Source organism: Daucus carota, chromosome 5 (genome assembly GCF_001625215.2).
Source record: "Daucus carota subsp. sativus chromosome 5, DH1 v3.0, whole genome shotgun sequence".
NCBI classification, from domain to species: Eukaryota; Viridiplantae; Streptophyta; class Magnoliopsida; order Apiales; family Apiaceae; genus Daucus; species Daucus carota.
The window spans coordinates 18,187,356-18,329,956 of record NC_030385.2 but is presented as its reverse complement, the minus strand read 5'-3'; the positions used below and the strand labels follow the sequence as shown (position 1 = coordinate 18,329,956).

General features: G+C 33.0%; 15 protein-coding genes and 1 long non-coding RNA gene across 20 annotated transcripts; 7 read left to right on the top strand and 9 right to left on the bottom strand.

The window, feature by feature from the left end:
- The first annotated feature begins 16,314 nt into the window (after positions 1–16,314).
- Positions 16,315–17,747, top strand: LOC135152784 (protein FAR1-RELATED SEQUENCE 5-like). Its single transcript, XM_064093886.1, has 3 exons — positions 16,315–16,748; positions 16,967–17,189; positions 17,319–17,747. Exons 1-3 carry the CDS (start codon positions 16,315–16,317, stop codon positions 17,745–17,747), a joined length of 1,086 nt encoding a protein of 361 aa, XP_063949956.1.
- A 34,763-nt stretch (positions 17,748–52,510) lies between these two features.
- On the top strand, positions 52,511–56,093 carry LOC108221910 (transmembrane emp24 domain-containing protein p24delta3). Its single transcript, XM_017395769.2, has 4 exons — positions 52,511–52,874; positions 55,070–55,282; positions 55,376–55,452; positions 55,672–56,093. Exons 1-4 carry the CDS (start codon positions 52,656–52,658, stop codon positions 55,814–55,816), a joined length of 654 nt encoding a protein of 217 aa, XP_017251258.1. The 5' UTR covers positions 52,511–52,655; the 3' UTR covers positions 55,817–56,093.
- A 5,564-nt stretch (positions 56,094–61,657) lies between these two features.
- LOC108221913 (gamma-glutamylcyclotransferase 2-3) lies at positions 61,658–66,208 on the top strand. Its single transcript, XM_017395771.2, has 8 exons — positions 61,658–61,885; positions 61,983–62,059; positions 63,627–63,680; positions 64,666–64,722; positions 64,844–64,884; positions 64,992–65,063; positions 65,657–65,736; positions 65,911–66,208. The coding sequence occupies exons 1-8, from the start codon at positions 61,777–61,779 to the stop codon at positions 65,970–65,972; spliced, it is 552 nt and encodes a 183-aa protein (XP_017251260.1). The 5' UTR covers positions 61,658–61,776; the 3' UTR covers positions 65,973–66,208.
- Positions 66,209–66,987: 779 nt separating this feature from the next.
- LOC108221427 (uncharacterized) lies at positions 66,988–73,868 on the top strand. 3 transcript variants are annotated; one of them, XM_064093087.1, is made up of 20 exons: positions 66,988–67,672; positions 67,768–67,825; positions 67,930–67,978; positions 68,287–68,423; positions 68,507–68,594; positions 68,994–69,203; positions 69,287–69,499; positions 69,597–69,673; positions 69,850–69,973; positions 71,312–71,372; positions 71,464–71,610; positions 71,704–71,755; positions 71,858–72,032; positions 72,113–72,195; positions 72,304–72,516; positions 72,607–72,723; positions 72,847–73,003; positions 73,134–73,241; positions 73,341–73,406; positions 73,510–73,868. In XM_064093087.1, exons 12-20 carry the CDS (start codon positions 71,714–71,716, stop codon positions 73,725–73,727), a joined length of 1,179 nt encoding a protein of 392 aa, XP_063949157.1. In that variant the 5' UTR covers positions 66,988–67,672; positions 67,768–67,825; positions 67,930–67,978; positions 68,287–68,423; positions 68,507–68,594; positions 68,994–69,203; positions 69,287–69,499; positions 69,597–69,673; positions 69,850–69,973; positions 71,312–71,372; positions 71,464–71,610; positions 71,704–71,713; the 3' UTR covers positions 73,728–73,868. The 3 variants fall into 3 exon arrangements, with proteins under 3 accessions (XP_063949157.1, XP_063949158.1, XP_017250795.2); XM_064093088.1 differs by lacking the exons at positions 68,287–68,423; positions 68,507–68,594; positions 68,994–69,203; positions 69,287–69,499; XM_017395306.2 differs by lacking the exons at positions 66,988–67,672; positions 67,768–67,825; positions 67,930–67,978; ... (4 more) ...; positions 69,597–69,673; positions 69,850–69,973 and having other exon boundaries at positions 70,457–71,372.
- A 212-nt stretch (positions 73,869–74,080) lies between these two features.
- Positions 74,081–74,590, bottom strand: LOC108221428 (zinc finger protein ZAT5). The gene has a single exon (XM_017395308.2). The coding sequence runs from the start codon at positions 74,588–74,590 to the stop codon at positions 74,081–74,083; it is 510 nt and encodes a 169-aa protein (XP_017250797.2).
- Positions 74,591–75,019: 429 nt separating this feature from the next.
- LOC108221429 (protein FAR1-RELATED SEQUENCE 5-like) lies at positions 75,020–78,681 on the top strand. The gene is made up of 5 exons (XM_017395309.2): positions 75,020–75,041; positions 75,440–76,379; positions 76,469–76,727; positions 76,964–78,173; positions 78,551–78,681. Exons 1-5 carry the CDS (start codon positions 75,020–75,022, stop codon positions 78,679–78,681), a joined length of 2,562 nt encoding a protein of 853 aa, XP_017250798.2.
- A 2,177-nt stretch (positions 78,682–80,858) lies between these two features.
- Positions 80,859–81,753, bottom strand: LOC135152657 (uncharacterized). The gene is made up of 3 exons (XR_010292042.1): positions 81,602–81,753; positions 81,095–81,271; positions 80,859–80,998 (listed from the first exon to the last, which is right to left on the bottom strand). It is a non-coding gene; the product is annotated as an uncharacterized LOC135152657 (long non-coding RNA).
- An 823-nt stretch (positions 81,754–82,576) lies between these two features.
- On the bottom strand, positions 82,577–84,245 carry LOC108221430 (uncharacterized). The gene is made up of 4 exons (XM_017395310.2): positions 84,137–84,245; positions 83,661–84,031; positions 82,780–83,507; positions 82,577–82,698 (listed from the first exon to the last, which is right to left on the bottom strand). Exons 1-3 carry the CDS (start codon positions 84,243–84,245, stop codon positions 83,424–83,426), a joined length of 564 nt encoding a protein of 187 aa, XP_017250799.2. The 3' UTR covers positions 82,577–82,698; positions 82,780–83,423.
- A 6,736-nt stretch (positions 84,246–90,981) lies between these two features.
- Positions 90,982–92,922, top strand: LOC108221905 (uncharacterized). The gene is made up of 6 exons (XM_017395763.2): positions 90,982–91,431; positions 91,565–91,673; positions 91,910–92,121; positions 92,203–92,230; positions 92,408–92,516; positions 92,612–92,922. The coding sequence occupies exons 1-6, from the start codon at positions 91,201–91,203 to the stop codon at positions 92,691–92,693; spliced, it is 771 nt and encodes a 256-aa protein (XP_017251252.1). The 5' UTR covers positions 90,982–91,200; the 3' UTR covers positions 92,694–92,922.
- A 2,236-nt stretch (positions 92,923–95,158) lies between these two features.
- LOC108221903 (general transcription and DNA repair factor IIH subunit TFB4) lies at positions 95,159–101,969 on the bottom strand. Of its 2 annotated transcripts, XM_017395761.2 has the most exons (13): positions 101,826–101,929; positions 101,346–101,435; positions 99,959–100,023; positions 99,755–99,849; positions 99,409–99,655; positions 99,269–99,315; positions 98,628–98,665; positions 98,492–98,537; positions 97,626–97,679; positions 97,473–97,541; positions 96,999–97,075; positions 96,659–96,754; positions 95,159–95,711 (listed from the first exon to the last, which is right to left on the bottom strand). In XM_017395761.2, exons 3-13 carry the CDS (start codon positions 99,987–99,989, stop codon positions 95,642–95,644), a joined length of 870 nt encoding a protein of 289 aa, XP_017251250.1. In that variant the 5' UTR covers positions 99,990–100,023; positions 101,346–101,435; positions 101,826–101,929; the 3' UTR covers positions 95,159–95,641. The 2 variants fall into 2 exon arrangements, with proteins under 2 accessions (XP_017251250.1, XP_017251249.1); XM_017395760.2 differs by lacking the exon at positions 101,346–101,435 and having other exon boundaries at positions 101,826–101,969.
- A 5,540-nt stretch (positions 101,970–107,509) lies between these two features.
- Positions 107,510–107,929, bottom strand: LOC135152783 (protein FAR1-RELATED SEQUENCE 1-like). The gene has a single exon (XM_064093885.1). It carries the CDS (start codon positions 107,927–107,929, stop codon positions 107,510–107,512), a length of 420 nt encoding a protein of 139 aa, XP_063949955.1.
- Positions 107,930–108,012: 83 nt separating this feature from the next.
- LOC108221431 (protein FAR1-RELATED SEQUENCE 11-like) lies at positions 108,013–109,845 on the bottom strand. The gene is made up of 5 exons (XM_064093884.1): positions 109,108–109,845; positions 108,898–109,020; positions 108,615–108,772; positions 108,283–108,517; positions 108,013–108,132 (listed from the first exon to the last, which is right to left on the bottom strand). The coding sequence occupies exons 1-5, from the start codon at positions 109,843–109,845 to the stop codon at positions 108,013–108,015; spliced, it is 1,374 nt and encodes a 457-aa protein (XP_063949954.1).
- A 4,547-nt stretch (positions 109,846–114,392) lies between these two features.
- On the bottom strand, positions 114,393–122,078 carry LOC108221906 (thiamine phosphate phosphatase-like protein). 2 transcript variants are annotated; one of them, XM_017395764.2, is made up of 4 exons: positions 121,845–122,078; positions 119,704–119,825; positions 119,402–119,600; positions 114,393–114,964 (listed from the first exon to the last, which is right to left on the bottom strand). In XM_017395764.2, the coding sequence occupies exons 1-4, from the start codon at positions 121,983–121,985 to the stop codon at positions 114,656–114,658; spliced, it is 771 nt and encodes a 256-aa protein (XP_017251253.1). In that variant the 5' UTR covers positions 121,986–122,078; the 3' UTR covers positions 114,393–114,655. The 2 variants fall into 2 exon arrangements, with proteins under 2 accessions (XP_017251253.1, XP_017251254.1); XM_017395765.2 differs by having other exon boundaries at positions 119,704–119,820; positions 121,845–122,055.
- A 4,086-nt stretch (positions 122,079–126,164) lies between these two features.
- On the bottom strand, positions 126,165–129,104 carry LOC108221432 (protein FAR1-RELATED SEQUENCE 5-like). The gene is made up of 5 exons (XM_064093883.1): positions 129,032–129,104; positions 128,112–128,922; positions 127,775–127,982; positions 126,583–127,140; positions 126,165–126,497 (listed from the first exon to the last, which is right to left on the bottom strand). The coding sequence occupies exons 1-5, from the start codon at positions 129,102–129,104 to the stop codon at positions 126,165–126,167; spliced, it is 1,983 nt and encodes a 660-aa protein (XP_063949953.1).
- Positions 129,105–131,953: 2,849 nt separating this feature from the next.
- On the top strand, positions 131,954–133,381 carry LOC108222371 (aspartic proteinase nepenthesin-1). Its single transcript, XM_017396290.2, has one exon. The coding sequence runs from the start codon at positions 132,014–132,016 to the stop codon at positions 133,298–133,300; it is 1,287 nt and encodes a 428-aa protein (XP_017251779.1). The 5' UTR covers positions 131,954–132,013; the 3' UTR covers positions 133,301–133,381.
- Positions 133,382–134,100: 719 nt separating this feature from the next.
- LOC108220460 (lysM domain-containing GPI-anchored protein 1) lies at positions 134,101–137,227 on the bottom strand. The gene is made up of 5 exons (XM_017394238.2): positions 136,171–137,227; positions 135,750–135,867; positions 135,503–135,664; positions 135,366–135,397; positions 134,101–134,485 (listed from the first exon to the last, which is right to left on the bottom strand). The coding sequence occupies exons 1-5, from the start codon at positions 136,835–136,837 to the stop codon at positions 134,196–134,198; spliced, it is 1,269 nt and encodes a 422-aa protein (XP_017249727.2). The 5' UTR covers positions 136,838–137,227; the 3' UTR covers positions 134,101–134,195.
- Between the last annotated feature and the right edge of the window lie 5,374 nt (positions 137,228–142,601).

The window sequence follows — 142,601 nt, the reverse complement described above, 5'->3', positions numbered from 1 at the left end:
TTCAACTGATGATGCTAAGGAATTCAACTGATGAGACTGGAACAGCATTCAACTGATGAAGCTTGTAATTCATTCAACTGATGAGTCTAGCGCAACATTCAACTGATGAAGTCAAGAGCAGTTGAAAGTAACCAGAACTTTCAACTGATGAGGCAAAGAGCAGTTGAAAATGACTAGAGCTTAAGTCTGACAAATCACATGGATCGAATTACACTAAAATAGACATGGAAGCCTGATTAGGAAAATAAAGAGGAAGCAGAAACATTCTTATCTCATGCAATGCAATCTGGATCAAATCAAGATGATGGTCAAAGATGAAGACATCTCAGAAAGCATGCATAAGACAAAGATGTGCAGCATCGTTTTTAGATTAGAGTGCATTTTGTAATCTAGCTAAAAGCTTTGTAAAACTTGGAGTATATAACCAAGTTAGTAGCATCAGTTGAACTTGTTCGAAACACTTTAGAGAAAATCTGAGAGTTAGAATTTGTTCAAGTGATGAACCAGCAGCTGTGCGAATTGTAAGCAATCCACAGATTCTTCTATATAAAATCTCACGGGTGGATCATTCAATCCACACGTATTTTTAATACTTGGTGTTTTCTGTTTTATTGTTTTAAAGTGTTTGTTCTTGAATCTTTTAAATTTGTAAAAGATTGTATTCAACCTCCCCCTTCTACAATCTTTCTTATAGTTGGTGTAAAATAACAATTGGTATCAGAGCCAGGTTCCCAACAAACAGGGAAAAAGATCAACACTGCTAAAGAAAGATGGGAAAGAAGGATGCTGGAGTGAAGAATCCTGTTCTTGACAAGGACAACTACTTTCACTGGAAAGTGAGAATGCACTTGCATTTGTTGTCCATTGATGAAAGCTATGTGAACTGCATTGAGAAAGGACCTCATGTCCCAATGAAGGTCTGCACAAGTATGGGAGCTGATGGTGAAGATATGGTAGGTAAAATGATTCCAAAACCTATCCATGAGTATTCTCAAGAAGATACTGAAGAAGTGCACAAGGACAAGAAAACCATGAACCTTCTGTTCAATGGTTTGGATCAAGAAATGATTGATAGTGTTATCAGCTGCACAAGTGCCAAAGAAGTTTGGGACACCATCAGGACCATCTGTGAAGGGAATGAGCAAGTAAGAGAAAACAAAATGCAGCTTCTGATTCAACAATATGAGTCATTTCTTTTCAAGTCTGGTGAAGGTTTGAGTGACACATTTAACAGATTTCAAAAACTGTTAAATGGTCTAAAACTTTTTGGAAGAGTATATCAAGTTAAGGATTCAAATTTGAAATTCTTAAGAGCTCTTCCCAAAGAATGGAAACCTATGACAGTCTCTCTCTGAAACACACAAGAATTCAAAGACTATACTCTTGAGAGACTGTATGGAACCTTAAAGACTTATGAGCTTGAAATGGAACAAGATGAAGAGATTGAGAAAAGCCAAAAGAAAGGGCATTCATCTGTGGCTCTAGTTGCATCTCTTGATGATGCTGTCAAGGACAAGGGAAAGTCTCAAGTTGAAAAAACTGAGAAGTTGGTCAAAGAAGAGAGCTCAGAGTCAAGCAAAGGAAAAGGAAAAGAGAAAGATGTAGCTGATTCTGATGGAGAAAGTGATGGAATTGATGAGCACCTAGCCTTACTGTCAAGAAGATTCTCCAAACTGAAATTCAAAAAGAATTTCAATTCTGCAAAATCATTTAAAGGCAATCCCAAGTCTGATAGAAGCATGGTTGACAGATCAAAATTCAAGTGCTTCAACTGTGGGAATGCAGGTCACTTTGCAAATGAGTGCAGAAAGCCTAAAGTTAAGAAGAGGTCAAGTGAAAACATTGACTATAAAAAGAAATATTATGAACTTCTCAAACAAAAGGAAAGAGCTTTCATCACAAAGGATGATTGGGCAGCTGGGGATGATTCTGATGAAGAGGAGGAGTTTGTCAATCTAGCTCTAATGGCCAACTCCACAGATCAAGAAGAAAACACTGGAAGCAGTAGTCAGGTATTCACTACAAACTTAGTTGAGTTAACTAAAGATGAATGCAATGCTACCATAAATGAAATGTCTACAGAATTGTATCATTTGCATGTTTCTTTAAAATCTCTCACTAAGGAAAATAGTAGGATTAAGGAGGCTAACACCATTCTTAGTGACAGAAACAGTGCTTTAGAAGCTCAATTTATTGAGTTTGAGAAACTGAAAATTGAGTGTCAGACAGCCAAAGATGATCTCTTGGTTGTTCTGAAAAGAGAAGAGATCATAAGAAAACAGCTTGATAAGGAACAAGAGATTATTGCTAAATGGAAATCTGGGAGAGATGTTTCCACTAATATCATCAACATGCAAGGTAGAGAAACCTTTGTGGAGAATGAATGGAAAAGGAATAAGAAAGTTCTTGAGATTTCTGAGATCAGCTCAAGTGATGAGAATACTGATGATGATCATCAGTTGAAAAGTAAAGCCTCAACTGATGAAAGTCATCATTTGAACAAAAACTCATCAGTTGACAAGAAAGTTCTCAAGAAAGTTAATAAGAAATATGGTCCTGTTAAAAAGAACTTTGTTAAAGGTGAGAATGATTCTTCTGAGACTAGTGAGAGTGTTAACAACACTCATAAGACCAAGAAGAAGTTGGATGCTAGTGAGCCTAAATCAGAAGAGACTAAAAAGAAGAAAGGAAATAGAAATGGTAAAATTGGAGTCAATAAGCACACTAATTACACACCCAATGCCAGTGCTCCTAGGAAAACTTGCAGTAAATGTGGTAGTGTAAATCACTTATCTGCTAATTGTAAAACTATGATTGCTCCTAAGTTATCATTGCCTATTCCTATGCCATCTGTTCCTCACATGAACTTATCTGCTGTAAACATGATGCCTGGTTTACTGCCTCATAATCCATATTCTCAGCCTAGCATGCCATATATGTTCAATCCATATTTCAATGCTTTTAACATGCCTCAATTCCATTCAAATCTGCATAGTATGAACAATGTATGCATGCCTCAAATGCCTGTGTTTAAGAACAATGTTGATGTTCCAATCTCTCAACCAAAACCAAAGATTGAACCACTTCAATCTAAGGGAAAAGTTGAGAATGAGGGAAAAGCTGTTAAGACTAACAAATCTGGACCCAAAGCAATTTGGGTACCAAAATCAACTTGATCTGTTTGTGAATTGTGTGCAGGGACACCGTAAGAAGAATTTGTGGTACTTGGATAGTGGATGCTCCAGGCACATGACTGGTGATTCTTCCCTGCTCACAAAGTTTGTAGAGAAAGCTGGCCCTAACATTACCTCTGGAGATGACAGCAAAGGATATACTATGGGATATGGCTTGATTGCAAAAGAGAATGTCATCATTGATGAAGTTGCATTGGTGTCTGGTCTTAAGCACAACTTGCTTAGCATCAGTCAACTTTGTGACAAAGGATACAAAGTAAATTTCACTCCTGCAGCCTGTGTTGTCACCAAAGGAGATGACAACAATGTGGTACTAATTGGACAAAGAAAAGGGAATGTGTATGTAGCTGACTTCAACTCTGTAAAGTCTGAATCTATCACTTGCTTTCTCAGTAAAGCAAGCTCAGATGACAGTTGGCTATGGCACAAAAGGTTGTCTCATTTAAATTTCAAGACTTTGAATGAGTTAGTCAAAAAGGATTTGGTGAGAGGAATACCAAAGCTGGAATTCTCCAAAGATGGTTTGTGTGGAGCTTGTCAGCAAGGAAAGCAAAAGAGAAGCTCTTTCAAAAGCAAATCTCTTTCATCAATTGTGAAACCTCTTCAGCTCTTGCATATGGATTTATTTGGACCAGTCAACATAATGTCCATTTCAAAGAAGAAATATTGCCTAGTGATTGTTGATGATTTTTAAAAATTTACTTGGACTTTCTTCCTGCATTCTAAGGATGAAGCTGGGAAAATCATTATCAATCATATCAAGGCATTAGACAACAATCCAGATATCAGAGTTGGAAGGATAAGAAGTGACAATGGAACAGAATTCAAGAATTCTGTGATGAAAGAATTTTGTGAAGAAAAGGGAATCATTCATGAGTTCTCTGCACCAAGAACTCCACAGCAAAATAGTGTGGTAGAAAGGAAGAATAGAACTCTCATTGAGGCTGCAAGAACCATGATTAATGAAGCTCAACTTCCAACCTACTTTTGGGCTGAAGCTGTGAACACTGCCTGTTTTACTCAAAACATTTCTCTAATTACCAAACCTCACAATCTAACTCCTTTTCAACTCTTCAAGGGAAAGAAGCCAACAATTAGCTTTCTTCATGTATTTGGATGCAAGTGCTATGTTCTAAGAAATCAAGGTGAAAATCTTGGAAAATTTGAGGCCAAAGCAGATGAAGCTATTTTTGTTGGATATTCTAATGGAAAATCATTTAGAGTATACAATCTGAGAACCAACATTGTTATGGAATCAATTCATGTAGTTTTTCATGATAAAAAGATTCAAGGATTGACAGATGAAGGATTTCATGATAATCTCAGATTTGAGAATGAGGGTGAAGGTGATCTATATGACAGTGATGATGATTGTGATGACACTGTTCAGAATGCTGGAATTAATATTGCAACTGATGAGACCTTAGTACAAGAAACAACTGCTATTGAAAACTCAACTGAAGCATCAGTTGAAACTACATTGGAGGCATCAGTTGAAACACCTCAAGAATCATCAGTTGAAAGAATGTCTCAAAATTTCAATCAATCTAGAAATAATGAGATGTCAAATTTAGGGGGAGCTTTCCAACATGGAAATCTGAATTTCAACAGTGAAGCTACATCATCAAGGCAATCACTTCCACCCCAAATAAAATGGACAAAGGATCATCCTTTTGAGTTAATTATTGGAGATGCAAATGCATCTGTACAAACAAGAAGAGCCACTCAAGATGAGTGTTTGTACAGTGCATTCCTTTCACAGGATGAACCTAAAGTCATAGAAGATGCTCTCAAGGATGCTGATTGGGTTCTTGCTATGCAAGAAGAATTAAATCAATTTGAGAGAAACAATGTATGAAAGCTGGTGCCCAAGCCTAAGAATAGAACAATTGTAGGCACAAGGTGGGTATTCAGAAACAAGATGGATGAGAATGGAGTTGTCACCAGAAACAAAGCAAGGCTTGTGGCTAAAAGATACTCTCAATCTGAAGGGATTGATTTTGATGAGACATTTGCACCAGTTGCAAGATTGGAAGCCATAAGAATCTTCTTGGCCTATGATGCTCATGCAAATTTCAAAGTTTATCAAATGGATGTCAAAAGTGCTTTTTTAAATGGTGAACTGGAAGAGGAGGTATATGTGAGTCAGCCTCCTGGTTTTGAAGCTCCAGAATTTCCAGAGTATGTTTACTTTTTATTAAAAGCTCTTTATGGACTAAAGCAAGCACCAAGGGCATGGTATGACACTCTATCTCAATTCTTGTTGGATAATCATTTTTCCAAAGGAACTGTGGATAAAACACTATTTTACAGAAATGTAAATGGTGCCTTTATTATGGTTCAAATTTATGTAGATCATATAATTTTTGGTTCTACAGATGAAAGACTTTGCAAAAAGTTTGCTAATTTAATGCAAAGTCAATATGAAATGAGCATGATGGGAGAGCTCACCTACTTTCTTGGTTTACAAGTTAAACAAGTAAAGGAAGGTATATTCATAAATCAAACTAAGTATATCTATGATTTACTTAAAAAGTTTGATTTAATGGATTGCAAAGAAGCTAAGACCCCTATGCCAACTGCCACTAAATTGGAGTTAAGTCCTAATGAGAAATCAGTGGACATCTCTAATTATAGAGGCATGGTTGGCTCTCTTTTATATCTGACAGCTAGTAGACCAGATATTATGTTTTCTACATGCCTCTGTGCTAGATTTCAATCCGATCCTAAAAAATCACATCTAATTACTATAAAAAGAATATTCAGATATCTTAAGGGAACACCAAATCTTGGTATTTGGTACCCAAAAGACTCTGGATTTGATCTAACTGGATATTCAGATGCTGACTTTGCAGGATGCAAAATTGATAGAAAAAGTACTACAGGCACTTGTCAATTTCTTAGAGATAGGCTGATTTCTTGGTTTAGCAAAAAGCAACACTCTGTGTCAACCTCTACAGCTGAGGCTGAATACATTGCAGCTGGAAGTTGTTGTGCACAAATATTGTGGATGAGAAATCAATTGCTTGATTATGGTTTAAATCTCTCTAAAATCCCAATATTTTGTGACAACACCAGTGTCATTGCTATAACTGAAAATCCAGTACAACACTCAAGAACCAAGCATATTGACATCAAATATCACTTCATAAGAGAACATGTGATGGCTGGCACAGTTGAAATGCATTTTGTTCCAAGTGAAGAACAAATTGCAGATATTTTCACAAAGCCTCTTGATGAATCCACATTCACAAGGTTGGTAAGTAAATTAGGTATGTTAAATTTCTCCTAATTTATAGTGATTTTTCTGTGATTTGGCAGCCAGAATTTGACTAATTTTAATTTATTAAAATTAAGTTAGTTATAATTCAGGATAAAATGTGTAGTATTTCAACTGATGAAATAGTGAAATTGTTTCAACTGATGTCTGAAACAAATGCGCTCCTGTTTTGTTTTTCATTCAACTGATGACACTAGTTGAAAACACTTTCAACTGATCATCGTCAGTTGAATAGGAAGTTTAAAGAGGCGCTTATTTCATCCGTTGAAAGTATTATCAGATCTGAGCCGTTGAAATTACTTTTATCTCTCACCTGCTTTATACACACGATCGTGTGTGTAATTTTTGTAGAGTTAAATAAGAGTTATTTCTTCTCAACGGTAATTTCTCAGCCAATCACAGCAATTTTCTGAGAAAGTATTTAAGTGTTTTAATTTATTTTCATTTCTTTTCATCTCACTCTTTCGAATTCACAAACTCTCTTTCTCTCTCTGTGCAAAGAAAACTCTCTTTCTTCAAGCTTTTTAACTGTAACTACAATGGCGCCAATGAAGAAATACTCTTCTCCTACTCACTTTATCTACGAGAAGAACAACTTCGCATCTTTCGTGGACACCAAAGCTGTGAAAGAAAAGGAATATCACAGGATGATGGAGTTCATCAAATCTAGTCAGCTGTCTCATGCCATGCTCTCAATTCCAACTATCTATCATGAAGTTGTGGAAGAGATTTGGACAACAGCCGAATTCAATAGTGAGGATGACACTATCTCCTTTACCCTTAAAAATAATGTTCATGTGATTAATTGTGATGTCATGAATGCATGCTTTAGAATTCCTGATAATACTGTTTCTACCTTGCCTTCTGATGTGCAATTAGTTAACTTGCTTTATGCCATAAACTATGTATTACCAACTGATGCTTTAGGTAAGATTGAGAGGAGAGGTCTTAGGAGGGAATGGAGTTACCTTTGTGATGCTTTTGTTAAGTCATTCTCTGGTAAAATTAGTAATTTCAATGATATTACTTCTCAAATTCTTCAAATGCTCTATATGTTTTTGACCAATGAGTACTATAATTTTGGCACTTTGATGATCCATGAAATTGGGGAGAAGCTAGGTGATAGGACTGATAGGCCTAAAAACATATATTATGTTAGATTTTTGATGATGTTAGCTAACCATGTTGATGACAAGCTAGTCATCACTAATCAGGAAGCCAAGCTTCCAAGTTTTGTGCAGGAGAAGAGGGTCTTCAAAGACCTCTTAAGGATGAATCTTTACCCCTCCTTGGAGGTGATTTACCTGCCAATTATGGAGCTTGGTAAAGAAAAAGAGGTACATGGCTATCCTACTACTCCTTCTCAACCCTCATCTTCTTTGCTTTCTGCCATCAGGGCTGTTGAAGAGGCCCATCAACAGTCCACACAAGTGGCACAATCCTCTAAAACCAAGTCTTCTAAACCAACCTCAGGTGCCTCCCAAAAGGCATCTGTTGTAAAATCCAAGAAGCACAAACCTGAGAGGAGTGTGATTGGTGGAAGTGAGGGGGAGGGAAAGGGTGATCATCAAAGAAACCCTAAGGATAAGGCTGTAGAGAAGAGTGATGCCCTGCCAAGCCACTCTACAGTCTCCCAAAAGACTGCAGAGCTTAAAATGGATTCAAGCTCATCCCTAGCAGCATCCTCCCAAAAGGATGTTGTTATTGAAAATAGTCCCCATCTAGGGACACAGCAAAAGAGGGGAAGGGACACTACTTCTTCACCTATAAAAGCCTATTGGAGAAAGAAGCAAAAAGGTGAGAAGGTAAAGCACACTGCACACACACAGGCATCCATCCTGGATTCTATGCCTATATCTTCTTCTCAAAGTCAGCTTGATGTGACTCTAATAAATGTGGAGTCACAACCCCCTTCTTCTTCTCAACCTATTGTACATATACATGATCTTACCATATCTACTACTCAAACACAATCCCCAACCTCTTCTGTGGATGTGGAATTAATCCACACCACACTTGTAAATTCTCCATCTTTGGATTTCATGGAGAAGCCCCCTTCTGAGATTGATCGTCATCATTTTGATGATTTGTTGGATCAATCTCATCAAAATTATTCTACTGTGATAATGTGCTCTGTGGATTTACATGCAAAATCAATCACCACAGACTCAACTGTCACAGCTTCTAAGCCTATTTCTTCATTATCTTCAACTGATCTCCTTCATCAGTTGAATAGTGTTTGTCCTTCAACTGATGTGCTTGACAGCTCTCATCAGTTGAATGCCTCCACTACCTATGTTTCAACTGATGTCCCTCATCAGTTGACAACTGCTGCTACTTTAATTAATTTACCTTTTTCTACAGCAGTTGATCACATGGTAGCACAAACACTACTAGGTTTGAGTGATGTGAGCACTGGAGTGGAGAGGCAGCCATGGGTGCTGGCAAAAGGAGAGGGTGTGGAGAGTCTAGCAATTTCTTCTGGCCAGGAAAAAGGAGAGGTAATGAGTGCCCCTTTAGCAAGGGTAAGTGAGGGAGAGGTGAGTTGTGAGGTGAGCCAAGGGGAGCCCTTGATGCAAGAACAGAGAGAAAATGAGAGAAATGCAGGTGTCAATGAAGGGTTTAGTGAACAAGAATTTCAAGCAGAATACAGATCCATATTGGATAGTGTTTCACTAGACCCTGAGACTTTTACTCATGGGATGTCTTCTGTTCAAGCTTTTGCAAGGATGGACAATCAAGCAGCTGAGAGGAGTCTAAATCTGATTCACACTTCATCATCTATGCTTAGAGCAAAGGAGGCACTTACAGCCCTGCCTGCCAATGTTGGAGATGATTTTCACTATGATGACAGTGATGAAGACCTCAATGATGCTCTTGAGGATTCTCTTGGTGAAGAGCCTACAACCTCTCTTCCATCTTGGCTCTCCATTCAATCTGCAAATGCAACTGCAGTTAGTCTTGAGTTGCAAAGGCAAGCTACATCTCTGCTTCACCCTCAAGCTGGAAGATCTTCTTCTTCTCCATCCATCACTGCTACTTTTGCCAGTCAAGCCCTTGAAAATTTAAGACTGCATAAGTATCAGTCTCTCCATTTCCAGAAGGAAGCTGAACATCTAAACTCTCTCATCACATCTGTAAAAACAGACTTATCCAACAAGATTGATGAGAAGTTTTCTACTCAAATCCAAACTGCAATTTCTGCCTCTGACAAGAAACAAGCTCAACTAGAAAAGAAAGTGGAAACTCTGGAAGAGAATGTTCAGGTTTTAAACTCCAGAATGGAAGAGATGCTCCAACACCAAAGGGTGCAAACTGGTCTTCTCCAACATCTTCTCTTGGCATCTGGCATTCCTCTTCCCAGTCCTTCACTTGATGCTAACAAAAAGGGGGAGAAAGAACCCTTACCTTCTCTGCTGAGTTGGTGAGCAGAATTCCTCCTCCTTTTCATACTGCAAAGGAACAAAAGAGGCTTGAAAGGCTTGCAGCCTTGGATTCAATTGAAAAGAGATTGGCTCTGCTAGATAAGAAGGCTGCTTCTGCAACTTCAAATTCTCAATCTACATCTGCAGTTCCAACTTCTTTTCCCACAACAACTACAGTTCTCAAGGTGATCACACCTGAAATTGTTATCTCCTCCAAGAAAGAAAAAGGTGAGCCATCAATTGTGAATGAGTTCAAGGCCATCTTATTTCCAAACAACTGTGGGTACTCCAGGCCTGGAAAAGACTCAAGCTCAATCTACTTTCCACTAGCCAGGCCTGACAAGAATGAGTACAAGCTTTTGGGCCAAGAAATTAAGAGCTACAAAGATTCTACAGATGTGGCCCTAAAATCTCATTTTGCCATCATCTACAGAGAAGGCCAAAAGCTGTTTATTGGAACTGGCCATCCTCACTACTCATTTTCTAAAGCTGAAGAGGTGGCCAGAGACTGTGAAAGAAAGGAGTATGAATCTCAACTTTCTGTGAATCAAGAAATAGAGGTTGATGAAAGATATGTTATTGAGCTAGAAGAGGAGTTGGCAGCTGAGCTACAAAGTGAAAATAGATTGGCTCTTGAAACTTCTCCAAAGAAGAAGAGAGTCAAGCCTAGATCAAAGATGCCTGAGGCTGCCAGGAGAAGAGAAGAAGTGCCTGAAGAATCTGTGCCTATCCCAAAGCCTTCTCCTCCAATCAAGGACACCACAGTGGTACATCCAGATGTCAACTTCCATGATGAGCCAATAATGCCAAAGGAGGAGCCAATTGACCTTGAAGATATTCCAATCCCAGCCTTCCTTGTTCAAGAAACTCCAAAACCTAAGAAGAAAGTGAAGACTGTGGCTAAGAGAATGGCTAACCCTCCTAAACCTTCAAAAGAACCTGAAAATCCAGATGACTATCTTGTCATTGTCAATATTGAAGAAATTTCTGAGTTAGAGCTGGAGCTGGATGATCTTCAAGAAGTGAGAGGAATAGAAGCAACTTCCAAGCTTCTTGAAAGATTGGTATTCTCTTACAAAAGCAAAGGTGATGTCACCTGGCCTCTTCACAGAGTTCTGAGTTCTGAAGGATTCAGTTCTTTAACAAAGATATATGCTTCCATGAAGAGGACAAGAGGATTTACACCACCTGCAATTCAGAACGCTTTTCCTTAATCATATATTCTTAAGTACTCATCTCCTGACAATTCAGAACGCTTTTCCTTAATCATATATTCTTGACTCTTTTTGATTCTTTCTAACAAATATGGTTGTATTATCATCTCAAAAATCTTCCGATCTTTAGGGCCTGAACCCTTAACTTCTAGATATAACTTTTACATCTCCCTGATCAGCTCGCTTGGTAAAGACATCACATTGATTCTTTCTTTTTTACTTAAAGCATCAGCAACTACATTGGCTTATCCTGAATGATAGTTGATCGTACAATTATAGTCATTTATCAATTCTAACCATCTCCTTTGTCTTATATTCAACTATTTCTAAGTAAACAAGTATTTTAAGCTCTTATGATCCGAAAATATCTCACAATTCTTACCATAAAAGTAATGTCGCCAACTCTTTAAAGCAAACACTATAGTAGCTAATGCTAGGAATCAATAATTTTTGATGATAACATAAACATTTTGTAACATGTCTTACTTGGAGTCTTTATCAAATTTCAGTTGTAATTGTTATATTTCTTGTCTTTGGGAATTATCAACGGATGGGGAGAATAGGATGGCTAATTGTAAATATCCAATGCCATGTAATTTTATCTAAGTGAAGGATATTCAACTGATGAGATGTAACTATTCAACTGATGAAGACCGCATCATGTTTCAACTGATGAAAACTAAGCATTCAACTGAAGACAAAGTATTCAATTGATGATGCTAAGGAATTCAACTGATGAGACTGGAACAGCATTCAACTGATGAAGCTTGTAATTCATTCAACTGATGAGTCTAGCGCAACATTCAACTGATGAAGTCAAGAGCAGTTGAAAGTAACCAGAACTTTCAACTGATGAGGCAAAGAGCAGTTGAAAATGACTAGAGCTTAAGTCTGACAAATCACATGGATCGAATTACACTAAAATAGACATGGAAGCCTGATTAGGAAAATAAAGAGGAAGCAGAAACATTCTTATCTCATGCAATGCAATCTGGATCAAATCAAGATGATGGTCAAAGATGAAGACATCTCAGAAAGCATGCATAAGACAAAGATGTGCAGCATCGTTTTTAGATTAGAGTGCATTTTGTAATCTAGCTAAAAGCTTTGTAAAACTTGGAGTATATAACCAAGTTAGTAGCATCAGTTGAACTTGTTCGAAACACTTGAGAGAAAATCTGAGAGTTAGAATTTGTTCAAGTGATGAACCAGCAGCTGTGCGAATTGTAATCAATCCACAGATTCTTCTATATAAAATCTCACGGGTGGATCATTCAATCCACCCGTATTTTTAATACTTGGTGTTTTCTGTTTTATTATTTTAAAGTGTTTGTTCTTGAATCTTTTAAATTTGTAAAAGATTGTATTCAACCCCCCCCTTCTACAATCTTTCTTATAGTTGGTGTAAAATAACATCTAACTGTAGGTCATGGGTAGGGTATCTCAACTCATAGTCCTTAAATTGCCTAGAGGCATATGTTATCACTTTTCCATGTTGTATAAGAACACATCCTACTCCCTTATGAGATGCATCACTATATATTACAAAGTTTCTTGTCTCCTCAGGTAAGGTTAACACACGGGTTATTATAAATCGCTTCTTTAATTCCTGAAAGCTCTCCTCGCATTTTGGTGTTCATTCAAACTTCTCTTCTTTCCTAGTCAACTTGGTCAAAAGAGTCACAATCTTAGAGAAATCTTTCACGAATCATCTACAATATCCTGCTAAATTCAAGAATACTTCTCACTTCTTTCGGGTCCTCAGTCTATCCCAATTTGATAGGGTCTCAATTTTTAAGGGTCTACCGACATTTCTTTCTTCGAAACTATATGCCCTAAAACTGTACTTGCTCTATCAAAATTCACATTTCGAAAATTTTGCATATAACTTTTCTTTCCACGAAATATCCAAGTTATCCTAAGATGCTCAACATGCTCTTCTTTCATCTTAGAATAAATCAAAATATCTTTAATAAACAATAATGAACTTATCCAAATATTTCTTAAATGTTGTAGATGCATTAGTCAATCCAAAAGGCATCACTAAGAACTCATCATGTCCATATATGATCCTAAAGACCGTCTTAGGTACATTCTCAGACCTGATTTTTTAACTGATGGTATCCCGATCTCAAGTCTATCTTAAAAAGTAAGATGCTCTCTTCAACTGATTAAACAAATCATCAACCTTAGATAAAGGGTTGTCTTATTTAACTTTTGATAATCAATGCAACAATCCTCTAATCCAAGGGTCTGGATTTGATGTCTCCATAAAAGACCTACTTGAAACACCTTTAAAAGAAAAGCTGTATTTTTGAAAAGAACAAAATCAAAGAATTTGAAACTGAATATTTTGAAGAGAACTCAAAGGAAATAATAATTGTAAAAGTTTCTTGGAAATATAGAAGTCTTTCACAGTGGTAATCACCGATCAATGATTTCAAAATAGCTTTCATTTGAAATAAAAGAATGACTGGGAGACTAATAAGATCAAATGAACTAAGTGTTGCGTGTCCAAATTAAGACACTACTAAAAGTTGTTAACCTTATTATAATCACAACACACACAAGTGATGGCGTCCCATCCAAATCCTATCACACAGACAGGTATACCTTGTGTCCCCTATAATTAGGATTGTTCATCCCAATCAGATTAAAGAAATGTCAAAAAAATGAGATTCATCACAAAGATTTGCTTTGGAATCGTTATCTCACAACTTGGACAACTTGATCTACAATAATTACTTCCCAACACACTTCTTCTAAAAAATGCGAGCAATGCATTCTTCAATCACAAATCAAGGATTTTCGGTGGATAGAATCAAAAATAGGATTAAATATGGGACAATTTTTTAGAATTATTAAATTGAGATCATCATTATATATATATATATATATATATATATATATATATATATATATTACAATTCTCGAATACTAATTCATGGATCACAAAAGATTTTGTAACATCAAAGAAATATTGATTATTGGGAGCAATCACTTCCGAACAAAGGAAGGACTCAAGATACAGAATAAACTTCTTAGTTTACAAAATGAGATTTGATGTCAGCTTGAGCCGAAATAGTGTGAAAGGTAATATTATTCATAAATAGCGTATTCCACAGATCTTATACTCAGGCAAGGGGTCTCCCTTGTAACACGTTCGCGGTCTGCGAAGTTCTAAATCTTTGATTTCCTTCTATTTTACCTATATATTCTCTGCTCGCGGCATCTCTTACTTCAAAAAAGTTTCTTCGCACTATGAGTTCAAGGTTTCTTTTCAACAGTTTGAATATTTTGCAGGGATTTCCGCTTCCTATTGACTTTCTCTTTGTTAAACAACTCACTGCTTGACTCAACTATACAAGCTTTGTGCACTCACGTCGCATAGCTAGCAATCTCGAGAATGATAACCCTATTCTGAATCCAGGGCTTTAAGCCCGACTGAACACGTCTAGCTTTCTTTTTGTCCGTATTTACTTGATGTGGAATAAATTTTGAAAGTTTGATAAACTTAGCTTCATGTTCAGTTACTAACATATTCTCCTGCTTAAGCTCTAGAAATTTGAGCTCCACTTGATTCTATACGTGTTTATGAACATACTTCTCTAGGAATAACTTTGTAAATCATGATATCACACTAGAATCTTCCAGAACTCTCTTAGCTTCCCACCAATAATTAGCCTCTCCATTAAGCATACAAGTAGCAAAGAGTTTTCTTACCCTATTCTACACCAATTATTTCAAAAGTCTTCTCTATTTCTCTTAGCCATATCTTGGCCTCAACGGGATCTACAGTCCCTTCAAACTCTGGTGGTGACAAAAATTTGAAAGATTTGAATAATAAGGTAGGTTTAGGAAGTTGAGTCGAAGAACTTCTTTCAGGATTGTTTTGAAAATTATGGGTATGTTGTTAAAGAAGATCAACAAGTAATTGAACAGGATTAGGTCTTGGTTGAAATCCAGGTGAAACATCTACTATTGATTTATCATAAGCAAGTTCTATGGAGTCCACACATTTTTTGGAGTCTTGGAGTCCAAGATCCTGGCCATCCATTACATCTTGATCCGATGGTCATTATTTTATGTCCCTTTTATTTTAAGTAAAATATAAGAAAATAGTTTTACAGTTTCTTTTATCTAATCCGTTAGTTTTAACGCTGTTAACATCACGTAAGTGCAGTGCAAAATTATGGGGAAACAGTTACGCTTGATAAGTGACACCTTACTGGGCTTGCAATATGTGTTCTAGTTTTGATACAATCATTTAACCGAAGATTCACGAGTGAATATATTTTTGATTTTTGTGTTATGTGCTTGACATGGCTTCTCAACATGAAGAACCAGGTATGTTATTGTGTTTCTTCCTAGGTTTTGATGATTTGGTTTGATGTGATTTGTGTCTTCTTCGTTTGTTTTCATCATGTCTGATGGGAATGGTTTTTTTTTCGTTTTTTCCTCTTTCTGATTTATAATCTGGCTTTTGTTAGTATTTTGCGTTATAATGCAGAACAGATTCTATATATATGTTCTTCAGTAGTGTTTGACATACAAAGCATTACATTGTACTTGTATCTGATTTTTTGTATACTGCAGAACATCTTATAATTACATTGTTTTTTGATTTTGTTTTCCCTAGTGTGTATGTTCCGAAGTACGTTTAATGATATATATACTTCTGCGATGTAGGTTCCGTGTTTGCCCCACATATTTAGAGCTCAGACTCAGAGAGATCTGATCATGAATCTGATGTTCCAGACATTGTTAGTTCAGATTCGGATGATGAAATTGAACATTTGTCAACAGAGTCAAGTAATGTTGAATTTAACAGTGTTGAGGAACCTGAAATGACATGTGTTGAAGAACATGGTATAAAATATTATACTCCTAAATGCGATGTCAGTAAGACACCCTATGCGAATCAGCAATTCGCTACTATTGAGGATGCCTATGTCTTTTATAGGGAGTATGGACGGATTTGTGGGTTCGATGTGCGTTATTCATCCAAAAAATCGAACTGACGTGGCAAATTGTATGCCAGACATATTATATGTAGTCATGGGGGTAATCCTGGAAAAAAAAACTTGACTAACTCGGAAGGCAATGTAGTTGAGGGTCCATGCAGAAGAACTACATCTAAAAGATGTGATTGCAAAGCACAAATAATTTTAAAACCAGGGGGCAAAGAAGGTTTTGTTATAATGAGTTTTGCTGCAGAACATAATCATACTCTTGCATCTGGTCCTGCTAGAATGTTCTTAAGGTGTAACAGGAAGGTGTCTCTTGCATACCAAAATTTTATTGTGGATTGTTCACGTGCCAATATAGGTGCAACTCGAGCCCATAGTCTTGTAAAGGAGATGACTGGTTCGTATGAAGATGTTGGGGCTACAGTTTCTTATTTTAAAAATTTTGCGAGAGACGTGAAGGTTCGTATTGGTGAGCATGACAGTGACAAGATCTTGGACAAGTTCAGAACCAAGAGGAAAAAAACAAGAAATTCATTTTTTTATGACTACAAGGTCGACAAAAATGGACACTTGACCGGCTTGTTCTGGACAGATACTGTTGGTCAAGCGAACTACGATGTTTTCGGTGACATTGTATCATTTGACCGTACGTTCCGCACAAAGAAGTATGTCCTCTCATTAATTTATTTAATCGCTTTTTATTGCTATGCCTTACTTTGTAAAATTTATGTGCAGATCATATTACACGTTAAGAAACAATATTTGGCCATGTTTAACAGATTACCTTACTTTTTTATAAATTAATCAATTGCTAATTAGTTTTCAAAGTTCACTTTTGAAGTTTATATGACTTGTTATGCCTGATTATTGTTACTTATGATAGGTATCACATGGTTTTTATTCCATTTACCGGTGTTGACAATCATTGGAAGAATGTCACATTTGCTGCTGCTCTTTTAGCTAAAGAAAATTATAAAAATTTCAAATGGCTAATTTTGACATTCAAGAAAGCCATGGGACGTGCCCCGCCATGTGTAATAACTGATCAATGTAAAGCCATAAAAAAGCTTTGGATAAATGGTGGGTATCCACGAAACATCGCCTTTGTATGTGGCATATTATGAACAAGCTTCCTTCTAAGGTAATTCTTTCCATATAATATAATTTTTTCATTTTCTGCTGGATTATGCCTTTTTAAATCAAAATATAATGCTTTCTCTCATGTGTGCTTACAGGTTGGCCCTAAACTTTCTTCCGATAAAACTTTTGTTTCAAAGCTTAAGTCTGCAGTGTATGCAGATCATCTTTCAACAACTGATTTTGAAGAACGATGGAGGGCTGTTATAGATGAATATAAGCTGGATACCAATGCTTGGTTGTCTGAACTGTATGATATACGTGATCAGTGGATACCCGCATATTTTAATGACATTGAAATGGCTGGTTTGCTCCGCACAACATCTCGCTCTGAGAGCTCTAACTCCTTTTTCCAACATTATCATGACAGTGGAGATACCTTAGTTGAGTTATATTCTAGTTTTGAGAGTGCAATGGACAAACAACGTCTACGGACTGCTGAAGATGATAGGAGATCCGAACAAATCCCACTTGCTGATTCATTAATGAGTATCGAATTAGATGCTTCTAAGATATACACGCTTTAGATTTTTTACCTTGTCCGAGAAGAAATAAAGTCAGGCTGCTTATACACATCCATGACTGATATGAGTAGGGATGACGATGCTCGCTACTTTAAATTTAAAGACGAACTTCTAAACAATTAGATATTTGAGGTTAAAGTTCTTCGTTTGACTTATATTTGTCAGCATTTATGTTGTCCTAAGTTAATGTTATTTTTATGCTTGTGCCTAATAATTCTTACTTCAAATCAGGTATCGGTGAGGAACAGCGACGATTATGTGGAGTGTAGCTGCAAGTTTTATTTCAGAAGGGGATATCTGTGCAGACATGCCTTTGCAGCACTCCACCATTGTAGCATAAAAAAATCCCTCAAACATTTGTGAAACCTCGTTGGACGAAGAATACACTCATTCAACACTCGTTTCTAGCTTCTTGCAAAGATGGTTCACAATGTCCCAATCATGATAGCACTAAGTTGAAGAGGGCCAGGGCTTTGTTTGACTTCCATACCTGTCTCACGCTTGCTGGTGATGACGACGAGAAACTTGATTCTCTTGTGTCCGGCCTTGACATGCTAAAATCTGAGTTATTAGAAGAAAGTTCTCAAAAGTCATTGAATACCTCTCAACATAGAGCAGATAGGTTTGTAGGACCTATACCTGACAATGAGGTACGTGTGCTGAACCCAAACATAAGTCGAAACAAGGGATGTGGGAGCCGAATAAAAAGTAGTCGTGAGCTATCTATGGAACAAAGAAAGAAGAGAAAGTGCAGCAATTGCAATCAACTAGTACGGCATAATGCACGTACTTGTCCAATGCCGAAGAAATCAGATCATGAATGAGGGATTTGTTCCGTTTTATTCGTACGCATTTTCAAAAGACATTATTTGTTATTCAGAGTCTCATTATTTGTTATTTGGTTTTATCTCTTTACACTATGCTTTGGCAGCCACTTGCCTTTTTCATTTGTATTTTTAAATATTCCTTGAAAACTTTATAGTGGTTCTGCATTTACATATTGTGTTCCGCACTCTGACTTCTTAACATGCAAAGCAGAACATTACAAGAACGATTAAATGTACACACATATTAAGATAACAGAACAGCAACACTGTAAAATGTTCTGCAGTCTAATGTTCTGCAGAACATATGTTCACAAACTGGGAACATATTGTATGACCACTGGAAAATGTAATGCAGAACATTGGAAAAAGTAATGCAGAACATTGGAAAATGTAACGCAGAACATTGGAAAATGGAATGCTGAACATTGGAACAAAGATTTTGTGAACAATGTTCTGCAGCCTAATGTTCTGCAGCCTAAAGTTCTGCAGACCATATGTTCTGCATATAGAACAGATGTTCTGCATACACAAACATCTCCTAATTTTCTCGTTTCCATGATTTATCCAAGCCAAAAAATCACTTCCGCCCTAGGTAAGATCCTTAGCACCTTCCCTTTCTAACAGTTAAACAATTCAGAAATTACAGAATCTGAAAGTACAGAACAGAAAGTACAGAACACATTTAACTTGTTCTGCACCTGAAACTAAATGTTCTGCGCATGCATAGCAGAATTTTCTACAGGACACAGGAGAAAACTTCCAACTACCCAACCAGTTTAGAATTCATAGCTAGCAAAATATATGTTCTGAACATACATAGTTCTAATAGATTAAGATCAAATATGAATCGTTTCACCAACCAACACACTCACAAATTCAATTAATTCAAACATAAAATACGCAACTTAAGTCTGCTAAATCCCTATTACAAAATCACTTTTGCATTAATTTCCCTCGCATGTAAGTTGCCACGCTCTCCACAACATTCTTCCTTTTTTCATTCTCCACCCACGACAATAGCTGATGACAATATATCACTCGAAGCTTGTTCAACAACAGCTTCTGATTCTCCTGTACACAGAACAAGCCATATTACCATACATGTATAGAAAAACTTATCAAGATCATAGGAAAGTAGTCTACCCGCTCACGACGCAATCCGGACTTCCACTTGAATATGTTACCCATATAAGTTTCTAAATGTCTCATCACGAAAACGTCGCAATCAATATTGTTGTCCATGCTCTGCCATTCCATAGACACAACTTCTGGCTGTAACCTAACCAATTGTGAATACTTTGGAATATTGTAGCACTCGAGGAAATGGCAAAAACATTCATGCTGTCAACATTAAAAAGAAAATCATTTTTTGAAGTAAGTACAGATCTATATCGAGAAAACGTGACTGACAATTTTAAAAATCACCCTACCAGACGCCATGGCAAATCACCATAAGTATCACTGAAACTCAAAGTTTGGACTCTGTTATCCAACACTTCCCAACGAGGTGTATGTATGTTGTAGCATATAATGTAATGATGTGCAGCATTATACACTGGGAACAACAACTGCAAGCATATAAAAGTTCAAACTTAGTACCATGCCTTAGTTCCACCAAATGCTTTCATTTGAATTCAAGTTGTGTTTGTCATAATAAAAATTTGAGATTTTTAATGGTTTGTAAGCTCACCAACTCAAAATCTGTGATATCGTACTGCTTGTTATGGATTTCATTAACCATCTGCCATACAACCTCCATATTATCGTCGAAAGCCATTTGACGGTTAAGTTTAGCATTCGAATCATTTTCTCCTACTTCCATTTGCATAGGACCGTACTATAGAAGACAATAAAAATGCTTTATTAGACAATGATTTGTGAATATTTATTCCTAGGAGATAGTTTAGAATACGTACTGTAGTCTCGGTGGTCAAGAAAAGTCTCAAAGGTGATGTGTCTGCTCTGAGGATCTCGTTTTCATTTAATATGCAAGTCCAGCTATCAATCACTGTTGTTTCCACCATCATGTTCTCCCCTAGCGAACGCATATGAGCTTTTGTGCAACCCCTGCCTTTCCACTGGAACAAATAGTCACTACATAATGATATAAAGCACATTAATTCCCATGTTCTGCAGAAGTAAAAAAAATCAGAACTATGTTAGTCAGTTATTTTACCCTTTGTCACGTTTGTTCGAAAAGAGCCAATCCCAAATGTTTCTTGCTTCCACTGTTATGTTGTAGCCACTGATATCCACTATTCTGCTCACATATGGAGATCTACAAATGGCACTTGGAAATTTTCCACGCTTGGGTCTTGCATTATCAAGCTCTGCCCTATCGGCTTTGGTTGTCTTCCCTTTGTCTTCACCTTTCTTGTCAACCTTTTTATTCATCCTCACATCAAGTGCAGAACCTAAATTTGAGTCAGACCTAGGGAGTAGCTGGGGATGCAGCGCTCATCTTCGTCCTCAAGACGTGTTTTGGTTTTTTTTTCCCGGAGCATTGTGCAGAATACAAACTCTTTGTAATTGGACTTGAATCTTCAAATATCTTGAAATACAACGCATATTTTCGCTTCAACTCCTCCAATTTCCCATTGTTTGGATATAGAGCAAATGCATCAATAAAATTGGTCATACACTTTTTGAATATCACATCAAATTCCTCCATGTTCTTCTCAAATCCATCCATATATGGCTGCAATAAAAATTGTCTCATATTTAATACATGAAACTTAGCTTTTCAAGGCAACACAACATTTATAAATGTACCCTATAACTAGTTTAATATGTACTAATTCATAACATTCAAAATTTAATAACACACAAATAATATTCCTCAGTGCTACTTGACACCTACTGATTTTACAAAGATTATCCACTAGTTGCTCAAGTTACCTCCTATGCAAAATGCTTGTCTATCTCATCGTCCACACGTTTCTGTGTGCTCTGCTCCTGTCCTTCCTTATTATTCTCATATGTCATAGTATACATGCTTTTGTCCATCACTGTTGCTTCTATTTCCTCTTCATTCAACACACCCATCGTGCTATCCCTATTGTTGTCATGCATTAATCCTAATTCAGCCTGCATTAGTGCAGTATACGTTCAAACACACATTTATGGAGTACAAAAACAAAATTCACAATTCTACTATTACAGTAGAGACCAGAACAAGTACTGGACAAAATACACATGCATTTGACACCCTAAACATCATACTTATCTGTTTGAAAAGCATACTTAAGGTTTGCTGAAAATTTTATCTTCATTTATTTATTTATTTGGTTCAAATCTAAGATGTTTGTTATTAATACCTTTTCATGCTCTCCCAGATCCTGACCACCTTGTGCGGTCTCTTGTATTTCTGTTGTTACCCCATACTCGTAATCAACGGAGTCCTCAATTATCTCGTCCTGCAATATTTATAATATGACAGCGCACAACCAATTAAAAAAGAATACAGAAGACAAAGTTATTAATACTTCGAATTAGATAGTGACATAAACTCACATCCAATGGGGCAAGAGTCTCCATATTACTTTCAGCGATGTTCTACGTAGACCCGTATGTACTGGCCTGTTTCGTAGTGACCTCATTTTCTTGTCGGGTCTTAGCTTGTGATGGCACGTCCTCCGCTTCCTGTTGAGACACATAGACATATCAGTGTAGTAACAGACAATTAGGCTTCATACAACTATACAAGGCAGCTAGGAATTACCTCAATAGTTCCCGAAATATCGATGATGACACCCTTTCCAAAGCTGTTCGTTTTCGCCTCGTGAGCTTGTCTTTCACGTAGTAGCAGGTCTGACCACGCCTTGAAGATGGGAAATGTGAGATGTGCGTACGTCGTTCCCTCGTTCTTCACCGCACTCACATACAAATACTGCAGAACATGCAAGTAAAGTATTTAAGTTCAACCGCGTATTTACATGATAAATAACATATTATGGGTGACATTAAAAGATTTACTTACAATAAGATTAGGAAGTGGCCCACTGAATTTCCTCTTTTTCAGCTCTGCCCAATATGCATGTGTTGTCTTCAATTTTGCAATTAATAATTGACACCAATTATAGTCCTTGCATCGATCAATATCCCCGCTGAATCGAAGGATTTTACGTGTCAGATTACTGTTCTGGTTTGCCTCGAAGAAGAAATTGTACATCAAAATCAAAAAATTCCATTTGAAATTGTTGTCAGCCCGACGACTGCGTAGGATCTCGCGTTTCACCATGGAGGGTGTTATTTGTGTGCTTTCATATTGATCATCCCAACTATCATCAATACGTTCTGCTCCAATTAATTGGATCTCCTCAGATCCATTCGGTAGGCCTAGAACATTATGAACAACCATCTCATTAATCTTAACTCTCCCAGCTGATAGGTTAAGTGAGCAGTCCTGGCTATCAAATGCATCCACTATATTATAACTAAGTCTGTGCACATAACAGAGCATCTGAAATTCTAACATCCATCCGAAACCTGTTGCCTTAACCCATTTTTTCTGCGCTGCTGATAAGTTTAATAGCACAGCGTTCATAATCGCTGGCGTAAACTTTTTCTCTAAATATCCCTCGTATGATCTGACCTTTTTACCCTTAACTGTGCTCCTGACAACATCCCTCGCATTGTTCCTCTCACCTTCTTTTTTTGACTTGTTACCCTGATATCAAATCATTGTTATTCATTTTAAGCCAGCCAATCAAAACATTCATACGAGATAACGTATAAATAATGCACTACAATAAAAATTACCTTTGAAAAATCCCCCCCCCCCTAGGTCCTTCGTTACCTCCAACACCCTGATCTTCTTCGCATCTTTGCTGCATACCGTCTTCACTAACCTGCAATATAGTTTTTAATGTTACTGGTATGATAGATATTAACGCAGAACTAAGGTACACAACAACTTAATTTTACGATATATCACAAAACATTTAAAAAAAATGCCTCCCAAATTTTTTTTATAGTATGTTCATAATATTCCATCAGCGTTGCTAATTTTTCTACAATTCACCTGCATACGGCACAAAAACTCAAATGTGCGAAATCACAATCTCCACACAGAACTCAAGCTAATAAGATACCAATACCTTTTCTGTTTTGGCCTTCTTTCGCTGCCCCTCATTTGATTTTGTTTTTTGTTGAGGTGTTGTGTTAGCCCCGCACACTCAATTTTTTCGTGTGATGCTCCATGCCGCTCACTAATTTTCTTCATCACAGCTCTCTCATTCTCGATCAATCTCTTTAGAGGGGTGACACGATCATCAACATCTTGTGAAACCGGAACATTAGTGTTAGGTTCAGCCCCTGGAACCCTACGCATATTGTCCAGTATTGGAGAATTATCTTTCTCACCAAGGTCTATAGAAGCCTGCCTTTTCTTCAAATGATTGATACTAAGTCTTGGACTTCGACGTTGTCCTGCACCGACAATGTGCCCACCAATAAAAAAATATAAAAATAGTACAAAGCGTTAAAATCACAATTTACACATAGGTGATTCCATAATTTCTAAGCTTCAAGAATATAAAATAAAGTCTATCACATTCACATATACATACACATCGTACTGTACATACAGTGCAGAACACTAGGCACATAACTAATTCTGACTAGTTCAGGACAATAAGATTTGCTAGTGCACCACTAAATCACACCAGTGCACATCCAAATCATGATCAATTTTGTTCCTAAAGCCATTGCCGAATTTAATTTCGAGTTTTGCTTATTAGTTCAGGCCATATTGAAATCTATCACAGTACAGAACATTAGTAACAAACATTGTTAAGCAAATCAATTAACTCGACCACAAAACCATTTGCGAGCTTAATTTCGATTCTCGAAAATAATACTGAACTCAATAACAGTGCATAATTATATACATCCACACAGCTAATCACAAGGGGATTTAACAATGCAGAACATAATGCTGTGTCCGACCGGCATCTACCCCCAAAAGAAAAACACATAGAACACAATAACAACACATGAGGAACCCTAATTTGCATATACACATAGCATAACATCGATTTAGACGAAATAACAGAGCATATGTTGAAGCAAATCAGAGTCCATAAACCTGAAGACATTCCGCCCGCTCTGAAGCTCCTCTTCATTCTCGATGTCTTCATCCGGTAGCACTCGTGTTTTTATCTTAGAGATTGGTATGCTGATTTCGTGGGATATTGTTCTGCGCGACAAAAGGGGTTTTTTGAGTGGAGTGAAGTGCGGGATTTTGATTTGGGGATACTTAACACACGTTAACGGGGTTAACGAGTTGTTTTTAAAAAAATATTCTGTATATCCTCAAAATTTGCTAGCCACAGGATCTGATATCCATCCGATGGTTATAAAATTGGTCTCTAAAGACTCCGATTAAATTGGACTCCACTGAATTTGACCCTGATTTATCAACAAGGTTGTCATTCAGGTTTGAATCTATTCTGATTCTACAAGAGTAGACAAAACAGGTTAATAGGTTTCATCATTATATAAAATGCAAGATTTATCCAAAGGTACAACAAGGTGCAATTATGTAAAATACTCTGTACAAAACTTTGAAAACAGGTTGCATATTTTGGTCGAAAAGACAAGTTGTACCAAAGTTGCATATTTTTGAAAACTTTCAGAAATTTTGAGGTTGCACCTTTTCTTTTGGAAACTCTGAAACTTTACAGACTTGAACATTTCTCTTTTTGAAAACCTCTAAAAACTTTAAAAGTTGAAGACTTCACATTGGATCATTGATGTAACAAATGTAAGATAGTTAACAGAAATGAAACAGTTCAAAAGTAGTTCACAAGTACAAGAAGCATAGGGAAGGTATAGAAAAAGCAAGAGACAATAATATGACATAAAGATTGATCATCCTTCCCAAGATGGTCATAATATCCGGAGCATTTAGGGTACAAGAGAGTACATCTGATTTGGTCATCATCCTAATACATTGGGAAGTCACTATATAAAAGATCATCTATACACATCTCTATTGCCAGAATGATTTACTTATCGAGACTGTAGCATCTGCATCTAAATAAAAGAAAGTGCACGATCCTCTATTTCGGTATTATATAATGTCTACATATTCTCCAAATACATCATATAATATAACTGAGATACACACAGACTACGTGTGTAAACTCCCAAAAATCAAACTATACATATAACAACAAATCTATGAACCAAATATATCTGAGACCCTACACTGGAACTTAGAAAAGGCTCTATTTTGTAACATGTGTAACATTTACATATCCTGAGCTGGTGGAAAGTATCCCACAAATATCAATATGGTGTCACTCAACTACAGAAACAGAAATCTGATACACAATCTCCATACTAAACTCTCGGGCCAGAAAACCTGACCCCGTAGAACGAACATAGGATCATAAGATCCTGGAATCCCAAATCTAGAGTCATAAGTAGACTCTTTCGATTGCTGGTACTGGTGAACCAGACATACTCTGAAAGTGGTACAAAGTCTCGGATAAAGTGGTAACTGTAGGTGAAACTCGAACTCGAGGTTCGGATAGTGTATAAACAAAAGTGTGGTTACTCAAAGGTGGTATAAGAGCATCTTTAATCAAAGTGGGCATAGAAATCTCAAAATGATAATGATCAAAAGTATATGTGGTAACAGGGCTATATGGAAGAGGTGTAGGCTCAAAATATATCGAAGCAGGTCTAAAATGAATGTTTCTCCACTCTCATAAACAAGTGGAGGAAAAGTAGAAGTGAAAAGTAGGAACCTAAGTCAACTCATATAAGATGGAAATATATCCATCTCATCACTCTCAGTGAACTCAGAAGATACTCTATCCTCGATCCCCTCAAATACTAAAGAGATGATCTCAGGTAATGGTGATTCTAACATCTGTATAGAAGAATTCTCATACTCGCTATCTATCATATCAATCTCCATCGATGGATCAGAATCAGCCTCGTAACCTGACAACAAACATCTTTACTAATGGTTACTACTACTACGATTGCTCGTACCTATAAATGTTTATATTTGTAGGATCTACTAAACCTTTGTTAAAAGTTTATTTGGCACATATGTTTTCTCACATATGGAGATAGGTTCAACTAGAGTGCCTTATCTTATACTTTGTGTCATTATCCCTCGTTATATTCCTAGGGTTTCTCAAATCTTAAGGATATAACTATGGCTCTGATATCAAATCTAGGACGCCTCTAGATCCGCATCCCGCAGATCTGGTCCGCCACTAGACATCTGGCTCAAAACAACAGTTGCATTATATTAATATTATACAAGTACAACTCTTGCCCCACAAGTCCAGTGTCGATAGTCTTACAAACATTACTACCAAGTCTAACTTGATTACATAATAGCAATTCTGATTACAGACTATTATAAGATTACAGTTATACTACTAAGTGGCGTAGTCTAGCAGCCTCAACTTGGGTGATGCGCCTTCTCCTTGTTCTTTCTAATACCCGTTTCCGGGCGGCTCTCTTGTGTTGTGCCATACTCACTCTTTACTGCTCAAAGATATAAATTAGATGCAAGAATAAGAAATTGAATGCTCAGCAAGTCCACATAGCACCAAACAACAATTGATAGGATATGCGAATAAAGCATAGAAGACAGTTTAAGTCTAAGCAACAAAGCAGTTACCATCAAATGACAAGACAATTTCAAGTAAAGATAATGTTGGTCTTCCACCTCTCGGTAACACTACATAGCTCGATCAGCACCATTTCGTGAATAATGTTCTCCTGTGTAGTCCTAGTGGTCTGATCGTAACCACTAAAGACACCAACACTCTCTTTGCTAGCATCAAAGTCTAACACTAGAACCCTACTATCTGCCTTACCAGATAGTAAATTTCAACTCTAACACGAATTTAATAAATTCGTGTTGACCAGCTTGAACATATTCCTCCGAATACAAGGAAATTTTCCCAAGCAAACAATTCTCAATCATCACTACTCATCTCTATCAAAGAAGTGCGAAAAATGCACCCTTTCATCATAACAAAGATTACCCGTAAATAGATGTGAAAGATAATTAAAAGAACTAGATTCCAAAGGATAAGATGATCTCCAAAAGGAGTAAATTGAGATCATAGCTGCAATGTATTCACGTCAATTCGAATATTCAAAATATGATTATTATTATTAGGATCGGCTCATTCCCGAACAATGGGAGGGTTCGAATTATAAAAAGTAATATAAGAACAATATTTTTAAAGCCTTCAAAATGAAACTTAGATATCTTCTCGATTCATAATGGTACAACATGTAATGTATTCACCATCAACACTTTTCACAAAATTATTAAATAGGCACGAAAAACTTCACGTCAAGAAAGGATAGTGAACTTGCCTCGAGTCCTTAGCTTGAAAATATTTCCATTTAAGTAGAATAATCAAGCTCGCCTTTCACATCATCAATCTTAATTGAGGAAGTTATGCTGCTTAGATTAATTCCCTGACCAATTTCTTTCACACACAAATCCTTGAACCTTTACTTCCGTCTATAAATTTTCTAAAAAATGTAAGTGTCATGTTGCTCCTGCTTTTTATACTAACTAGCTAATCGTGCTTAGTGAATTAAACATGCTTAATTAATCCTAATGACTTAATTACTTGGTCACTACTCAACATAGCACCCAGTTTTGTCTAATTCGATGTGCTTTTTCAAAACCACATGTTGGTTAAATTTCGATTGTTATATATATATATATATATATATATATATATATATATATATATATATATATATATATAGGGTTGCACTCCACACAGAACACTTTAAAAAAAGAACAACACAGAACGCTATCAAAACACTATCATAACACTTTTTCTTTCATAAAAAATAAATTGTTATGATTATAATTACATGCACTAACTAAACTTAATATATGAAATCTAACATCAAAAATCTATCCAAATTATTAATATGAAATATTATAAAATCCAGAACAGAATCCAAAATAGAATCTAGAACAGAAACATGTATATATTCTTTACATGATTAATATCACATAGAATCATGTTATTTTTTAATCCATAATTGTTGTTAAACATGCTAGATACTATTATCATTCATAATAAATGGTTAATTAGCTTAAAGTTAGAATTTAATTCAAGTTTTAGATGAGATTCTATGTTCGATTCCAAAGTGTTCTTCTTTGTTCTTCTTTTAAGGGTATTCTGTTTTGAGTAATGCCCTATATATATATATATATATATATATATATATATATATATATATATATATATAGGGTATTCTGTATATATATATGTATATATATATATATGTATATATATCTATCTATGTATATATATATATATATGTATATATATGTATGTATGTATATATATATATGTATATATATGAGTCATTGCTCAAAAAAGAACACTCTTAAAAAAAGAACAACACAGAACACTTCAGAATCATATATAGAATCTCATCTAAAACTTGAATTACTTTCAAATTTTAAGTTGATTAATGTTTTATTATGAATGATAATAGTATCCTTCATGTTTAAAAATAAATTTGGGGTTAAAACTAACATGATTCTATGTAAAATTAATTGTTGAAAAAATATATATGTGATTCTATTCCGGATTCTATTCAAGATTCCGTTTAGGATTCTATAATATTTCATATTAATAATGTGGATGAATTTGGAGTCAGATTTCATATATTAAGTTTAAATGGTGCCTAACTATGTAATTACAGTCTTAACAAATCATTTTTCATGAAAAATAAAGTGTTATGATAGTGTTCTGTGTTGTTCTTTTTTTAAAGTGTTCTGTGTGGAGTGCAACCCTATATATATGTATATATATATATATATATATATATATATATATATATATATATATATATATATATATATATATATATATATGGGGCATTGCTCAAAACAGAACACCCTTAAAAGAAGAACAAAAAAGAACACTTTGGAATCGAACATAGAATCTCATCTAAAACTTGAATTAAATTCCAACTTTAAGCTAATTAACCATTTATTATGAATAATAATAGTATCTAGCATGTTTAACAATAATTATGGATTAAAAATAACATGATTCTATGTGATATTAATCATGTAAAGAATATATACATGATTCTATTCTGGATTCTGTATTGGATTCTGTTCTGGATTCTATAATATTTCATATTAATAATTTGGATAGATTTGGATGTTAGATTTCATATATTAAGTTTAGTTAGTGCTTAACTATGTAATTATAATCATAACAAATCATTTTTTATGAAAAAAAAAGTGTTATGATAGTGTTCTGTGTTGTTCTTTTTTTAAAGTGTTCTGTGTGGAGTGCAACCCTATATATATGTGTGTGTGTGTGTATATATATATATATATATATATATATATATATATATATTTCATAAATATTTCAGTCCCAGCTCATTTAACGATTCATATTCAAATATTAAAATATATTTTCTTCTTTTTTCGAGATAATAAAAATACTAGAATAATTAATTAAATAATTATTCTAATGCTTCTCTGAATATTTTGAATTTTAATAATTAAAAAGAAATATTTATTTTAGCTAACCCGTAATATTTATTATGTTCCGGGTCGTAACATATAATTTTATGACTACCAACTATTCATGTAACAAATATTCTAGTTTTAATGGTACGCAACTAAATTTAATTCGCTAGCCAGCACTGAATTATAATCTAAATTTGTACTATCCTCAAATATTTTATGTACCAATATTTATATTAAATACTAAAAATTCACAAATTTAATTAAATAGAAATTTTACATGCATAAAATTAAATAATTAATTTAATCACGTATTTGAAAATTTTCGATTGTTACGTAATTTGATAAATTATTTTAAATTTTTGTTGAATAAATGTTTAATGTTTAAATATTTTAGAAACAAAAAATTATAAAATAATGTTTAATATAACCGTTTAAATGTGTGTCTAACAATACTAAAAATTAAAAGTTAATATAGAAATGTGTGTATATCAATTGTGTGTAAGCGGGACCCCTCCTCACGATGAATGGTGCACCGGAAAAGCGTGGCAGGCTAAAGAGGTTGTGGAGGAGAGCAGGTTGATGACGCGACTGCGGAATGTGGCTTGTCGGGACCCAGGTACGGTTTCTCAGATCGTCATTTTTTACTTGCTTGTTAGTGGAGATGGATCAGCATTAGAGTTTTAGGTCGAATTCTATTGTGATGTAACACAAGTTGACACCACTTCTGCATTTGGTCTTATGGTTAGAGTTCTAATCAGTTGAACACTTGATTTTAAGCCTGCTCTGATCTAAAAGACGAGAGTTTTATTATGTTTAGCACGACTGTTTCGAAATTCCGGTTCTGCCACCGTTAATCAAAACAATCAATTTATAAACACCAACACACATATAAATCAGTGAACAAAGCAAGAAAAATAGTCACATTTGAGTAAATATACCTGAAGACTGAGACTTAACATAAGAAGAAAAGGGCTGCCTCTGAGCAGGAAGATCTGGGCCAGTAGTGAGTGGCCAAGGTTTGGATAAACGAGTTGGGTCAATGGAAGCTGCAGAGGCAGACCAACCCCTAAGCTAAGTAAGCAAATGAGATATTATCGAATGGTGTGGCCTGGTTTTTCTACAGGTAGACCCGGTCCAGCGGTTAAAATCTGATGTCATGGATCAACCTCTTGACTAACTGCCTGATAGACCTGGAAAATAAGTTGGTATATTTGTGTGGTTATGAATTATAATGTTTAGCGAAGTTGATTTACAACAGGGTTATTGTAGTGACCTGTTGGGTGAACAGTTTTTTATAATATAACTACTTAATTATTGTGACACAATTATAATTATCTTATAGAAAACTATTGTTGCTCTAATTTACAACTGACCACCACGACTTGTCAATGGCAACATGTGTTGAGAGAGCATATAGCACGATTCAAATGTGAATCATGTAATATCAAGATTACATACTTAAATCATGTTAAGTGAACTTCGGCACAATATTTTTTAATCTTTGGATAATGTGGACGTGCTAATCCAGTAACACGCAAAAATAACCTTACGTACACAAAAGATTATAAGAATAAAAGATTATAAAAAACATAATTCACTTGAGCTTAGTTTAAAGAGTGGCGGAATTTCTTGGGACACCAATGAAGATGGTTTGTAAGAGTAAGAGTACTTTCAAACATTTGGAGAATTTGTTGAAACTGTGATAATGAAGGATAGAGCAACAGGCCGATCCCGTGGGTTTGGTTTTGTTGTATTTGCCGATGCTGCAATTGTAGAAAGAGTTGTCAAGGCGCAGCACATAATTGATGGCAGAACTCTAAGTTGCACATTGAAATTTGTTTAAAATTGGCATAGGTGTCCCTGTCAATTAAGAACATGATTTTCAGCACATAGGAATTTTTTTGGGAAACTAATTATGTGCTACAATTGTGATACTATATTGGTAATTGAATGATTTGCTGGCAAATTTTTGTTTATGAATAAAATATATTTAGTCTGAGTTATTTATTTTTGCTAAATGTTCTTAGTTATTATTACTGATTTACTAATTGAGTAGAATCTCTTGTAACTGAAAACACCAGATTAGAATAATATATGTGGTGTTTCTTCTGAATGAGTTTTTAATCACTCAGCTTAAAAAATGAGTAGAGTTGCATGCTGAGTTCTCTTACACTGGACATGAAAATGAAAACTTTTTATCCAATCATGTGCCTTTATTGTTCTTATAATTCCACTTGGAACCAACATCACGTAGTTAAAATTCTTTCAGTGGACAACACTCCTTGATGTTCTGTGACCGTGATTCAACATTTTATTACTTGTTTTCCATCAGGTGGAAGCAAAAGAGGTGATTATAAACTATAACTTTAAAAAATTGAAGATTAATTAATATACACCTGGAGAATTTAAAGAGCATTTATTTAAAACACGTAAGAATCATACTTAAATACTTAACACACCGCCTTGATGCCCTCTTTTATGGAAATGTCTTGCCGAGTAGAAAAGGAGACGAAAAAAACTTATTTTGCATTTAATAGTTAACAAAATGAAAACACATCTTAAAATATACACCGGGCCATCACAAAAAGAACAAAAAAAATTATGATTACAACGTTTTATGATAGACCTAGAGTCATCGTCCTGATATCCAAAGCAAATTAATAGTATCTCACATTTAAATAAGAGTGGAGTTCAGAGCTTAGATATCATTCTCTTTCAGACATGTAGACTTCAATAAGTGCCAATTAATTTTGTGCTATTTGTGAATCACCTCTGCACTTTCAGAAAATTTGTATCATCCTGGATCATCTCATTATGCCAAGCTATCACCTTTCCCGCACAAAACTCTGACTGCTCAAGAATGAGGGTTAAACTACAAAAGACTCGGATTTTATAGGTCCTTAAAGCATCATGACGTGCCTCCATTAACTTGTGTTGGTCGACAGTAATTTTAAGAACTTAAAGCATTAATATATAAGTAACGGGTCCATAGATCCCTATTGGTGGTTGCTGGTTGCATTTATGCAACATATACATATACTTGTATTTTTCATATATTCAATTACATCTATTTTTGTTTTAGTAACAAAATGATCGCATATATGGGCAATTCTTGTGCTGGCTCATTTGTAGGATATATATTTGTCTACAAGAATAGTACAAAGCAAGCACATAAAACAGCATTAAGTTTATTTAAGGAGCAAATTCTGTAATGAGGCTTTTTAAAATTTCCTGCGAACTACAAGCGTGTAAGCATCATAAGACATGTATAAACTTAGATTAATTAATCTTCTTCATCACATTAAGAATTTCTATGCAACTTTGAGTATCCAGACAAGTTAATATTACAAGAAAGATTCTTAAAAAAGATCCAACAAATAGAATACGTACCCATGAAGAATATATGACTTAATTAATTATATAAGATAAATTGTGAGAGTACCTTGTATCTGTCGAGCTCTGTCTCAATGCTTTAGAAAATCTTGTATATCAAGAACATCCTGTTTGGTTTTAGTTTCTACCTATGAGATTAAAAGCCCAATAGGATTACCCTTGTTTTGGCCCAAAAGGAGATAAAAATAAACGGAACCCTATATATAAATATAGGAGGAGATTTGTGAAAATAAGAAAGAGAGAAAATAGGAAAAGAGAGATATTGTGTGAAAATTCGCAGGAAATTTTCTGGTTGCGCTGGCTGCCTTGTTTTTGCGTTTCCCGGAGTTCCAACGGTCGGATCATCCTGAATTTCGGACAGCATCTTCCTAACACCGATATCTAAATTATGAACGGTGGAGATCGGATTTGGAGGTGTATTTGAGGGGCTGGGCAGTAGCTAAAGAGCCGTGGAGAGGCTGAACCTAGCCGTGGGTCTTTGTTCTCTTGTTGTCTTATTTGGTTCCATACTTCTTGACGAGTTATTCCAAGAGTGTGAAGGTGATTGTATTCCTCTAGTTTTATCTAGAGAAGAAATTGGTGTATTACCCATATAATTTATCATAGTGAATTGTTTGGGTGGACTACGGTCCCGTGGTTTTTACTCCTTTCATTGAGGGGGTTTTCCACGTATAATTCTTGGTGTCTTGTTTATTATTTATTGTTTCTTTACTTATTTGTTTCATCGAAGGTTCATACAAGTAGGGATACGTATTGTCCAACGAAGGTTAATTCCGCACTTAGTTGTTGCCGTTGTGGTCACTTTTTCCCATCAGATTGGCATCAGAGCCAGGTTATTGTTTTTGAACTTGTTTGAACGATGGAAACAAATACAAGTAGAATGGTTAATCTGAATGGTTCTAATTATCATGTCTGGAAAGGGAAGATGGAGGATCTTCTTTATGTGAAGGAATATTATCTACCCGTGTTTACTACGGAGAAGCCTGCAAATAAAACCGAGCAAGAATGGACTATTTTGCATCGACAGGTTTGTGGGTATATACGGCAATGGGTGGATGATAATGTTTTGAACCATATTAGTGGAGAGACACATGCGCGTACTTTGTGGAACAAGCTCGGGCAACTCTATGCTCGAAAGACGGGAAATAATAAGTTATATCTGATTAAACAGTTGATGTCTCTACGATATCAAGATGGCACTACAATTTCTGATCACTTGAATGCATTCCAAGGAATTATGAATCAGCTTGCTGGAATGGGTATCAAGTTTGAAGATGAGATACAGGGATTGTGTCTTTTGGGTACTTTACCATATTCTTGGGAGACATTCAGGATGTCTTTGTCGAACTCAGCTCCGGATGGTATTATCAGTATGGAACTAGCTAAGAGCAGTATTCTAAATGAAGAGATGAGAAGAAAGTCACAGGGTTCCTCTTCACAGTCAGAAGTTCTAGTCACCGAAAGGAAGGGGAGAGCTCAAAGCAGAGGTCCAGCCAATAGAGGTAATCAACGGAGTAGTTCTAGAGGTAAGTATTCTAATGTTGAGTGCTATCATTGTGGTAAGAAGGGACATACGAAAAAGTTCTGTAGAAAGTTGAAGCGAGAAAATAAAAAGAGCTCAGACAACGATCAGACGAAAACTGACAGTAGTAATGATAATTCTGTGGTGATTGCTACTACTGATGAGCACCTGATCTGTTGTGATGGAGACATTGTTAACCTTGCACAAGATGATTTGAGTTGGGCTATTAATAGTGGTGCTCCGTGTCATGTTACGTCACGAAGGGACTTCTTTACATCTTATACTTCTGGTGATTTTGGAGATGTTAAAATGGGTAACAGTGGCATATCAAAAGTTGTTGGCGTCGGTGAGGTATGTCTGAAGTTTGACACAGGCATGGAGTTATTTCTTCATGATGTGAAGCACGTTCCAGATATGCGAATGAATTTAATTTTGACTGGCCTTCTTGATGATGAAGGGTATGTAAGCAGCTTTGGTAATGGTCAATGGAAGCTCACTCGGGGTTCTTTAATTGTTGCAAGAGGAAAGAGGTGTCCAAAATTATATATGACACAACCTAAAGTCTCTACTAGCATTGTTAACGCTGTGGAGAATGTTGATATGATCGATTTATGGCATAAAAGACTTGCTCATATGACTGAAAAAGGAATGAATATGCTGTCGAAGAAAAAGGTACTATCTGGTCTGACTGATATACATTTGAAAAGGTGTTCTCACTGTGTTGCTGGCAAGCAAAACAAAGTTTCTTTTAAGAGTCGTCATCCCTCTCGTAGAGAGCATATACTTGACTTGGTGCATTCCGATGTTTGTGGTCCCATGAAAACCCGAACCAATGGTGGTTCATTATATTTTGTTACATTTATCGATGATCATTCAAGGAAGTTGTGGGTTTATACCTTGAAGACTAAAGATCAAGTATTAGACGTGTTTAAGCATTTTCAGGCTTTAGTTGAGAGACAGACTGGGAAGAAACTGAAGTGTATCCGGACAGATAATGGAGGGGAGTATACAGGTCCCTTTGATGTGTATTGTAGACAGCAGGGTATTCGGCATCAAAAGACTCCACCAAAGACACCTCAGCTTAATGGTTTGGCAGAGAGGATGAACAGAACACTTGTGGAGCGGGTCAGATGTTTACTTTCACATGCTGAGTTGCCGATGTCTTTCTGGGGTGAGGCACTGAATACTGCGGTAAATGTGTTAAATCTCTCACCTTGTGTTCCTTTACAGTTTGATATTCCAGATAGAGTTTGGAGTGGTAAAGATGTTTCTTATGATCATTTGTGTGTCTTTGGATGCAAGGCTTTTGTGCATATTCCCAAAGATGAAAGGTCTAAACTAGATGTGAAGACTAAAGAGTGTATATTCCTTGGTTATAGCCAAGATGAGTTCGGTTATAGGCTCTATGATCCAGTTTCAAAGAAGATTGTGAGAAGCCGAGATGTTATCTTTATTGAAGATCAGAGTTTGAAAGATGTTGGGAAGGCAGAGTCAGTTCCTCAACATAACAATGATCTGGTTGATTTGGATCCAGTTCCTCCAAGACATGTGGACTCACAGGTTGGAGACGATGCTCATGATAATGACCAACATGACACTAATACCGATACTCCAGAAAATAGTGACATGGATGATGATGCCCATGAGGAGTCACCGGTACAAAATGTTCCACCATTCGTTCCACTCAGGCGGTCTAACAGAGATCGTCATCCTTCCAACAGGTATTCTGCTGATGAGTATGTTCTATTGACTGATAGTGGTGAACCTGAATCTTATGCAGAAGCTATGGAAGATGAGCACAAGAAGGAGTGGGTTTATGCCATGCAAGATGAGATGAAATCCTTGCATGAGAATAATACTTTTGAGTTGGTGAAGCTACCTAAGGGAAAACGAGCTTTGAAGAACAGGTGGGTTTACAGAGTGAAGCAAGATGAGCATACTTCACAACCACGGTACAAAGCTAGGTTGGTCGTCAAGGTATTCAGTCAGAAAAAGGGTATTGATTTTGATGAGATTTTTTCTCCCGTTGTTAAGATGACATCAATTCGTACGGTGCTTGGTTTAGCAGCTAGTCTTGATTTGGAGGTTGAACAAATGGATGTCAAGACAGCTTTTCTACATGGTGACTTGGACAAAGAAATCTATATGGAGCAGCCTGAAGGTTTTGAGGTTAAAGGTAAAGAGGGGTATGTTTGTAGACTTCTAAAAAGTCTATATGGTTTGAAGCAAGCACCAAGGCGACGGTATAAAAAGTTTGAGTCATTTATGAGAAGCAAGGCTACCGTAAGACTATTTCTGACCATTGTGTTTTTGTTCAAAGATTTTCAGATGATGATTTTATCATATTATTGCTTTATGTGGATGACATGCTTATTGTTGGCAAAAATACTGAAAGAATTTCCCAACTGAAGAAACAGTTGAGTAAGTCCTTTGCCATGAAGGACTTGGGGCCAGCGAAACAGATTCTTGGCATTCGTATTCATCGAGATAGAGTGGCCAAGAAGTTGCATATATCAGAAAAGCAATATATTGAGAAGGTGCTTTGCAGGTTCAACATGGATAAAGCTAAAGTTGTTAGTTCTCCTCTTACTACCAACTTTAAGTTAACTGAAAAGGATTCTCCTTCCACGAAGGAAGAAATTGCAGAGATGGATGGAGTTCCATATGCCTCAGCAGTAGGAAGTTTGATGTATGCTATGGTATCTACGAGACCTGACATAGCCTTTACAGTTGGGGTTGTCAGTCGTTATCTTACAAATCCGGGTAAGAAGCATTGGGAAGCAGTTAAGTGGATTATGCGATATCTTAGAGGTACTTCCAAATTTGGTCTTACATTTGGGAATGATAAACCAGTGCTTATTGGATATACAGATTCTGACTTGGCAGGTGATAAGGATACATTGAAATCCACTTCTGGATATTTGATGAATTTTGCAGGGGGAGCAGTCTCATGGCAATCTAGGTTGCAAAAGGGTGTTTCACTTTCTACGGGGGAGGCAGAGTATGTAGCAACAACTGAAGCTTGTAAAGAGTTGTTGTAGTTAAAGCGGTTGATGCAGGAGCTTGGCTTCCCCCAACAATGTTATGTTGTTTTTTGTGATAATCAAGCAGCTATTGATATAGCTAAGCATCCAACATTTCATGCAAGGACGAAACATATCGACATGAGGTATCAGTGGATTAGAGACGCTATTGAAGAAGGGTTGTTTGAAGTGGAAAAGGTACACACCGATGATAATGGTTCTGATATGTTGACAAAGTCTTTAGCTAAAGGGAAGCTAAAGGTATGTTGTTCGATCGCCGGAATGGCGAACTCTTTCTCATAGTTAGAAAGGGGGAGATTTGTTGGGTTTTAGTTTCTACCTATGAGATTAAAAGCCCAATAGGATTACCCTTGTTTTTGCCCACAAGGAGATAAAAATAAAGGGAACCCTATATATAAATATAGGAGGAGATTTGTGAAAATAAGAAAGAGAGAAAATAGGCAAAAGAGAGATATTGTGTGAAAATTCGCAGGAAATTTTCTGGCTGCCTTGTTTTTGCGTTTCCCGGAGTTCCAACGGTCGGATCGTCCTGAATTTTGGACAGCATCTTCCTCACACCGATATCTAAATTTTGAACGGTGGAGATCGGATTTGGAGGTGTATTTGAGGGGCTGGGCAGTAGCTAAAGAGCCGTGGAGAGGCTGAACCTAGCCGTGGGTCTTTGTTCTCTTGTTGTCTTATTTGGTTCCATACTTCTTGACGAGTTATTCCAAGAGTGTGAAGGTGATTGTTTCCTCTAGTTTTATCTAGAGAAGAACTTGGTGTATTACCCATATAATTTATCATAGTGAATTGTTTGGGTGGACTACGGTCCCGTGGTTTTTACTCCTTTCATTGAGGGGGTTTTCCACGTATAATTCTTGATGTCTTGTTTATTATTTATTGTTGCTTTACTTGTTTGTTTCATCGAAGGTTCATACAAGTAGGGATACGTATTGTCCAACGAAGGTTAATTCCGCACTTAGTTGTTGCCGTTGTGGTCACTTTTTCCCATCACATCCAGCCGATTGGTGGTCTTACACATAACTCATATCCACTGGCCTGGTTGTTGAATTTATGTTGATATAATCCAACTCAAGTTTTTAGTCTGCGCAAGTATGGACACAACATTAACATAAATTTCGAAACACCAGGGATATAAATATATCATTTCTGAACCGGCAGGGTTCATGTCGAAGGAAAATTCTCAGCGTTTCCACATTAATTAAGCTCCCAAAATATATACATCACAGCACTAAGCTTTCATACAAGAAGCTAATATAGTAGAACAGGTTCAAACCAGACTATACTAAATATTCGATCCACTTATCACATATATTAATCTGTGATCACCTTGAGTATTACTACTCCATCTAAAGTTCAATAACTTTACCAAGGTCCGGTCAGGGTCCTTCTCAGGCATAATCTCTTACTTCCCCATGGCATATTCATCTTCTCCAATATCTGGACAAGAACATACAATTCTTAGACAATGTACTGCATAAGAAAGAACATAATATCTGCACGTAGCATACTTATCAATACAATTATCAGTAACATGAGATCTGGAGTGACTATGGTATTCTAAGAGGAGTGTACCTGAATTTTCTGCATTTCCATGTATTCTTCCTGCGGTAACCACAAGAACACTGAGTTTTTCCGAGACCCGTTAGTAAAATAAGACTTAGCATCCACAATTACGGAAAATGAGTTCAAGAAGTATTTTGATCAGTTTGGGTGTATCGCTGATGTTGTTGTGATGTATGATCACAACACCCAAAGGCCTAGAGGTTTTGGATTCATTTCATTTGATTACATAAAAGGTTGGAGAAGAAACGAAGAGTCCGTTGTTTAGTGAATAGATTAAGCAAATCATATCCCTCTTATCTTATCATCCCAATCTTATTACTCTACTTTCACAGGTATGCTTCTGATTCAATTAGTTTTATATTGTTTATTATATTCTGTGTTTTTGTATATGTAGGTGTTTGAATGGCGAATAGAGCTCAAATTCCCACTAACAATTCAGCATTGATCGCAATGATTGCGGATGAGGTAATTGTTTTCTTGTTATTAATTTGTCATTATTTGTTTGTTTGGTATGTTTATGTTTGAGAAATATTGATTGAGCAATCAGCTTGAATTGTTTTGTGCCGCCTGATTATGGGTTTGGGAATTAGATTTCAATATTTAATCTTTCATCTGATGTTGGCTTATAGGGTTATGTAAAATACCATGAAAATGAGGTCAAAGAATGCAATTGATCGCTTATTTGCTTTGTGTAAGCTGGTGAAGTTTTGATCATGCAAAACTTTGGCAGCGATCGCGTCTTGCTCCTATATAGCAATTCATATGCCCTGTCCAATTTCTGCGGGATATTTGTTGTACTTTTTGATTTCAAACATATAGCAAAACTGATGTGGAGGAGAATATAATTTACCCAGGGTCAATAAATAATCAATTAGGCGGACCAAATTATGGACTAAGCAGAGTCGGTGAATTGCTTAGTGCCTACTTCATATCATAAAAATTTTATGTTTTTTATATTTTATTTAGTATCATTCAATATTAAATATATATATTATTTTTGAGTTGATATAATTTTAGAAATAAATACTTTGAAATTTTAAATTTGGACCCACGGATATTCATTGTAATAGTGATTCTTGAACTTCTCGCTCTAATGTGATAACAAGTGGCATGAATCGGTAGTTTGGTGCAAAGTACAGATCTATTGGAGTGTAATAGAGAATAATATATCTCTTTTATGCGTATATTGAATAGAAATATTTAATCGTAGCATGCTTTCTCAATGTATTGTTTATTAATGCTTTCGATGTATTATTTAAATTGTTTTTTAGGTCCCATAATGATAAACGGACCAATATGTAATCCAATTTTTAAGTACTGATGTAAATAGGTGTGATCTCCATAATATTACCCCCATTAAACTCTATGTTTATATATATTTAGGCACAAAATCAACAAAAATAATGATCATATATATATTTATTATTGGGGATATATAGTTGAATTCAACTCATTTTGCGAACAAAAGAATAACTAATATTTGAAATAACAATATCTCCTTAAAAGAGCTAATTAAATACTTGTTAATCATCCTCTGAACCTTTTAAATTCAAAGAGGAAAAAAAAGTTGTATCAGTGAATTAGTCTTCGTCATTTTATTTCGTTTGTGAAGTTATTAATCGAGTGTGTTGTATGATGCATTTAATTTTTGAGTGATACTTTTCCTATAATCTGCTTTTCACTTCCCTTTATAAAATGGTTTACTTCTTGATTGTTCCATTTATAACTATAAAATAGTTTTACGCTTCTGTGTAAGATGATAAGATTATGCTAGATTATAATTTTACAGATACAAATTTACTATTGACTGTTATATTGCCTGCTTTAACACTTTGCACTTACCGGTAATTGTTAAAATGATGTTACTATAAACTATTCTTTTAAATCATTATTCTTTTATCTATTACTATTCTAAACGCCATTCATGAAAATATATGCTCAGTCGGGTTACTAGGTTGCTGTTGATCATAAATTATAATCATGAATCGAAACTTATACTTGTCACGCTGTTTATTATGAATTCTTTTATGACAGTGAGGGCCACCATTCAACGAGCCGAGACTACTGATATATGTGAAGCTAAAGAACACCTCCAAGAGAGAATCAGCGGAGTAAGCTAAAATTATATGGAATAGTTATCTTAAAAATTGAGATGTAATGAGGAATTTACACATAAGTATGATGATGTCATTCATTCAAATGAGAGCTTGACACATAAGCTTGGATGACATCAGCGGTCTTTTGCTTTAGTGTAGAGGAAGATTACCTTTAAACATTTTTTTCATTAGTAGTTTACTCATGTTATGTCTAGACCACGAAAATGATAAGACTTAATGTGAATTCTCGATATGAATATTCTATATTTTAGAAGCTTGCTTTGGAGGACAAGTTTGAAATATTTTTGGCAAAAGATTTGCACTATTACTTTGTAGAGTCAAAAGTTTTTTTTACAGGAGCGGTTCACTTTCATTAAACCTCATATACCGAAAGCTCATTGTTGATCTATGCTTACTAAAAAACGTTTACAGTGACTATACATTTCAGCAATTTTTCGACCCCATTTTCATAGTAGATTTGTAAACTTTTTAGTATCATGAAAATCATGAGTTGAAATAGAGGCCCGTGCCTTGCACGGGCTTTTACACTAGTTAGGTAATTAGATGAGGTAATGACAAGTTAGGCGACTGTAATTTTATTTCAACCACATCAGTCACATCTGTTTCCATTTGATAAGGTAAATATCGTGTAGATTAATCTCACGATAATAGCATAAAGTTCAATTTTTTTTTTATCTTAGCGTATTTGAATATTATATTTGGTATGTACAATATTTGTCCTTTTTTCATTAAATATTCTGTAGTTTGACTTTTGTATGATTCGGTTCTACCTAGGTATATAAAGATTATATGTCTTTTTTTGCTAAGCTATAAAGATTATATGTTATAATTTGTGTTATTGTGTTTCATATATTTATATTATCATGTTTCATCCGAGTGGTGTCATAGTTGATGTTTTTTTACGTATATCGTAATTTTGTTTTGTTATGTCATTATTGATGACTATTATTCGGTTCAGTGTAGTATAAAGCTTTGTGTGGTTTCTTCTTTCCTCCTTTCTAGTTTTCCTCTTCGCGGACCTTGTTCTTTTTATCTCCTTTTTTTAAATCATTTTAACGGAAAAACAAAATATATTATTAAAAAGCTAAAATTTGACTCCCGTTAATAGTATGTTAGAACTTTTTATTAATTTGAATAAATGTATTAAAATTATTAACTATCAAAACTCACGGGTGTTGGCCCCCACTTTCACAATTTTAACAAATAATGCCAAAAAAATCCGCCCAACCCAACCCATGTTCACCCCTAGTGATTTGGGTTACAACTTGCACCGGAATGTTAAGTGCATGGTGTATGTTGCCACGTTTTAAAATTCAAGTACTAAACTGCGTTTGGAGCAAACCTAAGAGTTACAAAGTGTAATTAACTCAAAAATCAAACCATCAAACAAATGAAGTGTAATTACAAAGTGTAAGCTGTGTCAACAAATTAAAGTCAAATCAAGCATTCCAATTCCAATTCTATTGGGTTAATTATCAAACTCATCACTCAAGTCTATAAAGGATATCAACTTCATCACTTATCTGCACGGGGAACTTTTTTCTTTTGACTCTTTTCGCATTTATGTTGATATCTGTTTGGATACCATAATCAATCAAGTATAACATGAAAAACAAAAAATAATGCAAAAACGTCATAGAAGTTACATTTCATAAGGGTAATACTCACATATATGAAATCAAATTACAAACTTATAACAACTTCATTTTTCACAAATAATTATTTGTTAAAGTTATAACTATATAGCTAAACACTAATCTATTATATATCTAATAGAGCAAGGGTGAGTAATTTAATTCGTTATGACTAAACTACCCTTACCGCTATACATATATATTCATAAATAGTGAGGCTATTTCTGACATTTTATACTAACATAATTAGACCTTAATGTCTCTTCATTAATATATATTAATTACTTTATAATTAAAATTCCAATACATATAAGTATATAATATTTATAATTATGATTTAGTAAAAAAATAAATATCTACTAGTGTAAAGAGCGGCAATTAATGGGAATAATTAACATAATCATTATTTGAAATTAGTTTAGTATTATATATGTTAAAATAATATATAATCATTTTTCAAACTATAATTTTCCTCCATAAAATTTGTAAATTTTTATATTCTGGCTGATTTTCGAGCTATTAAGCAAATCTCTTACCAATTATGCATCGATTTAACTAGATTTTACCAAATCGGATCAAAATCCGTCCGATTATCAATTAATTTGTTAATTTGGCCGATTTAATAAATATAATATATAATAAAATAAAAAAGTGAACTATTAATGAGAAGTGAGTCTAGACTTATAAGTTTATTAAAATGTTTGAAAGAAAGTAAAAGTTTTGATAAAAAGATAGAATTTTCGGCTTCTTATATGTTATCTGACTTTTTATACAAACGAGCAGTGTTGTTAAAAGCGGAAATCGGTTCTAAGCGGCAGGAGGACCTTCTAGCGCTTAAGCGGTACAGCGGACGCTTAAGCGGAATTTTAAGCGGGTCAATAAGCGGATTAATTAAATATAATTAAATATTTAATTATAATATTAATATATTTAAAAATAATATTATGTTGTGGTAAGAATATGCATTTTTAATATTTGTGATAAAAACTCATCCAAATTATTGATATGAAATATTATAGAATCCAGAACAGAATCCAAAATCGAATCCAGAATAGAATCATATAAATATATTTTTTGCACGATTATTTTACATAGAATCATGTTATTTTTAATAAATATTTATTATTAAACATGGTGGATACTATTATCATTCATAATAAAACGTTATTCAGCTTAAAATTGAATTTATTCCAAATTTTAGATGAGATTCTATATTTGATTCTAAAGTGTTCTGTGTTGTTCTTTTTTTAACAGTGTTCTGTTTTGAGAAATGGCCTATATATATATAAATATATATATATACTAGCTTATAGCCCGTGCAAGGCACGGGAGCTTTTTAATTATTTATAAACTTTCTAAATATATTTTAAATGGTGTGGAAAAATTTAATTTATAAATATTAAATTAAAATTGTATGTATCATGCCAAAATATTAAATTCTTTCTATCAAATTTTAAATTATTTTAAGTAGAATATGTGACGCCAACTCCTATTAGATTATATTTATAAATGTATTTTATATTAGAATTATTATAATGTGACTTAAATATTTTTCTAAAAATTTTTATGGTTCGAAATTAAAATTGATAAACATAATTTGTTTTGAATTAAGAAGATGGATCATAAACATGCAATAAGATGGTAGAATTTGTTTTGGATTAAGAAAAAGTTTTTGTATTCGTTCCTCACATAAATCGGGCTTATTAATTTTAAAATATATGAGATAAAAATAATTTTATGATGGTGCGATTTATATGATTCTACAAATAAAACTGGTAGAAAATATTTATTTTGGATTAAAAAAAATCATAAACACGTGAAAGACAGAATTTGTTTTGGATTCAGAAAAGGATTTTAAACATGCACGTAGATATCAGTTGTCTTATGGAATAGAAGTTAATTTTATTCTAATCTAACGGTGCTTATTTGTTCAATATATATTTCGATGGAAAAAAATAATTTTGTGACGGTGTGATTTATACGATTCTACAATTAAAATTGGTAGAAAATATTTATTTTGGATTAAAAAAAAAACCAAAAACACGTGAAAGACAGAATTTGTTTTGGATTCAGAAAAGGAATTATAAACATGCAATTAGATATCAGTTTTCATATAGAACAGAATTTAATTTTGTTCTAATATAACGGTACTTATTTGTTCAATATACGATCCAACGGATGATAAGCTTTTGGACCATAGGACCATGCGACCAAATTATCTCCCTTACGCTTATTATATATAAGTATATAATATATATAGACACGTACATAGCTTGCATGCGTCGAAAATATACATTAAAAATAGTAAAAAAAATATATTGCATATATATAACTGCTTCTTAAATCATGCACATAATACTGTACTTCCTCCGTGCTTTGGGTTGTTTACGTTTACTGTTCGCACACGTCTTAAAACTCTTATAAAGTATGGTTTCATAACTTTTTCTTAAAATTTTCATTTCTTGAATAAAAGTTTAAATATCAAATTTTTATTCAGGAAAAAAAATAAAAATATATTATAGAAATATACTTTAAATGAGTCTTAAAAAACGTGCTGATAAATAATGTAAAAAAATATGAGGGGAGAGAGTGTGGGTAATATGCTCGTTGGAAGATGTTTTGTGAGACCAACCTGGTTCAGAGATACGATGTTGATCTTTTTTGCTCAATTTTAGCCGGCCCTCTGTAGCTGCACAAACCCAGACTTTCTGTTTTCACCCCACAATATTTACCCGTCACTAGTAAACACGCCTGCAGTATTAACAGAAACATGTGGCTTTGACTTGGACTTAAAAAGAGAGTGTGGGTAATATGCTCGTTGGAAGATGTTTTGTGAGACCAACCTGGTTCAGAGATACGATGTTGATCTTTTTTGCTCAACTTTAGCCGGCCCTCTGTAGCTGCACAAACCCAGACTTTCTGTTTTCACCCCCACAATATTTACCCATCACTGGTAAACATGCCTGCATATTAACAAAAACATGTGGGTTTGACTTGGACTTAAAAAGCCTACCTAAACACCTAGTTATGTGCTAGTGCTACTTCTCTGTACTTCCTGGTTCCTAGCCGGTAGAATTTTTACCTGTCTAGACCTTTCGAATCTTTGGCCAAACAAATCCGCTAGCAAATTATATTTATACATATAATATCTCTCTTGGTAATAACTACCCTTCATGCATTTCCACCTCCCTCATACACACACAGAGGCGGATCTTGATAGGGGTAAGAAGGTCAGTCGAACCCTTTAAATTTTTGTTCTTAATTTTACATAATTACATAATGTTGTGCAACGGTAAAAAATTACATAATCTGAATATTTATTTTTTGTTTTCTATGTTATCATGTTGGTATCCACCATTATAATCAAAGTGGACATGATTTATTTATTTTGTGAACGGTAAAAAATTATATAATATGAATATTATTATTTTTCCTGTGTTTATTCCGATTAATCATCATTACAAAATATTACATGCGACCCCTCATATTTTCGGAGCTGGATTCGTCACTGTACACACACCACCTCCCTCAACTGACACGCATTTGAGAAAGAGTGTGTTGAGAGCTAAGGAAAATGCAGAATCATGTAAAATGGTTGAGCAGCAAAATGTTATGTAGAAATGAGTTATGTTATGTAGAAGAAAACGTTATGTTGTTCGCGTGTGTACGTGTTTTTAATTTGATTAATCGACTTATGAATTGTATTTGTTGGGTGTACGTAGAATCTAAGCTAGATGTGGTTAAGAGGCTTTGGGGTGGCGAGGGAGGGCTTGCACCGACGATGATTTGCAACAAGTAATTATCTCTTTCTTGATATGTAGCTGATGTTTATTAATTCTTGTGTTGAAACATATGATTGTATATGTTAATAAGTTGGTGTATGATTTGCAACAAGTATAAAATGACTTTTCAGTATCTTATCTCTGTAGCTCGGTTTGTTCTTGATCTGTTTGGATATTTTTTGTCCGGGAGAAATGACTTTTCTACAGCACAATTGCTTGCTTATTAGAACTATTTGTTTTTAAACTAGTGTAATCTGCAAAAATTACCATGTGTACTTTAGATGCAAAAAAAAAGTTGGAAGAAAATTGCTAAACAAACTCACACATAAACAAACACATTTATATTATACATATTGTCGTCATTTCAGAATATTCATGCAGTTTTTGTATTTGAAGAATCTCTTGTATTCTAGCCTAGTATATAACCCTCCTCACTAGACGTGTCATTAGTCTAATTTACAAAAGTAATAAATATATATTTTTACAACAAAAAAGAAAGAAATTAATTCTACACAACAAATCAATTAATGAACTTGTTAACTAATTTGCTTATGATCTATTAAACCGAATTTTATTTTTATTAGATTCAACTTGTTTAGCACTCGTCCCTATTAATATTATTTTAATTAAAATTTATAAATAATAAAAATATATGAAACAATCAAAACTCGAATATAGTTTTTCTTAGTCATAATAAAGACTTGAAGGTATTAGACTATAGACTAGGCCTGGCAATTTGACACGTAACACGCTAACACGAAATGAAACGACACGAAAAAAATGGATACAGGTTTTGATTTTCGATACAAGAAATACGAAATTACACGATAGATTTCGTGTCGGATATGGATTTTCATTTGGGGTACACGAAATACACGAAAGTACACGAAATATTTGTAGATTATATTTATTATATATATGTAATGATATATTAAATATATAATTGAGTATAAAGTATATATTTATATGTATGTGTGGAAATATATTGTAGATACATTAACAAATTTATAAAGAATTGTATACAAGTATAATATATATCATTCACATTTAATAAACTTATAAAGGAAAATATATATTAAATCCATTTTTTAATTAACTCGATCATTGGTGTAGATGCCTTATGGCTTTCTATTATTAGATTAACACCTTTGTTTCAAAAAAAAAAAAGAAGATATTTTTCATTCACAAAATTTGAACGTACGTCTATAAAAAAAAGAAAAGATTGGGAAAATAAAAAATTTTAAAAATGATTAGATATATATTATTTATATGTATAATATTAAATTAATTCCAAAATCATGTTATAATTAATGTGTATAATAAATACATTGCTTAGACATTAATGTATAATAAATGCGTTAGTATAAAAAGTCAATAATAACTTTTATATATATTAAAATATGTGTATTAAGAGAAGGGTATATTAGTCATATCGAATTAATTTACAATTATTAGACATTAATGTCTAATAAATACATTAGTGTTAAAAGTCAATAATAACCTTTATATATATATATATTGTATAATGAGCAAAGGGTAAATTGGTCGTTTTGAATTAAATTAATGTATCTCATATTTTTTTTGTTCATCTTTTTTAAGTTGAGATTATTTGTAAATTTAATTTCAATTTAATATTCATTTGTATTTTAAGTCATATTATGTGTATATCTGTCCTTGCTTCTGGCTTTTTTTTCTAAAATAGTCGCATATGTTTTTTTTGACCTGTTTGTGTAAAAAGTCACAAGCACGCATAGGAACTTGAAATTCTAACTTTTTTTAGGACTTCAATTTTTTTTCAAACACTTTAATCACTTATAAGTATTGACTCACTTCTCACAAATAGTCCACTTTTTTTATTTTAAGAAGGAAGTCACTTTTCATAAGATTTACCCAAATACACTCTATATTGATGTATATATGTACACATATCCTCACTATTATGATATTTATTAAAATATAAATACAAAAAATATATATCTTTCTGTTTGATTGCTAGTTCTTATTGTTCTTGCTTTTTCGTTGATTTTCTTAATAAATCTCCTTCTTCAAGAGGGAAAGTTTCTTAGATCTATATCACCGGAATTTTTGATTTTCGTTCTTATTCGCTTCCAGAGGGTTGTTAATCATCCTCTGAACCTTTTAAATTCAAAGAGGAAAAAAAAGTTGTATCAGTGAATTAGTCTTCGTCATTTTATTTCGTTTGTGAAGTTATTAATCGAGTGTGTTGTATGATGCATTTAATTTTTGAGTGATACTTTTCCTATATTCTGCTTTTCACTTCCCTTTATAAAATGCTTTACTTCTTGATTGTTCCATTTATAACTATAAAATAGTTTTACGCTTCTGTGTAAGATGATAAGATTATGCTAGATTATAATTTTACAGATACAAATTTACTATTGACTGTTATATTGCCTGCTTTAACACTTTGCACTTACCGGTAATTGTTAAAATGATGTTACTATAAACTATTCTTTTAAATCATTATTCTTTTATCTATTACTATTCTAGACGCCATTCATGAAAATATATGCTCAGTCGGGATACTAGGTTGCTGTTGATCATAAATTATAATCATGAATCGAAACTTATACTTGTCACGCTGTTTATTATGAATTCTTTTATGACAGTGAGGGCCACCATTCAACGAGCCGAGACTACTGATATATGTGAAGCTAAAGAACACCTCCAAGAGAGAATCAGCGGAGTAAGCTAAAATTATATGGAATAGTTATCTTAAAAATTGAGATGTAATGAGGAATTTACACATAAGTATGATGATGTCATTCATTCAAATGAGAGCTTGACACATAAGCTTGGATGACATCAGCGGTCTTTTGCTTTAGTGTAGAGAAAGATTACCTTTAAACATTTTTTTCATTAGTAGTTTACTCATGTTATGTCTAGATCACGAAAATGATAAGACTTAATGTGAATTCTCGATATGAATATTCTATATTTTAGAAGCTTGCTTTGGAGGACAAGTTTGAAATATTTTTGGCAAAAGATTTGCACTATTACTTTGTAGAGTCAAAAGTTTTTTTTACAGGAGCGGTTCACTTTCATTAAACCTCATATACCGAAAGCTCATTGTTGATCTATGCTTACTAAAAAACGTTTACAGTGACTATACATTTCAGCAATTTTTCGACCCCATTTTCATAGTAGATTTGTAAACTTTTTAGTATCATGAAAATCATGAGTTGAAATAGAGGCCCGTGCCTTGCACGGGCTTTTACACTAGTTAGGTAATTAGATGAGGTAATGACAAGTTAGGCGACTGTAATTTTATTTCAACCACATCAGTCACATCTATTTCCATTTGATAAGGTAAATATCGTGTAGATTAATCTCACGATAATAGCATAAAGTTCAATTTTTTTTTATCTTAGCGTATTTGAATATTATATTTGGTATGTACAATATTTGTCCTTTTTTCATTAAATATTCTGTAGTTTGACTTTTGTACGATTCGGTTCTACCTAGGTATATAAAGATTATATGTCTTTTTTTGCTAAGCTATAAAGATTATATGTTATAATTTGTGTTATTGTGTTTCATATATTTATATTATCATGTTTCATCTGAGTGGTGTCATAGTTGATGTTTTTTTACGTATATCGTAATTTTGTTTTGTTATGTCATTATTGATGACTATTATTCGGTTCAGTGTAGTATAAAGCTTTGTGTGGTTTCTTCTTTCCTCCTTTCTAGTTTTCCTCTTCGCGGACCTTGTTCTTTTTATCTCCTTTTTTTAAATCATTTTAACGGAAAAACAAAATATATTATTAAAAAGCTAAAATTTGATTCCCGTTAATAGTATGTTAGAACTTTTTATTAATTTGAATAAATGTATTAAAATTATTAACTATCAAAACTCACGGGTGTTGGCCCCCACTTTCACAATTTTAACAAATAATGCCAAAAAAATTCATATTTCATAAAAATGGCCCCAAACATCATTTCAAAATGCAACTTTAAGTTGTTTTATATAAAACGTATTATCGTATAGCGTTTTGGGTAAAAAAATACTTTTCATTTTTTTAAAGTTAAAAAACGCTATTTAAAGTAGTGTTTTAGATACAAAGCATAATTTTAAGTTGAGTTTTGAGTGAAAAACACTACTTATTCGGGGTTACTCATTTTTTTATAAGTTCAAAATACTACTTTAAGTCAGTGTTGTAAAAAGCGGGAATCGGACTTAATCGGCGAATTCACGGAACAAGGATTAATCAGAGATTAATTGAATTGATGGGGAATTAATCAGATTGATCGTTGATTAATCAAAGATTTAATCAGTTCGGTGAGTTACGGAACATGGATTAATAAGCTGGCCATGGGTGACAGACCTAATCCTTTAGCTTTAAGTTGTGCAAAACGCAAACTATCCTGAGTTACAAAATTATGTTTAAAAAAGAAAAAAAGAAAAAATTAACAAAACTATCATCGCAACATTATGTTGCGTTTCGGTATTGTCTCAGGTAATGCAAGACAATCCCACATTTTTCAGTGATATTCAAGCTTTTTTTTTATTATAATATTTGAGATATTTTAATTCTAAATCATGATATTATAAGCCCTTTTTTACAGCTCAGGATTAGGTCTGTCAATGGATCGGGTTCGGATCGGATCAGTCTAAATCCATATCCATATCCATTTATTTTATCGGATTCGGATCGGATCGGGACCGGATTTTTTATAGGCCGATCCATATCCGGATCCATTAGGATCACGGATCACGGATCGGATATCCTGATCCATTTAGTTTTTTTTACTTAGATTTAAAAATATTTTTAAAAAAAATCATGTCAGTGATTCTTAAAGGAAGGACAGGATGAAATGAGACGCCGTGATCGAAGTAGCTTCTTACATTTTTATTCTATTAAAAATCACAAATTAAGAGGCAAAATACACAAAATAATAGAATTTTCAAGATACCAATACTATTTGTTATAACTTTACAACTTATTCATACTAATTAATTAAACGATTAATCAAACACAATCATCACCCACGACTCACATAAATAATATCCATGGACTACTATAACTAAAAATAACTACTGCAACTAAAAAAATATAATATATTTATTTATTTATATTTATTATATATATATATATATTTATATATTTATTTATATATATTCTACCGGATTGGGTCATTAACGGATCGGATCACCTTAAATCCATATCCGCTCCATATATAATCGGATTTTTTTCCGATGAATCCATATCCGCTAAAAAGACTCCGGATCGGATCGGATCGGATCGGATCGGGTCGGCGTCTTGTTTTCGATTAAAAAGTCGGACAAAAGATTGCCAAAGAAGCAGAAAGTCAGCAATGGGACGCAGAGGCCTCGTGTGATTGGTTGAACTGTCGTGGCACTGCTACATACATGTCCGCGCATCCTCGTATATTTCTACTCTATTACAACACACAACCCAAGACAGAGATCTAAACTAAATACTGCGACTACTAGTCTATGCATCACCTCTGCAAGCAACTCTAACGAAAATGATACTACTAAAAGTTGTACTGATGATAAGTATAGTCGTCCTTGCATATAATAATAACATTAGCACATGTGAAGCAATATGGATTGAAGTAGGCAGCACAGGAGTCACAAAGTGTGTTTCTGAAGATATCAAGCAGAACGTTGTAGTCATTGCTGATTTCTCCCTTGTCAATTTAGAAGATGTTAGTTCCCAGCTCCTCCCTGTCCTCTCTATTAAGGTATTCTTGCTCTCTCTTCTCTCTTGTCAATTCTCTCTTTTTCTTATTACCAATTCAACTCTTTTCTCTATCGCCTCTAGTTTTGTCAATGTCCTTGCCTTTTTAACTTACTAGTTTCAATTTTAAAGAAAATTAGTGAGAGCAAGGAATGGATATTCGACAGAAATCAACATCGGTAGAGAGTGATGGAATGAAAATATTTTTCGCCAAAAGCCTCAAGTTTGTCCTATTTTCAGGACTTTCCCTTCCTTCCTGTGAAGAGCAAGTCCAATAACGTAAATGAGCTCCTAAACTCACATTTAGGTAATGTGTATAAAAAAAAAAGTTTTCCTAACACTATCCTAATGATTACTAAAATCACTGGCACAATCAAATTTCCTAGTCATTACCTATTTTTTAGTAACCTCTAGTAATTACTTATTTAATATTTATGAATAAAAAGATCATTTCCTTTGCCTTTTCCCGTTTTTCCGCTCAAATTTATTATTAAAATAATAATTGGGAACAAAAATAAGGATTGTTACCGGAGTTGACACTAAAAATGGATTTCCCAAATCACTAGGACAGTTGGACTCACTAGGACTCATTATTTTATATTATTAATAGGTAATAAGATAGGCAACCTATTGGAATTGCTCAGTGCTATTATTCCACTAAGCACAAAATCATACTTTTTGGATGTTCTTCATTTCCTTTTATTTTTAATTTTGTAATTTTAGATAACTTGTTCTTCATATCCTTGTTAAATTATATATTACTATGTTTAATAGCACCACCATATAGCTAGTTCAGAAGATATGCAGAAGATTTTTAATAAAAAAAAAATTGGATTAAAATCTGCAAACTTGAACTCCATGATGCATGATATAAATCTTCACAGCACATCACCAGAAACTATAGGTTAGAATATGATGATCCAGAAACTATATGTTAAGTTCTAATGATCCTGGTTTTAGAAGAACTGATCACTTAACATGGTATCAGTCAAAGATGAGCGCTAGTAAAAGCCTAACAGCTTAAGGTTGCAGAGGAACTAGTCACGTAACACTGCATAAAATTGAGTTATAACCAGAACCCCTCAAAATCAATAATCTCCGATTAATAAACCCTCTAAAATTGACGTAAAGTGATATTTTCGACCATGTGCATGTTTTTTATACGCTTTTTGAACATATTATATATATTTTTTAATATTGATTTTATGCAATTTTTGCGCTTATTGAATAACTTCCCCGCCTGTATTATCATCTAAGTTATCTTTAATTCGTCTTTCTGATATCTTATATGTTATATTTTCATCAATTTAAGGAATATTATCAAATTTATATGTTGTTTCTACCTTGAAAGTGTTAAGTGTGTATAAATATTAACATTTCACTTAAATATTTTGTATATGAAATGTATTAGTATGTAGAAATTAATTATAATTATTTTTATTAAGAAAATAAATATCTCTCTTCTATGATAACCTCCCTTAAGTGATAAATATCTATGGTCTCAAGTATATATATAACCTTAGAGAGGGTTCTACTATATGACCTACAATTGTTCTTTGCATGACATTTCAGGCAATCTAAGGTAAATAATTTTGTATGGTCATCATTTCTTTTCAGTACTAGGGTATGGAGACGAATTACAATATCGAAGCTAAAAAAAGTTGCTGCTACCTATATGCTTCTTGATATAGAATGAGTAGCTGCAGTAGCACCTTATTTACGAAGCAACAATCCTTCCAGAAGCTAATTTATATTTAACTAGTAGTGAGAAGGCAATGTTACATGAACCATCAAAATCAACTAGATAAAATATTCTTCCATTGGGCAACAAGAAAAGTAAAAAAGAAATGAAATAAGTATACAAGAAAAATATTCTACCTGGTGCAATTCCTCCTACAAAGTTAGGCCGCCTGGCCGACCTTATTTTATTGGATGATAATGCTTAAAAAATTATTTAAGCCAGAGATATAGAGTAATGGTACTAATCCTTCTGTATCCGTGAAATAAGTCATTGATGAGAAATCTACATACTGGAAAAATTGGACTGTATTTTAATCTCAAAAGGAAAACTTTGATCCTAGAATGCAAATGAAGGTTAAAAGTGGACCATGTATTAATCCTCCTGTTTCAAGGTATTGTTCAGCAAAACATTTCTCCAGTAGCTCTGCAAAATGCTTAATGTTAAAAGTGTATCCATAGGTAACATCTCCTTACGGGAATAATCTCCATCACCAAGAAAATGTGACTCATGGTCAATTTGCATTTACAACTACTGAGGCTGGAACTTACTTTGCATGTTTCTGGGTGGATGAAGGTCACAAAGCAACCACCAGCGTGACTGTTAGTCTGGACTGGAGAACTGGAATTGCTGCAAAGGATTGGGAGTCGGTAGCAAGGAAAGAAAAACTCGAGGCGGGAACTTTGATATCTTTTTACTAAAATAAAATTATGTTCAAACTTTTTACTTTCTCCTTGTCCTCCTAACATGTTACTGTGTAATCCCAGGGTATTGAATTGGAGTTGAGGAAACTTGAAGATGCAGTTGATACCATCCATCAGAATCTAATATATCTTAAGACAAGGTAAATTAATACTTTGAAAATAAGACAGTATACATCCAGCTCTTCATCATATGTAGTACACGGTAGTTTACATTATTTAAGAAGAATAAGACAGTTTCATTTTATGAGGTATATATTTTTTTATGTGTACTTGCCCAGTAGAATGTTTAGGAAAGAATCTATAGTTGTAGCTCAAAAATGTATTGATGTTTCGTTTGTTATTTTCCGATTGTACGATAGGGAAGCGGAGATGAGGGAAGTGAGTGAAACAACTAACGGGAGAGTGGCATGGTACAGTATAATGTCCATCGGTGTATGCATTACAGTTTCAGTTCTGCAAGTTTTTCACCTCAAGCTTTACTTTCGGAAAAAGAAGCTTCTCTAGATATTTCAATCTGCCCTGCACTACAGAATTCTCAATATAAAAACCTGAGGAAACAATGCTTGTCAAGAAACGGAGGGAACCTGGCTTTTAGCTTAATCTTTGTTGTACCATAAAGTTGTATTTCATTTCTTAATAGTTATGCATTTAAACGAGCAGGCCTTGTGATTGTTTTAGAAAGAAAAGGCTGAAAACAGTGTTACATTCTTAAGTGTAACACAGTTACACCCCCAAAGGTATTGTATTTTTCAGTTTACTTAATGCATACTGTTATCCTCAAGTCCCAAGAGACATTGTTTGTGATTTTTGCTTGCTCCCAAATGAAGTCCTGGAGTTGAGTTGAGATACAATTCAGACCATATTCCTGAGGTATGTGTACTCCCACATGCGTATATGTGAGTTTTTCTGATTTGTGAGACATTGTTTGTAGTTTCAAGGCTGTACTGTCCAAGGACCTTAGCAATGATCATCGGTCCATGGTTAATGTTAGGGGTGAGCAGAAAAAACCGAAACCGCAAAAAAAACCTGAAAAAATCGAAAAACCACAACGAGAAAAACCAAACCGAAAATAACCGAAATTAATGGTGCGGTTTTATTTTCGGTTTTATGCTAAAACCGCATCGAAATTAACCGAACCGAAATATATATATATATATATATATATATATATATATATATATATATATATATATAGGAGTAAGATCCTGGGAGAACTCATATTATCAAGAGAACCGAGAGAACTCCTAAATCTGCCGTTGATTAAGAATCTTAATATATTTCTATTTTGAAATAATATCTTTACAAAATCAATCAAATCTAATGATGCTAGGGGTATTTTTGTACAACAAAAAATACATAGAATCAATAGCAATTTATTACCCTTTTTAATGATTTTCTTGCTGTTTTTAAGTTTCTTAAGATTCTACAGTTCCTTTTTACCGCAAGCAAAGCAATCAACCTAGAATAAGCACTTTTTCATCTCTTTCTTATTTTAAAGAATCTTTGAGTAAAATATTTTCTTGAGTTGGTCCTTTCCAGTTTAATTGACCAAATTTAATTTTTTTTAATAGATTTGAAGGGCATACATTTAAGTTTTATTTTAAGTTACGTATATTTTATGTGCGAATGTATTCTTTTGTTAACAAATTCATTGTACTGTATTCTCAACTTCTTCCTTATAGAGTTCAAATATAAGTAATATACTGTATTCTAATTTTTAATTATGTCAATCAAATTTAGCGTATATATGGTAATTTTGAAACATAAATATAAACAAATCAATCACATTAATAGATTCACCGTATCTTAATCAATCATTTAAAGTCTATTCAATTTGAATTTAAAATTTCAAATTTTAAAGATTCGCCTTGGAAAAATTTAAAAACTACTTTTTCACATTTCACAGTTTACATTTAACATATAATATTTATAAAAAAACATTTTAGAGAATCTTGTAATATATTCTAGAGAATCTTCTATATATATCAATAAATTTTTTTAGGGAAACTCCTATATATATTAGTAATATTAAGATTCTATTAAGTGTTTCACCTATAACTTTTAACATTTGAAGGATTCTGAAAGTGTTCTTTTAAATATTCTATAATTTTTAAATTAGAATTCTTTACTATTAATTATTCAACAAAATATTAATTTAAAAATTTTTGAAGAGTCAAAAGAATATGAAGGGTGCATAATTAATTTATACACGAAAATTAAATATTCTAAAAGAATCTTGCAAAATACAAATATTTATTATTAGAAAATAATAAAATATTTTAAGAATAAATTCTATATATATTAACGATATTAAGATTTTATTAAGTGATCACTTGTAACTTTCAACATTTGAAATATTCTTGGAGTGTTCTTTTGAATATTATTATAATTTATAAATTACAATTTTTTAATATTAATTAGATTGAATTTGTTCAAAATAAGATTATTTTTGAAGAATTTCATTAAGAATTCTTTGAAATATCTTTGAATTCAAAAATATGTTTTTAAGAGATTATTTTAAAGAATCTTTGAGTAAAATATTTTATTGAGTTGGTCCTTTCCAGTTAATTGACCAAATTTAATTTTTTTAATAGATTTGAAGGGCATACATTTAAATTTTATTTTAAGTTACGTATACTTTATGTGCGAATGTATTTTTTTGTTAACAAATTCATTGTACTGTATTCTCAACTTCCTCCTTATAGAGTTCAAATATAAAGAATATACTGTATTCTAATTTTTAATTATGTCAATCAAATTTAGCATAAATATAGTAATTTTGAAACATAAATATAACCAAATCAATCACATTAATAGATTCACCATATCTTAATCAATCATTTAAAGTCTATTCAATTTGAATTTCAAATTTCAAATTTTAAAGATTCGCCTTGGAAAAATTTAAAAACTACTTTTTTCACATTTCACAGTTTACATTTAACATATAATATTTATAAAAAAACATCTTAGAGAATCTTGTAATATATTCTAGAGAATCTTCTATATATATCAATGATTTTTTTCGGAGAAACTCCTATATATATTAGTAATATTAAGATTCTATTAAGTGTTCCACCTATAACTTTTAACATTTGAAGGATTCCGAAAGTGTTCTTTTAAATATTCTATAATTTGTAAATTAGGGTTCTTTACTATTAATTATTCAACAAAATATTAATTTAAATATTTTTGAAGAGTCAAAAGAATATGTAGGGTGTATAATTTATACAGAAAAATTAAATATTCTAAAAGCATCTTGCAAAATACAAATATTTATTACTAGAAAATAATAAAATATTTTTAGAATAACTTCTATATATATTAACGATATTAAGATTCTATTAAGTGTATCACATGTAATTTTTAACGTTTGAAGTATTCTTGAAGTGTTCTTTTGAATATTATTATAATTTTTAAATTAAAATTCTTTAATATTAATTAGATTGAAATTCTTCAAAATAAGACTATTTTTAAAATATTTGAAGATTCAAAATAATATTATAGGGTGAATAATTTATACAGAAATATTAAATATTCGAAAAGAACTTTGCACGATACAAATATATATTACTAAAAATAATAAAATATTTTAGAGAATCTTCAATACATATTGATAATATTAAGATTGTATTAATTGTCTCAAATTTCCATAAGGAACTATACGTCGTGTACCCCAATACATAATACAACTGTGAATTTTATTTTTTTTGGATCTTTTATTTATGAATGACGATTCTACTATATATCACGCAAGTTTCTTCAAAAAAATGCTTTTTATCTGTACTGCAACAATCGCTAGAAGACTGGCTAATGACAAGATAAAGTAATTATGTTAGCATGGCTCTTAGGTAGGAAATTTAAAAAGATTTGCATATAATAAAGAATCACTATGGTCAAAAATGCCCTCAATCAAATGTTTATTCTTGATTTTGTGATTGAAAAGATATAAGGAAATGAATAAATAATATCCAAAATATCAACGGCTCTAAAGAGATCTCTCGGTTCTCTTGATAATAAGGTTCTCCCTCGAACCTTACTCATATATATATATATATATATATATATATATATATATATATATATATATATATATATATATATATATATATATATATATATATATATTTTAATAATAGTAATAAAGCACCTCAATCATTTTTACACTTCACATCTTATTTTATATATCGAGGCTTCTTGTCCAGAGACACTCACTTGTTGAGTCAATTAAATGACTGAAAAGCACCCAAATATTTGGAGGAGCGCTTACTCGAAGATTAGGACTACTGTAGTTTTCCACAGAGCAGAAATATTTATGTTGTTAATCTGCTAATCAAATTTTATTATGAAACCTATTCTACTTTTTTTATTATGTACTTTTTGAAGACTTTTTATTTGAATTTTATGATTAGTTAATTTTGGATAATTATATTGACTTGACATCATCTAATTTCTTGTTGAAATATGTATGTTTTAGTTTTTATTGTGTATTAAGTTTTTTTAGATGAAAGTATGTAATGTTTCCTATATCCTCATGTATTGAAACATGAGTAACCGAACTTACATGTTTATGAAAATTTTATATTTTTTTTAAAAAAAAATTATTATGGACAAAAGTAGAAAAACCGAAAAAAACCGCAACCGGCTAATGGTTAACCGCAACCGAAAAACCGTTTTAATTGGTGTGGTTACGGTTAATGATAATTAACCGAACCAAACCGCATTTAACGGTTTGGTTACGGTTAATGTCCGGAACCGCACCAAACCGCACCATGCACACTCCTAGTTAATGTGTTGAATATTGGGAAACTTTTGTTTAAGAGAGAGCTTTTACTTTTCTTGACACGTTTGTTTAAATAAGTAAAACCACTTTTTTTTTTTTTGACAAATGCAAAAGATTTCATTAACTTGAATATAATACAGCCGGGACAAATCCCCAACTGCCGATACAACCAGGTGGTAAAACAAATAACATACTAAAAACAATTAGATGATTTGTTTCCTGATCGTTTAACACATAGAATTTAAAAATTCTTGAAACTAAAAACGAAATCAAAGACATCCCAAGTGATCCAAACTGCACCAACATCTCGGGAAATAGTACCATCGCAATTGACCATATCACGTAAAACCCATTGTTAGCCCAATGTTCAGAAACACCAATCGCATGAATTGAGATTGGAGAAACGGCACCACAGCTATCTACGTGCCGGACACCAGCTATAGACATGCCGAAGGCACCCCAGCTATCTGCCGGATACCAGCTATAGACATGCCGAAAGTGTAACCCCGTGAAGAATGAACAATCTTGGATTGTGAAAGGTGAGCTCTTGCAATAATCATCACCGTCTCAGAATCAATACAGTCTTTGCAGATCACCAAAAATATCAATAAACTCGTTCTCAATAGATCCAACACCAAATGAACCCAATCACAACTAGACAAAAACATAACAAAACACTCCAAAAGGAGAGACAAGACACACACTCCAAGAGGAGAGACACACAAACACCCAAAAGATTGGGTTTTATTGAAAGGAAATTAACGAGAATAAAGGAAAAATGAAGGGGTTGGGGCTTTCCACCGGAGAAAACCAGTGGAAGCCCCTTGATTTACTTGAAAATGCACAAACCCTAGATAGTAAAACCACTTTTAAAAAGTCGCAAATGCTAGTTTATCTTTTAGCTTCTTTTTTTTTCTAAAAACTTTATTAACTTATTTACTTTTCACTTCTAATTCGATTTTTTATCGAAGCAAGAAATCACTTTTTCCAAACTTGTCCCAACGGCCCTTTAATTCATGACTTGTGATGATGGGGAAGGTTCCAATTACTGGACACAATGTCTGACACATGAAATGAGACTGACGTGATAATATTTTAAATCTGAATCATCTGACTTGTTATTTTAATTACTCCCTCCGTCCCACCCATTTCTTTACATTTTCCGTTTTGAGATGTCCCACCCAATTCTTTACATTTCAAAACTTACCAAAAATAGTCAATGGGTCCCACCACTTCTCCACTTTTCTTTCCTTTTCACACTACTTTTACTCCACTATCTTCTTTTTCTACATTAAAAATCAATGAGTCCCACCACTTCACCCACTTTTCTTTCTCTTTTCCACTACTTTATACATATTTCTTAACCTCCGTGCCCAACCCATTCGATAAGAATTGGGAGGGACGGAGGGAGTATCATGTAAAAAAAAAGAATTCTTAAAGAAGATGATAAGACTATACGAATGTCATAAATTTAATGTAATTTAGAAATAATATTTTAAATTCGTCACAGGCTGATGTGGCGCACTATGATTGGAAGAAACAGGGTACGAGTGCAGTTTGGGGCGAAAGAAAACATACGGTCCAATTGAGCAGACCTCATGAATTCCTTCTCCTCACAGTTACACCACATGTATATATATATATATATATATTGTGATTGGTAAAAGAATTACACAATTGAAAAATGGTGATGTGGGTGTTTGGATATGGGTCTCTCATATGGAAAGCAGGCTTCAAATATGATGATCGCCTTGTTGGTTTCATCAAAGACTATCGCCGTGTCTTTTTTCAAGGTCTGCTTGCTTCTTTTCTCTTTTTATTTATTTGTGTTAATAAAATAAAATACTCTGTTACTCTGTGTTGCTCTAATGGCTCCTTTTACATCGCCAGGCAGTACGGATCATCGAGGGACTCCTGATTATCCAGGTCGAACTGTTACTCTCGAACCTGCTCAAGGTCAAGTTTGTGTAAGTTTCTTTTACTTCTTCTCTGCATTTCATTTTTCAAAATCTTCATTTTATAAAACTTCCTTTGTATTTAATTACACTTAAATAACAACCATATTGCTTTAAGTTATACTCATTCCGTCCAATAATACATGTACCTTTTGATTTTTTTGACTTATCAAATTAATTGTACTTGGACTGAAATTCATACTCCCTCCGTTTCAATTTACATGTCCATTTTCAAAAAATCACATAATTTAAGAAAAGTGAATTTTGAGAAAAAAGAGGTGCATTAAGTCATTAATTGAACCTAATATGTGGTGTATGGTTGATCTTGGAAATATAAATTTGAAATATGTGAAGGAGAGTTGATTTTGGAAATATAAATTTACATTGAAAGTTGAAGTCGACAAGTATTTTGAAACAAATTTTTTTTTCTAAAGTGGACATGTATTTTGAAACGGAGGGAGTATCTTTTATATAATTGGAAAAAAAAAAAAGTTATACCTTTGGAAAGGATATCCGGGGGTCGTTTGGATAGTGGGTGGGAATGAGAATCGGGTATATATTAATGAGTATCCCAAGGAGAGTGTAAGAGGGATTGAAATTACTATTCCGTGTCATAGAATTGCTAATCCAAATACCAATACATGAGTTTGAGGTTCCTGTTAACCGGGCTCATTAATCATGAACCAAACGAATCCCTAGTCTATTTTAAAATGTAACTTTTCTATTTTCTAAAATAATAAATAAATATTTTTTAATATTTAGTAAGATTGGTCAATTTGACTTCTAGAAAACGGGAGTATCTATTTGGTCACGAAACACTTTTTTTGCTACTTATATGGTAAGACTAAAGAAGGCACTAAAATAATTTTCACATCACTTTAAATATTAGTATTCTTTTCTCAAACCAGTAGAAATTGCGAATTATTTTGAATTTGCTGCAGTTTGGTTGCAGTTAGTTCAGAGGTTAAACTCTCTTAAGGGAATTCTAACTCGTTTTTAAAGAGGAGGAAAGCAGAATATTATAAATAATCAATATTGCGTTTGGTAACATATATTTCATTTCAAATGCCATGATTTGAGTTGTCATTTCAAATTCTTAACTTTAAACTAGTATTTGAATGTTTTGGATTTCAAATGAAATTCAAACCCATTTTTTTTATATATCGAAACATGTCATTTGATCATCCAGGATTTCAAATGAAAACCAAGTTTCCAAACAGGCCATTATAGTAATCATCCAAGAAGTGGGAAACTTCAGAGTAAAGAGACTATATATCTGAACTTCCTTTCTCCTTCTCAGGAACACGAGAAATGAAGTTCATTCAGCTTCTTATGATCTTATCCCTCAGTTTATTACTCCGTTTCTTTTCTCTCCCTACAAATCTCAACCAAAGTCTTGATTTCATTCAAAACCTAGGCCCTAAATAATTGAAAGTGTTACACGTTGCAATGATTAGTAATGCACTTCATTTATATACTTGTTTAAATAAGTAGTAAGCTTCCTTGAGATCGATTTCAGTATATTATATATATCTCTTAAGATAATTATTTATTAGTTTGTGTTATCACTTTTACATAGTGGGGCATCGCCTACAAGGTGTCAAGCAAAGAAGATGAAGAGGCGGCTTTACTGGTACATTCTTACTTTGTTTACTGGAGATAATCTCTCAATCTATAACATCTAAATATCAGACGTTCAGATATATAGTTGAAGTTTTCTTTTTATAATTTACATTTGATGGCTTATTATAAACATAAATAGCTTTTGAAAGAAAAGGTGGGGATATGAAGACAACCAGACAGACAATAGAAGGACAAAGCACACCCCTACTGTATAGGGATTCTTCTATTAATAGCGAAAATAATATAAATGCTAGTAATAGCAGCACGGAGTTGCAAACAGCCAATCAGGCTGTTATATCTTATTCCTCTGCCCTCTGTGTTTATACTTGATCTCTTCTTCTTCATCTTCTTATTTCAAAATTGGCTCCGTGTCCTTTACCTTGAGCTCTAATTGGTTTTATCTCTATTGTTGGACTTGCATTAACTCTATTGTTGGACTTACATTATTGTTGGGTCTTTTTATTAGCCCTCTTGTTTTGGGATTATCTTGTAGCGTTTGTACAGTGTATAGACTTAATATACACGACTCTTTACTTCCTCTTGGATTAAATGCATTTGTTTTTCTTAGGATTATTGGCTGCGATCTGATATCAATTACATCTTAGGATTTATATCAGGGTAGTAATTGAGTTGCGATATGATCACCCAATACTGTATTGTGTTTATGCTTTGCTTTTGTTACTTTGTCCTGCATCAGATAAATAATATATAAGCTATAATAATGATAAAAATAAGTCTAATTATCAATGTATAAAACTGTTAAACTTGAACATATTTTCTTGATAAGTTACCAAGGTCGGCTGAGGCCCCATTTCCCCTTAAACTTAAAGATTATAAAAGGTGCTACTCTTACAGATGTGTAAATGTGTTGAGAAATATGAAAGATTATTAGTTCATTCTTTATATATAATTTTCGTTTCTAGATGACATAATTGTCTAGTATCATGTTCCAGTACTAGATTGTAGCAGAAATATTATGATGTTTTTACATGTAGCATCTGGAAGTAAGGGAGAAACAATATGACAAGAAGGCTTACCTTGATTTTTACACTGTAAGTTTTTGATCAACTACCATACAAATATAAATTTTCCATCAGTTATCAAATTTATGTATTGACATATCCACTTAATATTGATCTAATTAAGCTGGGCTAAATTCCTTTTTCTTTTTAGGAGTCTGGAGCTTCAACACCTGCCCTTTCTGGAGTAATGGTGTATGTATCTAAAAGGCCTGAAAGGACATCACCATTTACTATCTGCAATATTCTCATGTCTTAATGTTAAAAATTTACTAGATTATAATGATTGTTTGACCATTCAGATATATAGCGTCTCCAGACAAGAAGCTGAACAAGAACTACTTGGGCCCTGCATCACTTGAAGAACTTGCCAGGTCTTGTTTTCTTTTGGTTCATTGCAGTTTAGTTTTGTTATGTTAATACTGCAACAGTGCCACCATGTACTAGTGAATTTGCAAAATTGAATTTGTATAATAAGCTCCAGTGTATATCTCTAGAACTTTTAGTTTCGTTAACTAGAGTACTAGACACTATATAATGCCTAGTTTCTTATTGCAAAAAGTGAATAGGAATAATATGTAAGGGCTGTTCATATGTTGAATATGATTTAAGGTGTAACGTAAAATTTATTGTTTTGACTTTCGAGTGTGAAAGTTAATATTCACGTGTATACTAGAAAAATGTCATTTAAATTTATATAAAACTGAATGATAGTAAGTGAATTGTTTAAGCACCAATCATACTTTATGTATGACCACAATCTCTTTTTGGATAAATAATAGCAATTCTGTAGAAAATATTCTTGTTTCTCCTCCCCCTAAGCAAACAAATTTTGTTTATCTTACTAATTAGTTCCTCAAACTGCTCAGTGATATCTCTATGAACTCATCAGTGTGAACTGTGCATCTACCCTCTAGCTTTGTCTCTTGAAAGGAATTTAATTCGAAGTCCACTTCTCGTTTTGCAGGCAAATTATTAAAGCAGAAGGTCCCTCAGGACCTAACAGAGACTACCTTTTCCATCTTGAGAAGGCACTTCTCCAATTAGGTAAACTTTCCGCACTACTTATTGTTCTGCCCAGGGACTTGTCACTTTAAGTATCCCCCAATGAAAGTACTAAATTAATATGCGGAATTTCTACCCCTCTGTTTCTGTTCTCTCCCTTTTCAACTTACTTGGTTTGTCAATTAGATAATCTTATTAATCTCAAATAATATGTAGGATGTGAAGACAAACATGTCACTGATCTTGCCAATGAAGTAAGAAAGTTGCTTGCGGCCTGAGACAGCTTCATAATTAAGACATGATTATTTTACTATTCATTAGTAGAAAATTTAGCCATTCGTGTTCAAGGACAAAAGAAATCTTGATAGGATTGAACATATTATCTTTACTTTACAGAAATGTAGTAGCATTTATCAGTTTCGACATGTGGTCAATGTCTTTTGGTGATTGGAGTATTTTCTATTGTAACTGATCTTTACTCTTGATCAATAAACGATCTTTTTTCCCTTCTTAACTAGAGGTGATTTGTTAAATCATTTTTTCTGATGGATTGAAATTTGAATGAATGGAATAAACTGGATGGTAAATAGAATTTGTTTGTTACTCCCTCAGTCCCAGCCAATTATTTACCTTTGGTTTGGGCACGGAGGTTAAGAAATATATATATAAAGTAGTGGAAAAGAGAAAGAAAAGTGGGTGAAGTGGTGAGATCCGTTATTTTTAATGTATACAAAGGAGATATTGAAATAATAGTAGTGTGAAAAGGGAGGAAAAATGGAAAAGTGGCGGGACCAATTGACTATTATTGATAAGTTTTGAAATGTAAAGAATTGGATGAAACATCTAAAAAGAAAAGTGTAAAGAAATGGTTGGGACAGAGAGAGTATAGAGAGTATCTAGTTTTATCTGAATGACATACAAAATTCATGAGTTTGATATTTTTTTTGTCAGATAAATTTGATTTGTTAATTATTACGTATGATATATATTTTTTAATATAAATATTTTGTCTAGCTAGACTGCTAGAGCATATTGTAGGTTCAACAATCACAATTTTTATTTAATATAAAAATAAAAAAGACTGAGGAAAGAGAAAACAAATACTCCTTTCATCTCAGAATAATAATCTTGTTTTATTTTTTAGTAGTCAAACTGAATCAAATCTTAAATATAAAAGTTATGCATTCAAATTTTTTTTTAAATTACAAGTTAAAGTAGATCAAATATCTTTTCTAGTGATATTATTTTTAAAATTTTCTTACTTGTATAATATGAGTAATTATTGATCAAAATATAATTACTTTTATCGAGTCAAATTAGAACGTGACTATTATTCGAGATGGATGAAAGGTCTGATTGTAGATGGGAAACGAATTATTAAAGACATTGGGCAAACTTAAAATCAGTCGAGAGAATGATAATTTTTATGAAACAAATGCCGAAAATGAGAGTAAGGAATTTCAAGTAGGATTTTAGTATCTTACATATATAATCTATGGATTATTAATTCTAATGGTGGATTGTATCTGATTTTAATTTTATACGAATTCTAGATAAAATGGTGTACTGTTGATGTAAAGTTTTAGAATCCCTTAAATCATAAATCTTGAATCCTAAATCAATGTCATTTTACACCCCATGCCCCAAGAGTTCATACTTAATTACAAAAAATGCCATCATAATTTCTGTTTTTGTATAAGCTTTCCACCCCCACAAACTTCCAGCACATGCTCACTTTCCCTTTCTGTTGAGTTTGGACAGATGTTCCCATTAACCCTCTCTTCTGCCATGTCTTCATTTGGCAATAGAACAAAAAACCAATCTCTGCACATTACCAAAGCTTTCCTTTGCCGTGTACTTTGACCATGATCTTATCCCAAGAATCTCTTTTGAATTCAATTTTCATTTCGATTTCAAATTCAAAACAACTAGAGAGAAGCTACAACATAGAACCCGATCTTCTCCACTTTTGAAAGAGGTTAGGTTCCCAGCTGCTTTATCACTTTCAACTTCCACCATTAGATTAAACACGGTCTCTTAATCAAGTTTCATATATGTTGTATTTTTTTTCAGGCTAATTATCATCACCTGAATCTTGACAATTTTCCATCACTACGCGACGATGGTGGAGGTAAATTTCCCCCCAATCTTCTTGAAGAGTTTACCTGGTATCTTTTTTTTTTTTGTTTTTGTGAGGGCTGTAGTGATGTGTTTGGTTTAATGTGTCTTACGCAGGTTTTTCTGGAAAACGAAGTAGGCGGGTGCTTCAAACATTTTATTAGTGGTGAGTGTTTCACAGCTGCTAGATTGATTCAAACTGGTATTTCACAGCTGCTTGCTCATTGCTGTGTTCTCTAATACTATATACCTGTCTTTAAGCATCCTGCAGTTGTAGTTAAACTGAATAAATTTGTTCTTCATACCATGTTTGCTCTCTAAAATTTGGATGTATTTTTTATAGCTTATTTTTAAACTGAATACATTTTATTTTCATACCATGTTTGCAGAGGCAGTAATTTGGATGTGTTTTTTATAGCTTATTAGACTGAAAAAGTTTAATTTACAAGTTGTTTTTGCTTCTTTTTTTGTCAGTGCTGGACGTATTAGACAGTGATGAAAATGATATGAATGAAATGGAGGAGGTTGGATAGGCAAATGAAGAGATAATTGAATCTGATTTTGAGCTCGAAGGTGGAATTGTTGAGCCTGATAATGGTCCTCCGCAAAAGGTATTTTGTTTAGGGCATTATGTTTCTTATTGTTGAGTGCAATTTGTGTTTGGATGTTGAGATTGTGGTTTTTGTTATTGTAGATAGGAGATCTTTCTGTTAAGGTTAGTGAGGAGAATCGCATTGCTGCGCAGGAGGCCAAGGGGAAGGCTGTTGAAGCAATTTCTGAAGGTATTCTTCTTTTGGTTTTGTGTTTGTGTGAGTGTGTTGTGTGGAGTGTTTGACATGAGAATATGAGCATAGCAGATTTAGATGTTGTATGAGAATTATTTCTGCTATATGAGAATTTAATTCGTTAACTTGAAAATCTAAAAAGTATCTATGTAGTAATTGTGGTATTGACTGTAATTAATTGGAAATACCTTCTCCTAATGATGATAGAACATATTCTTACTTTTATGAAACTGCCAAACTGAAATTAGCAATTGAAGTTCTATGCTAAGTTGAATAAATTGTAGTGTGTATATATGGTACCGTGTTGGCAATTGTTGGTTGTATCTTTATATATACTGTAATGATACCCTTTTATCCTATACGTCTCCCTATGGTGCTGTGTTTTAATGTATGCAGGTGAGGTTAAATCATCTTTGCTTGGAAAAAGGGAAGACATGACTTTTTGTTATAAAAAGGTTGATTTGCCGGATATGCTGGAGCGCAATGAAACAAATACCCAAGGGAAAACGGACAGCGGCAGAGTAGTAAGATTCGAATGGAAACTAAACTTGATAAAAGGACATAGAGACATCCTGATTTTTTAGATGTCCATCCTGGAAAAAATAGGTCTGCTATTGATAATTTTTTCTTATTTTCTTTATTTTTAGTTCTCTTTCAAATCCTGTGAATTTTCCTATATTGATGGGCAGGAATAGAAGCATTAGTCCTCCCAGGAGAAGCTTGAGAAAGAACCCGAGCATGAGCAGAAGTGTTAGTGGAAGCCCTCCATGTTTCATTCGTGGAAGTAGGGTTTTAGCAAAAGTCCTATTAGAAGTGGAAGTAGTCCTGCTAGAAGTGTTACCAGAAGCGCTGCAAGTCCTTTCTCATGTTGTAATTACTTCTTCGTTTTGTTTATTGTGCAAGTAAGAATATGATGATGTATGCTGGTTTCTATTTTGCTCGAACAAGAATATTGCTATATATTGTTTGAAATAAACTCTTTGTATCTGATGTTTTCAGCGGCCACCTGTTCCATGCTGGAAGATTGGAGTGGTATAGATAGAGAGAAAGCCAAGGAATACATAATAAGCTGTCAGGTAATTAAATTAATTATCAATAGTCTTTGCCTTTTTCTCTGGCTCTCTACAGAAACAATGTAACAATATACCTAATTATATGCCAGAGTGTTTTATTTAATACAAGTTGTTATATCTTCTCACAGTGACTCCTGTAATGTGGACATTAATATTTTCTGCTTTGTTCATTTGAACAGAAGAAGCTGCTCTTATGGACCTCCTAAATTTTATGTATAGCAACACCTTAAAAGTTACCACTGCTACTGCTTTACTGGATTTCCTGATGGCTGCTGACAAATTTGAGGTCACTTCATGCCTGAGGTATTGCATATGTTTGTTACTAAACTTATAGGAGTTTCTTTTCATATTGCATATAAAGATAGACACCTCTTTTCAAATTAAATTACTCATTATTGTTGTATTAAATTTATAATATTTTTTTAATTTATGAACTTATTTATTGCAAATATATCATTTTTATGCCCATGCGTAGTGGGCAAAAATTACTAGTTTAAACATAATTTTTCAAATCTCATGGACTGTGGTGAAATTTTAAAAAATATAAAATACACTTAACAATTTCACAAATTCCATCGTTTCATGAAAAATTCATCAATAACGATAATAACAAATTTTAATAGATTCTAAATAATTTTAATTGAATTTCATTAAATTTTTAAATGCAATTTAAAATTTTGATTAAATATAATTTTAACACTAAAATTCTAATTTTATATATATATATATATATATATATATATATATATATATATATGCAAAAATTCTAGAGAGGGACATCTTATATAGAGTTACGTAGTAAACCTTTAATTCAATCTCCACCCTTCATTCGTATCTTATCCAACGGCTGTTAATATTTATATAAAAACTGAAATTTTTATCCAGTCAACCGTTTGACCCAACTACTTTCTCTCTCTACTGTCTGTGTCTCTCGCTCAACGCTCTCTCTCTGCTCTCCCTCTCTCTCAAAGCTCTCTCTCGCACTTCTCTCTCTGTTCTTCCTCTCTCTCAAATCTCTCTCTCGCACTTGTCTCTCTTCTCTCTCTCTTTCTCTCTCAACGCTATTTCTTTCTCTCTCGCAATTTCTTTCTCTCTCGGAATTTCTTTCTCTGCTCTGTTTCTTGCAAACGAACTATGGATTATTCTTACAATGGATCTGAAAGCATGAAATCAGTCGGTGATGTTCCAAGTTCATCAGGTTTATTGTTTATTCTAATTGATTTTCATTTTTTCAAGCTGCATATTGTTGGAGATTGTGTAAAGTTACAATTTTACAGTCATATATGTTGTTTAGTTATTTTGAATGTGATTTCGGATTGTATTGTTGAACTTGTATACTGGATTGATTATAATCTTGATAAGTTGTTTATGTTCTATCGTAGAATAGTATTACATATGAGATTTGTATGTTCTTGTATCTTATAATTAATTTGGATTTGGATTCTAATGTAGAATTGATTTGTTGATTTTATAGTTTACTGTTTAATTAACGCTTCTACTATAGAATCAGATTAGGTGTTGGTGTTGTTATCTGCAATGTTTTTAATATTCATTCTAGTGTGGAATAAAATTGTTATGTATAGTTGAATGTGTTAAACTTCTAATGAATATAGTCCATTTCATGGTCCTAATCATTGCCAGATAGAGTGCTGCGATTATTACACGAGATTCGTGATGATATTAGTGAACAAAATGCAGTAAGGTACATTGGATTAATGTTATTATGTGCTTTTAGTTAGTTTTGTTTTTACAATTATCAATGAACTATTATTGTTGCATATGATATTTGTCAGGAATGAAGTATGGGTAACATTTCCTAGACAAGAGCAAGCTATTAGTTATCAAAAAGAACATAGCAATGTTTTTATTTTTAGCTATCAAGACCATGTTAATGGTCAGAGGAGGTTTGTTGTTTCAAGCTATAAGGAGTTTTGGCGAAGGTTCTTATAATCTTTGTTTATTTGCTTTAATATATCTATGTAATTTTGATGTTTATGGTTGCTATAACTTATAAATTTGTCATGTAATCATAGGTACAAGAACATGAATCCCAAATATCGTCATCATTATGAAGTTATTCAGGAGGTAATTATGTTCCATTACATTATGTAGTATTAGTGTAATACACGGTGTAATTAGTGTGTTTTTATTTATCTAATCTGTTTTAAACTTTCCTTTTGTGATTAGGGATTACCATGCCACCTTTATTTTGATTTGGAATTCAATAAGATCGAAAACTCAAACAACAATGGTGAGGAAATGGTTGATATACTGTTATCACTTGTTTTTGATTTCATGAATGAGAAGTATTCTATTGAAGGAGATAAAGAGTGTGTTGTTGAACTTGATTCGTCAACAGAAGGTATTATTTTGACATAAACAGTCTTTTTTTAACAAATTATAATTTGGATTCTGATTCTGTAATTATACTATTATTGGCAGAAAAATTTTCTCTCCATATAATCATTTGTTTCCCTAACACTGCTTTTAAGAACAACCGACATGCTGGTGCATTTGTTGGTGAGGTGTAATTCAGATTTAAATTACATTGTATTCATCAAGGTTTAGGTTCTTGGGATTTGTATTGTTTAATCACAAAACTGATGAAGCTTTCATATTTTTTTAAATTTCAGATTTGCTCAAGGATACAAAATGAAAGGGGAAGAGATGGAAGATTTGAAAAATTGTTCATATTAAAAGATAGGAACTCATCTCATGTGAATAAAGAAGTTTTTATTGATAGAGCAGTGTATTCCAGAAATCGATGCTTTCGCTTACCATTGTCTTCAAAAGCACGAAAGACTTCTATACTTGTACCTACTGGACGTTTTAAGTGCAGGTTAATGGTAAAATACTAGACTAAGACTCTGAGTTGTTATTTCTCCTATGCTTATATTTGTTACTCAACTAAATGAAATGAAATATTCCTAAAATAGAGTGAGGAAGATATGTTTATGGCATCTTTGATCTGCAAAGTGGATGTTGATGTTCAAAATATTCTTATATGTGAAATGGATATTGGTTGTTCAAACACTCTCCAATTTGCTACACAGGTAACTATTATCACCTCTAAAAGTCTTTTGTTTGATAGAATGTATCCATACCCCTTATAATTGTTGTAATTTGCATATTTGTTAATTTTATTTTGAATTAAAATAAGATGTAATTTGATTCAGGTTCATGTTAACTTCCATAAAGATTATGGAGTCCCAAGAAATCTTCTGTCAAATTCTTGCATAATTGATTCGTCAAGAATATTTCAGACAGGGAGATCACTATTTCCACTATTGGATATGTTTGTAGAATCTGTTGCCTCCTTAGGAAATATATCAGGTATCCATTAAGTGATTTTGATTTATGTATAATTGAATATTAGAAACATAAGAAGAATATATATTTATTGATATTTCAATATATAATCGTTTATATGATTAGTAGGTTGGATATTACATGTTCTTTTCAGGAAAAATTCACAGTTGGCATTGGTTTTCAGAATATGGTATAATGGTGTATAATATGTCAAAAAATAGATACTGTGAGAGAATTGGTAGACAACACAAAAGCAATCATGGTACATTTTATCTCACTTAGTAGTATCTATTTTGATTTTATATTGTAGCTTTGAGTTTTGTGATTTTATTTTGATTTGAAGTTGACTTGTACGTTGTAGTTATATATGTTGTTGATCTAAGAAGAGCTAGTTATTATCAAAAATGTCATGATCCAGATTGCAGAGGTATGAGTCACTGTATTATTAAATTATGTGTCACTAGTAGTTATAGAAATAAATGTTTGAAAAATATAATCAATTTTAAATAATCTTGTTAATGTTATAACAGGTTATCGCTCTCCACTACGTCCAGTTCCTGAAGAAATTGTACCTGATACAACTGTATTTTTTGAGGGTGTTAAGCGTCACAAAATTTATGAGAATGATGTTGATAACAAGACGATAGGCAGTGTGGATAGCTGCTTGAAAGATGGTTGGTGGTTGGAAGCTGTAAAATTTGCCGAAAAAGTTGAGAAAAAGACACTAGATTTCGATGTAGTATCTTGAATCAAATTATGTATAGAAGCAATACTTTTTGCTAATGTAAATATGCTTGAAATAGTATGTAAATATTTGTGTTTGTGTCACATATTGAAGAAATTGTGTAATTTGTGTTCGAAACAAATGTAAATTTTGATTTTTTATGTACTTTTATAGTGCAAAAGATTCTTTTGTAGAACAGCAAAAATTCTTCTACTTAAGCACAAAAGCAATATAGTTGTTAAGAATACTGATACTTAAATACTTCTACTCTTGAATATAATTAATCATCTAATTATTATTCTCTTATAGAGTAGTTGTATTTGTGGCATTGCTGCGGTTGACAGGGGCGCCTCCACAATGGCGCCTCATGTGACCGCCTAAGGCCTGTCCAGATGAGAACTTCTCTTGAATGGTGGTGGCTGATCTTCGTCTTCATCTGAGATTATAAGCCTCGACTTGTTCTCCAAGGCCGCGTTAACGTTCTTAGGCTTGCGGTGACTAGCCCGGTCACCACCTAGAGCCTGGAAAGAAGGGAATGTTTGGTTGCATGTTTTGCATTGGTAGACATAAATGCCTGTTTTGCCATTAGTACTTATGCTTGTTTCCAAGTACTTTTTGCTAGTGAATTTATAAGGAACTAGCCCGAAATTTGAATCATTTTTGGGACCAACTTGCGCCAATAGCAACAAGCATTTTGCCATGTCTTCCTCCTCCTCCGTGGTGCCAGGCCCAGCCGAGTCCTCGTCACTCGTGGTGGTGCTAGTCACATAATCACCTCCTGCATAGTTGCTTGAAGAATTTGCATGTGCAACTGAGAATGGTAAGGGTGATTGTGGCCTTTGTCTCTTAGTCCGCTTCCCATTCAAGATATTGGAAGGCGTGCTCATCGCGACAAGATCGCCTTCTCGGGCTTCGTGTTGCTGTCATTGTGTTCCTCCTCCTCCACCATGAGCAAAGACATTGTAGAGACAAGTGGAGGAAGAGAGAATGAAGAGAAAAAAAGAGAGGAAGATAGGAGAGAAAAGAAAATTGAAGATTATTCTATTATGGAATATCATAAATATTATAGAATATTTTTATTAATCATAGTCATTAATAAAAAAATAATAATAAAAATAATAATAAATGCTTAAACTTAATTGATACAGTTGATTCATAACCAACTACACTCTCCCTCCCCAAACCATACCCACTCCCTCCGTCAGTGTCACTGCAGCAAAACCCCTCCCTCGCCTCCGTGCCTCACCCCTCCCCGCTCTGCACTCTCCCCTCTGCACTCTCTCCTCCCTCTCTCTGTCAAACACAGTAAAGTAACAATGGCGTCTTCTTCGAATCAAGGTAATATCATTAAATCAAAATTTCAGATCCAATTATCATCCGGTATTTATCTTCAATTTCATTGTGTTTAGCTAATATAATTAGGAGATTTGTACTTCTTAAAATCTGTGATTCTACTTGCACTGGTAGTTGTTTTTGAAAGTTTATATTTATTTTTGTTTGTGTTGTGGATTCTGAATACTGTGAGCTATCTTTTAAGTGTTGATTGACTTAATTTTAGATTACATGTTTGAGTTGTATAGCTAAAGTATGTTTGAGTCCTTATAGTTATATTATTGAACATATAATATTTTTTTTATTCTACTAGAGAATCATATATAGTGGAAATTAAGTGTTTAATTTGTTTTGAATGCAATTTTATTCTACTTTTTATTGAATTATAGTTTTCTTTTGACCAGGAAATATACATAACAGTTGCAATACATACAGTGATTTACAAGTTGATTCTACTGCTAATGACAATGATTTCACTGTTGAGTGTGCTCGTGATGATGAAGTTGAGAATTTCATCGAAGGTTTTGATGATTCGTTTAGTAGTAGTAGTGGATTATGGATACCGAAGGTTAATGACAACAAAGTGAAGCCTTATTCTGGTCAGATTTTTAGAGATATTGAAACATGTTTTAAGTTTTATGCTGAATATGGGAGGCAAGGTGGTTTCGATATTCGCAAGTCATCACAAAAAGTCAGAGATGGTATTGTAGTTTACAAGTATTTTGTCTGTTCGAAGGGAGGTAATCATGAAACTTCTATGTCGAAAGAATCTGATAGTAATTCGGATTTGTCTCTTGTCTCAAGCACTGCAGGAGTTGATGTAAGAAAGCGAAGAAGGACAGTTACAAAAAAATGTCAATGTGAAGCAAAGGTTCAACTGAAATATGGTGGTTTTAATCAATATATAATATCTTGTTTTGTTGAAGGTCACAATCATCCTTTAGCATCCACATCTGGAAAGCAATTTCTTCGTATCAATCGAACTATTTCCTCACTTCAACGCCGATTCATTTTAGATGCTGCTAAATCAAATATTGGTGCTCATAGAGCGCATAGCCTCTATAAATCTATAGCCGGTTCCTACACTGATATAGGAGCAACTGCTACAGATTTTCAGAATTGGGTAAGGGATATTAAGTTGTATATTGGAAAGCATGATGCGGATATGTTGCTTCAAAAATTCCAAAATAAGCGAGAGACATCAGATGCTGGATTTTCTTATGAGTATGAAACAGATTCGGATGGTCATCTTACTCGTCTATTTTGGGCTGATATTCCAGGACGCCAAAGCTATGAAGTGTTTGGTGATGTGGTCTCTTTTGATGCAACTTATCGCACAAATAAGTATGTTAGTTTTATATTTGTATAAGTTTATAAACTTTGTTTTATTTTTTCACCTCTGCTTTTGTATAATTTATATTGTGTTATTGTAGGTATGGCATGGTTTTTGTACCATTTATAGGTGTTGACAATCATTGGAAAAGTGTTACCTTTGCATCTGCTTTGCTTAATCACGAGGATTCGACAAATTTTACATGGGTGTGCGAGATGTTTTTGAAAGTCTTTCAGCAGGCACCAAAATGTATTATCACTGATCAATGTCCGGCTATGAAAGTTGCTATCAACAAGATTTTCCCTAATTCAATTCATCGATGTTGCATGTGGCATATAATGCAAAAGTTTACAGCTAAGGTAATCAAATACATCTTCCTTATGCAAATTAAATGATTTTGATTTACTTGTTTCTGTTATATGTTTGTTGGTAATATAGATATTCATTAGTATGATTTGAGTTATTATATTTTATCATTTATTCTATTAGAGGAATAGATTAGTTGTACATTATCTACTTAATTCGATTATCTGTTGTGTGTTAGAAGTACCTTCTCATTTGTCTAAATCCATTAAAAATATTATTTTTATTATAGGTTGGTCCTGTTTTTTGTGCGGAATCTGGTTTTATGAAGAAACTTAATAAATTTGTTTGGTCATCACATTTGACGATATCTGAATTTGAACAAGGTTGGAATTCTGTGTTGGATGAGTTTGGATTGAGTGAACATGTATGGTTGAATGAAATGTACCTTATGAGAGAATCGTGGATTCCTGCCTTTTTTCGGGACAAGCCCATGGGAGCGTTGCTGAGAACGACATCAAGGTCAGAAAGTAGTAACTTTTTCTTTAATCATTTTGTGCAGAGGGGTGACACACTGTCAGAGTTCTATATATGCTATGAGAGTGCCATTGAGAAACAGATTTATGAAAATAAAAAACTTAATGATGGAGATAGATGTATTCCTAAAACTATCACTGAAAAAGAAATTGAAAAGGAAGCAGCCCAGCTTTACACTCGCACAATGTTTTACAAGGTTCAAAAACAGATTAAAGCTAGTTGTTTTCATATTAGTTTGGCTGGACAGCCAATTGTGGCTGATGGTGTTAGTAAGTATATTGTACGTGATAAAACTTATGATGAGAAGTATTTCGAGGTTCAGTTTTCGTTCTTGACAAACAATGTGGATTGTTCTTGCAAGCTTTTTACTAGAGTGGGATACCTTTGTCGGCATTGTTTCTACTGTTTGGGTCTATGGGGTGTTGAACGAATTCCACATCAGTATTTGTGTAGTCGCTGGATGAGAAATGCAGAGGACAGATTTTGTAAATCAAAATTTTCAGATGTGATGGAAAGTACTAATGTACAGAACATTAGGGATATGTCAAAAAAAGTATGGACTGTGTTCCAAGGATGCATTGAATATGTTTCAAACAATGGTAATGGTATGCAGTTTTTGTTTGATGAGATGAATAGTTTGAAAATAAGGGTTGAAGAAAAATTTGAAAGTTCCAGAGCTACAAAAGAAGATATGCTAGAAGAATGTTTCGGAGTGAGGCCTTCAACTATAACTACTGTTCATCCACCACTCCAAAGTAATAATAAAGGTAGCCGAAAAAGACTTGTTGGTCCTGCAGAAAAAAGTTGTGATGGAAAGAAGAGGAAATTAAGGGTGTGCAAATTCTGTATGCTGGAAGGATATCATGATTCACGTACTTGCCCGAAGAAGAAGATGCAAAATCCAATCATGCAAGCTGCTAATATTTGTGTCGACAATATTAGCACTAACCAAACCATCAATACAGGTATTTTGCAATTTAAAGTTCTCTGCAATTATGCTTGTTAAATATTTTTATCTAATGGTAATTGAAACTTATAGATTGATTTCAATTTATAACTTATTTCCATATATCTCTTTTTAGGAATAATAAGCTAGTTTGCATGGATCAGCGGACAAGAAGAAACAAGGATTGAAGCAAAAATATGGATTTGTCAAGTTTATAGTTCCTGGATTATTTTGCAGTGTAAATGAACAAATTTTACTTTGTTCACTATATTAAATTACAAATTTTACTAAGCAAGAATGATTGTCTGAAACTCTGATATTTGGATTTTATCCCAATGTGTTCTCACGGTGGAGATGTAACTATGGATTATTTTTCAATTGGCTTTATTGGCATAGATATGAATTTGCTTGACCAAACTTGCTACGCTATACAGATTATATATATGGACTTGAATGCACAAGCTAAAGACCAGGTTGTAATATTTTGGCAGGCTGCCATAGAGAGGCTGCATATACCAGATGAGTAGGAGGATGCCTTGTGATTCACATGGTATTTCAGTGCAGGAGTAGAGATCTTGTAAATTATTCGGATTAGTTCAGAAAGTGGTGGATTAGTTCAGCTAATATATTAGGCTTTCATTTAGTTTTGTAAGTCATATATTATTCCTATGATAAACCTAAGTCATATGATGAGGAATGTAATGAGTTTTTTTTTATAGAACACTAAAAAACAAATATATTGTACATGAAAAACTATGATTCTAGTGTAGAACATTATAAAAATCTAAGTGTATTACAGTGAAAACAAAAATTATTTCTAATAAATTAAATTATTCTACTATTGAATATTGATGTGAACATTGTAAGTTTTTTGGTTTTGGCAAAATATAATGATTCCACTAAAGAATACTATTATTAACTTACTATTATTAGCTTACTAAAATTTAGATGTATTACAGTGAAAAACAAAATTCTTTTTAATAAATTAAATTACTCTACTATTGAATATTGATGTGAACATTGTAGGTTTTTTGGTTTTGGTAAAATATAATGATTCCACTAAAGAATACTATTATTTAACTTACTATTATTAGCTTACTAAAATTTAGATGTATTACAATGAAAACCAAAATTCTTTTTAATAAATTAAATTATTCTACTATTGAATATTGATGTGAACATTGTAGGTTTTTTGGTTTTGGTAAAATATAATGATTCCACTAAAGAATACTATTATTTAACTTACTATTATTAGCTTACTATCCATTTTTAATAACTTACAATCCATATGAAGATCAACACAAGTTAATACATAACAATGATTATTTTATATATAGAATGATAGATAGAGCAAAACAGACATTACAAGAGAGTAAAAGTCTGCAACATTTTTACTAGCAGTTTCACTATTCACAATCGCTTTCAAAGAGCAAATAGTTTTAAATTTGTACTCTAAATGTGCCTCTAAACACTGTTCCATACCATTATAACACCAAACAATGAGTATTCACATCACTTTCAAAAATAAGTACTTGCTTCACCTCACTATTCACATCATTTTCAAAGACAAGCATTTTCTAAGACAAGTACTTTCAAAGACAAGTACTATTCATCTTGGTTGACACAGCGACTTGATCTCATTCACCATTTTGTTTTTGTACAGATTTATTGGTGAATATATAATCTTTGAGGCATAAATCTGACGTGCCTTCTCCAGCTGTTTTTTCTGTTGAACTCCCTGCATCAATATATTGATCATTTTAACTAGTTAGTTTGTCTGGAGCATAAAGTATTCTAGAACTGAATAGATAGTAGAACAATGAATACCAATTGTATTAGAGTAAAGTATCTAAATAGCATTTTGCTGATACTATAATTTAATTATTATATAACTCAAATCAGACATGGAATGGTCTTACCTTTTCATATGCAAATTTGCATTCCCAGCTCCGCAATCCATTGCCTTTGTAGGTTTCCATATGGTTAATGGCAAACACTCCAGAATCCACCTTGTTATACATTGTTCGCCATTTCATATCTAGTCGAACAATTGAAACGCTGCCCAATTGTTTACTCTTGGCCGGACTGCTTGTTTCCAAGTAGCTCACAAAATGTTGTTGCTGAAAAAAAATTTGTGGTCAATACATATAACACAACTAATAGTTACAAATAAAAGTAGAAAAATACCAAGCATTGCGGTAATCCATCATAGACAGCATTGCTGCCATCTGCAATTCTATTGTTGTCAATGATCTCTATTGATGGATTTTTAATGTTGAAACAGACAACATAATAGTGGTCTACATCATGGATTGGGAAAAATATCTGCATAAATAAATGTGAAATATATATTTTAGTCTATCTATGTTTGTGTTTTTGTGTGAAACAGAAATTATTTATTAAATGATTTAGAATGTACCAGATCGATATCATCAATTTTTGTATCATGTTTTAGAAGCCATATATTTAATCTTGAACAAAACCTTCTATACTTTGCTTTAGCCTCTTCAGGAGTTTCAACATGGTTCCTTTTTGTCAATGACATCCCCTGTATTGTACAAACAAACTCAAATTAATATAAACTATAGAAGTTAATATAAATCAGTGCATATTACATATTATTAAAGACCTTCATTGTGTCTAAAATATTTCGTCTGGTAGCATACCGTGATATTAGTGTTGCAAAAGAACCGGTGTGGGGAGTCTGGGGATCTGTATTTTTCATCTTCATTCAGGATGGTCGCATATACATCAATGACAGCAGTTGATATTTTTTCATTGAATTGAAAAGTTTTAATCTGGTAGCTCATGCAAATTACATCCTCCCAGAAGAAAATAATTTGGCTGCAGTAACATTATATTATTCATACTTAAAAGCACTGCATAGATTTAGTAATGACGTATTTTTTAATTTAATCAAATATGTTAGTGAAAACATACGTTGCATCTGATGTATCTGCTGTGATCCAATTCCACACCTCCTCCTCTGCCTTTGTAATCTTTTGCTTGTTGAAGTCAATTGTGCGATCAAGAAATGGTGATTTTTTGGAGTCTCCGACCTTTACCTCTCTCCTCAGTCTTCCTGGATTATATTCAGTGTCACCTTCTCTTTCAAATCTATCAAAATCAATACGTTCACCACCCAATGTTAGATCACCAAGAAAATCATCGATATCAATCATTTTGTTATATGCTCTATCGTATTTTGGAAGCGCTAAAATATCGATGGTTTTCCAGTCCTTGTTCGTGTAGTAAGGCCATTCTGGGTCTCTGTCACTCTCTGGTTCAATTCTGTTTTTCAAAATATATTATTTTCACTTGAATTATTTTTTAATGATTACTAGAATAGAAGAGAATGACATATGATAAATAAGAATATTGAATCATACAATTATCAAAGTAAACAATCACAAAAATTACATTATATTCTAAGTGTTGTTATAATACCTTTGTTGTTCTTCTTCTTCCTGACTTTGTGGTTGATACATTTTCGCAAATTTGTCTTCATACAGCTTCAGGTTATGGTTGTTTGGGAAGAGGTCATTTGCCAGCTTCAAGTTGTTTTTGCATTTTTCATACACAAATTCCAATTCTTTGATGTCTTTATCAACTTGTGTTATCATTTCCTAGTTTCAAAGACATAATAACATTATTCAAAACTTTATATAATTACACAAGATAAACTAGATTTTATAGAATTATAAAAAAAAGATTTGTACCTCTTCAGTGATAATTTCATTATCTTCATACGTGTACTTAATATCTCTCGCCACAGACATGATTCCAGAATAAGTTTCATCTTCCTTGAAAACTTGTGGAATCATTTCTACTCCACTTAAGGTTTCTTTTGGTGTTTTAAAATTCTCACCTTCTTGAAATATCTGTAAGAGAAGACATATTTATGTTGTTAATAAAAGCATAAGATTGATGCAGTTTAATAATCAATTAAATCGAGCATACTTTGGAAGCACAAAATTACTATTGTACTATAGAACATAATTAAAATAAATCCAAATAAATTAAAATAATCTTTAGAGAATAGAATTGAGAAGTTTACATCCACAAATTCTTCAGCTGGTAACTTTCCTTTGTTTTTACGCAATTTCAAAATTGCAGCCTCCTCATTTTCATGATTTACATCCTATATTTTTAAAGTTCAATAACATATGAGAATTGTAGTTTACTTATCACATATGTTTATATTGAGAATGTAGTTTATGATGTGTTTGTCATTCTTACCTGCTGCCTATGTTCTTCAGCTGATACATTTCTAGTACTCTGTCTCTCTCCAGTGTTTGAAATGTGCAATGGTCCAACCTGAAATGTATTTTAAAAACAAAATTTAATCATAATCTTTCAAAGAAATCGGTTGAGAATTATATTAATTGGACAAATGAACCTACAATTTCTCCTCTCATAAATGTTCCATCAATGGATTCACTTCTGTTTCTATTTTCAATCAGTGAATCCCTCCAACCAATGAATACAGGCCTTGTCCTTTCTGCTCTATATTCAGTATGGACGCTTCGGTCAAGGTAGAAGAACTGCAAACATTGTTAGTTAAAATCAATGCACAATAGAAATTAAGGACAAGTATGAATTATTAATATTATATGTTTACTTACAAGGAGGAACACTAGTGAACCAGTGTAGTACTTTTTCTGAGGATCATCCCACCATTCCTCATGAGTAGATCGAAGAGATTCAACCACAAGCTTGCACCAATTGTAGTGGCTTGCGTTTTCAAACTCGTCTTCAAATCCCAAAACATCTTGACAAACGAAAGAGCTGTTGTTTGTGTATACAAACAGATTCATCATTAGAATCATGAAGTTTTGTTTGAAATGAAGATCCACCACTCTTGATCTTGTTATCGCCTCATACACGGTCAACTCTGTGATTCTATTTCCATCTTTGTCAGGAAATTGTGCCCTCCATCTAGAGAATTTGTCTCTATTTACTTTGCCTTTTTTGAAACAGATTTCTTTCTCTCCCTTTGGCAGCCCAAGGGTATCAGCCACATCTTGCTCTGTGATCTTCACCCTTTGTTTACTGAAGATCATCTCATCCTCGGTCAAATCATACCACCAAATTATATTCACACACATTGAGTGCGGAACTTTTCTCATTGCAAATGATAAGAGAGGGCCAAATCCCGCTTCAGTCACCCATTTTTTCTGATCTTCTGTCAATGCCTGGATAGCATCGGTGAAGGTTTTCGGGTAGGCACGTAACAATATCTTATTTGGCATGTCTGTTTCAGGCTTTCTTATGTTCTCAGTTGGTTCCTCTTCTTCTGTTTCTTCTTCTTCTTCTTTGACATTTTTTCGTTCTTGGCTCTTTTCATTTTGACCTAATATCATCCAGATTGAAGGAAAAGATTTAGTATTTGAATTACACATATCAAAAGATATACAGGTTCCAAATGTGTGCACATATATGAAAGAGTGTTCCTAATATATGAAGTGAAAGAAGAAATAGAATGTTGAATAATAAAGTTATTTACCGGACTTGAAGCTTTTCTCTTCTTTTTCTTAGGCTTAGTTGTTTTTTTGCTTTTACCATCTTCAATAAAATCATCTTCATCAGCCTTGTCTTCATTATTGCTATCCAGATTTTCTTCATCCTCATTATGATCAACTACAGAAATGACGACTGGTTCAGCTTCTTCTTCTGTAGAATTTCTTTCATCTTCTTCTGCAGCAACTTTTGTCTCATCCTTGGTGTAGTCATTAGGATTTTTCTTTGCTTCAATGAGCCTAGGTGATTTTCTTTGTTCCCCTGATTTGATTTTAAATTTGATGCTCTTTTTCTTTTTGACAACATCACCCTCGATCTTTGATTCTTCAATTGCTGGCAAAGGGGATGGCTTATTGCCTACAGGGAGACATATTTAAAGAACAACATTATGTTTCTTTAAAGCAATTTGCAATAAACAAAGTTCTAAAGAATATAAACTTAACAAAGTGGAGAATTCCTTACATTGAGTTATTTTCTGCTCTTCTTGTGAACTTTCTGGGGTGTATGATACCAGTGGAGGGAGGGCATCATTAGATCTGAATAGATCATGTGATGGCGTTGTTTGCATCATATCATTATTCACATTCTCAATTTTTTGAATGCTACTTCCTTCACCATCTTTCTTTTTATCTGTAGTTGTGTCAGATAAACTACACTCCTTATCTTTCTCTGATGTCAAGTCTTCATAAAATTTTTGAAATTCATCCTTATCAAACCAATCTTCAGTCATCTGTTACAACAGACAAGTTTTTAACACATCATTTTATTTTATAAATCATAACACAGATTAGGAACATATAGATTACAGAAAGCCAATAAATAAGAACTTACAAATCCTGGGTAATCCTTAGAAATGTCAAATTGATAGGGACAAGCAGTGAGGAATTTGAACATGTAAAACAACATGTAATAACCACATTTAGTCCCATCTTCTTGTTGTGGAATTGATGGTATGTTGTATGGTATATTGAAGATGTCCTCAGCAGATTCTTTTCGATTTCCAGATTCATATAAATGAAACACAAACCTGAAGTTTGCATCATATCAAATTTTATGTTACAATATAATATTTATATATAAGAAATAATTAAACTATAATTAGTAGTTAATATAAGATCTTACTCTCTTAATCTTGGTTCAAGTCTTGTAGCTTCACCAATTTGCAGCGAGTCCAATAAGAACATGCATGGACTATTTGTTTCTGAATTCATATCCTCGCCAATGTTACAGATAATGAGCATGTTCCAGTGATTTCTGTCATGAACAAATATAAATTTATTAGAATTGGTTTGAAGAATGTTTAGTACATATCTAACATCATGTTATTAATTTACTTACGATTGGCACATTGGAATGAAGACATATCTGCTTGAGAACACTTTTTGTCTTGATACCCATTTTTTCAGTTTTTTAACTGATTTTTCAGTCAAATAGCTTCGAAAAGATAAAGGATGGTAATACACACATCCTTCTATTCTCTCTGAAGGTATTCTTTTCCAGATTAAACTACATAGAAAAAAAATTATTTGCATGACCAGAGAAAATAATATAGAAAAAATGTTATGAAAACAGTTGTATAATTTGGCAAAAATATATTACCTCCAATAATCATCAAAGACTAATGTGCTCAACTGTTCTTGTACTTCATCATCAGAATTTTGCTTAAGCCTCTTTTGCGACTTGCTTTGTTTTGCAGATCCTGAAGTTTTGAATTTATATTTCTTTCCTCCCGACCTTGTACCTGCCATGTTTAGATAAAAGTAGTGAAGATATTAGAATGATTAAATAGGAAAATCAAAACCAAGTATTTCATTTATGCAAATAAATGAAAGCTTACACCACCGAGACACCTAAAACACTTTAATTAATTTATGCAAATAAATAAATAAAGTATTAGAATGATTGTGTTGTCATATGACCCAGAGGCAGAGCCAGAGTAATTTTATATGATCCACTTTGAGTTATTCCTTAAGAGATACACTTTGAGTTAAAATATGGAAAGAGCAAATAGCTTTAAAGTTGTACTCTAAATATGTGCCTGTAAACAATGTTCCATACCATTATAACAGGAAACAATGACTAAATGTCACACAAGCTTAAGTGATACTAAATGGATAAAACAGGACAGCTTGTTTTATTTTACAGTGAAACTCCTCATATTTCAATTTAGTCAACTAACATTTCATAATCCGGATGTAAAAACTCAGCCCAGCTACTGAATACTGGAAACTTAGTTCTATTTAAGAATATGTTTAGTGAGAAGAATTTTTTATGGCAAGGTTATTTTGATCATCCGACCATTACCTATCTTCCACAAATGAAGCTTGGGTGGAACTAAAGGACAACAAAAGGTATTTATGTTTAGTGCTAAATTGGCGTACACGCTTTGATATTGCAATCAGAATTGCTCGAGGAATGATATATCTTTACCACGACTCAATACTCAGAATAATTCACAGAGATTTATAAGCTAGCAACGTACTACTGGATACTTCCATGAATCCTAAAATATCAGATTTTGGCATGGCTCGAATATGTACAAAAAGAGTAAGTACAAAAAGAATATGGATGCTTCCATGAATCATAAAATACCACATATTTGAGTATACCAATCTCCAAAGTGAATCCATGATCACTGGGATCAACTGATGTTACCTTAAGCAAACACCAAATAATAACTCAAGGTGACTATTTCCTAAAAAATATTCTATGACTAGTTATTCTGATGAATACAAGTAATATATAAGCCTTGTCATAAACTAGTATTCTACCAAAGAAGCAAAATAATCTATACTATAAACAACGAATTTATTCTAATATACAACATATTTGACAAACTTCATAAACTAGTAACATATTCTATCAAAGAAGCAATATAATCTATACTATAAACAATGAATTTATTCTAATATACAACAAATTTGACAAACTTGTAATATATTCTACTGTGGAAGATTAAACGCTATGTACTATAAACAATGATTTTATTCTAATGTAGCACAAACATCATGAAATTGTAATATGTTCTACTACAGATGCAAAATAATGAAAAATAATCTATAAACTTAATAAACATGCTCTGTTTTATGAAAATGATATTATTCTAATACAGAATAATCAAAATTACTTCTATTGTGGAACATATGTGTTTCGAACATTGGTAAATCACCTACTGTAGAACAATAATAAACATTTTATTGTATATTGTATATTATTCTAATTCACAACATTCTATTGTAGAATATAAAATTATGAAGAAATCGCCGGAATTTCACTGACCTATTCGGCGGAGCATCTTCTAAGCTGTCAATACTGCTCTAAATCACCTGAAACAAACCAAAACAACTTCGATTAGCTTCGATTAATTTGAAACCCTAATTTATCAAAACAAAATTGAATCGATAAGCTTCGATTAGCTTCGAATTGCTTCGATTGGCTTCTGAACCTTCGATTTGATAGATAAGGAAGCTCGATTCGTTGTTTCGAGCTTGTTTCTGAGCTTCGTCGTTCGAATCTCTGAAGCTGTGTGTAGTTGCTGTGTGTGTGAAGCTCTCGATGTCTCTGTGTGAAGTTTCCGTGTGTATAGCTCCAGTGTGTGTATAGCTCCTGTGTGTGTATAGTTGCCAAAATTAAATTTAGATCCAACTGTTTTAACATGTATTTAATATGCTTAATCACAGCCGTTAAATTTTTTTTTAATATCAACGGTTCAGATCGAGTGTACTATATAACTCCATATAAGGTGCACTCCCTAGATTGTCACCCTATATATATATATAGGAAAGTTATTTGGAGTCCTATAATTTGTTGGAGTCTTGGAGTCCCAAATCCAGACCCTCCATTTTGATTTTGATCCAATGGATGATAAGATATTTGATTTAATTTTTTATTTGTATATTTTATTTTTTGTACACACAAAGCCACGATTTTTTGAGTAAGACTTGCATGCTGCTTAAGTCACGGGGCAGTTACAACTGCTCGAGCGTTTCAGGAGACGGCCAAGAAGAATTGTCCTGCACTAGTTCCTTCAATTTTTTTTCCTTTTCATCTTTTCGTTCTTTGATACTTGGCAGGCAATTTATATAACTCCTAAAGCAATCTGTGTTTTTCTCCATAACAAGTGTCTAATGTCCTGCAGATTTTTTAATGCGTCTTTTGTCCATTTTAATTCATGTAAAGTTCCGCAAGATTTTCCTTTATCAATAATTATGTGCGGGACTTGTTCAAGAACACTGTATTTTGCTCCCTTCGTAGTATTATTCCAGAGTAATTTTTTTTATGTTCTGCACATGTGCTTATGTGTTTCAGTAGAATAAGGTTTCTTTTTTTTTTTAAAGTTCTACACATGTTGTTATGTGCTTCGGCAGAATATGTGTACTGCATTCTTGATTTTGATGTCGATAACATGTCATACGAGGTTCTATTCTTAACTTCCTTATCATCATTCTTGTGATCCTAGTTGCCTATGCAGTAACTATTTGGTTATTTAGGAGTTGTTGGATCTTGAAGAGCGCATTGAAGATGTGAATACTAGAGTAAGCGAGGAAGTTATTTCGAGTCATCTGAAGCAAAATAAGAACCTTGTTGCATATGTCATGTACTGGTTGACGATTTGTAAAATGAAGAATGAAGGAAGCAGCAGAACTATAAGAACACACACTTGTAATTGGTAATTCATTTGAAAAGTCTTATATATTTGAATATGTTGCCCAACAAATGGGGTACAAATGCTACACAGACTCTTAAAGTCTTTATAATGCTTGAGGGTTTTAGTCTACACAAGCATATAATTAGATGAATCAATTCTTTCAGACTTGCGTATTCTAAAACACAAATTAAGGTCATCTTTATGCCCAATTTTGCTGTGACTCAAAATGGTTGACCTCCCTTTCCCAAGAAGAGTGCTAAAGTTGCCTTAAAGCTCACCATTGTTTCTTTCCCTTTTTCTTTCTCTTGCCACCAGTGCTACTAGCACCACCACCTCCAGGATTGCTTGCACCACCTTTCGAGCGGCTTCCAGCACGTGCATTAGGACTATCCAAATTACCATCAACAAAATTGTCAAATATGCCAGCTTGCACTGCATTCTGCAACCACTCAAAGTTCCAACAAAATAAATGAATCTCACTGAAAAGTTTGTCATAAGCTTGCATTATAAAGAATCATCGCATTAGGAATGTGACAAGTAAAACATGACCGGGAACATTTATCATCGCATTAGGACATGAATGCATGACATAGCAATCTTCTTTTTAAAATTCCTATAACCAGTCAATATCTTTGCAGCATCAACTGCAGAACACAACCAATGCTTCAAAAGAATGTGTGGCACAAAAGAAAAATGCCCTAAACAACATATGTAGGACAAATGCACGATACGTGTCACAACTTCTACTTCCAAAAATCACTAAATATATTAGCAACATCAAATGCAGAACAAACTTATGGTTCTATAAACTATTTTGCACAAACAATAAAAACATTCGGCCCCTACTATTAAAAGGAACAAGCCTGAGTTCCCAAATTAAAAACTTGTCCACTCCTTACATGTGGTAAGAACAATAATAGTCTAACCATCAATGGACAGAAGTATGTCATGCACAAGTCTATCACACGTCAACTCTATAACTTAAAAATAATTACATGAAAATCTACTTCATTAACACACACTCTGAAACTTCAACATACAATAACATATATAACGCATAAGTTATCCAACATCTGCATTCAAAACACAAATAACCTAATAAATAAAAAAAATACCATACTACCAAAGAACCGTCCCGCTTTGTATTAATGTAGGACGCATTATTCAAATAGTATCAGTTTGGATTACAAACCTAGATTTAATGTATATGCTTGCAATTAAGCAGCTACATACGCCACCAAAAAATTAAGCAGCTCTTCCTCGAGGCAACTAACCAGTTAGTGAATTAAGTTTGTAGAGTCCCGCAGAATCACATAGTATGCAACTTCAGGATCAAACTAGACAAAGTGCAGGACCAAACAACAGAAGAACTAGATACTAGCATATTACACAGTTGCAGGACACATTAAAAATTGCAATCTTTGTTCCCAAAAATACACACCAAATGCAAAATCACATAAGATGCAACTTCCAGATCAAAATAGTAACAAAGTGCATAACTCAACAACAAAACGCATTTAGATTTTAAAGAATGTATTACACAACATAAGATCCAAATTCCATCGAAACAATCATTATCCAAAAAGAGGACATGGTGTTGCAATATGTCGAGTAACAACACACACAAACTTCTATTTCTAACAAAGCCCAAAAAAAACATGAGAGGAGCCACGAATTAGAGCCGGAAAATGCAGGACAACCCATTCAATCGGGCTGCTGGAGAACATTAAATCAGTCTATTCAGCGCCCAGAAAAATGATATGCAAAGCAATTAAAGGACATAAGGAGGAGATAGTGGGCATACCCGAACTCATTTTCGAACAAAATCGATGCGTCCTGCAAACCCCTAACCAGTCGCTGAGTTACGTCTCTACCGTTCTGCAATTAGGGTTGATCACAGTGATAATTAGGGATTCTTTGATAACGACCGTACTACTCTCTTTCATCGGAGGATGTGGGATACATCTTTGAAGAAACGTGCACGGAAGTGGAGTTCAAAATTGCAAAAAAATTGTCAGCAGTGTATTTTATCATTAAATCTTAGCCATAGGATCTTTTTAAAATTTAACGGTGGATCTTAGGGACTCCAATTTCTTAAAAATAATGGTATCCCATAGAACCCTACTCTCTCTCTATATATATATATATATTAAAATTCCACTATATTTTTTAAAATCATGATCAATAAATCTGAATGGATTTGAAGAATAAAAAAAACTCAAAATTTTAATTAAAAACATCCCTAACTTTTTTTTTTGAAAGCAAAATACATCCCTAACTATTTTCCTCTAGTTATTAGAGCAAGTCCAACCGTGTCCTAGCAAATGCCTTATAAATATAATAAAATATTGTGTCCTAGCGACTTAGGACATCATCTTAATGTATCAAGTCCAACAACATGCCTTATTATTGTGCCTTATTATTAAAATAATAATATATATTTGAATTGTTATTGGAGGGAAATGAAAAGGAGGGAGGAGAGAGATATAGTGGAATGATATGAAACTATTTTTTTATTGATAGGACATGCCTAGTGGTGCCTCAAAAATAAGGCACTTGTTACATGTGTCCTAGTGTTTTAAGGCACCACTAGGACATTGTTGGAGCATTGATTTGCTTCACGTGCCTTAAATTTTGATTTAGGACATCAATATAGGGCACCCTTGGACTTGCTCTTATCCCCTAAATCCCTTGGCATGAGTTGCGTAAGTGATCGTAAGAGTAATAAGGAACCCGACCGGACCCGAATCATCAACACAGGAAAATACTACAGCCGTATTTTAACAAACAAGAGAGGCGCAAAGCAAGCAAGCAATTAGATTTCTAGGGCTCCGGAATTTAAAAATTACTCAGAGAAACTTGAACAATAATATACAAGATGGGTTCGATCAAAGCGGCCAAGACGGTAATGGAACTTGCCGAAGTGGCGTTGACCGCCGTGGAGTGCTGCCACAAACACCATCTTCTCAACGAAACGACGCCGTCGTCTGAATTGGATGCTTTGAGATCAGAGAATCATCGTCTGAAGAAGTTGCTGCAAGAGAATCTAAAGCTTCTCCACAACATCGCTCAAGATTCCGCCTCTTTATTACCAGATTGCCCCCCTGATGTATGTAAATTATCACCCTTTTACTGGTTTTATTTTCGATTTGAGGGGTCTATTTGTTATTTCTGTATGTATTCTAGATAATTTGAATGTATATGTATGAATTAGTTATAGAGAGATGATTTTGTTGGTGCAGCTACATGATCGTCTCATGGCTTCCGTTGATTCGACTAAGTTCTTGAATCAGCTTCAGTCCCTCCAGGCTGATGGAGCTAGCTGTAACTTTCCTTTCAAGGAGGCTTCAGGTTTCCATTCCTTATATCGTCTTATGCAATCATTACGTTTTCCTTATCCTAGTCATAATTGGAGTATTAGATTGTTTTCCCACGTTACAAGTTCGTATGTATATAGATAATCAATCAAGGGTTATATTGGTTTCATTCATCGTAGATAGGATTATGCATCTACATCTATCGACAGTTAGATCATTGTTATTGTTTTAAACAACGTTTGATCACAAATAGATCGTATGTGTGATTAGGAACTGATCTAGAGACGGCTGAAATCTTAGTCAATGTTAGCGCTGGAGAACCAAGTTGGTGGGTTTGGGTCACGGATGAAATGGTTCCCAGTAATGTGGAAGAAAGGAGTGCAATTGACCATGAGAATTATGTGGTCGTGAGTGAAGAAAGTGTGGTGGATGGTGTTGCCAACTTTATGGCTAGGTGTGTCGTGTCAAATCCAAATGCTCAGGTATGTGAATTACTCTGCCTCTCTTTTGCTCTTATAAATGCATTGCTATGCGTCTCATACTATGCTTGTATGGATTTGCAGAAGTTAACACCGGAGGAGCTTCAGAAAAGTATGTATACTGTTTTAACTTCGTTTTCTGTGTGAACCTGACATTGAGTCCTCATACATGTTTATTTTAGCACTTTCCGTTGCATCAATTTTATAGTTATTAGGAGTAAATTGGTTACCTTCCCTTTAGTTTAATTCATGTACCTTGTGTTTTTGATGATGATTTTTGAAATTGCAGCTCTGACAAATGCATTGCGCGGCATGAGCAAGTTTGAGAAAATGTTAGACATCTGGCATGCCGGGGCCATGTTCTATACGCTCTCTACTTGGGGAATTGCTCTCATAGGGTAAGGTTTAACTGATTTTTATGTTTTTAGAAATTTAAATCATCATTATAAATACAGTGGTAAAAGAGACTGGTTGTGGTACTCAATGTTTGCAGGCTGTACAAGGCTCGTTCTGTAGTGAGGGTTGCTGCAATGGGGGTTCATAAATCTAGCAAATATGTTCTAAAGGCTCTCTGAAGATGGCTGTTCCTCCTCCCTTGTAGACCAAAATGGATTAAACAATGGATGTGTATTGTTCTTTGTGCGTCCTGTACATAAAAGTTTCTATCCAGTTTGTGGTTTCTAGCGTGGTAATCTGTTGATAGCATGTGTGTTGTGTATCCATGTGATATATATAAGTTACTGCTTACTTAATTGTAAATATAACATACATTTTAATTAATGTTTAATTTGAGTTTGCATCTAATCGATTATTATTGGATTATTGATTGGTGCTGGTATTTGCCACCGTATCCAAGTTGAGGTGGTATCAAACAATTTTTTTGGTGCAGACTTGTAAAATCGATGCACTGTGTAAAGTTTGCTTGGATATCAATTACAACAGTAACAAATTTAGGCAGTAAAACTGATGATTACATTTCCTTAGTTACAACAGGTAATGTGATTTGCACAACATTATAACCTGAATCCTTAGAGTTTCTCCCTCCGTCTGGGTTTAATAGTCGCTTGATTTTTTTGCACGTACTTTTAAGAGCTTTGACCGCACACATAAAATTATTATTTTTAAATTTTTTCTTTCGTGAATAAAGTATATCACTAATATTTTTTTCATAAAAAGAAAATTTTAAAAATAATAATTTTAGATGTGAGGTCAAAGTTCTTGAAATTACGTGCAAAAAAGTGAGACTAATATATCCAAACAGAAGGAGTTGGTCGGTAGCAGGCCCTTCAAATCAGAGACCAATAAAACACTACTATATTTTGTGCAAACAAATTATAAAGCCGTATAAAATCAATAAAAGCAAAGCATGGTCAAGTATGAGTACGGTCAGAAAGGTAATGGGATGCAGTCCTCTCATCTAGGGGTGAGCATTCGGTCGGTTCGGTCCAAAACCGGACCGAACCGAATAGACCGAGAACCGAAATTTAGATTTTTTTCGGACCGAACCGGACCGAAATTTAATAATGGACCGAACCGGACCGAACCGAAATAATTCGGTTCGGTCCGGTCCGGACCGAAGGAACCGAAATTATTTTAAAAATAAAAAAAATATTATAAATAAAACTAAAATTCATGATTTATTTTAAAATTTTCATATTAATTAATCACCCCCAATTCATTAAAGATACATATAATTAAATTTACAAACTAGATATTAAAATTATAACATATAAGATACATATATAATATAAATATAAATTAAAATTATATATATTTTGGACAATTCGGTCTATTCGGTCCGGACCGAAATATTTTTTTACGGACCGGACCGAACCGAACTTTATTTCGGTCTATTCGGTCCGGACCGAATGGACCGAACTTTCAGAAAATTTGGACCGAACCGAACCGAATTTACACGGTTCGGTCCGGTTTTTCGGTTCCGGTTCGGTTTTGCTCACCCCTACTCTCATCTCCCGCTAACACAGTTGTTTGACTTGCTACTTGTGTATAATCAATACAAAAATTATACTCCCTCCGTCCCACAATACAAGTTTCTTTTGAAAAAATTACGCATATTAAGAAAGCATTAATTAGATAACATTTTGTCACTTATACCCCTAATAAATGCATGAATATATAGACTCTTATTCAACCCCCTTATTAGTTGCTATACAACTTTTAAGAAGGGTAATTTTAGATTAATGTCAATATTTTTGCATTAGAAACTAAAAGTGGACAAATAATTATGGGACAATTTTTTTTCCAAAAAGAGGCATGTATTGTGGGACAGAAGGGGTATCGTTGAACTGTTGTAACTATTCCCATGAGGTCAGCAATTTGAGGCCCCTTGTGTGATTGCAGCTAAGAGCATCTCCAAGAGCCTCCTTGTTGGCTCCTAAATATAATATAAAAAATGTGGCTTTTAGCAATTTAGGACAAAGTTAAGAGTGTAAACTCCAACAATACTCTCTACATTTCTTCTCTATTTCATATTTTATTCATTTATTGGGCTCCACTATAACAAAAGAGAGAGAGAGAGATGGAGGTGAATTGGAGAGAAGGATTTTTTTGTTGTGAAAAAATAAGTTAAGAGCAATGTAGTGGGTCTTAACTTTGAGGAGAGAGGAGAGAAAAACAAGATGCTCTTAGTGATTTAAAGAGCCACTAAGAGTCTCTTGAAGCAACATTTTTCCTTTCCCTCATCAAATCTCAAGTTAGGAGCCTAAATGAAGAATCTCTTGGAGATGCTATGAGAACTCTAGATTTCAACTTTAAAACTAATGTAATTAACGTAAATGTTTATTACCCCCCGCTCCATAAAACAATCAATTGGTACTTATGAAAACCATTTGCCCATTTCCCTATAGATACTGACGTGTATGTACAAAACCTGGCAAAGTGCAACGGTAAGTAATATAAACACAAGTATGATTATATACAAGGTGTGCATGACATATCTTAAGCATGTCCATTACAAATATAAGATTTTAGAGAGGATAAGTCTGCGCAGAAGAGGAGGCTGTTAAGCAAACACTCGAGGAGACTTTAATGCCAAAGTATAGATTGCATGTGTGCTCGAAAGTTAAGGGGGAGCTTGTATGTTTGCAGAATAGTAGTAACAACAGTACTACACATAAACCATGAACACATAGTTTGCATGTTTGCACAAAACTCAAAAGAGAGCTCCTATGTTTGCAAATTAACACAATACAACAAACTAAACAGATATTTAAGATGTAACTTCCCAGATAACTAGCAGCACAACAGTACTGAAAAAATGCTGCTGCCTATCAACAAACTCGCTCCTTGTGTGTATTTTGGTAATCTGTCATGATTGCGAAAACTTCTCATCAGCAACAATACACCTTTGTTTTCTTTCTTTCAGTTTTTTTTTTTTTTTTTGCCATGTCAACTGTACATATTTTGCTTGAAAAACATTGCCCAAAAAAGGAGCCCAGTGTTACTAGCAACATGATGGCCAACTAAACAATTCTATAGTACAAAACTTTGCTACAAATGTTCTTCATGAATCCGGAGCTTTTCTCTTCAAATTTGTAGGAGAAACAGTTGCTTGAGGTTGCCCAAAAGTTGACCTGCAAATCAGTTGCCACTCAGTAATACTTTAAATTAATCTTAACTGAGGAATATATGAACATCAAGAAACCATACTTATTGACAATTGGGGAAACTCATAAACGAACTTAGATGTATAGGGAAGGATTTATGACATCTATGACTCATCTCTATAATCACGCTTTAAATTAACGCTACACATAGAATGCAATATGATGGGATATTTAGCATAACAAATGACTACTTCCTTTAACTTGTCACCTTGGCCAGGGACAAAAGCATTATGTTTAGCAATCAATCACATTTCTCAAATTAATACAGTAGATTTTCACATGCCAACAAAAAATCCAGGTTCCAGAATCCTTGTATAAATAAGCACTGTCAGATTCTCAACAGCATCAAAAAATAATAATTCAAATAACCACTTATAGACTTATAGTCAGAGGCAGATAAACTAGAGGTTGCTTCATAAATATAAATGGCCGTGTTTTCAGTCTTGTTGACCACCTAAACATACTACTATCCACCAGATATAGCCTCACTTGATTAGCTTTATGATATTTGCAGAATTATCTTGCAACTACATGATAGCACAAGGTACAAAAAAAAGGTAATATTCTTGATATCACTACCAGTAGTTCTTAGCGCCCATATTTGGTAAAGTTTTGTAAGACTTTAAAATTTATGTCACAATGACTGGTTATACTTATACCCCTCTCCACACAAGCCTAAAACCTCAGAAAAAACCAACTAGATAGTATACCTAGCAATTCAACCTCTTTAAAAGTAGGAATATGCTTGCATTAGGAAAAAAAGATAAGAATATCTTGAATAAGGAAAAAATGATAAGAATATCTTACTTAGTATAAATAGCAATTCAACCCCATTAAAGCAAGAATATGCTTGCATTTGGAAAAAAAGATAAGAATATCTTGAATAAGTAACTTTTTGCATTAATCATACTCACCCACATGTTGAGCACTTCTTGTGAGGCTTGCAAAATATAGACAAACAGACAGAACATATGTAGCCCATATCAATTGTGCTTTTGTGGCAAAAACACCTGAGGACATTAAAGTTTTATGAGGATTAACAACCAAAATTCAAGAGCCGACATAATGCTGAATAGGAAAACTTTACATAGTATAGATAACTGGACTGGACTTCTGATAATTGTTATAAAACCGGGACTTCTGATTATTGTTATAAAACCAGGACTTCTGATAATTGCATTAATTTAGTGCAAACTAAGAAATTAAAATTTACAGGAAGATTGCAATATATAATGAAACTTAAGGAGAACTTACGAGGCACGAAAATCCACACCGACAGACTTGTGGAGTTGTATAAAACTACGAGAATGCAAATCTGTAGCAAATAGTGTCTACATGTAACAAAAGTATGACATAAGTAAACAAACAATGGGGTGTAAGAGGAAAGCAAAAAGGAACATATCATGGGAACTAAGAGCAGTACTATTACAACAAATTAATAAGGTCGGATATAGTAGTTCTGGCATAAAATGCCCCTCAGAAGAAAAAGAAGCAAACTTTTCTAATACAAGACAGCAACTAATTATATATAGTAGCCTTATTATAATATTCTACTTCCACTTAATAAAGAATCTAATATAAGTGAAGAAGCAGGTCCAAATGCAGTCATGCTGTTTTCAGACTAAAAAAATATTTAAATAAAGGATGTTGCTGCTTCATTGGCCACAGGAATTACACACACTCACAAAGATCTTTGCTTCACAATTTACTAGCCAGTAAAAGACGTACCGAAAGATACTGAAACAGCCCATCCAATTGTTGGGGCTTCGAATATATACCACCAGTTATATGAGAAGCCTGTTTACACAATATTCTTAAGCCAGCAAGAGTTAACAAGGAACAGAGGTACACAAATTAAACAAAATTAACAATAGAGGCTACCTGCTGCAGAAAAGCAGAATGCTGAGCTCCTATAACACAGGAATCTATAGGTAGCTGCAGAGAAACGTGCAAAGATTGAACTTAAGGAATTTAAAAAATGCCAGTTGAGCGAAGTCAATTTAGCCAATAACAATAACTGTGAAACAATTATATGGATGGATTGCAAGGTAAACGGAAACAACTTTGCAGTCAAATGCACCGATCACCCCCTCCCCCCCCCCCACCCCTCCCTCTTCCTTTCAATCTATCCGATACCCCATCGCATACAAATTTCTGTGTCAGTTTTAACTATTGAACACATACTTTTTCTACAGTCTCGCTGTTTGCAACCAAACTAAACAATGTATACTACGTGGAAATCTAATGCATCAATTCTCATATATGGTTAGTAGCTGGAAAAAATGGATTTTTACCCCTTGAAAATATTGCGAGAAAGCACTATTATAAACAGAGACACTACTTTCACCTTTAAGTCCTCCAGTGGCTGATGACAACCTTCATAAATCGTAAGCACAATGCAGCTACCATTGTGCACGAAGAATATAACAGCGCATGTAATTTGAATTAGGTGATGCAATAATGTCTATGAACCTCAAATTCTGGTGAGCATTTTTGCTGGCTACGGTATTACAGTATTGTTGTAGAAAGATGGTCTTCAATTTTACAGTAGCCAGGCCATAAAATATGTGAATTTATATTCTTTTTTTTTGGGGGTGTGTGTGTAGTGGTGGTGGGGCGGGCGGGGGGGGGGGGGGGGGGGGGGGGGTGTTTAAAACTATGATTGTTGAGCAAAAAAACCAACAACAGTGTTGTTAGTAAAAGCAAAATCATATCAAGAACTTAAGTGATAGTCTATGTTACAGTACCATTGAGCGTTGTGCTGAGAATATTGAATTCATGACTGCAACATATCTGCAAAGAGCAACATTATTTGTGTTAAAAGCCTGTGGAGAAGACAGTATATGTATCACTATACATTTTAACAGGAAAAACAATACGTACTGTCCAGGTCCATCTGGAGATCCATGCAAGCATAGTATCTGCCACATTTAATAAGTAATTTTGTTATAGTAATTCCTCAAATAAACTGTGATGTGAAAAATGAAGCAGGAAATGTACCCAGTTAATCATCTTATTCAGTATAGCAGCATAGTGCACATTTTAGAATTAAACAGAAAGAACACTGATAGACCCTTTAAAAAGTATGACACATAAAAAGTCAATGTAATACTTCAAAATCATATATGAGACATGAAATCTATATTCAAATATGCAGAGGTGCATTTACTACATGTGCCAACTACAAGTATAGAATACTGCACAGTGTAAAATTTAACTATCAAGCATTCAAATCCCAATAAAGAGAAATGCCAATCATTTTACAGAACAGCTAGTCTCCAAAACATATACACAATCAAATTAAGAAACCACTTTATAAATATGGCACATCATGTCAGGCCTTCGACATTCCCAAATCAACACAACTCTAAACAAAAATTAATCAAAAAGATATAAATTCACAGCCCGTAAACAATATTTGACAGCAAAACAGACACATAGAAGTTCAACAAAATGCACAACTGTGATGGCCTTGAACTTGATCCACGTTCTCACAATTTTCAAAAACATATGAAAATGCTTACCCGAGGCTGTGGATGAAGTGAGCCAGATCGCAATACCCGCTGTATATCTATTTGTCAAAGTTAAGATCAGATACAGAACATATATGTAACAACAATGTAAACATCACTGCTATAGAATCACTGCCTCCAACAAAGGATACAACAAAGAGCCATTGAAAGAGACCCTGATAGCAACGAAGACTTGATTCCATCAACTGAATCTTCAGCACTTAATTCTTCATCTTTAATCACAAACTCCTCTAACTTCTGCAACAAAGTCTCAGCTCTCTTATTTGGAGGTGCCAATGAAGAATCATATATGTAACCGCAGGAATTGACCCCCGTAGCAATACCAACAACTTGGTTAAGCTGGTTGAGCAAAAGTATTGAGTTCAAAAATGCTACAAGCTGCAAAAATTAGTCAATTAATTATTATGATTATTAATAAAGGTGGTGAAATTAAAGGAAGATATCAAAAGAGGAATATGATATAGAAAACGGAAATACATGAGAAAGGAATTTGGAGTATGGAAGGCCACTGTTATTTGTGCTCCAAAAGTATGGATTGGTGTCAATTAACACCACCAAAAGACTGACGTCATCTGTGAGAACAAGGACACAATCATAAACATAAACTAATTTTCAGTAAATAGAAGTTTCAAAAATCAAACAAAAATTGTGTTTGCAGAAAAGAAATGTCGAAAGAGTAACCTGTGTAAAGCTTTCTGGAAACCGGAGTCATACTTGCACACAAGAAAGGCGTGCACTTGTATTACCTGCAAATAAATGTTGATAGTATTCATCAAATATATTTAAGCAGTATTTGTTTAATCCGGAAGCACCTTAATACACTACTCTAAATGAGCAAGGGGCTTTTCATTGTTTAAGAAATTTAGTATCGAAGGTTGCAATTTAGTACGATCCAGATAATCGTACTCCTTACTGATATAAAAACAAAGTAAAATGATGGCAAAACTTAAAGCCACACCATAAATGTCATATTTAAGTGAATGCACTCATGACTCAGCACAATAACTAGTAAGAGCATTTTTGCCGACCAGTTTCCAAGTAGGCAGGTAAAATTTATAGAGGGAATCACAGAACATGAACACTAGGAACCCTATAATGTCTGTGATAATGGAGAATACTTTAGGTTGTGCCAGACAGAGATGGACAATCAAAATAAAATTCGAAATATGTATTTGACTCGTTTCTAAGAGTATAGCTTGATATAAGAAAATCTAGGTTGTTGAGGTTTAAACATGATTTTCAGTGAGAAAGCCAATTCAGTCTTACATTCTAGATTAAGAAATTTTGTATTGCTGTTGATAAATTGAAATAATCATTTCTTTAGATATGCCACATTCAGTGAATCAGGGGGGAGGGGGTGGTGGGATCTGAAAAATATCCTAGTAACTGTAAATCACATGAAGTAAGTTCTTTCTGCTGACAGCTAAATTGTAAATGATTACATTCCAGTCTATTAAGAAGTAATTATTTCACAATTCATACCTTAAAAGAGTTAAATCTTACATCAGAACAAACCAAGGTTTAACATTATTATCCAATCGTATTTGTATAATTAACAAACTAGAATCATATGCTTCATTCCTACAAAGTTTATTATATCTTACTTCAGAACTTTCAACAAAATCTTGTGACTCAAAAGAAAGTTAAAAAAACTGGTTGATGCAACTTCTGAAATGACTTTGGAAGAAAAAGGAAAAAGAAACTTCAGACTCAAGGACTAGCAAAGCATGCTCATTAGCAGCCTAAAATTCCTCAGAAACAAGGGCACCCAACTTTGCATTATTAAATAAACTTAAAACTCTCCAAACGCAGACACAGAAAAAATCTGCAGCATACTTTGAACTAGAAAAGCTAATTTTTTGTAAATTATGGAAGGATGAACTTTCATTAAACATGATATTGCTAAAGAATTGATATGATATAACTGAGGAAAGAGTGAGCCCTACACAATATATTAGTATAAAGAAAATAGCCATAATATTGATATTAAAGAAAAAAGCCGCAGACACATAACAGGAAGTGACAATACCCATAATACAGATTTGCGAGCTCAACTTAATTCACGCACCTAGCTACATTTTGCACAAAATAGGCTTCTTGATTACATTCCGGTTGAAGCAATATCGAAGTATATTAAAAAACAGCAAAGCCTTGACACCTTCTCACAAATTGGAAACATTAGAAGGAAAGCAACCATGATTAGCACAAGAAAATACAGTAAATATTAATATTGGAAGGTCTGTAATTGGCCAAGTAGTTAAACATAATGTAGTGACAATGTGACATAGAAAGGGTTTAAATGGCAAAAGCAGAGTTCAGTGGGGATTTTTGTCAAACAGATAGCATCATAAGATAAAGTCATAGACAAAATATACAGAAAGAAACAATCTCGAGCAACAAAGATATCAAAGACATGCCCAGTCAATCAAATAAATCACAATCCATACGAGGCTGAATATGAATACAGCATTCAGTAAAAATTAGGCGAATGAGGAGTTGGAACTGAAAGCAATAGTGTTGTTATAGTTGGAGCTGATGAGTTACTAACCGGAGGCTACTCCTGCGAGTGAATGTGAATGTGAATTGTGATCGATCTCTTCACTCTCAGCTTCTTTTAAAATTATACAAGTAAATTGACCTCTTACAAAATTTAACCCAATCTCTTGGGCGTGTTTGAGCAATATTTTTTTTTTCAAATTTAAGTGTTTATTTTTATTATTTAAGAAAATATATTGTTATGATTTATTCTTTTGATATAAATGTTAAGATGTGTTTTATATTCGTTAGTTAATAAAAAATAAGGACTTTTTTCAAGAAAAAGGTATAGTTATTATATGTACTTTATTCGGACATGTTCTTAATTAAAAAATCGAGATATTTCAAATTATTTGTTGCTGGTAAAATTTCTGACTTTATTTCAATATTAAACCTCGAATATATAAGAGTTATGGATCGAAACTCTTTAAAAAGAGGATCTTTTGTCTCATGTTAGCATGGTCCAGTATCCATATGAAACTTTCGTTATTGGGTTAGCATACTTTTTACTGTTTTTAACGATTCACTTGGCATTATGATGATACAAGTCTAAATAAGTCCTTATTTTTTATTTTTAAAAAAACCAAAGTTAGCCAAACGGCCACTAGATACGAATACGATCTGCTTCTACATCTGTATGGTGTGAGCTTATTTTAATCAGATAATAAATATGCATAAAGCGTTTTTATTATTATTAGAATCGGTTCGCCAATGATGATTTGAGAATAATTTTGAGATACATACACGAAATGAGCAAAAAAAAAAAAAATGATCACATTAAACCATAAACTTTGATTATAAACTTATTTATCATTACACTACATTCAACTTGACATTTTATTTTAGAAATCTTAGCAGATAAACTATATATATTTTGTAATGTTCTATTCTCTTTTAAATTTAGCTAGCATTGTAGCCCGTATTAGGGATGGACATGTTCTCATACGCATGAATGGATGATACTAGTCCTTTTCGATGACCGAGAATGCAAATAATAGAGAGTTTACAGTTGTGTTAAATTCGGGTCCTTATTGTTACAGTACGGTGCAAACATATCTTCTATCGTTTAAGCGCTGCACTAATTGTTAATGTGAGTTAGAAATCGTTGTTGCTGAAATGTTATAAGCAAAGTGTAGGTTTTCCAAACTCAATGAAAGCACCGATCTTAAGTTTTCCTATTCGAGAAGGCTATTCTCGAGAAAAATTATGTAAGAAAAAATAGTACTAATTTTATTTATAATCATCTGGTCTATAAGAATTCCTATTTGTAAACGATAGGAGTGACCGGATAAAATAAAAAGACCTAATTTGATAACTTCAATCACCTCATCTGTAACTTGAAACACCTAAGTTGAACAACTAATAATATTCTAAGTATGTTGTACTTATCATTGCCAACCAAACTATTTTAGCCAATAATTATGACCTCACTTCATACATATCTCTGCATTTTAACTGATGGTCTGACCTTGCAGTTGGATTTGTAATTCAGATTGATTTAATTTATAAGATAATGTGGATTTGGGTGATACCCACGGGTATCTTATTGATATGTTAGTGGTTTGTATATAATCAGATATGAGATTATATACAAGAATAATTGAATTATAAGTATAAATATTGTAGCATGCTAATTATATGTTACATGCTGATGTGACTATCTGTTTAATTGTTTGACACTACATGTATATATTATTTGTATATAGTATAAGTACATATTGCGAAGAGTATGTAAAATAATTTCGATTATGCGATTTAGACGACGCTCTGGATTTTTCGCCAACTGAAGTATTGTTGTGCTTATATAGTCTATTGAGACTCGTACATCAACGACTTTCAGAAGCAATTGAATAGTATTGCAAGTGAAGTCAGAAATAGTTCGATTAGGCGAGATTGTGTCGTAAGATAGTCCAGTAAAATGTAGTAATTGCAGAAATTAGCAGAGTTGAGGCAAGTCTATGAATCTCGATTCAAGTGACCGTGGAGTCACCTGTTTTCACTGTAAGAGGCAACTTTTTAAACTCCCTCTTTTGACAACGCAAGTTTTCATCTATGACTTGTACTTACAGCAAGCATTACTATCTAGATTTGATATTTAAAAGTACAAATGTTTTTATCTTTATCTTGTGATTTAAAATATCTAATATCTCAAGTTTGATCCTTTTACTGTTATATATACAGTGACAACTTTATTAGAAAAGTATTATGATTCTTATTTAATCAGTTTTCTGAAAATTGATGTTTGAGTTATTTTATTGTTTAAAACTATTGTTGGCTATATGTAGTATTAGTCTGATACTACAATATAAGCCTGATTTTCTGTCCTAGACTTCAACCCTGGATTTTAAATAGCGAAAATAGCTTGTTGATTCCTTTGAACCGTATTTGCGGTGGATTTTCAAACCATACTCAGACTTAGACAAATTGATTTTGACAGTTTTTTGAGATTGAAAACGAAAGAGTTTGTAGAAGACTTTTTTAAGAGACGATTGTATAGCATAACGGGCTGATTAATCGCCCGGCCAGATAGACCAGCAAAAATATGTTGTTTTATGCGTCGGAGGCCGAGACGACAGTCCAACGAAGGGCTATTTCTGTATTATATGACATTTTAATACCGTCGCCAAAAGCTAATGTGTTGCCTTATATTTGCTACGTACGAACTGAGACATTTTTCTGTGATTTGAGACATGCTTCTATGAATTTAAAAGGTATCCATATTAATTGTTGTGAACATCTTGAGCCCGTTTAGCTGACTTTATGACTAATGACTTATGACTTAACGCGACTTATTTGATAAGCTGGGAGTTTAAAATGTCTGTATGGGTAAATTTTAATTATTAATGACTTATAGGTTATTAAAAATATAATAATGAAAATGAAAGTGATTTATGGGGTAATTTATGACATATGGTTAATTTTTATCATAAAGAAAAGTTAAAAAAAATTAAGTCACTAAAAAAAGTAGCTCAAACTAACTTTTGGTTTTAAGTCAATTTTTGACTTATTCCTGACTTTAAGTCGACTTCCGATTCATTACACAAACAAACATTTTTCAATTTAAAGTTAGAAACAACTTTAAACCCTAGTTTTAAGTTTAAACAAACAGGCTCCTAGTATCCGGATATAATATCAAAATACCCACCATTGTCATCAAAAACGCGATCTTCATGAGTACTCAATTAAGCGACGATAATCACAATGGGTCCGTTTGGGTGAGATTAAAATAAGTTGTTAGGTCCAAAGTATCGTAGAAGGCAATTTAAAATTCTTTCGAATCTTGCGGATAAACAAATTGCAGTCCTGTAATGGGTTCCGTGTTCCGAATATATATCGGGTCGATTTCTGAGGATATGAAAATATTAAATCAACATGCAATATTTTCCAAAGTATATCTGTATATCGATAAATACCTCGAAGGGTGCTATAAATTCAAACCCGAAGATTGGCTACAAGAGCTACCACTACACTCACTCAAAATCCTAGCTTCTAAAAATATATCTATTACAAAGCTAAGCTAATATTTATTTGTGTGTGTGGTAGTGTGCAGAGCACAACAGCTCTTATATATTGTATATTTGTGACAAGCACTTCACAACTATTTATAGGCTTTCAAACAAACTAACCATGGTTAAGCCAGGTGATCCAAGTTGCGCCAAATACAATATATATATATATATATATATATATATATATATATATATATTTGAATATGAAGCTGCGTCAATTCATATATACATATATATATAGTAAAGATGCGCCATACAGTATGATTCTGTAAGTTTACTTAGAAAAATTTCCAAGTAAAGCAAACTTGCGCCACCTTTGACTTTTAGGTCAAAACCTGCGCCAAGGAGGAGTTTACTGTGTCCAGTGTTTGATCACTTAGAATTTATTCTAAGTGTTCAAACTTGCTCCACTGTTGTATATAGGAGAAGTCAAACCTTGCGCTAGTCAAATGTTGTGCTCCAAGGGCTTCCCTGTATACTGACTCAGAAATTATCTAAGTTAAAAGAAACTTGCGCCTCACAGTGAAGTATATCACTGTTGTCTCTCTTTTGACTTCAACCTTGCGCCAAGACTTAAACTTGCGCCTTCTTGCACACTGGAGACAGAGTTATATACTTAGAGAAATTCTAGGTCTGTGAACTTGCGCCTGTACAGTAGAGGACTCCGCTGTTATCTCTCCTCGGGCTTCATCCAGGTCAAACCTTACGCCATGTATGCTTCCAGTGTGTTCACAGTATAAATGACTTAGACAAAATCATTCACAGGTGAACTTGCGCCAGGTAATGTCTTGTGTGAAACCCTACATGCACATGCAAACCCTAGAGTGTCCTAGACACATGACATCATCTCCATGCATGCATAATATATAATATATTATATTATGTTGTGTTTATATATTAATAAATTAAAGTATATATATATATTTATATACACATATATATGTTATTTATATGAACATATAATAATATATGTACATATATTTAAATATATTCTCATATATTCAAATATCAGTTTTTCTCCCATGTGCCCAAGGGCACACGCTAAGAGTCATACATTTTCACTTTTCAATGATAATTAATGTCAGTCAGCTGTATTTTAGCTTATCCCCATAGAAACTGATAATTATCTCACACCTAACACTGCTTCTACTTAACCACGGTTAAAGGCCTCATTCACTTTTCTTTTTTCTTTTTTTTTTCATGTTCACAGACTTTCTCACGTTCTTTTGTATCTACTTTTATTTCAATAATAAACATGTTTAATACTTTATTAGTCTATATCTAAAAAATTAATTCAAAAATATTTTATTATATAATTTTATATATTGATACAAACACTCTTAAAATTTTAATATATTTAGAAACACAATTACTTTTGTAATATTTCTTAAATTTCAATAAAATCATTTTACACTTTAGTAATTCCACGACAATAAATTTTAGAATATAAACACATTAATTTTTTTTAATTCTATTTTAACATGCAAATGCTTTCAATTTTCTTTACAAGAGTTGCATCTTTTATTCTTCCGGCATAAAGAGCTAAAATAAAATATTTTGTAATCATAAATTATTGTATATCTATGTTATCATGGAACTAAAAAATCATGGAACTAAAAAAAAATATTTTAGAATCATTATTGCTTTCCTAATATTCTTTGCTTTTCAATCAAATTATTTCACACTTTAGTAATATGTAGACAACAATTTTAATATATAAACACATTATAACTTATTTTTAATTTTTATAATATCTCTTATTTTTAATTTTATTATAACATGCAAAGGCTTTATTATTTCTTCACAAAAATTACATCTTTCATTCTTCTCTTCCTTCATGTATAGTTAATATTAAATTATTTAATTTTTTAATAACTTAATTTTGTAAACAATACACTTTTGTGAATTTAATATCCGAGCTCACATTATTCACCAATTAATTTTTTCTTAATTTTTTTAATCACAAATTATTGTATATTTATGTATCAAAATAATGTATAATATTGTTAAAAATAATTTTTAGCTGCAAAATTAATTAGAATAGTTTCATACCAACCGCGTAAAATTCAACAAAGAAACTTAATACTAATAGTGTTCTTAAAATTTAAGATGATAAATTGGATTCAAGACTTCACTATCTGCAGCACTTTTGCTCTGTTTCTGAGGCCTTTGCAAATGCTTTGTTTCTTCATCTTTCTCCTTTTCCGGACATGTGACCTTGTTGTTTGCAAAATCTGCATGATCTCACTTGCTTCATATTCATTTCTTTTCCTCTTTTTGCTCTTTTACTCTTTGGACGTCCTTTGGTCTTTGATTTAGGAGGGCAATGAACAGTTTGAGCTAAATTAGTGTCCTGCTGCTCATAACTTTCTCCAGTAGTTTCATCAACCAAATCCACTATATCTTGATCAGATTCAATCTTACTATGCCAACGCAATGGAAAATAAGAAGATGGAATAGTGAACACATCTTGGTGAAGGAACACACTCAATATATGGCGGCAAATGATCCCCCAAAACTCAAAGTGTTTGCATGAACAAACCAACATTTGTCCATTCCACCCAACTAGATGTTTTTGTGTATTCTCTTGAGTATAATGTTGCACCATAAATCCGCCTAAATAGCCCGTGTCTACAATGTAGTGAGTAGCTCTTTCAAACTGTTCTTGAAATTTTTTGAAAGAGAATGGAGTCAAGATGTTTTGTGCTGCTCTTCAAGTGGGGATAAAGTTCGGAGTGAAGCTCCTCTGTATTTCTCCAACATTCTAACTTGCAACTGATTTTGCTCAATATCTTCAATAGCCAAATCAACCTATAAAAATATTAATATTAGAAATAAACTACATTACAATAATAAAATATAAATAAAAAATATATTGTCACATGTAACCTATATACAATGACATTAATATAACAATACAACTATGTACCAATAAAATTATAAAGAATAGAAAATACTTACTTGCTTTATGAACAGGCTTAAGCATATACGTGAAGTTGTAAATCTCTTGATAAATGCATTAAAACTTTCGCATCTCCCTGTTGTGGTCATTCCAGCAAAAAAGTGTTCACGGAGATAAGAAGGCACCCATGAATGCCTTATGCTGTGTAAGCCCACTACATGTTTATTCTTCTCCAACTTATATTTCTCAATTACTTGAGGCCACCTATTCTCGAACTCCTCCTGAGTATCAAGTCTATACAAAGTATAGAAATCTGAACACCAATTAAAATATTGTGTACGGAGGATTCCAGTGAACCAACTACTAAATTTTGATGTGATGTGCCATATACAAAAGGCATGTTTTGTTAAAGGCAAATTTTGATGTGATGTGCCATATACAAAAGGCATGTTTTGTTAAAGGCATTTCCTCTGCAATAGCTTGTGTCATCCAAGGATCTTGATCAGTTAGTATGGATTTAGGAGTTTTTTTCATCATGGACACAAATGTCTGCATATATTATATACAAATAAATAAATTAACAAATATATTTAAATAAAAAACACAACTATATATATATATATATATATATATATATATATATATATATATATAATTAAAAAAAATCAACTAACCCTCATCAACCAAGAGAATGTACTTTTAGTCTCATTGCGGAGAAGAGCACATCCAAATAATATGCTTCTACCATGATTGTCAACTCCAACAAAAATACCCAATGGCATGTCATAAGCATTAATCTTGTATGTTGTATCAAACACCACAACATCTCCAAATAATTGATACGAGTTAAAACAGTGAGCTGGTGACCAAAAAATATGTTATACTTTTCTTTCATCATCAAGCTTAACACAGTACTGAAAATTTTTATTCTCTTTTTTGGCTATCTTGCAATATTCCAAAAAATCTAATACATCATTTTTTGCTTTCTCGGTGCGAAATCTACTAAAAAAATTGTGAACATCTTTTGAAGTAAACGAAAGGTGACCATGTCTAACATTCTTTTCAAGCTCAATCACACGCATGATTTGCTTCACATTAAGACCTCCATCTTTCAATAAAAGAATACGTTTCTCATCATCATTTGTCATAAAACGATAAGATGGAAGAAAACGTACCTCTTCCTGTGAAAGTAACTCATGATTATGTATAGCAACAAACTCAGTGACATGCCATTGTTCTGGAAAAATCTCAAAAGATTTCTTTAGTTTTACCCTCATATGAGCTTTGCAATCACATCTTGTAGATGCAGTGTTTCGTTGCTTCATCACAGGATCTGCTATCTTTGATTGTTGAAAACCCTCACGATGACACACAAAATCTCTTCTCTTGATTTTTCCATCTTTGTTTTTGTCAAATCTTGTTTTACGGACAGAAAATCCATGTTGTTTAGCATATTTATGGTAAAACAAATATGCTTCTTCTTCGCTCAAAAAACACTGGCCTGTGAAAGGCTCAAAATTGATACATTCACTTTCTTGCTCATATTCCTGTTCAATGACTTCTTGCTCTTCTTGAATGGCTTCTTGACAAGGTTTGTTTAGATCAATAATATTCATATTCATTTTAGTGAGAAGATATGAATTGGTTGTGTAGAACACATACTAAAAGAAGGGTTTAGGAGGGAAGCAGAGACTAAGACTTGGCGGGTGAATGTGAAGCGACTAACTATGTATTCAAGAATGAAAGATGTAATTTTTGTAAAGAAATAATAAATCCTTTAAATGTTATAATAAAACTAAAAAGTAAGAGATATTACAAAATTATAAATAATGTGTTTATATATTAAAATTATTGTCTACATATTACTAAAGTGTAATTTTTTTATTAAAAAGCAAAGAATATTTGGAAAGAATTAATGATTCTAAAATAATTTATTATTTTTTCTAGTTCCATTATACATAGATATACAATGATTTATGATTAAAAAGAATTAAATAAGGTAATCTGTGAATAATGTGGCCGCAGGTATATTAATATTAAATTTCACAAAATTTATTCTAGTTTACAAAATATTTTATTTTAACTCTTTATGCCGGAAGAATAAAAGATGCAACTCTTGTAAAGAAAATTGAAAGCATTTGCATGTTAAAATAGAATTAAAAAAAATTAATGTGTTTATATTCTAAAATTTATTGTCGAGGAATTACTAAAGTGTAAAATGATTTTATTGAAATTTAAGAAATATTACAAAAGTAATTGTGGTTCTAAATATATTAAAATTTTAAGAGTGTTTGTATCAATATATAAAATTATTATTAATAAAATATTTTTGAATTAATTTTTTAGATATAGACTAATAAAGTATTAAACATGTTTATTATTGAAATAAAAGTAGATACAAAAGAACGTGAGAAAGTCTGTGAACATGAAAAAAAAAAAAGAAAAAAGAAAAGTGAATGAGGCCTTTAACCGTGGTTAAGTAGAAGCAGTGTTAGGTGTGAGATAATTATCAGTTTCTATGGGGATAAGCTAAAATACAGCTGACTGACATTAATTATCATTGAAAAGTGAAAATGTATGACTCTTAGCGTGTGCTCTTGGACACATGGGAGAAAAACCGTTCAAATATATATAATATACAATTATATGTAAATACAAATACATATATATATAAATATATATAGAGATATATATAGTTATTTATAAATATAAATATATGAAGAAAGGTATATATAAATATATACATATATATAATATTTATATAAACATATAGTAATATATATACACATATATTTAAATATATATAATATACATATAACTATGTGTAAATATAAATATAAATATATATATAAAGATATATATAGCTCTCTCTAAATATAAATATATTTAGGCACATAATATAATATATATATACACTTAAATATATAAATGTTTATATAAAATATAAATACATATACTATATACATATACATATGTTTAAAAACATATATACATATATATTATATATATTATATTTAACTAAATATACATATATAATTATATTTGTACATATACAAATATATAAGTGCACACATATATAAAATGTCACTTCCTGATATGGCTTTCTATGGAAACTTTGACATATGGCATTTGAGCAGTAAGCTTTGGCATATCTTGCAGAGGCTAGGCATTTGGCTTGGATTGGCTTTGGAACAAATGACTTGTTAACTTGATCAATTTCTTCGATTGATAAATACTCTGCATAACTTCGTATGTGCTGACGCTTAATGCACTGGTCTGCTTCACAAGCGACTAACACTGAAGTCAAACATTGTACCGTCTTTGTCAGCAAACATTGATCAGTCGGTTCCGGGTTAGTTTATGCTTCAGTTTGTTGATTATAAATAACCAACCAAGATATATAGATATATCTTGCTTCAGGGGTTGCACTGAAATCTTTCGAGTACTTGGACAATATCTTCATTGCTTCCACAATCTTGAATGCTTCAATCTTTATTCTTCACTGAGGCATGAACATATTAATGAACTTCTTCCAGTGAACTTATTCCTTCAAGACTGTAGATGACTTCTTCAACCTTTGTCTTCGTATTTTCCGATTCCGGTGCAGGCGTAGTGTTATTTACTTGTCCTGTTTTATTGTTGAGTTATCATCCTAATGTAACAGATAGGGTTGTCTTTACATTTAGACTTACATAAGTGTTTCTTACTTAAATTAAAAAAATAAAGTGAAAGTTAGAAGCAGGTTAATACTTATAAGTGATTAAAGTTTTTGAGAAAGAAGTAGAAGTCATGAAACAAAAGTTATTATTTTCAATTTTTTACATGTACTTCTTGATTTTTTTACAAAAACTGTACAAATAAGTACATTTACTTACAAACCCAGAAGTCGGGTTTTTAAACCCATCAAAAACACAACCTATATATATCATTCCGTTAAATTTTAAAAAAAAGTTAACGAAAAAGTTAGCAAACAGATAATTTGTTTGTTACAATTTTTTAATATTTGTTTGCTAGTAATCTAGTATAGGTTTTTCTTATAAGATCATACGACTAGAAAAAAAAAAAGAGAAGAGAAATCCTTTAAAAATAGCTGACATCAAATAAGTTATCTATCTAATTACCACTAAATATATTTAAATTTTTTTTGAAATTCCCTTTTACACATACCGTGTCTAGAAATAAATTACTTCTTCCGATCCATTTTATATGACCCTTATTCATTTTCGGGACGTTCCAAAAAGAATTTACCAAATAAATAAATTATGAAAGCTTAGTAACAGAGGGTCATGTTCCACATGGAACCATTAAACATAGATACATTGGAACCTTTAACTTATTTCTAGTATTAGTTAGGGTTTTGCAGCAGAACTGCACATGAAAAAATGTCTTATTTATGTATAATATTTTGAAATTACTTTTGAACACACTGAACGATGAAAAAAACATGTATTTAGATTTAGATCCCGAAAATCTATGTAAGATATAGGGTCTTGTAACAGAACCTCAGTGATTCCATGATTTAAAAATATAGGGTCATTTAACAGAACCTCAGTGATTCCATGATTTTATTTTAAGCATCGGTTGTGTATTAAGCGCGACCCCAGTAACAGATTGTGGAAGCTAAGTAATAGTGTAATTTGATTCTTCAAGACTTGCACACTCCCTTCAGCTCTTTTTTTTTTTTTTTCCCGTCAGCCCCTCAGCTCTTTTTAAGTAGTGTTGTAAAAAGCGGGAATCGGACTTAATCAGTGAACTCACGGAACAAGGATTTATCGGAAATTAATTGAATTGATCGGGATTAATTGGATGATTAATTGATTAATCGGATATTTAATCAGTTCGATGAGCTACGGAATATGGATTAATCGGTGACTAATCGTGATTAATCTCCGACTTTTAGAACAGAGTTTTTAAGTATCAATCAAGACATTTGTTGATTTTAGACTTCAGAAGAAATATTTTGCATAATTAGAGAAGGGTTTTATATCAAACTGTCCACCCATTTCGTCAAAAAATCTCACCTAACCCACCCAAAAAATTTCGGACTCATGTAAGCCACTATAAACAAAATATATATCATCACTATTCATAGCTCTTTACTTAAACATTTATAAAAAATCAACCGTTTATTTTTTTTCTACAAAACCACTTCGAGTACTTTGATAATAGTCCCAAGTATTTATCAAAATAATTTGGGAGTTCCTAAAGCAACATAGCTAGGATGATCATATAACTATATCTATAACTATATATTTTATTTAACTACATGGCTATGTTGCTTTAGAAATTCCCAAATTATTTTAATAAATACCAGGAACTATTATGAAAGTACTCGAAGTGGTTTTGTAGTAAAAAAATAAACGGTTAATTTTTTATAAATAATTAAGTAAAAATGTATGAATAATGAAGTGGGTAAAATGATATATATTTGGTTTATAGTGACTTAAATGAGTCCGAAATTTTTTAGGTGGGTCAAGTGAGATTTTTTGACGAAATGGGTGGCCAGTTTGATATAAAACCCAATTAGAGAATAGTTGTATTCGGAGACACCTCTTAAATTTAATAAGTAATATATCTATAAATTAAAATTAGGGTTAATTATCAAGTTGGTCACTGAAGTGGGCTTAATATTATCATCTGAATAATATATTTATATTCTATCAAGTTTATTTATTATTTATATTTTATTATATAGTAATTTCTTTGTTTTAGTTAAAAATAAAGAATAAATAAACTTGATAAAATCTAAATATATTATCATAAATATTAGAAGTCATAACTTTTTACTTGATTTTGTGAGTAAAACTTTATAAATAATATTTTCACTGCTTGAACTCATATTTCAAGTACTTGTTTGATATTTATGGCCACTTCAGTGACCATCTTGATACCGTTTTGAGTTCAGTGACCATCTTGATACCGTTTTGAGTTCAGTGACAAACTTGATACATTAAGCCCATTTCAGTGACCAACTTGATAATTAACCCAATTAAAATTAAGAGAGTAACTCCAATTAAAATTAAGAGAGTAACTCTTATCTTTTATTCGTGGAAATGCGCTGGCCAAAAAAAAATAGGACTCCCAGCCTTGTTGACTGTCTAGCCTCCTTGAACTCCAGAAATACTGGGTTTTGTTCAAGTATAAAGTTCGATATCTATTATTCATAAAAGAAAAAAAAATGGTTGATATTTATTAAACTAAGTCACTATGTTTCACGTCTTAAAATTCAAATCACAATGCACTCAATCAAATTGTAACACAGTGTAATTGTGATATTGCAATACTAAGTCACTATGATTTGTCCGGTTGTACTTTGAATCAATGGGACGAGCCTTTGAATTTATAGCTTGTCCGGTTGTACTTGTTCTTAAATCTTGACAAATCATCCCCCGACAATAAGTATTGCAATGTCACTGAAATAGCCTAATGTTTTCAATCAGATGACCTAGAAAGATGGCTACTTCTGCTACTTGGAGTTGTGATGCTAGTTTCAGCTTCAATAAGCCTGAGTAGGATTGCTTCAAGTTCCTCTCCATCATCCCATTCATGAATTTCGGCTTTGACAAGGGTTGAATTGTCGCAGATGAGTTTAGACAATGGAAAATTCTTTCTTGGCATCACATGGTCTCCTTCTCCAAGCTTCAAAGTTGGGCAGTAATCACCTTTCCCATCTCCAAGGTAGATAAACATATATTTCCCCTTGCTGGAACAAGAAGCTTGGATCTGCTCCATCACAAGACCCTACAGTGAAGCAATGGTTTTTGACTTTTTGTCAGTGTTATAGACAATGGCAGAGGATCCAAAGACAAACATGAAAATTAAATATAAAAGTTCAATAGATGCATGACAACAAGCTTAAGTTTCTAGATTTCTTCAGTACTACTACATAATAAAGGAGCACCAAACGGCAAGATGGTGGTAATTTCAATTGGAACATCTGCATCAGATCTTATGTAATGTACATGCAACGAGCATATACTTTGATGGAAATTTTCTTTACTCTGTAGGTTTATTTGCTTAACAAAAGATATTTATCACAATCACATGCCTAATTAAAGTGTTACTGGCAGTACAACATTTGCAGATGCATAAGAAAAGTTGTAAGATTTGACATGAAAACAGTCAAACAATAACCAAAACTTTTTGTTACAAAATCAAACTGACTGAACCTATATTTTAACTAAAGATCAGTGATTAAAAGTAAGAACTGATTCAAACTTGAACCAAACCACACAACTTACAATTTGCAAGATACTTAACTAGTACACATCAAAAATGGACATGCTTCTTTCATTTTTTGACTTTCTCTTTATTGGTATCGGTCAATTACAAACTCCTACAAGGTTCAATATCAAATTCTTGTTACCAGGAGAAGAGAGATAGCTACTAGGCTACAATTCACAATTTAGTGATAGTCTACAATATAACTCTCACTTTTAGTAGATCACAACTAAGATGTTGAAGTCGACATGAGTGCTACGAGGATAGCAACCAAAGTCATTAAGAATAGAACAGTTAAAATTCTACAAATAGACATTAAAAAATAGTAGTATAGTCTAGTCTATAAACAGACAGTATGCAGAAACCAAAGGAAGGTTCCTCAAAAATTTGAACGACGAGGATAATACTCTGCATGGGAAAGAGCCCATCTCCCCCAAATCGCATGCGTCTTTGGAAATTGATAATTAAAATTGTTTACTCCTTAACTGCTATTTCCCATTAAGTAGAAAACATTATCTAACAAATAAATCACCTAAAACATGTAAGGATTAAATCAGAAAGCAGTCGAGTGCCAGTTACCGCTTGCTAGACCAAAGTTCCTATCTTCTATGTAGTCTTCAGTATTTCTAATATCAACCATGTAACCACCTCACATAGAGAGGGCAACGGTGTTGGACTTTATGTAATACAAAATTTAGCATGAGGGGGAATCAAGATCAAAATGTTCAATAGAGACGCGCTCAATCAACCATTCTTTTTTGGCAAAAATAAAATAAAATTAACCATTCCTTCAATTCTTATAGTCAGGACGAAGGGTAATTCATTAGTTTAGGGTAAATGTCCTTTTGTCATAGGAATATAACTTTGACCACTAACAAGAACTGTAAACTTTGTATAAGCCTACAGTCAACTTCAGTTTGTGTCTAAGTTCTCAAATATAAACCCAGTATGGTTGGAAAATTGAACCTTCAAGATCTGGGCGAGCAATACGCCTGACCCCAAAAAATCCATGTATCTTTCTTTCTTCGATGTGAATTGGGGCTTTATTGCAATGAGAAAAAAGTAGCTAGTAAAAAACTTCCAGGAGATATTCTTGGTATTATAAATAATAAGCCGGGCCAACAGCAAAGTGCCCAGGTGATTCCCATTTGTCATTATTATTACAGACGCAGTCAAAACAAGCAGTTAGGAACAGCTGCTTAAAAGCTATTTTCGTGGCAACAGAGCGGTAGTTTGATTGCAGATTTTTAGCTTTTATTATGGCATATTTCCTGCTAATTGGTGCAGATTTTAGCTAGCTGTTAGAAGCAAAATTATTGCTAGTAGCCGCAGATTTTTAAAAATAACCCTTTTAGTAGTTGTTTCTTACATTCCTGATGCTTAGATTGAAGATTATGTATTCAAAGGTTCATAAGAAATAAGAAGGCAAGAAATATTTCCTCATCTATGTTCACATGATATCAGGAGTTCTCTGTCTAATTGAGCTCTCAGTGTTTTTTATATTTTATAAATCAACTAAACAAAACAGGGAAATGTAGAGAGAATAGAAAATGACATCCCTTAAAGGGCAAGAATTGGAATATATTTCAATCTACAAGGTCCTATACCTTGATCCAAAATGTAGATGTCACTTAGTTTCCACTATTACACGCAAATGTGAAACAGTACTCATCTAAGATATATGTTTAAAATACTTGATTTTCAATGGATGTGGAGGAATTAAAGTGAAGTTCTCCTTTCAAACTTGCAATCCATTTAGCCATCATAATGCTCCTCACTCAACTCATTTGTTATTCCATTTCATCCTTATCCGCTGTCTTCTGATTTCTTTCAGTTTTGTGCCATCTGTGTCTTAAAACTTCTTTTTTATTTTTTTATTTTAGTTGGAGGATGCATGATGCTTCAAAATTTAGTACCCTCAATTGAAATCTTCTCTGTGTAATTAATCACCCATTGCAGCTTAAACTTCTCAGAGTTTAGTACTTAAATTTGTGGGTCCACTAAATAAGGGTTAACAGTGCGATATATGTTCTAAATTCAGAGAATGAGGGAATCGCATATGTATAGTCTTATCACTATTTTCCTCTAAACCCAGTTGAAACAGCATAGGTGACCTTTTCTTACCCATGTAATTCCGGAATTCTATCAAAAGTCATGCATAAATGGACAGGCAAAAGTGTAATCCCGTCTACACTTATCTACTGTCTTGACTACAGGGTAAATGACTTAGCTAATTGAAATTTGTTGCAGTGATGACAATGATAGGTGAAACATACATTTAGTATTTTACTCTTTTACAGTTTTACCCCATTAACTTACAACTTGGCTCTCATCTTTTTTCCTACTTCTGTGGTAGTAAATATATTTTTGCCTATAGAAGGAATGGGACGAGACTCCTTAATTCGGTACATATGATCAATCTTACTATAGTTTTGTCAAACAAGATTGCAAGGTCAACCTCCAACAAGTTCTTTCGTTTTTTATAAATACTAGCCTTAAACCCGTGCGCAAAACGGGGAGTATATAATTTAAAATTTATCACTTATAATTTAATTTTAAAGAACATTTTATCAGTGGTTTAGTGATTCGAAATTTTGCACGAGGAATTGTATGATAATGTATTGAAGTTTGATTAGATATTAGTTAATCGATTGTTTATATTTTCTCTAAGATTTTTTGCTTTTAAAATGTTTTTTTATACCGTGAATTGGTAGTATAAACAATAAACATTTTTATAATCTATCCATAAATATTTTCCTAATATTAATATATTTTTATATGTTTTCTGATTAATTTAAAATCATATTTTTCATATTTTTTACTCTTTCATTTGTAAGGTAAAAGATACTCCCTCCATCCCCTCAATTGTTTACATCGGGGGACGAGAGCTCGGCACGCATTCTAATGCTCTAATAAAATATAGTTAGATAAATTATTTCTTCTGAACATATATTTACTATCTAAATTTTTATACAAAAAAAAAAAAGAAAAATTTCAGAAAAAAGTTATGGAACTATGTTTTATATGCGCCTTAAAATACGTGTCGAGCAATGCAATTATTTATCAAGTATTAGCAACATGTTTCTATTGGAGTAAAACACGTTAGAGTTAAAAAAATTACACGATAGTTCGTGTTTGTCTTGGAGTGGAATATATTAGAGTTCAGAAGAGTAACATGATGGTTCATGTTTGTCTTTAAGAGTAGAACACATTAGAATTAAGAATCTACTGGAGTAAAACACGTTAGAGTTAAAAAAATTACACGATAGTTCGTGTTTGTCTTGGAGTGGAATATATTAGAGTTCAGAAGAGTTACATGATGGTTCATGTTTGTCTTTAAGAGTAGAACACATTAGAATTAAGAAGAGACATGTAGATTTGTCTCTCATTGTTTATATAATTTCTATGTTACTCGGACTCGACTAGAAGTGTCCGACATTAATACATGTCCATGGGACAATCTTCGTAATATTTTAAAAATGTAAACATTTTTTGCCTAAAATAAGTGTCTGAGTCCAAGTGTCCGTCCGAGTGTCGAGTTTTTGACACGGGTATTTGAAGACAAAATGAAGAGTCCGAGTAAAATAGTATAATTTTTTATTTGTTTTTATAAAAAGGCATAGAATAGGGTAATTGGGTAATTTAGTGATAACAAAAAATATCTATCCAAACCACTACTACGAATTATCCCTATTTTATCGGTTATTATAGTTTAGTATAGATGCGCCATTTTGTACCAAATGCCAATCAATGACAACAAACATGAAAAAAACAATAGATAGACTACAATCTTATGAGTGTGGCCTTACTAAAACAATTTCTTAAAAAGGAATCAACAAATTTAATTTTTTACTGATCTAAAATTAATCAACTTAAATATACTGTATGTGATATCACTGGAACCATGTAAAGCACAAGAGACCACATATAAGGTATATAGCATTGAACAAAACATACCTTGCACAAGTTGGGAGGGCAAAGATTACAACTGTGAGGATTTGAGGAATCATTATATGGAGTGATCCCAAGCCTCCCATTTTCATCAACAAAGGTCGGATTCGTGATGATCTCTGAAAAAAGGTCAAGCACTCCATGATGCTTCAAGATTGTCTCAATGTAAAACTGGTTTGCATCACTCAATACCTTCATATCACATCTGAATTCCCGACATTATGTTGCACTATTAATTTCTGACCAAAGAAAGAGAAGTTGCATTATCTATATAATTAGACATTAAAAATAGAGCAGATGTACAATACCCAAGAGCATGGACAGATCTAATGGCTGCAACAATCCTTGGATGAACCGGAACCTGTTTCAAACACTGCACTATATCTTCAACAGTTTTGCCATTTGAGTGCAGCTCTTCCAACATTCTGTTCTAGAATAATATGTAAAACAAATGAAAATTTACCAAATAATGCATGTAAAATTTGACAATAACTTGTGAAATAAAGATACAAACATAACTTAAAGTATGGGTCGAAACATGTGAATACGGGTCTAATGAAAATTTGAGACAAGATAAATGTTAAGACAACCAGGGGCGGACCCACACATCAGAATATACCCGGGCTGGCTAATCAATATCCAAAGTAACTGAAATAAACATATTTCATTTTTCATTTAATAAAACTCATATTTCATTTATTTGCAAAAAAAAAAAAAAAAACTCATATTTCATTTGTAGTTATAATATATTCCAACTATTTATTTAAACTTTTATTTTAATTTTATTATATTTCAAGGTTTTCTAAAATTAGTGAACTTTTATAATATTTATTAAACTTACTCCCCCTGCAATTTTGATATATTTTTTCAAATCTATTATTTAACTACTCATTTTATTATTTGACGCTTGACTTTTGTAACACAATTTTAGATGCTTTGACTAAACTATAAAATTAATTATTTGTGACTATTTTTTTTTGTGAATTAAAATTTTGATTACATATTTTTGCTCATAAAAAGAAAATTTTAAAAATAATAAATATAGTTATCCGGTCAAATAACCTAAAGATGTGTGTTAAAGGTCAAAGTGTCAAATAAAAAAACAGAGTATTAACAGATATCGCAATCACCAATATTCTTACTTTTCTCCCTATTTTATATTCTCAAATTCTTTTCACCATATAAATAGAAAAAATCGTACCGATCGGAGGGTAAAATTGGACCAGACGGAGGGTAAAATATCTATGAATATCTTAAATTCAATAAAGAAGAATAATTTTTTCATATAAGATGAAATATGTAATATATATTTTTGACTAATTTATATAATAAAATATGATATAATATTGATTTGTTTACGATTTTACGTATACTTCTACAAAAATATTATAATGACGACATATTGACTAGTTATATATAAACCATAAACTAGAATCTTTGTTTATAAATAAAATTATACATATTTAGAATAAGATTTTCATAAGTAATATCAAGTGTGTATATTATATAATATGTAAGATGAATTACACAATAATCAAATAAAAAATTAAAAAAACATATTAAAGATCAGTATATCAGCCTAAATGAGAAGGGAAGAAAACAGTTTAATGTTTGGTTTATAGTTATAGTGTTGCACACACATGTGTACAACTATGGTTAATTCTTGTTTCCTTATGATTATTCATAGGACAATTCAACATATTTAACTACAGTCTACACGGGCTGAGCTCTTCCAATCAAGAAAATTATTATAGATATACTAGAAAATGGGAATGTTACCCGGGCTAAGACCAACCTTATCCCCTACGACAGTCCACCCATGAAGACAACTATATTGAACTACACTATGATTTCATTCCTGACTATATGGGAAAAAGTTCATCATGGATGAACTTTGTTCACTATTTATTTACGAAAGGATGTTCCTACCCTGACTATGATTCAATCATTGTACCCGAGTACAGAAGAAATGAAGACATAATCATTAAAAAAAAATATCTGGAATATCTTTAAAAGCAATATAGTGAGAGAAACACTATTTAAATAACGAAAAATCCAGCATCTTTTCAGCTTTTTAGCTCAAAAGCCGGTGAAAAACTTTTCGGTAAATTAAAAGCAGCTTTTTCGAAGAGCAGCTATTAGCATGTTTCTGGGAAAAACAGTTTTTCAGCTTTTGGGGAAGCTTTCATAAATTTCACTGTAAAATCAAGAATATTATTTAATTTCACTATCAAACCTCACAATTATTTTTTTAAAGTATAATTCAGCAAATATCAAAAAAATTAGCACAGTTGTTTTTAAAATCACTCCCAAACAGATCCTAATCAGAAAGAACAAACAACATCTTTGGTATAAAACTTAACTATTTCAGAGAAACAATCACAAATGAAAAGCAGAGGTAAGAGAGAGAGAGGGAGAGAAAGACAGAGAGAGGGGGGGAAAGAGAGACCATGAGTTCGTTCCAAGGAAGTGTGAGCCGGAGGTGATTGAAGAGATCGGTAAGACCCATTTGAACAATGACCCATCTGTCACTATCGTCCGAGATTATTGTCCGATCAAAGTCAAATATTATCACTTTCCCCTCCATCATCCCAGCCAAAACTAAACACCGAAACTATCCACAAAGGGCGGCCTGTACTTGTCACTGAAACTTTAAGCCACGATTTAGCACCCAGCGAGGCACGGCTTGTTTCGTTACTTATAATTTGTCTTTTAATCACGACCGTCTCATTTTAGTCGGTCATATTTGGTTTTGTACCGGTCAAATTAACTAAAGTTTAACTAAAATTTATTAATATTTTAGTAATTGATAAAATTATATATATATATATATATATATATATATATATATATCATCGGAAATAACTTTTAATCTATTTTAAGATGTAATTTTCAGTTTTTTAAAATAATGAAAGAGTGATTCATAATTTTTGGTCAAAATTTAGTCAATTTGACCAACAAAATAGAAATGTGGCAACTAAAATGAGACGGAAGGAGTAGTTGAGAACGTATATAAAAATTAAAAAGTAACTTTTTTTCTTGAAAGCAAAAATTAAAAAGTAATAAAAGGAATTTTCAATCGTATATCGTAAAACAAATATTTTGTACGATTATGTAAATTTTTAGTATATTGTCTTTATTTTGTTTTGTTGTTGTCGTAGATTTTATATTTTTCAATGTGTCTTCCGTGCAAATTAATTTTTATATTAATTTTTAATACAACTAATTCGATGTATATATATTAATTTTTAATTCTCTTATATTACTTCAAATATTACTACACAAATTTAATATAATCATTTTCATTGTACTTAACTTAAAATTTTAATTTAATTTTTATTTCAAACAAAAAAAGATATTAAAGAAAATTAAATAACTTTTTTAAAAGATTATATGATATTAAAATCTTGAAAATAAAGAATTATTGTGTTTTGTGAAAGAATAAACTTTTAGAATTAAAATTTATGTTAGCACAAAAATTTATTTCTACTGAGTCGTATAAATATCATATCTAAATATTACTACATAAACGGGTTAAACGGCGTTTTGGTCATTCAACTGATCAGAAACTTGCAATTGGGTCATCCAACTCAAAAAACTTTCAGTCACATCATTATACTCTTAAAAAATTTCATTCAGGTCATTAGCCGTTACACTCCGTTAAAAATTTGACGGAAAGCTGACTAAGCATCGTCACTTGGCTTAAATAAATCCACCGTGGCATGTACAATCAGCTGAAGCGACATTTTGGGCACTCAACTGCCTACAAACTTACAATCGGGTCATCAAACTCATAAAACTTTCATTTAGGTCACTTATCATAATATACGTAAAAAATTGAAGAAAAAAAAAGAATTAAAAACTATCATGCAGCACCATTTTTTCTCTCTTAAAATTTTTGAAACTTATTAACAAATGAAACAAATACACACACATAAAATCAATAGTTTCACCGACAAAAACTTAATATTTGTTTATCTCTTATCGTTTTATATATCTTAAGGCTATTTTGAAAAAACTCATTAAAAATTTGATGGACTTTTCCACAATGACCAAAAGATATATAACACGAGAATAGATTAATAAGTAAGAAGTTTCTGTGAAATTCCTTTTAATTTTTTTTTTCAATTTTTAAAGTTACCTAAATGAAAGTTTTTCGAGTTTGATAACCCAATTACAAGTTTGTAGTCAGTTGAGTAACCAAAATGCCACTTCAGCTGACTGTACATGCCACGGTGGATTTATTTAATCCAAGTCACGACGCATAGTGAGGTTTCCGTCAAAATTTTAACGGATGGTAACGGTGTGACGACTCGGATTTTTCAAAATTTATTTTGTTGTTTATTTTTGATTCTTTAGAAAATGCGGAATAAAATATTATTCTATTCTAGTTTAATAAATTTTAAAAGTACATGTTTAAATTATTTTTTCCGGTTCACTAGGGTATCGAAATTTTGTTGTCTGTTTTGAATTAAATACCATGTTAAATATATGAATTACTTGTTCTATGGTTTAAGTTTATCATCTGGATGTAACTTATGCTTGTGTGTATATTTGTTACTAATTGTTGTGTTGCTTTATAAATATTTATGATTTTCTTAAAAACGGACTTTAGGAAAATGAATTCCTGAAAATATGAAAGTGATTTCAAAAATCTTTTAATTATTTAATAATGATAATAAATATTTTTAGGAGTTTTTAAAATATTAAAAATCTTATTTCTGTAAGGTCATGTTTTTTTTAATTAGTTTCTAAACGCAGCTAACTTCTTAATTTTGTATAAATTTCGAAAATGCTCTATAAATCCTGAAACTTTTATTTTATTAGTTTTATAATATTCGGTAATTTATAAAATTAGTTTGGTAATTTTTTGAGAAAGTTTTATTGCGAGTTATCCCGTAAATCAACTAAATAGCGAGTGTTTGGATGATTATTCAGCTTAAAATAAAAGGTTCGTGGCAGCCAAAGGCCATAAAACAGTGTCCCGTATACTCCCCGTCTATTTAGTACTTCTTTTCTTATTTCTTTTTTCTTTCCTTTATGCTCAGCATCACCGTCTCTCTAATCTCTCACTCTCGTCTCTCTCCCTCTCCCAAATCACTCTCAATCTCACCTCTTTCCTCAATCAATCTCTCTCGTGTACTTGCTCTTTCTTCCTCCTGCCGTTGCTACAGCCGCCGGGTCTTTGCCGCCGCTTTCTCTTCCGGCCAGAACCACCACTGTGGCACCGCCTGTATCTTCCTCCTTCCGGCAACCACCATAGCCCTGCACCAGTTATAAATCAGTGGAATTGAAGACATTGACCGAGGCATTGATCGAGAAGTGATTGAAATGGGTATCCAGAATTAGCCAAGTAGTGTTGCAAGTTGAAGTAGGGCGGAGATTTGTTATAGATAAAAGCTTGTCAGAAGCTGACAGAATGGAATGATATGGCGGTATATAGTATTATTATAAATCTGAGCTAGACACCGGAGTTAAGGCAAGTACTTCTACCTTTCTCTCGCAATTTGGAAGCAAGTATTTCTACCCTACTCCTCTAGTACCTATAGATACTAAAACCTTCTTTATATCATGATTCAAATTATTTGCAATTACTTTCCTGTGAAGCATATCTAGTACTTTTAAATCTTTTGGTTGAACGGATAACACTTTTGGTATCGACTCTACACTATGATATGCATAAAGAAATTGTTTTAACAAAATGTTATTCTGGCTCTTGAATTACATGATGGAACTGCAGATTGTTTTAAAAATTAAACTATTGGGTTGTTTTTGCGTAAGAGGCTCGGGCACCGGCCCAGCGTGAAAGGTGGCTCCTTAAGCCCGGATTACCGGAATTCGTAATATTTGTCAACCTTGCTGAAAAAGCTTGGTTTATGGACTATAACATGACTGATCATCTGTTATAGCCAGGTGTCCAATTATTTTTAAAGCCCAATAAAATTGTGAATAGTTTAAAAAGAAGTTACCCTGCCTTCAAGAGATATTTGCTTATACATCCATTTCTGCAGTTTTAAATATTTTCACTTCTTTATTATGGCATTGCTGTACAACAAATATCAATTTCATTTTATTATTCTTGCTGAGCATTATTGCTCATTCTTGCTATTCCTTCTAACCCTTTTCAGCTAGGAATAAAGATGATTCACTTAAGACTAGGCAAGGATTGCAAGTGGTTGAGTTTCAAGCAGATGGACAGGTAGAGTATTCAGGATGATGTCATTAAGACTAGATGCAGTTGGAGTTCTGCAATTCAATTTAGTTGGAAATTAGATTTGTTTATTTGGTTATCAGCTACTCTTCTTATCGAGGTCTAGCTGATAATGTAGTTTAATTTGTAAATAAGATTTTATAGTTTTAGTTTCTGATTTCAATGCTATAGCTTGTATGCGATCCTGTTTTCAGGGGGTGAAATTAATTTTGAATTAAAAACCTTTTTTTTTTAAAAAAAAATATATCCAGGTTTAGAAATACTTGTTTTTACTTTCTTCCAAAAATACAGGTTTAAAATATTTTTCTTTTAATGGCTCAAAACTACAGGTTTTAAATTATTTTTATTTACACGTGGTACCAGATCTAGACCCCCGGATTTGAGGGATGTCACAGTTGGTATCAGAGCTACAGGTTATAAGTTATTGAAATCAGAATATAGTTTGTAATAATAGGTTTAATAAAAAGGATTACGTGGTGTAACCTCACATAGAGGTATCGTAAGACTATTTGGGGATAGTCTTTCTGAGTAGAATAAAATGGAGCTAGATGATTAAGTTTAAGTGGAGTAAGGTTCGAGGGAGTAAAGGGAATTAATTTGACCTTGGTCAGAGGATGCCTCACTAACGCAACTTTGGAAAATAAACCAACACTCCTGCAGCTTCTTTCTACGAGACTCTTCCCCAGATAATGGGTCTGAAATTTCTCCAAGCTCTAATGTTGAAAATCTCTCCACTGCTTTCTTTAGCCACCTATTCATAACATACTGCCTTGGTATTATGTGGATTCCACTAATACCTAAACAGAAAAATGCATGGCTACATAGGTATCCAACGCGTGTGAAAAGCTTACAAGAACACTCTAAATCGTGTGTTTCAAGATTTAGAGATACCTGTCAACAAATAAATAAATGATCGTTATGTGAACTAGATTAAAGGAGAGAAACATGAAGAATGCTTTGCAATATAAAGTTTTACCTCAAAACAATTTGATTTATTTTGAGGATCTTTTATGACAACTGTTTTGACTAAATCAACCATTTTCAAATCCATAATAGAGATATCTCCACTGCAGCCCATGATCTCCTCTTGTATCTTGTAGAACATTACCCTTGTGTAATGTTGTGCAGCATCTTTCTCGATTTCCTTGTTTGACAAGGTTCTAGGAACTATGTTGTCATAATGTGCAAGCTGCTTTTGTTGGTATCTCTGCCTTGAAATAGCACTGTCATAACATATATAAAATTCTGATAGTGTATCTCCTTTCTGTACGAAGTGGTTAAAGTAGAAATTTGAACTCTCTGATCTTGAAGTTGTTCTTAATAAACCCAACATTGGTTCGTCATTGAAGTATGCAGGTATCCATGAATGACGTATATCGTATAATTCGGTAAGCCATTTATTACCGGAAAGATTAAAATCTGATATGACTTCGTTCCAACCTTCCTCAAAATCTAACGGTGATGTATGGTCAGACCAAACAAACTTATTTAATCTGTCCATGAACGCAGACTCTGCGCAAAACAATGACCCTAGCTGCATAGTAACAATCAATATTACAAGTAAAAGTGAAAGTGATGCATTAAGAAAAACTACAGAATACACATTTGGTCCTTTGTTTAAGTTTGTAGAATAGCAAGTCTAGTAACATGAATCCTCAAAGATTCAATAAAGTTTTGTCCTAAACTATATTAGGATTCTTTACTAGATTTTAAATTTAGTTGAGTAAGTGAACCGCACGTAGATTTAAGTTATTTTAAGAGTTATATTTATTTTACTTTTTTGGAATTCTTTTCTGAATTCTTTTACTAACTTTTTAGTTGTGCTTGTTTTTTTTTTACTCATAAAAAATTTTTCACAACTACTGGATTCTAAGAAGTTACCCATTATGTTCATTTTTGTTTTCATTCCCATTCTATTGTTGTTGCTCTGGTTTTGTTTACAATTAGTATTCAAAAAATTACTATGTTTTCCTTCTATTTTTGATTCTAATATTTAATCTGTCCACATCTTCTTAATTAGGACTTATCCATGAAAGGAGATTCTGCGCAAAACAATGATTCTAGCTGCAGAATACAATATATCTTACATGTAAAAATTGAAACTGATGAACTAAGAATAGCTACAGAACACACAAATGGGCTTTTGTATTAGTTTGTATAATATTTACCTTTGATGGGAACTTCTTCATAATATGCCACATACAAAGCCTGTGTTTTACTAGTGGAAATACAGTCTCCAAAGCAACTTTCATTGCTGGGCATTGGTCTGTGATGATACATTTCGGTTCTCGTCCAAAAATGCTTTTCATAGTATTACATAGCCACTTGAAGCTTTCTGCAGATTCGCTCTCAAGCAAAGCACCAGCAAATGTAGTGCTTTTTCAATGGTTATCTATTCCAATCAAAGGTACAAAAACCATACCATACCTGGTCAAGAAAAAAACAAATTAATATTATCTCCTACATGACAATCCAGGATCTCTTGATAGGTGTTTTTGTTATTACTTGTTTGTCCTGTATGTTGCATCAAAGGATACAACATCTCCAAAAACTTCATAGCTTTTTCTGTTTATTCCGTCAGCCCAGAATAAACGCGTTAGATGGTTTGAAGAATCAGTTTCATATTCAAATTTGAATGCAGGATCAGAACTGCATTGGATATCATGAAACTTCTGTATAATCATATCAGCATCATGTATCCCTATTTTTTTTTTAACATCCCTCGAAAAATTTTTAAAATCCACTGTGGTTGCACCAACATTTTCATGAGAGCCTGTCATCGCTGAAACAATTCCATGTGCACGAGTGGCTCCTATATTCAGTTTTGATGCATCGAAAATAAAACTCTTGTGAAAATATGTAAGATTCCGATTGCAACGGAGAAACTGAGCACCATCCCTATCAGCAAATGAATGGTTGTGTTCTTCAATGAATCTCTTAAGAATGCAACTACCATTGCCCGCTATGTTGACACGTATCAATGCAGGACATAAACACTTAATAGATACGGTTTTTCTTGTTCGATGTTTGTGAGTCACAACTCCATCTTCAGATTTTCGTGAATCCTTTTCACTAGAACCTGATCTGGAGCAAACATAATATTTACTGATTGTATTCCCTGATCTGTCGTTTTTTTCAGCTGATTTTCTAATATCAAAACCACAAACTCGTCCGTATTCTTTGTAGAACTCGTAGACAGAATCCAAATCGTCGAAAGTCTGATTTAGAAATGGTCTCTTCGAAGGATCACACCGCGGAATAAATTCTTGTATAGTTTTTGACTGATCGTACACAGCTTCATCCTTGTCTTCCAGTACTAAAAGAATCAAAAACAAAACAAAAAGAAAATATGGTAGTTCAGAATACAAATGCTCTTGTATTGACCGATACGCAAAAAAAAAATGAAAAAGATTTACTGAACTTACGTTGGACGTGATCATCTAAAGGGTTGTGCACAGCTTTGTTCATAGTCTTAAGGTTGTCCACAGCTTTGTTCATCGTCTGTTATGTTTTGATAAGAGAAAGAAGATGAAAGAGTGCTTATTTTAGGTTGATTGCTTTGATTGCTTTAAAAAAGAACTGTAAAATGTTAAGAAACTTAAAAACAGCAAGAAAATCATTAAAAAGGGTAATAAAATGCTATTGATTATATATATTTTTTTGTACAAAAATACCCCTAGAATAATTAGATTTGATTGATTTTGTAAAGATATTATTTCAAAATAGAAATATATTAAGATTCTTAATCAACGGCAGATTTAGGAGTTCTCTCGGTTCTCTTGATAATATGAGTTCTCCCAGGATCTTACTCCAGTTTAAGTGTTTATAGTTATAGACATCACAATTCCTAATTCTAGTTCTTCCAGTCCATAGTATATTGACCAATTCAGAGTTATATCATTCTAAGAGGGTCGAAGTTAGACCTATCAGCAGAACCTTCAAGTTAGAACCAGTTGAGGTCGGGCTCGTAGTGATTCTCACACAGTCTAATATAACATTTATAGTATATGCCAAGTGTTGAGTATTATTTGGAGAGTTACCTTTTGATTCTTGTTAGAGATATCTAGAATTGGTGAAAGAATAGAGGTATTAACAAATTCGAGTTTAAAGCTTTGTATATAGTAAAGTAGTGAGCGTTAGAGCTACGTAAAGTTCGTGTTAGATTATTCGATCTAATACTTAAGTGAGTTAAGGCGTCAACGCTCTACGGTGATGATTATGTAAAGTTGGATAAGACTTCTGAGCGACAACGATATCAATGATGGGATTTTCAGAGGCTATTATGAGTCAACAATAATATATGCAAGTGGTCACTAGAACATCAAGGAGAATCATTGGAATCAAAACGAGTCATCAGAGGAATTGATCAATAAGACATCTGTGAGAATCCTGGCAATACCTTTCTCATTGTTGATTATATTGATTTCTTTCCCCATCAATGATTTGTTCTGACATCACGTTCTTAAAGATATTCGATAAAGAATATATTTTTCCCCTCACTTGAGTTCTCAAATGATACTTGTGCTTACTGTAACTCCTTTAGAATCTATTCAATTTTTATAATTTCGAATCCTTTTCATATTCTCTACTCTAACTGAGATGAACAACTCTATTTATAGGGGACACAAGGACTACTTGTCTGTGTGATAGGAGTTGGATGGGACGCCATCACTTGTGTGTGTTGTACATTACAAGAAGGTTAACTACCTTTAGTAGTGTCATAATATAGACACGCAACACCGAGTTCTTTAGATCATATTGATCTCTCAGTTATTCTTCTATTTCAATCATGTAACATTTGCTTCAATATATGAAATTTGTCATACTTTTAAATCTTCAAGATTCTTGTTATCTTTAACAGTTAGAGGTATGCCAACCGAGTTGCCAATATGAATTAAGACTTTGTAGTAGAAGGCACCAGGATGAAAGCGGATGACAATGCTGGTATACGGAAGCGATCAAGAAAAATTTATATCATAAAGAAAGTATTACGGATTATGGAGATCTTACGCTCTAGTTTGCTTTTCGCTGATTCCGAGGACGGAATCCTTTTAAGGGGGGTAGATTGTGACGACTCGGATTTTTCAAAATTTATTTTGTTGTTTATTTTTGATTCTTTAGAAAATGCGGAATAAAATATTATTCTATTCTAGTTTAATAAATTTTAAAAGTACATGTTTAAATTATTTTTTCTGGTTCACTAGGGTATCGAAATTTTGTTGTCTGTTTTGAATTAAATACCATGTTAAATATATGAATTACTTGTTCTATGATTTAAGTTTATCATCTGGATGTAACTTATGCTTGTGTGTATATTTGTTACTAATTGTTGTGTTGCTTTATAAATATTTATGATTTTCTTAAAAACGGACTTTAGGAAAATGAATTCCTGAAAATATGAAAGTGATTTCAAAAATCTTTTAATTATTTAATAATGATAATAAATATTTTTAGGAGTTTTTAAAATATTAAAAATCTTATTTCTGTAAGGTCATGTTTTTTTTAATTAGTTTCTAAACGCAGCTAACTTCTTAATTTTGTATAAATTTCGAAAATGCTCTATAAATCCTGAAACTTTTATTTTATTAGTTTTATAATATTCGGTAATTTATAAAATTAGTTTGGTAATTTTTTGAGAAAGTTTTATTGCGAGTTATCCCGTAAATCAACTAAATAGCGGGTGTTTGGATGATTATTCAGCTTAAAATAAAAGGTTCGTGGCAGCCAAAGGCCATAAAACAGTGTCCCGTATACTCCCCGTCTATTTAGTACTTCTTTTCTTATTTCTTTTTTCTTTCCTTTATGCTCAGCATCACCGTCTCTCTAATCTCTCACTCTCGTCTCTCTCCCTCTCCCAAATCACTCTCAATCTCACCTCTTTCCTCAATCAATCTCTCTCGTGTACTTGCTCGTGTAATTTTTAACGGAGGGTAACGGTCAGTGACCTGAATGAAAATTTTTAAGAATGTAATGATTTGACTGAAAGTTTTTTGAGTTGGATGACCCAATTGCAATTTTCCAATCAATTGGGTGACCAAAACGCCATTTTACATAGTTTGGTATTTTTTATTAAACGAATGTTTAATAACTTAAATCATTATATAAAATACAATGTGCGTTTATTGAACGCAGAATTGACTAACTGCGCAAAAGATTAAGTATACAAGACAAGTTGAGAATTACTGCAAGTCTTGGCGAAAAAAAATAAAAATAATTACTGCAAGTAAAAAATTACAGAAAATTAATTGTATATGTAAACATGCACTTAATACACACTTAATACCTCCTCTGTCTTTTTGTTTTCCTCCACTGTAATGCCCCTGGCCCTTTAGCCTTTCCACCTGCAGCTCCTCAGCTTATATATATACTCCTTTTCATAACAATGTAGCTACTATATGCTCTGAATCATGGCCTTTTCACCATTCCTTGTACTCATCACATTCCTTTTCCTCCTAACATCATCACTATCACTATCTTCCCCACCATTAAAAATCCATCTTACACACCTTCATTCCTCTCAAAACTACTCAAAACTCCAGCTCCTCCAACATGCACTTGCACGTAGCAAAGCCCGCGTGGAAAGGCTGTCGATGATGGCCACCATGCAGTCCCCTGTTTTTTCCGGCCAGGGGGAGTTCTTGATGAACATTTCTATTGGCACGCCACCTAAGCCATTCTCTGCTATACTTGACACAGGCAGTGATCTCATATGGACACAGTGTAGTCCATGCACCAAGTGTTTTGATCAGCCTACTCCAGTTTTCGACCCGAAAAACTCCTCTTCCTACTCTGCCATTCCTTGTTCTAGTCAATTATGCAAGGACATGAACATTTTTAGGTGTGATAATGGATGCAAGTATCTCTACACTTATGGTGATCAGTCATCTTCACAAGGCTACATGGCTATGGAGACTTTTACTTTTCTTGATTCGACGAATAGCAAACCCATGTCTGTCCCTAATATAGGGTTTGGATGTGGTGTCAACAATCAAGGATCAGGGTTCGGACAGGGCTCGGGTTTGGTTGGATTAGGCCGCGGTCCATTGTCACTCATTTCACAATTAGGGTTCAAAAAATTTTCATACTGTTTGACTTCAATTGGTGATAACAAAACAAGTAGCCTTCTTTTGGGGTCTCTGGCTGATTTCAACTATTCAACTAGCAGCAGTTATGCAAAATGGACTCCTCTGATACAGAGTTCCTATCAGCCTACTTTCTATTATCTTGATCTGCAGGGAATTAGTGTTGGAGAGACCCTGTTGCCTATATCAGATTCTTTGTTCAAGTTGCGAGAAGATGGTAGTGGGGGGATGATAATCGATTCTGGGACTACTATAAGTTATATCCAAGAAGATGCATTTGAGATGCTCAAGAAAGAGTTTAGTTCACAAATGATGCTCAGGGTCACGAAATCAGATTCTGGTGGGCTTGATCTGTGTTTCGATTTGCCAACGAATGATATATCTGAGATTAAGGTTCCCAAACTCAAGTTTCATTTTAAAGGTGTGGATTTGGAGTTGCCGGTTGAGAATTATATGATTGCTGATATCAATATGGGACTGGTGTGCTTAGGAATGGCAGCTTCAAATTCGATGTCTATACTGGGAAATGTGCAGCAGCAGAATTTCTTGGTTCTTCATGATCTTGAGACTGAGAGCTTATCATTTGTTCCAACTCAGTGTGATCAGTTGTAATAACTTATTTAAATAAGCTTCCACTGTAGTAATGTTACTCTTAAATAAGGACATGCAAGTGTCTTTCTAAATATGAAGCAATTTTCTGATGCATTTTGACATGTTATGATGCTATAACTAGTACTACTATTATCTCTGTCGTTTCATTGAAAATTTAACTATGATACAAGCCAACATAAGTGCAAAGAAGAACTCATGAGGCACAGGTTGGGGGGAAGAAGGTTACATAAGGATGCAAAGATCGAATTAAGATTAAAGAAGGCCTCTGTTGCATATCAATGGAGGCTTAATATTCAACTGCTTGAGAGTTTGAAACAAAAGTTCATGGCTTATGTATATGAATTGTACATTGAATTGAAAAATCTCCACTTACCTTTCATCTTTCATTCTCATACTGGATGCAAGAATTTGTAGAATGTCAAGCACCAGGATATATAATATCTATATTATATTTTACCATAATATTGCTCCCTTTACGCTAACATTCTCTGAATATTGAAACAACACTAGTGAAGCAAGAGATACCATCGAAGATCATTTACATCCTAAAACACCTAGAATAACGTTGATATAGAAGTTACTATTAGTTCTGATTATCAAGTACTCCTGCAAATGTGATATCAGAGATCCAATTGGCTAACATTTTTCAATTTTAACTGGAAAAAGAAACTTGGCCATCAGCCAACCATTTGCATCAAAAATAATCGCCATAACACATCAAAAGCAACTTCCCATCTCAAGGTACCAAAAACACAAATAGAAAAAAGGGAGACCTACAAATAGAAAAACGGGAAACAAACTGCAAAGGAAAAACTACTAGATGCGCTGCAATAATCGGGTTTACGCTGAGAACCAAAATAATATCCACATTTTACGTGATAATTAATCACCAATGTTACAATGAGTATGATGTCACTGCATATAAAAAGAAAGCCAATACTAATGCAAGCGGAATACGCGCAAAGTTATTCACTAAAGAGGGCGACCCAGAGTTGCTACCTGAGAAGCTTCCTGTTGGGCCATTTGCAGGAGGGTATCCTTGGACTGTCCCAGTTGAAGGCACCACGGTTTTTGGTATTGTTGCTCCAGGACCAGCAGATTGAATAGGTGAAGGTGCTGGAGAAAATAATGAGTCTGGGCCAACTACAGTAGGCGGAGCTATAAGTGGCGGAAAAACTTGGGGTCCTGTTTCATATACAAGAAACACACATCTACGATAAAAAACATAGTAGAATAAGCTTCATCATAGGTATACACATAAATAGTTCTTTTTAAGTGCTGTAATGGGTTTGTCTAGACAGATCCCAAATTTTTATACGCAGAAAATTTTGAAAGGAACATATGCAGTCAACAGCGATACAGCATTGTGCCTTTATATGATCACTCCAATAATAAAGCCGGAACATAAAAAATACAACATGCGTAAGATGTTTTTGACTCTATAAACATTAATACACTATAGTGAGACAGACAGGAAACAGTTTATGAGAATAATTATGAACTGGACTCTCAAAAACACTCTCTTCCGGTCAAACTTGAAAATTATAGCCCCTAATAATAAGTAATATAATTATATAAGTATAATTTTTTATTTTTTTTGAATAAGAATTATATAAGTATAATTATTATAATTACTTTTTAAGTATAACTAAACTATCTTCTTATAAGGTACTGTAAGTTTGGATACCCTTAATTTATTTTAATTACTTTAATTTTAGTAATGTATCTACTTGTAAGTTACACAGCTTTGATACTTTTATTAGTAGTATAGTACTTCTGATTTCTATGTAGAAACAAAAAAGTACTAGAGGGTACATTCAAAAAAGATAAGATTCAATTTTATAAAGTGATATTGCATCATCATAGCAAGTAACTGAAGTTAGTACAGTTCCTATTTCTCAGAATTGAACTAATAAGTCAATTTTAATTTACTTTTACCTTTTACACAACTAGGCCAAAATATTACTTTTTAAGTAATTTTTATCTTTTAGGTTACTTTTAAGCTTAGACAAACACCCCCACATATTACCATTAAGAAAGGGAGTAGCAGTTTTCAATCTCTTACCTGGGCATCGAGGTTGCAGGGATGCAGACAATCTGCAGAGAAGATGCAAAATAATTAAGAGAAGCATAAAAATGCTGAATAACAAATACTGCGTGTGAGAGAATTTGGCATGCTTGTAATATATTTTGAAGTCATACATAGTGATAATGGTTCCGTTGACAAATCCCCCGTAATTACAAGAAGTAACATTGCAGCCAGCACTACTCTGTTGCATTGTAATGTTTCCAAGCATAAGATTGCTGTTTTTGCATTGCATGCTAGAACAGGAAACCGCCAAAGAAGCTGGCATGCAGTATAAACTGCAACAAAATCGTGGTCAAATCCAATAACACAAGTCAACCATAGAAAAAGAAGTCACTTTCCAAAAATAAAAAACGCCCGTACTTCTTACTCCCGGAGACGCAACTGCATTGCACACAATGGCCTGCAGTTATGGCATAACTTCCATTTGGCACCGTCAGGGCATAATCCGAGGCATATCTTGGAAAGTCAGATGGACAAGCTGAAAACATTACAGCTTGCTTTTAAGAAAATTATCAACTAGGCAGAATATAGTGAAACAAACAACTGAAAAGTCTTTGGCTTACCCCAAGAAGGCACAACATATATGCAAGGAATTTACACAAAACATTATTACAAGTAATTATTATCATGTGTATTGCAGTTTACTATTATGGCTCTTCCAAAGAATCTTACTAAATTATTGAGCAACCACAAAAGAAACTCGAAAGAGGCCAAATCTAATACTAATAATCAAATCAGTTCTAACATTCTATACAATTTACAAACAAAGGCATAAGCTCACCTGAAAGTGGTATAGCAAGAATATCACCATCCTTAATATCCGGACCGCCCATTGCATTGACAGTCATTAAATCAGTAATGGTAGTTGAATACCTAGATGCAATACTCGACAATGTATCCACAGTTCTCACCACATAAGACATGTAAATAGCAGGCAAATAATTATCAGTGCCATTAAAACAAGTACAAGGCAAAGGAACAACAAGGGTCTCACCGACATCAAGCAGGGAGGGATCAGACACAGAATTACTATTAGCCTCTCTGAGTTGATCAGCAGACACAAGACCCCCATAAATGGAATCAGCAATAAGCGAAAGAGTGTCCAAAGGCCTAGTCTTGTAACGCGTGGAAACAGATTTTCGAATACCATCAACACAAGAACATATAATGGGGATTTTGAGGAAGAGCTGAGAGGGGAGGATGTGGTTCTCAACATCTGGGTAAGAAATGTCAATGGCATTGGCTGTGAGGAGATATATTGGGTCAATTTGGAAGAGAGAAGCCACCTCAGAGACTTTGAGGTCTGTGTACAAAGTGTAGCCAAGTAAAGAGTTGCAAGAATCTGAGGTTGAGCAAGGCTCAATAGTGGACTTGGGGGTTATACAAGGTAAATTAAACAGAAACAACATAGTGGGAAAAAAGAGAAAGATGGGATTTTTATTAGCCATTTTGAGAAGCTTTTTTTGAGAAATGAAGTCTTGGAAAGATTGATGGGAAAGGAAAGAAAGTTCTTCTTCTTCTTTTTGTTTTGTTCTTCCTTGTCTGGACAAAGTTTTGGCATGTTTAGCTAAAGAGTGAAGAAGACTGGGGTGAGAAATTCATAACTGGGGTTTGGTATAAGTCCAACAACACTGAAACTTTAAAAAGATTTGTGTGGGGAAAAATATAATCTTTCTGAAGAAAATGTTGAAAGGAGTTTTCTAGGGTTTCAGGGGTCCATTCGATTTCTTCCTCCTTTTTATCAGTGATTCTATCAACTTAAAACTTATGCCTAGTGGCTTTATTAAGGTTTAGGAAAGGTAGAAACTTGGTGAGTTGATTAATCAAGAAGATAGAAATGAAAAGTAATGTGGGTGGGAAAACAGAGTAATATACTAGGAGTACTTCTGAGTTCTAAAGTACAATAATTTACTGTTTCTCTCCCTCTCATTTCTTTACGGTTACTATTTTGGGATGTTGTTCTCATTTTTTTACGTTACTATAAATAATAAGTTTTTACCATCATTACATCCACTATCTTCTCACATTTAACAATAAAAACTAATATTACACCCACTACTTTCCTCCACTATCTCTAATCTATTATTAGATATTGATAGGTCCCACCATTTTACTCATTTTTTTCATACATTATCTTGGTTTCCGTGTCTCCCTCCAATAGTCCAATATAAACAATTGAGGGGGACGGAGAAAGTAATTTTCAGTTGTGACTACAGTATGCTTCTGGATTACGGTCAATGTGCATAGGTGTGCCTATTTGACCAAACAACCTATATTAAAACCCTAAAAATGTTGTGGCACAGAGATTTGAAAATCAGTCCAACAATATCATCTCCAAAAATCTCCTCATTTACGCACTTAACTTAAAATTTGAGAAGGAAATAAAAAAATTGCTTCAAAAGACTCTTAGGTGACTATTTAAATTACTAAGAGCATTCACAATGGGTTCCCCTTCCCCATCCCCAAAATCATACTAAAAATAGTAAATCTCTAAAATTATCTTCAAATTTTATTTATCTTCTAAAAATTTTCTACATCCCAATCCCCATCCTCATCTATATATTCTTTTTAATTAATTCTTTCTCTCTCTTCTCTTTACAACATTATTCACAAACTATTATTCTTTAGTTTCTCACTCCTCTATCACATATTAAATTTATATAAAATATGAAATGGGGCCGTTTGACTTAACTTAAAAAAGTAACTTATTGCTTGAAATAAAGAATTAGATTATAATTAATAAGTGAACTTGACTTATAAGTTATTAAAAGTGTTTGGATAACTTTTTCTTATAAGTCAATTGAGTGTTTGGTAATTTAAATTTATAAATTTAAAAAAATTCAAATTATTAAAATAAAAAACCTTTATTAATAAATAAAGTTTATTATATATTAAATTTTTTAAAACTTCATAACAAATGTAAATCATTGAAAAAGCTCAAAAAAAACTAGCATTTCTAACTTCCGGCTTCTGACTTAAAAAACCCAAAAAAGCACTTCTGCTTATTTTTGCCAAACACTACGTAAAAAATAGAAGCTGCTCAAAGTGCTAAAAAAAGCTTGGAAGCCCTTATAAAAAACTTAGCCAAACACCTAATTTAAAAATCAAACTCCTAGTAATTTAATATAAAATTAAGAGTGCCAACTCCAACAATGCTCTTTTTGTATTCGCTCTTAACTTATATTTTATTCATAATTGAATTCAAACATTTGTTGTGACGACCCGGATTTTAGAAATTATTTTATATTTTGTATTCATGATTTTATAGAAAAGGAGGAATAAAATTTTATATTTTATTCTAGTTTGATGAGTTTGTAAAATTATTTATTTAATTACTTTCTGGGTCAGTGGGATATCGAATATTTATGTTAATATGTGGGTAATAAATATTATGTGCAAGTTATGTGAAATGATGTGATTATGTGATTTGTTAGATGCATTTATGTTGTTGTTCCTCGTGTGATTTTATTAAAATCAGGATTTTCTTATTCAAATTATCTTTTAAATCTGAAAATTTAATTGGTATTTATTTGTATCAATTATATTACTGGATTTAAATTAGAAAAATATCCGAATTGTGAGAGTTCTATGTTTTGAATTATTTAACAAGTTTTAAAATATTGCGAATGATAATTTTAATTATTTGCAAATAAAATAATTACTCAAACAGTTATTTACAAGAAATCAAATAATCTTTCTAAAAATATTATTTTTGTATATTTGGAAGATTGAAATTTTAGAAGTTTGTCAAATATATATTTATTTTATAGACAATTATGTATAAAACCAATTTTTTTAAAAAGAAAGTACAATTAGCAGTACAGTCGGTTCAAGAGGGGGGAGCATATGAACGCAATTAGAGTCAGACAAAAAGAAACCAAGCAAATCAGCGGGCCAAAAAAGGGATTGGATTCAAAGGTAATTAATTGATTGTGTTCGTCGTTGTATGTATACATCTTTATGTGTATATCAGTATGTTAGAAAATGGAAAGTTTGAGTCATATTTTATATATGTTCATGTAATTTATGAAAACTAATAGTTGGAGGTTATTCCTTATTATGAGGACTTAAACTTTCGTATTTAGATTAAGACATTTTCTTAGTGCTATCTATAAATATATTGAGACCAAGTTGCTTAGTTGAAATTGGTCATGTGGATTTAGTCCCACATTGATTTAGTAAAAGAAAGTTATGGAGTTTACATAGCATCTTGTATTAGTGTTGTTAAAACTTCTATATCTTTTACAAGTTTATTATTTATTTATATTGATAATTTAATTATTAATATTAAATATATTGAGTCGGGATTATTTTAAATGATCAGACTCTGAATATATTATATAATATTAATATTAAGTAATCTGAATAATATAAATGATGAACAAAACCTGCTTTGTTTTGTTTTTTTTTTTGATTTTGTGACTTGATCCCATATCAAGTAAAATAGAAGAAGAGCAACTCTTTGTCCCTATATAAAGAGAGGTACGCTTGAGGTTTTAGATAAGAATTGTGTGTGCCTGCCTAGCTAAAAGAATTCTAAGTGCTTATTTTGCACACGTGGAATTCTAAGTGCTTAACTTGCACATAATATAATTCTTGTATTCTCTAAGTGCCTATCTTGCAAACATATATGAGTTGGATAGATTTTTTGGGCAAATTGAGGTGCTAGTTGTTGTTGATCGTTTCTGTGTCTGTGAGCGGTTCGGTCTGTGCTGTTTTATCCTGTGAGCGATATTGCGACACCCATTACAGTGTAGTGGGGCAATAATCACTTCAAGAACAGCCTAGTTGTGACATCCCCAAATCAGGGGGTCTGGATTTGGTGCCACTAAAAGAAAATCATTTAAAAACCTGTATTTGCGGAAGAAGGTAAAACAGATAAATAAAAAAAAATCTGGCAATTTTAAAAGAGATTTAAATCAAAATCACTTTGACCCCCTAAAAACAGGATCGCTAATAGGTTACAGCATCGAAATCAGAAACCAAAACCTTAAAAACTTAAACTACATTATCAGTTAAACTCCAATAGGAAGAGTAACTGATAACAAAATAAATAAATCTATTATACTACTGAATTGAATTAAACAATTCTAACCATAACTAGTCTCGCAGACATCTCCTGGCAATCTCGTCTAGCTTCAAACTTATGCGTAACTTAACCAACGAATCATCTCAAACCCTAGCTGAAAGGGTTAAAATGATAGCAAGGGTGAGCGAAAATGCTCAGCAAGAAAATTTTTAAAAACATAATAAAGTAATTCCATAATATGCAAGGAAATTCAAATCCAATAGACATTGGATTTCTATTTAAAACATTGATAATGCAATTCCAAACTGGAGATGGAGTTTCTAAACATGAGAAACATTTTGAATCAAATAATTGATTCACTTTAAAATCTTGAAAACCATTTTGATTTGCATTGCAGCAAATCTCATAAAATAATACCTTTGCAAGAACTTAAAAAATTAATCATTTGAGAAGTTCAAAATAACTTTTGATAATCAACTATTCATAAACCACTGTTCAAGAAATCCCTAAATACTCAGTGTTCATCCTTGTCGACTAAATTTCCATGTATTTAGTTGCCGAGCCGGCATGACAATGACGAGTTGAATAAATAAGAAGATCTCAACTCATTCTTGGCTCTAACTATCATCGAGCAACAAATGCTTCAACGACAATCTGAACTTCGAATTAATATGTAAAACCTTTCTGAAACTTAATGCTAATAAAGATTAGCATTAATATATAAACCATTTCACAACATTTTTAGGGATTGGAATAACTTAACACTATGCTATAGCCGATGATCAGTCGCGAGATAGCACCGGATCATGCACGAAGCATTTCACCAAATTTTAAGGGATCCAAGGCACACATTGGCCTAAATTGTAACTGGACCGGCGTACGGTCCCTGAGGGTACTTCCAATCACAAAATAAGCAAGGTATTGAAATAATCGACAACCTTATTTTGTATCAAAATCATAATACTAACCGTTAGATTAACGGTTCAGCATTTCTAAAACATTTAAATAAAAATTTTTTCAGGGGAAACAATTTTATAAAACAACCGTTGATAAAAATATTGCAGACAGTATGTGAGTGTACACATTTTAAAATGATGTTGCAAGTAACAAGAAGTTGCAAGCTTGATACTTTTTTTAAGATAATTCATAAAATGTAAGCCAAAGAAAATGGAGTAGTTGAAAACCTCTGAACAAATAATTTATGAGCTTTTTCGGCTCATCTTTTTCAATAAAGAGGGAAAAGGATTTTAAATAAAATATTAATAGATTAGGCAAATATTACGTGCAGTAGCACAAGTATATTTCGAGTAAAATGAAATGAGATATTTTTGATTAAATGGGATGTGAAATAGAGAAATGATAGTAGTAGATATGAATAAAAACACTTGCGTTAATTACAAGTAGTAGATAAGAAAACTTGTAATAACACAAGAAATTATTGCTGTTTAAATATAATAGATAGAGTCACATGCATCAAAAGATATGAATAGAAATTTGTGATGACACAAATCATGGAGAGAAAAACTTGCTAAAGTACAAGTCATCGATAGGGATACTTGCTTCTGACAGAATAACTAGTGACAACACAGTCACGCAACTTGAGAATAACATATTTCCTTGGCAACTCGCTTCTAGCTCAACATAACTTGAAATACAATTCAAGTACTTCTGATTATGTCACATTGTCTCGGTCAACTATATACGATAACTCGTATGTCACATTGTCTCGGTCAACTATATACGATAACATTGTCTCGGTCGACTATATACGATAACAAAATAATAATTTAGTTGACGAACAAACCAGATTTTCGTCTGAGTTAAGAAATCGAATCGAAATCTGATCCTACCCTTCGTGGTATATTATAATTATTATGTACACATAATATTCATAATTTAAACACATAATCACATTTTCAAGTATCACAAAATTGACATGCTTTAATATTTATAATGAACTATAATCAATAACCCAAGAATCTCTGTCCATATCTTAATTAGTAGGGCTGTAAATCGATACAGACTATCCGGTGTCTCGGCTCATATCCGGCTCGAAAATATGATACATGTCTCATATCCGTTTTGAAAACGATCCAAATCTGGCGGAAAAATTAAGCCCGTATAATATATGATCCCGGATACGAGCACACCTATACCCGCTCAGATTCGGTCTCATATAATTT

What these genes read in the sequence shown, in the direction of transcription:
- LOC135152784 (XM_064093886.1), top strand. Translation starts at nt 16,315, where the DNA reads ATGAGTTTTGCTGCAGAACATAATCATACTCTTGCATCTGGTCCTGCT. An exon ending in CGTACGTTCCGCACAAAGAA is followed by an intron (nt 16,749 to 16,966) that starts GTATGTCCTCTC and finishes TACTTATGATAG; the next exon opens with GTATCACATGGTTTTTATTC. An exon ending in ATCCACGAAACATCGCCTTT is followed by an intron (nt 17,190 to 17,318) that starts GTATGTGGCATA and finishes GTGTGCTTACAG; the next exon opens with GTTGGCCCTAAACTTTCTTC.
- LOC108221910 (XM_017395769.2), top strand. Translation starts at nt 52,656, where the DNA reads ATGATACTACTAAAAGTTGTACTGATGATAAGTATAGTCGTCCTTGCA. An exon ending in CAAGGAAAGAAAAACTCGAG is followed by an intron (nt 55,283 to 55,375) that starts GCGGGAACTTTG and finishes GTGTAATCCCAG; the next exon opens with GGTATTGAATTGGAGTTGAG. An exon ending in CTAATATATCTTAAGACAAG is followed by an intron (nt 55,453 to 55,671) that starts GTAAATTAATAC and finishes ATTGTACGATAG; the next exon opens with GGAAGCGGAGATGAGGGAAG.
- LOC108221913 (XM_017395771.2), top strand. Translation starts at nt 61,777, where the DNA reads ATGGTGATGTGGGTGTTTGGATATGGGTCTCTCATATGGAAAGCAGGC. An exon ending in GCCCTTTCTGGAGTAATGGT is followed by an intron (nt 64,885 to 64,991) that starts GTATGTATCTAA and finishes TTGACCATTCAG; the next exon opens with ATATATAGCGTCTCCAGACA. An exon ending in GAAGGCACTTCTCCAATTAG is followed by an intron (nt 65,737 to 65,910) that starts GTAAACTTTCCG and finishes AATAATATGTAG; the next exon opens with GATGTGAAGACAAACATGTC.
- LOC108221427 (XM_064093088.1), top strand. Translation starts at nt 71,714, where the DNA reads ATGAATCCCAAATATCGTCATCATTATGAAGTTATTCAGGAG. An exon ending in CTCCTTAGGAAATATATCAG is followed by an intron (nt 73,004 to 73,133) that starts GTATCCATTAAG and finishes TGTTCTTTTCAG; the next exon opens with GAAAAATTCACAGTTGGCAT. An exon ending in TCATGATCCAGATTGCAGAG is followed by an intron (nt 73,407 to 73,509) that starts GTATGAGTCACT and finishes ATGTTATAACAG; the next exon opens with GTTATCGCTCTCCACTACGT.
- LOC108221428 (XM_017395308.2), bottom strand. Translation starts at nt 74,590, where the DNA reads ATGAGCACGCCTTCCAATATCTTGAATGGGAAGCGGACTAAGAGACAA.
- LOC108221429 (XM_017395309.2), top strand. Translation starts at nt 75,020, where the DNA reads ATGGCGTCTTCTTCGAATCAAG. An exon ending in GGCGTCTTCTTCGAATCAAG is followed by an intron (nt 75,042 to 75,439) that starts GTAATATCATTA and finishes TCTTTTGACCAG; the next exon opens with GAAATATACATAACAGTTGC. An exon ending in TAACCAAACCATCAATACAG is followed by an intron (nt 78,174 to 78,550) that starts GTATTTTGCAAT and finishes TTATTGGCATAG; the next exon opens with ATATGAATTTGCTTGACCAA.
- LOC108221430 (XM_017395310.2), bottom strand. Translation starts at nt 84,245, where the DNA reads ATGATGCAAACAACGCCATCACATGATCTATTCAGATCTAATGATGCC. An exon ending in AGAGCAGAAAATAACTCAAT is followed by an intron (nt 84,032 to 84,136) that starts GTAAGGAATTCT and finishes GTCTCCCTGTAG; the next exon opens with GCAATAAGCCATCCCCTTTG. An exon ending in AGAGAAAAGCTTCAAGTCCG is followed by an intron (nt 83,508 to 83,660) that starts GTAAATAACTTT and finishes GGATGATATTAG; the next exon opens with GTCAAAATGAAAAGAGCCAA.
- LOC108221905 (XM_017395763.2), top strand. Translation starts at nt 91,201, where the DNA reads ATGGGTTCGATCAAAGCGGCCAAGACGGTAATGGAACTTGCCGAAGTG. An exon ending in TCCTTTCAAGGAGGCTTCAG is followed by an intron (nt 91,674 to 91,909) that starts GTTTCCATTCCT and finishes ATGTGTGATTAG; the next exon opens with GAACTGATCTAGAGACGGCT. An exon ending in TGGGGAATTGCTCTCATAGG is followed by an intron (nt 92,517 to 92,611) that starts GTAAGGTTTAAC and finishes CAATGTTTGCAG; the next exon opens with GCTGTACAAGGCTCGTTCTG.
- LOC108221903 (XM_017395760.2), bottom strand. Translation starts at nt 99,989, where the DNA reads ATGACTCCGGTTTCCAGAAAGCTTTACACAG. An exon ending in ACTCCAAATTCCTTTCTCAT is followed by an intron (nt 99,656 to 99,754) that starts GTATTTCCGTTT and finishes TAATTTTTGCAG; the next exon opens with CTTGTAGCATTTTTGAACTC. An exon ending in ATTCTGCTTTTCTGCAGCAG is followed by an intron (nt 97,542 to 97,625) that starts GTAGCCTCTATT and finishes TTGTGTAAACAG; the next exon opens with GCTTCTCATATAACTGGTGG.
- LOC135152783 (XM_064093885.1), bottom strand. Translation starts at nt 107,929, where the DNA reads ATGGTGCAACATTATACTCAAGAGAATACACAAAAACATCTAGTTGGG.
- LOC108221431 (XM_064093884.1), bottom strand. Translation starts at nt 109,845, where the DNA reads ATGAATATGAATATTATTGATCTAAACAAACCTTGTCAAGAAGCCATT. An exon ending in CATTCTCTTGGTTGATGAGG is followed by an intron (nt 108,773 to 108,897) that starts GTTAGTTGATTT and finishes TAATATATGCAG; the next exon opens with ACATTTGTGTCCATGATGAA. An exon ending in TAAGCCTGTTCATAAAGCAA is followed by an intron (nt 108,133 to 108,282) that starts GTAAGTATTTTC and finishes ATATTTTTATAG; the next exon opens with GTTGATTTGGCTATTGAAGA.
- LOC108221906 (XM_017395764.2), bottom strand. Translation starts at nt 121,985, where the DNA reads ATGATGGAGGGGAAAGTGATAATATTTGACTTTGATCGGACAATAATC. An exon ending in AGATCTGTCCATGCTCTTGG is followed by an intron (nt 119,601 to 119,703) that starts GTATTGTACATC and finishes TCGGGAATTCAG; the next exon opens with ATGTGATATGAAGGTATTGA. An exon ending in GCCCTCCCAACTTGTGCAAG is followed by an intron (nt 114,965 to 119,401) that starts GTATGTTTTGTT and finishes GCTTCACTGTAG; the next exon opens with GGTCTTGTGATGGAGCAGAT.
- LOC108221432 (XM_064093883.1), bottom strand. Translation starts at nt 129,104, where the DNA reads ATGAACAAAGCTGTGGACAACCTTAAGACTATGAACAAAGCTGTGCAC. An exon ending in TTTAGATGATCACGTCCAAC is followed by an intron (nt 128,923 to 129,031) that starts GTAAGTTCAGTA and finishes TGATTCTTTTAG; the next exon opens with TACTGGAAGACAAGGATGAA. An exon ending in GCAACATACAGGACAAACAA is followed by an intron (nt 127,983 to 128,111) that starts GTAATAACAAAA and finishes CCATTGAAAAAG; the next exon opens with CACTACATTTGCTGGTGCTT.
- LOC108222371 (XM_017396290.2), top strand. Translation starts at nt 132,014, where the DNA reads ATGGCCTTTTCACCATTCCTTGTACTCATCACATTCCTTTTCCTCCTA.
- LOC108220460 (XM_017394238.2), bottom strand. Translation starts at nt 136,837, where the DNA reads ATGGCTAATAAAAATCCCATCTTTCTCTTTTTTCCCACTATGTTGTTT. An exon ending in TCTTGCTATACCACTTTCAG is followed by an intron (nt 135,868 to 136,170) that starts GTGAGCTTATGC and finishes TAATGTTTTCAG; the next exon opens with CTTGTCCATCTGACTTTCCA. An exon ending in TGCGTCTCCGGGAGTAAGAA is followed by an intron (nt 135,665 to 135,749) that starts GTACGGGCGTTT and finishes ATTTTGTTGCAG; the next exon opens with TTTATACTGCATGCCAGCTT.